The following is a 105165-nucleotide window of genomic DNA, read 5'->3' on the forward strand; positions in this document are numbered from 1 at the left end:
TTTGGTAGATTATCAATTGTGGAGATAGAGTCCTTCAAAGTATGACATGACATATTTATGAGTTTTTAGATTCACTTTACCATCTTACTTTTACATTATGGTTTATTTTATCATTCAGGATTGCATGATTGTAATATATGTAACTTGGGTGTATTAGGACTTGCACAAAAGATTGAAGTTATGAATTCTTTGTATTTTGACGAGTGGCTTATAGCTAGTTCATGGACATAGGTAATTCATTTAAGGTTATAGCACACTACTTCCTAATAAGAGAGATGACTTACCTTTATCATTAGATAGGTTTTCCATGTTGAGTGCACTAGTGTGTATGATTACACATTAGACAAGATTTATGGTGAATTGTGACATTGACTATCATGTGATCATGATTTCATCATGCTACTATGTCATATAGTCTCTAGACCATGACAGAATACTATGCTAGTGTTAAGGTATTTATATTCCCTATGGATTAGGTCACTATTAATTAGTAGGCATTCTTAAGACATGTACCATGATATCTCATAGATTTTATTTTAGATAGTGTGTCATCTTAGGTTATCTTAAACACTTGTTAGCCCAAAATTCGGGACCATAGTAATTCCTTTAGTAGAGCTTGACTCATACTTTTTGTGAGATATATTATGTCAATTTGATCATATAATAGGAGGATTTGAGACTCAAGGATGGTAGACGTAATCTTAAGAGTGTAATAGCTTTCACTATGTTAGATTATGGACCCTAGTTCAAACTCGAATAGATAAAGGTCACAAACTTGAGAAATTTATTAAATTGGATTTAATCAATTTTCATCTTAGTGTAATGTCATAGGTTATGAAAGTGCAATTGACTTTCTTTAGTGGAATATTGAGTCAACTTTAGAATTAGATTCTAAAAGAAAATATTTTCCTATGAGTCTTAGTGGGCCCCACTCAAGCTCATAGTCTTTATAAGCATAAAGTTTTAAAGTTTTATGGAAAATTGATCATTTATGTGCATAAGGACATTTTGATAGAAGTGAAAGATTTCTTAAGAATTATAATTAATTATTTTAAGTTTTTCTAGATTGAATTAATTAATTAGTTAGAGTTCATTAAGGGATGGATCAAGACCTAAGCCCAAGTTGGGTCAAAGTCACTTGAGCTCACAAGAGAGTATATATAAACCCCTTGGGTTTTGAGGATAAACTCTACCTTTCATACTAGTGGTCTTTTAAAAAACCTAACCCTCCTCTCTCTATCTCTCTCTCGCTCTCACTCATTCTCTCACTCAAACACTCCTTTGTACAACGACCGATACTAACTTGTTTTCTAGATTTTAAGGGTTTTTGTTTTTACTAACCGTAATTTTTGTTATAAGGGTATCTTGGTAAATTTGGATTTTTAAATCCCAAGAAATCTTACCAAGTATGTGATAGGATCCTTAAGGCTGAGGGAAATTATTGGAATTTTCTTTTTTATATTTTTTATGCCTAATATGTATATTTTTCCTATTATATATGTTTTGCAAAAAAAAACAAACTTAATAATCTAATGGAAATAAATTTTTGAGAAAATTGGAGTCCAAAAAGATATTACTTATTAAATTTATGAATACTATATATTAAGGAAATAAATTTTGTTAAAATAAAATTTAAATCAAAAGTGCAAAATTTTCTTTTTTAAAATTATTCTCAAGGATTTTAAATATTTTTATTAAAGTTTTCCTTATTGGATAAAGTGTTGTTTGGATTTTTATTTTTTATTTTCAAATTTTAGAAATTTTCTTATTGCACTATTCCTCAATTAAAAAAAAATTGAAACTTTGTTTAAAATGCATAATTTATCTTTAAGAATATTATTAGAATTTATAGTTATAATCATTTTAATGAAATAAATTGGTATGCAAATTAGATTCCAAATCTAACAATATTTATTAAATTGAAAAGGTATAGAAATAAGGAAAGTATGTTTTATGAGGAATTTTTAATCGTGAGAGCTAAAGTTTATTTTTTTTATTATTCTTAATGATTTTCAAATTTCTTAAAACATTTTTTTAGAATCTTCCAAAATTACATATTTCCTTATCGGAGATGCTCTCAAATTTTCATAAATTGAAGTTTCTTATTATATTAGAGTTCCCAATTTGGGAATAAATATTTTGGAAAATTTCAGAGGAAGTAATTTATCATTAAAGGACATTACTAAAATGATTTAAGGAAACTTAGTAATTTGATGAAAATAAATTTCTTTGAAAAAATTTCCAAGATAAGATATTTTTCAAATTGGAATTATGTAAATGACAATTTTATGAAAATAGATTTTAGAATTTGAGAGCATATTTCTTATCAAATTAAATTTTCAATAAAATATTTTGATGAAAATTTTAAAAGTTCACATTGCCTTATTACAAAATGTTTCTAATTTATGAAATAAAAATTTTCAAAATTTTTTAGACATAGAAGATAATTTATTCATCATCGTAATTACAAAAGCCCTAAAGCTCTTAATCAATTCAAATGATCAAGTAAGAGTAGTTCATAGGCAAGCCTATAGCCTCCAATATTAAGCCTATCAAGGGTATGGACTTTCATCATCATCTTAAAGTCCATCTCAATTCTCGGTCATTGCGAATTTCAACAGTGGTTTGGGCAAAGGAATTAAGGAATGAGGATTTTCTTAAACATAAGACTAGATATTTTAATAGTAAGAGCGGTCAATCCTAAAATTGGAACTCTTCACATGATAATATTGATATTAAGGATCTTTGTTAATTTAGATATAAAATAGTTGAATCACCTAAAGTGGTCCTACTTGCATAGTCCGAGAGTTGAACTTAAAAAGTATGCTAATCTTGTCTTAAGAATTTTTCATGTCTATGTTAAAATCTTAGATTTAAGCAATGAAAACAATCTCAAATTTTCAAAAATGATTTTTTAGGGTTAAAGTACTAACCTTTAGGTTTAGATGTTCCTAAACCTTAAATTCCAAGTATTGAAGATGACCTTGAAGTTGTTGGCAATCTCACAAACCCACAAGCTTCTACCTAATGACTCAACCTTGTTTTTAGCACACTTTGAGTGGAGAGGAAAGGAGGGTGGAGGTTATGACTCTCTTTGTCTCTGGATGGTGGAAGACAAAAGGTTATGGAAACCTAACCTCTATGGGGTATTTATAAAGTTTGGAACTAGGCTTAGGTGACTTGAGCACACATGGGCTTAGGTCACTTAATTTAGCCTAAATTGGGTCCTAATTAATTAACCAACCCAATAAGGCCTACTAACTAATTAATTAAAGCCTAATCCAAAGACCTTGTTCATTTACTCCTATGCAACCATGCATAATTACCAAAACGCCTTTATTCACAAAAGTGAACCTAGAGTCAATCCAACCCTCATAACCCATGCCAACAAGGTATATGAGCTCAGAGTGGGTACCATTGGGATCTATAGGAGTATTGACTCCCTTATAATTCAATTCTAAAGTTGATTCAACATCCCACTATAAAGAATCAACTAAACTCTAGTATCCTATCCATTGTGTTTAATCTCCCCATGAACTAGTGTCCATAGTTTAACAAGGTGAAAGCTATCAGCCTTTCAAGACTACCTTTACTATTCTTGAGTTATAGATCCTCACATTGTGTGTTCAATTGACATATCTTAGCTCTCAAAGAGCTTATGTCAAGTTCCACTTAAGGAACTACTATGACCATAGTTTCCGTGAAAACACCTCATTTTGATCACCCAAGGGGACACATTGTCTCAATCCCATTAGATATCATGGCGCCTCCATTGAGAATACCTATTGCTACCGGTTTCCAACAACAGTGGCCCAATCCATAAGGAATATATGATTAGCTTACGATCTCATTTGTAGGTCAAAACCACTGCTAACTTTAACACAAGTTTAATATTCTCTCAAGATTGAGAGATGACACAATGAGGCAACTTAGTGAGGTCAAGACTACTTGATAGCCTTAAGTCATGACTTACCATAGATCCAATCCAATGTGTAACTATACACACTAGTGCACTCACCATGGGAAATCCATTCCAATAGCCAAGACCAATTATCCCTCCAATTAGGAGGTGGTTCACTATAGGCTCTAATGGATTTCCTAGACTTATGAACCAGTTGTGAAAAAGTCATCCATTTGCAAGGAACCTATAACTTGGATCTTCCATGCAACTCCTACTACACCCAAATCACATACAATGCAAAAGATGTAGGCAATAATGCTCATAAAGTACAATACATGGAATAAGGATAGATAAAAGTGAAACTAGAATATTAATAAATAAATAATGAATTCCAAATTTTGTTACATCATGTCATGCTTTTAAGGGCTCTATCCTAATAGTTTAAGGCAAAGAGGTTAATGTGAGATGCTCTCTACCTACTAAATATTTTAAAATGACTTTTCAAAAGAAACAAGGACTACTCGAGCAATTAATCCTGCTCAAGTGGTTTTGAGTTCGCTCAACCGGTTTGAAGTCTGCTTAAGCGGTCATGAGCATATTATCGAGTTTAGAAACGGATTTTGGATGAATTTCACTCAAACTCTAATTTGGAAACTTAAGATATTGAAATTGTTTAGGCTTTTGCTTATAAATACCTCCCTGATAACCCATTAAAGGTTAGAGATTTTGCTTTAGTTGATTTAGAGATCCTAGAGAGAAACCCTAACATGCCATTTCATTCTTGATATCTCATTCAAAGATTTGATCTTTGATTATTAGGTTGAAGATTATCATCCCTTCGAAGTGGTTGAAGGATCTACTAAGGAGCAATAGGAAGTTACTGCATCGTAGACGTGAATTGGGTTGTAGGTTCTATAAAGTAAGTCTTTAGGGTAAAGTGGTCAAGTAAATATGTGTGACTTGATTTCAAATAGTGGATTTAGATTAGTAGGTCTTAAACCTCATGATTTTTATGTCCATTGTTTGTTGGGGTTTTCTATGTAAAAATCTTTTGTCTCATTGAATATCTTTATATTCCTTACTTATATTCTGATTGATTATATTGAATTCCTTTGATTGATTTGTTAGGTTGTTATTGAGATTAGAGTGGTCATTTTGGTAACTATTATCATCCCTAACATCTCCTGGCATATATTTTGAACATTAATAATTATATTATTTTATCTTTAACTAATCACATGACATTTCTAAAAGGTAAAAATCAGTTTTTTTTATATATCTAAAGATTTTAGGTAGAACTCATTTAGTTATTTGGGATACCCCTAATTTCTATTAGGTTAAAAGAATTTGGTATAATATATAAATATTTATTTAAATTTTTTAATCACCCCATTTACCTTATCTGGGTATTCCCTATTAAACTTTTGGTAGTTTTTCAATACCATTTTTTAAAAAATAATTAAAAAGGAAAATTATCTAATAAATTAACTAACTTGAAGTATTTTAATAAACTAATATGCAATACATTAACTAATAAAACTAATTAACTTGAGGAACTACACACTATCAACCAATATATTTTTAAAGAATTAATTAATAAAGAAAACTTGGCAAACTTGCATCAAATAAATTAACAAACATGAAATATTGAATAAACTAACATGTAATAGGTTAACTGAAAAAAAAAAAAAAATTTGAAAGATTACAAACTATAAATGAAGGTATCAAAAACTAACCTCATTACTTATCGATCATGAAATATCTACTATTATCTAAAACCTAAATATCATAAAACAAAAATAATCAAATTTAACAAATGAAAATTTTCAAGGCACATGAACTAAATTACAACAATCAAGAAATATTTAATTATTTTCTAAAATCTAAGAAATTTTTCAAGGCACATGAACTAAATTACAATAATCAAGAAATACTTCATTATTTTCTATAATCTAAATATCATAAAATAGCAAATTCAAAGGCACTTAAACATAAGAAGCTAGAACACAGGCTTATACTAAAACTACAAAACTAAAACATGGGATTTTTTAAAGTATAAAATTAACATAACAAACTACTAAATTCATAAAACTAAACATTGGATTTTGAAAGCATAAAATTATCTTGACAAACTAATGGAAACTAAGCCTAAAAACATTTACTAATCTCTAATAAATAAACTAACAAACAGTATATAAAACAATATTAACAAAGGAACCTAAATATAGAAAACTAAGAATACAAGCTAACCTGAGTTTATAAAACTACAACATGGGGCTGCGAAAGCATAAAACAACACAAATTAAAGGGAACTAACCTACATAGCTCAAGAACATATATGCTAATCAATAGTCCAATAGCAATTATTTATAAGTGCATCAAATAACAATCAAAATAACCTAGACATGATAAACTAAATAATGCAAGATAACCTAAACTAATTAAAACTAAACATGGGATTTTATGATTGATAAAATAAACTAAAGGAGACTCACATAAAGGACTCAAAAATATGCGTACAAATTCTTAAAGCAATATTTATAACATATAAGTACATCAAATAACTCAATCAAAATAAACCTAGGCATGATAAACTAAGTAATACAAGTTAACCTAAAATAATTAATACTAAACATGGGATTTTATAAACATGTAATTAATAAAATAAACTAAAGGACACTTGCCTAAGTAATTCAAAGATATACATATATACTAATAAAAAAAATAATTATTATTTATAAGCACATCAATTAACACAATTGAAGTAACCTAAGCATGATAAATTAAACAATACAAGATGACCTAAAATAATTAATACTAAGCATGGCATTTTGTAATAACTAAAAATTTCTAAGGGAATGAGGCTAAGATCAATAAAGGGGTAGGTGTTAAAACTATCAAACATAAATTAAATATCATGGGATCTCAAGATAATAACTAAAATTCCTAAGGCAAATAGGCCAAAAAAATCGATAAAAAGGAAGATGTTAAAACTATCAAACTTTTACAAGATAAGATTTTTTTAAATGGCATGGGAAATAAACTAATACAACAAACCTAAAACAAATTAAATACCATCATCAACCTTTGCAAGATAAATTTTTTACTAGCATGGAGACCATCCTAATGACATGAAACTAAGTATGACAAAAACAAGTAAATACTAAATCTATTAAACTTTGTAAGATGAAAAATTGGATAAAGTATTCTAATAACTATATACTATGAACAATGAATAAATAAACAAGTAAATAAAATAATATTAAAACTAATCAAACTTTATAAGATAAAGATTTAAATAGCATGGCTAAAAACAAGAAGATTAGATTATAGGATTGTAAATTGTTCAAAGTGAGACTTTTAAATGCATGGAAGACAATCTATGCATGAAATTCAAAATGAAGCAATCATGATTTCTATGTCTAGGTTTGATTCCAAAAATCCAATAATCAAAACAAATAAAGATCTAAGAAGAAAAAAATCCCAACAAGAACAATGTGTCACCCCATCTTAGGATTGGTGTGTCACATGCATATGTGCCTCTAAAATATAAGATGACGTTGAGAAATTATCTAGAATAAATAATGTAGAAGTGATGAGTATTCATGAATGTCTAACCTATTTCTACCATGAAAATGAAGAAACATCTTTCAACATAAGAAAATTGAACAAAAAAAATAAAATTGCAAGGAAAAAGAAATGCGTTTGGCATTTTCTTGAAGGATGGGCATTGGTCAAACCTTTCATCTAGAGTTGCTTTTCTTTTAAATTTAGGCTTGAAGAATGTAAAATGTTCAAATAATAAGGAATTGTTAGTGAATATTAGATAAACTAGTGGAGCTTAATGAAGATTTGGGAACAAGTATTAGAGATTAGCTAAAATACTAAAGTTGAGTGAGGATAAGGAAGATAAAAGTAATTTAAAAGCAAGATCTATAATAGTTTAATTCATTAATAAAATTTTGAATCAAAAACTAAAATAGATTGTGACCATCCTTAGAATATCCAGACAACAAAGTTGATCCATTTGTGGATCATTTTTCATGCTTAATAATAAAAGCAAATGATGAAATGATTTTCAAATGCTTTTTGTTATTTACTAATTCTTTAATACATCGATACTAGATAGCCTCCTTAACATTCATAACAAATATATTTTCAGCTTTATATTTTTTTCATTTAACAACAATGGTCATTGAAAATGCCATCCTCCTTGACATGACCATACAAAGTTTAATTACATTATATCTTCCAAGGCTATTTTTTCTAACTTCTACTTTTTGTAATTGATCTATTGTTATCATTTAGTTCTCGGATAAATGAACATCAATAATATTTTTAATTACTTCTTTCTTATTTGTAGCTTAAGGTAAATCATTTGTCTGAACATACCTAGCTTCCCTAGTGAACTAGACCCTTGGGGCAAGCCAAATTTTAGGAGAAAAAACAAGGTGAGCTTTTGAAAGTCTTGTTTTACATCAAAAGAGATGAACAATGGAAACGTTTTTTTTTTTTTTTTTTTTCAATTTCATGCAACTAACTTTATCTTTCTTAATTAACTGTTTTATTGAAAATTCTAATGGGGTTGTAATTTGCAGAGAAACTTTACATCATCTTTTATAGATGATGAACTTCTTGGGGTTGTAATTTTTCTTCCTTTGAATATCCATGGGACTTGTCTTGCATAGATTGGTTCAATGCATATATATTTTCCTTAATCAAACTAAGCCTAAAACATGTCTAAATTGATCATATAATTTTTGTTACAATTATATGTTATGCTAAATATTAAAAAGTATTTGAAGTTTTAGTTTTGATATATAATAGTGGTAGTGATGATGAAACTAACATGTTAATAAGATGCATCTTCAAATATCAAGTATAAACTAGCTTCTATTTTTTCTTCTTCCTCTTCTTTGTTTACTTCTCAATTCAGGCACACCAAATTCGCTTTGAGACTCACAAAGGGATAACTAAGCATATTTGCATGAATTTTGATGGGACAAGATGGAAACAACTTATCCTTATTGATGATAACAACTACTTGGTTGAAATCTCTTATTCATGTAAAACCAAAATGCTTGCAATGCTTCAAAAAGCAAACACAAAGCTAAGTCCTACTCCAATTGAATCTTCTCAACAAGGTTGAAATCTTCATTGAGGTTTTCATGCTAAACCTTTATATGAGGATAACATGATAAAAACTTTATATGCATATATATATAAAGCCAAAAATATTTGATGGGTGGATATTGATGAAATTATATTTCACTTACATTTATAACCTATAAACCCATTTAGGTTTCTTTATATAAACTTCTTTGTTATGGTATTGATTTAGAAATGTCGATTATACAACCTTATGATGGATATTTTAATGATTTCATAAAAATCAACGCAATTACCAACATGAGAGAAACTCTAATAGTTAAGATGAAGTTACTATTGTACCAATTTAAAGAAACGCCAACTTTAGAACCATATGATTGACAAAGTAAACTACAAGAAATCTTGAATATGAGAGAACTCTACATAACCACAAAGTTCTTCACATAACTATTTGTCATTGACTTTGGCTTTTGATATTTGATTTCATTTTTCCCATCATTAGTTTTATGTTCTTTTGAAATATCAATCACTTTTCATAAGCCATTTTGACAAGGTTTGATATAAAATTGTAGATATGGTTACAAAGTTCAAGTTTCTATTATTGAATTTCATGCATCTAATTTGGTAGGTCATCAATTGTTAGGATAGAGCCCTTGAAAGAATGACATGATGTATTTATGAGTTTTTAGATTCACTTTCCTATCTCACTTTTACATTATGGTTTATTTTAGCATTCAAGATTGCATCATTTGTAATATACATAATTTAGGTGCATTAAGTATTGCATAGAAAATTGAAGTCATGGTTCCTTGTATTTTGATGAGTAATTAGCCCCTAGTTCATAGACTTAAGCAATTCATTTGAGGTTGTAATGCATTACCTTCTAATTAGAGAGATGACTTGTCTTTGTCATTAGATAGGTTTCCCATACTGAGTACATTAGTGTGTATGGTTACACATTGGACAAGACGTATGGTGCATTGTGACGTTGGCTATCGAGTAATCATGATTTCACCAAGCTAATATGCTACATAATCTCTCAACTATGATAGAATATTGAGATAGTGTTAAGACCTTTATATTCCCTATGGATTGGGTCACTATTGATTAGGGTAGGTGTGTCCTCTTAATTATCTTAAGGACTTTTTTGAAATACGCTTAAATATATATATATATATATATATATATATATATATATATATATATATATATATATATATATATGTATGTATGTATGTATTTATTACTATTTGATGTTTTATTTTCTCTTCTCCACATTTTCTGAAAAATGAAGTGATAATTTTTCTTACAGTCTCGTGTTTTTTTTTCTTTTTCTATGCCTTTTTAAGCGACAAATTGAATTCTGATTACAGCTTCTCAGTTCCTTTCATTTGCCCATGTTTTGTCAGCAACCAAATGGGAATTTTCATTGCAATTTCTTGATTTCTTTTCTGGTACCATGTATTTTCAGCAAACAAGTGGAAATTTTGATTAAAATTTTTCCTTTTTTTCCCATGCTGCAAATAAGTGGGAATTTTATCACAGGTTCTAGGTATTTCTTTTAGTCCAAAGTTCTTTCATCTTTGATTGGAGATTTTATTAGACCTTGGAATCAATGTGGTTGGTTCATTTCCTACCTGATCGTCGGACATTCAGGTTTGCTTGGTTTTGAAAATTTGAATGGTGGACATGTTTGTTTCTAGATTGGTTTCTATTGTTAAATTTCTTGTTTCTTGAAACTTTTATATATAAGTTTTAGGGTTTTAAGGCTATCTTTGATTCTAGCAAAATACCAAGGTTATGTTTGGTTCCTGGAAAGTTTGAGGGAAAATTTAAGGAGAAGAAAATCGAGAGGAAAAGTGGAAGGAAAGAAGAACTAAAAATAAATAAAAAATAGGTTCAAAGTCAATAAATTATTTTTATATGTTTCTTTAAATTTATTTTACTTATTTTTCTCTATTATATAAAGATTAAATAATTTTAAAATGTACAAATTTTTAACTAATTTGAATTATATTTTATTTTCTTTCATATTTCCCATAGTGAAATCAATCATGAGAAAACTATTTTCCTTAGCATTTTTTTTTCGTTCCTCCATACTTTCTAGGATCCAAATGTAACCCAAGTAAATTGATAAAAAAAAATGATTTTCTCGTGTTTGATTTTTTTATTAATTTTAATTCTATTTTTTTCACTTTTTTTTCCTCTTTATTTTCTTTCTCTCTCATTTCCTTCAAATTTCCAATAACCAAACATAGGGCAACTAAAATTGCACCAATTTTAGGATATGTTTTTGAAAAAGTTGTTAAAAGTGTGTTACCTATTGCTTGTTTGGATACATTTCATATTTTCTAATTTCAAAAATAAAAAATAAAAACTTAACTCTTATATAAAAATTATGAACTTACCTTATATTCTTCAAAATTTTTAAAATTTGAGGTAGTAAATTTTTTTTAATATCTCAAATGGTTTAAACAGTTTTTTAAGTTATCATCTTTTTAAGGCAAGTCTCGAAGAGTTCTTATACATGAAAATTACTACCTGTGGACCCCGTATTTCGGCTCATGCGTTTCCCACTCGAAGGCGAGCTCGATTTTATTTGAAAAATTGATTTTATTGATTAAGAAAAATGACTTGGAGTCGCCATTCATTTTTGTTTTATTTTTAAAGGGTAAACAAAATAAGAAAGAAAAACCCTAAGTGTGACTCCTTATTTTGGAAAAGGTGGTCTGTGAAAAACCGGATCGGGTTCGGGGGTCAGGTTACTTGTCGGGAACGTACGGTAAAGACCGTAGCACCCCTCTAAGCCCCTAAAATAGGTCTCTACTAATAAAATGAAGCAGACATGGCAATCGATTAGGAAAAACAGTGAATACCCGGAACTATCATGCACATATGAGAATCAGAATATGAATAACTAATGATCAGAATGAGTGAATACGTACCTGGGCAGCAAACAACAATGCGCTATCATGGAATGGGGTTAGTGAATAAACACAGAATGATTATATACATATCATGGAATATAGCAAAACGATCATGCGTGGTAAATAAATCATGGAGGTTAGCATGGGTATGTGTTGATGAATGGCAACCATGGGGGGTGGCCATGCATGCACGATTCCCATGCATGTAGGTGGGTGACTTTGGGATTCCCATGGAGATGAGCATAGCATGGGTATGGTGGGCAGCCGGGTATGAAAATGGATGGTTTGCATGGGTATGAAGGGTGATGGCTATGGGTGCATGCATGGGATGAGTGATATGGAACGAGCTAGTGAGAGAAAGGGTGATGGGAAGGAAAATGGGTAGGAAACAATGGGTTTGATGGCTATGGGTGCATGCATGGGATGAGTGATATGGAACGAGCTAGTGAGAGAAAGGTGGTGAGAAGGAAATGGTCAGTGGGAAATGGGTATGCATGAAATGGTTGTGAGAGGTGGTGCATGAGGCATGAGGGATATAAAACGAGAAGCGGTGGAACATATAATATGAGTAATAGGAATATAGACATGAAGGTGATGGGAAAATGGTGAGATGTTTTCATGGGAATATGGTGAATAGGAATTATGAAATGGGTATGAATGATGGGTTCTTGAGAAGATGGAAGATGAAATGTTCCATATGGCCATGCATGCATGCATCACGTGCAAGCAGGGAATGCCCACAACAAACTGAGCATAAAAAAACACAAATGCCATCAGCACATAATACCCTTGGGATCTTCATTTGGACTCTGTTATTCCCAGCATAGCAATCGAGAGGAGAGACATCATGTCCCGTTAAAAAAAAAGGTCTCCTTCACGTCTTCCTTGGTTGGGTCAATAGAAAAATCACCATTGGGTGTCTCATCTTCCAAAAACAATCTCAAATGGTGCCAAAAGATCATTCATTGCAGGGACATTTGCACCTCCAGTAACAGAGGAAACGGCAAGAATAGAGTACCAAAAATGGGAATAATAAAATAAATAAATAAAAAAACGTGCAAAGCCCGTTTCATGCTTCATTCAACAAGCTTGCTAACGGATTGAACGACCATAGGTTCATACAAATATATGGGAATGAATGCTGAGATATTTCATAGTGAAGCTAAAAACATAGTCGGCTTACTCTTCAACAAAACCAAGAGGGAAAGATGATAAAATAATGATCATAAATCCATGGTTATTCTAGAGATCAAGGAAAGCTAACAATATGGCCTGATATACATACCTGAAACAAACAATAATATCTGGAGACAAAGTAGAGAAAATAACAAACAGGGACAATGGTGAATATGGGGTTCGTACCTGGAAAGTCCCTTCTCAAAAAAACCTTCCCAGCCCGCTTCTTTCTCAGTTTGTGTCTTCCTCAGCCAACCCTCTCGCCTAAGATCCTTCTTCTTTTCTTCCTCTGTTTTCCTTTTCCTCCGCAAGCTACTAGTGGCCTGGACTCCTTAAACCACAAGAACCGAGCTTCGACTCTCTCAATGAATTTTTCTCCCTGCCTGCAACAGCTGGCCTCTCCCGAAAGTTCAAACCTCTGGCTTCCCCAAAAAGTCCTCCAACCCCCTAGGAAAGAGACCTCCTCTGCAGCTGAAAAATGTCTCCCTTCTTTACGGCCAGGAAGCCACCTCAAATCACCTCCCCTTTGCTCACTCTTCCCGATGGCAGAAAAAGCTCACTCGCTGCTATTCCTGAATCATCTCTCTCTAGCCGCCAGCCCAGAAAGCTCTGCCTCCCCTGCAGCTTCAGAGCCCCCAGCTGTTTCTCTTCTCACGGTCTTTTCATCCATTTTTCTTTTCTCTTTGTCAAGCTTCTATTGGTTCCTCAAAAGTCCATCTGAATCTTCAACAGCCAATCCGGGAGTGACACGTGGCTGCCTAAGCGCGCGACACCTGGCCAAAAACTAATTGCAAAAAATGCTTTAAATATATCCCAATTTGGGGATCTACACTACCATTTTCTATTTTTGAAAAAAATAAACAAGGTGTGTATACAAACAAGTACTAATTATGTTTTTGTGTCATTTTTCATTTTCTCTATTCCTGAAAACAAATTATTGTCACTTCAAGCACTAAACGGTCCTTAATTTCTTGCAGAATATTGATAAATTTATAATTGCTTGATCTTTTTTGGTTTGCCAAATTAGTAGTGTGAGCATTTCTTGCTTGATCTATCTCAATGTACAACAAATTTAATATTTTATTAACACATGATTCTTTTAAATTTCTCTTAGTGTTCTTTATCTTTCACAGAGAGCCCAAAATAAGCTGATTAAGTCACTTTTCTCACTTTCCCGGGATATCCCCACTGTGTTTGATTCTAGGGAAGTATTAAAGAATGAAAAAACCATTAAAGAAAATGATTTTCTCGTATTTGGTTTTATTGTAATGGAAAATGCGAAAGAAAATAAAATATAAAATAGTTAAAAACTCGTATGTAAATTCTTTTTTCTTTATATAAAAAAGTTAAAATAAGTGAAATGAGTTTGGAATAATAGAAAAAAATAATTTATTGATTTTAAATTTTATTTTCTCACTTTTTCTTTCATTTTTCTTCTATATTTTTTTTCCCTCACATTTTCTCCTAAATCTTTTGGGAACCAACCATAACCTCTCAATTTATTGTCTCCAGCTATGCCCCAAACTTTGCTGTTATAAGATTTAGCTGCATCTTGCTTCTCTAAATCGTTCTTTTGATTCAGAGGAAGTGATGACTGATGGTTTAGTGAACCATCTTCAATATTGTTGGATGATGTTACCTGGTTTCTGGGGCAGTTCTGTAAAGGTCTTGGATGAGTTGTCTAATTTACATTGATATTCATTTGGACGGGGAATTGAATATGTTGTTTGCAATTGGATTTGATTTGAAAAGTGGTAACAGTCATTGAAATGTCAAGCCAAAGATATTATGGTATTAAATAATGTTGTTTGGCTGATTTAGTTACCTGAACTTGGTATATGTAAAAAATTGATCCTTTTAATTTCCTTGTGCCTTAGTTTGCCTATCAAAAGAACCAAAAATAAAAAATCTATAAAATTGCCTAAAAGGAAAGGAAATCCTGGGGGGGTTGGTCTGTCAAACCAACGGTTCCCATAATAGGTAGCGCAAGATAGAGTACCTCTAGTTGGGGCATCGTTCACCCTACCTGGCTCCTCGGATTTGGAAAAATTTACACTTTCAATATTAAAAATGTTTTGCATCGTTCACCCTGTTTATTTATTTGGATAAGCTATGTTGCATGGTTGTAAGTATGATTGTCAGATACCGGTATGTGTCTAAGTGTCCGATCCTTCACCAATTTTAGGATATGAGGACTCGACTAAAAGATCCAGAAAGGGGCACTATTATAGGATATGACATAATAAAAGAAAAATCAATTAAGAATAAATATGAAGTGAAGATATTATTTTTAAAAGCTGTGATATTTTCCTTCTAATTTCTTTTTTTTCCTCTTATCCTTCATTTTTTTTTTCAATAATTCACTTTTCAATTAACTCTTCTTTTTCTCTAATATGATTATTAACAATAAAGTTGAAAGAATAAAATGATATCAATGAAAAAAAATCAGTCACTTCTAAAGTAAAATAGGAGTATCCAACAAGGATACTACACCCACACTCATGTCATTTCATGTCAATACGGCTATTTTTGGTGAAATTGAAGGATCCACCTTTCATAGTGGATACGATGCTCTTATGTAGTTATTAGATAATTTATTCCTTTTTTTTCGGAAGTCTCTAAATTTTAGTAGGAGATGGGTTTGATAACTGGGCTTATGGAAAGTTTTCTATCTTCTTCTTTTGCTTTTCTTCTTGATTTATTTATTTATTTATTTTTATGGTAAGCTGTCCATATATCCTGCTCTACAAATAACCAGCACCACTTGGTGCACTTTATTCTGAAGCCCTACCTTCAATCAGAAACCTTTTCCCTATTTTTACTCCATTACCAAACTCTTTAATCTTCTTCCTTGCTTGTCCAGAAATTCAACAAGCTTGTGCATTTATTTTCAATCCTTAAACCACTTAAAAGGACATAACCACTCATATCGTTATCTACTCGTGCACTTTGTTTTCATCTACATCTCACATGTACAACTGTAGTTCAACCAGAATGTTGTTTGATTATAAGCAGCCTTGCTCAACAGTTGAGGGATGTGCTACATCAAAGCCTTTAATATAATAAATCATACACTATGGGGCTTTATGTCTGATTGAGATTTGGGGTGTTGGAAATTCAAATTATCATCAGATGCCTTAAATCAGTTATCTGTTCTAGAATTCTGAATCTCGGAAAATGTCATCAGATGCCTTAAATCAAATCATTTTGTGGACCCCGCATTTTCAGCTCATGCGTTTCCCATTCGATGGCGAGCTCGATTTTTATTTAAAAAATGATTTTTATTGATTAAGAAAATGACTTGGAGTCGCCACTTATTTTTATTTTATTTTTAAAGGGTAAACAAAATAAAAAAGAAAAACCCTAAGTGTGACTCTTTATTTTGGAAAAGATGGTCTATGAAAAACTAGATCGAGTTCGGGGGTCAGGTTACTTATTGGGAAGGTACGATAAAGACTGTAACACCCCTTTAAGTCCCTAAAGTCGGGTCTCTACTAATGAAATGAAGCAACTATGACATCTAATAAGGAAATCAATGAAAACTCGAATCAATCATGCACGCGTGAGAATCAATACATGTATATAGGGTGACCAGAGTGAAAGTGGGTATGTACCTGGGCAACGAGCCACCAAGTGCTACCAAAAGAGAGAGTTAGTGCACAATTTAGGGATAATAGCATGCACGTTAGAGAATAGGATAAATCAATCATACATGGCAATTAAATCGATCAATTAATCAATCAATTATAGAATCACTTATGTCGGGCCCCCACCAAAGCTCGTTTATTTTTGCATGAATTAATTCCATAAATTCCATTATTTAGAATTACGGAATTTAAATTCACTTTTATTTCAAAACATAAAAAAAGACGAAGAAAATGTGAAGAAGACTTGCCGAAGAGAAAATGGCAATCTATTTTATTAAAAAGCGGATTTTTGGAACTTAAGAAAAATGCTAAGGATGGGAAAATTTGAAGTTGGGATTATTTAAAAACTAAAACCCGGGAACTTATTTGAAGAAAAAAAGGATTTGGAAAGTGATTTTAATAAGTTAAAGATGGTAAAAAGGAAGATAGCACTCGGGTCAAAGGTGGCCATGCATAGGTGGCCATACATTGACGCACAAGTGGAAAGGTTATGAAGGAAAATCAAGTAAGAATGTAATCTAGTGTCCATGGTTTTATCAATGGAAATGACGAAGAAGTCCCTGGTTTCCATGGATATGATGTTGAGCCTTCATCTAGATGCACAACTCTGGCAACTCTCAATGGCATATCTATGGCATTGCGGAGTAGAGTAGAGCTTGCATGGACACTAGTGATATCGGATTCGGCAGGCCCAGTAGAGAGACTCAACTCCAGGTCAATACCTGTCTGCAGTTCCAGTGCTTTCAGACTTGAGTCAGCATATTTCTTTGGGCTGGGTGTTTGTTCGTTGCCAAGCCGCAGAGTGAAGTCCAATTCAGGGTTTGTAGAGGACTCTTCTTCATTTTCTTTGGCTGAGGGCATTGTAGTGCAAGCAGTGGCTGAACTCCCTTTGTTGTCTGAGGGACTTGATGAACGCCCTAGCCCAAGAGCCAGTGAAGAACCAACTTGCTGACCCCTGGTGCCATCAATCAAACTCCACTTCCGTTTGACCCTCTTTGATGCAGTCAAGCCAGGAATCGAAGAGCTGGGGGGAATCAAGTCGCTGGATAGTATCCACGCAATAGTTGGCTCTGGCTCCTCCAATTCTCTCTCAAAAAGTGTCACGCCCTTCCACATCTGGACTTCTTCAAGTATTTGTCAAGAAAGTGCGGCAGGCGCTTGACAGTAGGAGGAATGGTGACAATGACGGTGCAGATAGCCGCCACCACCCATGTAGGAATGCACTCCAACGTCGTCTCTTCTTTTCGGAAACCAGTAGCGCGCTGCCATCTATCAGCGCAGGGATTATTCTGCTGCCCTCACTAAGATGCTTTCTTCTTCTTTCAACTCTGATGACCTATCCCTTCTCGCATTGAAAGCAACCATTATGAGCGATCCAACTAGGGTCCTTGGCATATGGTCCGAGTATGACTTGGTTCTTTGTCAATGGGTTGGGATCTCATGCAGCTTTACGAGCCAGGTGGGATTTCCTTCACTCTCTGGTTCTTCCTCTTCAAGGCTGGTTTCTCCTGCTCGCAGGTCCTCTCTTGTCTGAAAACATTAGAACTGAATTTGGAGCTAAGTGCCTGTTCAAGAGTAGATGCATAAGGATTATAGTGTGCTGAAATTTGTGATCCACCAAAGTTTGACAAACGAGATGACTGATTCCTGTCCAGGAGATCTGATGGGTATCTTGACATAGAAGAACTGGAGGAACATCCTCAACAGGGAAATGTTGCACTTTATTCGCTGGTGATCCCCTCAAATCTTCAACATTGGCAACATAGAGATGGTTACCAACAAGCACTGCTGTGGGAGCAGTAGAACCATCATCTCGGTAAGTATCTCTTTCAGTATCCAGACAAAAATCATGTCAGCTTGTTGATATGTTTCACTTATAGCCAATTTAGTATTTGTCATGAACTCTGGATGCTTTAACAAATTCTCAAAGAGATGCTTCTTCAAAAACCTGCTGCTACAGTCGTCTTCTTCTCCTGTCATCATTGCCCATCTTTCAACAACTCTCTTCCTAAAAAGCGGATACATCACCTAGCAACCTGATCGATATTGGGAAACCACTAGCAATCACTGACTTGAATACATTCAGTTCAAAGTGGCAGTTTGATCCATTTACAGTAATAGCCACGTGAGTTCCCATAACCTTGAGAGTGGCATTGAACCTCAATCGATAGAGGAATATTGGCAGCATACCCACCTTCCAGTAGTAGTCAGCGTGATACTCCAGAATACCCATAATCCTGTGGAGGTTCTTCAATGGATCTGAAGGAATATGGAGCAAAGCTATCATTTCACCCTTCAAGAGAAGCACAGGAAGCCAGGACCAGAAGCTAAGCAGTTATTGGAGCTTGGTGTGGGCTGCCCATGCTAGTTCTAGAGACCATTGCAAACCCTTCCCCAACATAATTGGCCTCATCCGTTCTATTTGGAGACCAGGCAGCCCAAATGAGAGGACCTGGAGCTAGAATATCTGGTTTGAGAAGATCCGCATCTTGGAAGTTGAAACCTCTTATATTGGGTCCCCGAGCAGAAAATAATGCCACCGGAGGTGCTAATTTGTGGAGTATAGGCATCAATCCATCCCCAGTGCTACCTGCAGCTTTAAAGCTCTTCACTCGTCCAGTCCAATCTCTTGAAGTGGATGTATTATAGTAGTCTATTAATCCATTGATTTGCTGACATGTTGCCCATCCCCATAAACATCTGTACATAAATTGATTCTGCTTTTGGATACTTTCCTCTCTCCTCAGGTGAATTCAATTTTTCTACAACACCCGTCTTCTCTGCTAACACTCTTGGCTAAACATCCAACCCATGCTCTCAAAGTGCTAGCGTCTCATATCTGATGACTAGCAGATAACATTGCCCCTTGCTAAGACCCAAATATGTACCCTGAACCACCAACAGTCAAAAGATAACACTAATGCCCTGATTTTTGGCCGTCACCAATCTTTTTGAGCAAAATAACCCAGCAATCTCACGAACAAATGAAACAACTGCTACCCAAGCTCAGAAACTGTGCCCATAAAGAAATCAAGGCAATGCTGGCCAAAAACTCTTCTCCTTGGAGGGGTATGAATGGCCATCGAGAACAGAGCATGAACAGCAAGGGAGCAAGCACAAAAATAGAGTATCAACTGAACCAAAGAAAACACTGACCCGACCTCCATTTCATGCTGGAGTCAATGGGCTTATACATGGGTGGGAAAAAAAACAGGGGGAACTAAGATCTCAAACATGTGACTCAAACATTCAAATGAGAGCTATAAAGGAATCAGATTATTCTAAAACAAATTTTCTATGAAGAACAAAGCATGGATACATTATCACATAGTCACAGCAACCCCAAAAGATATCAATGGCAAGCAAAATGTGGTTAAGCTAACGTACCTGAGGATGCTCGTTTTCTTCCCTCTGTTTTCTTTTAATTTCTCTTTGGTTTTCCTCTGTGCTCTGCCGTCTTCCTTCTCCAGCTCCAGCTAGCCAAAAACACGCCCAAAATCTCTGTCAAACAGCCCTGAAAAACTCCCTCCTGTGCAGCCTCAAACCTCTATGTTCTCCCTCTCTGGTTCTCTCCCTCATACGCTCCTCCACAACAGAAACGTACTCCTCTCTCCAGCAACCTCAGAAAATCAGTCTCCTCTCCTCTAGCTCTGCCAGAATCCCTGCAAAATATCTCCAGCCAGCCTCTCAAAAAGCACCCCCCCCCTCTGTCACAGAAACGCCGCCTCCACTCAGTCTCCTCTCCTCTAGCTCTGCCAGAATCCCTGCAAAATATCTCCAGCCAGCCTCTCAAAAAGCACCCCACTCTGTCACAGAAACGCCGCCTCCACTCTCTCTTTAGAATCCCCTTTAGTAACCAGCCAATCTCTGCACCCAAAAGGCCACCTCCTTCCTGTCAACGAATCTCCTCTAACAGAAAAATATACGCTCCACACTAACGGCCAGAATATCTCCATGCCACGTGTCAAACTCTCACTCGTTCCTCAATTCCACTATCTGATTCTATGACCACCAACCACGAGGCGACACGTGGCCCTATGGGAATGCGACACTTGTCAAAACAGGCTGCCTGAGAGATGAAGCCCCAAATGGGGGTCTACACATCTGTTCTAGAATTCTGAATCTCAGAAAGTGCACCATTCCCATTACTTTCCTTGTAAGTCATAAATTTCCACATGAGATGCAGTTGCTGCACAATCTTCTAGCTCTTCTCTCACCAAATATTTCCTTTGCAATGGCAGAATTGATGGGATTCTTCAGTGTGGTGCATATTTCTGATAGTGTTGCTTCACCTGCTAATTTGTTGAAGGCATTCAGGCTGGGGAAAATGATAAAGAAAAACGCGAAAAAATAAAATCCATTGCCCAGACTAATTATGGGTTTTAAATTCCTAAGAATTATGTGTTTCAAACTATTGACCATATGTTTTCGGTGTTGAGAGATAGATTCAGCTCTTATGCGCTTCTGTCTCAATTTATTGTTTTGTTCCTCTGTAAGAAAATGGTTTTTGTCTTGATTTAATGTTATCCCTTAGATCATGAGAGAGTGAGAAGTGATATTGAGGGTAACCTTGCTCCAAAATCATCAGTTCAACCTCCAAAGGGTTCTTTGAGCACAACACAAGGGGAAGGGAAGCGGGTGGCAACTGCTGCTAATCCTAATGCAGAAGATGCTGCTGAACTTCTGAGGTGCATCATCATTGCTTTTTTGTCAATGGGTAGCCCAAGTTAATGAACACAACCCCATCTATCTAGCTATTTATCAACCTATCAATCTCAATTCTGGTTTTGGTTGTAGGATGTGTATGCGATGTGGAATACCCAAGACATACTCCAGTGAGCGAGGAATGGTCTGCCCACAATGTGGGGATCGCCCACTTGCAGATGCAAATAAAGAGACTGACAAGAAGAAGGGATCAACCATCAAAGAAAAGGAGAAGAACAAGAGGATGAAAGGGCAGTCATCTCATGCTTCTTGGAAAAGTGAGACAGAGATGCAGCTCCGGCAGTAATATGATTAGTAGCAGAACCTAAAAGAGTAAGTTGGATCATGTAACATGTTTTAGGAATTTAGAAATAGGATTGGCAGAATCACCCATGTAGCTGAGTTGAATTAGCAGAACCCAAGTGCCCTAGGCACATATGTAATGTCTTTTAACGTTGTTGCCTTCTTTGTGTGGACTTTACTAAAATCTAAACTGGTGCTTTTTGTTGTTTTTGTTTCTTTTTTTAATCATAGATCAACAATGATGTACAATCAAATTTTAGACATTGCTGGAGTTGAAGTTACCTAGCTTGGTGATTGAAGGCTTTGAAATTTGGTTAAACACCTAGAGGTGAAACAGTGCTTGGTCAACTAGAAAAGTTTGGGTTCTCAATCTGTTTTGTGTTCTCCTTTTCTCCTTTTCTAGGAGTACGATCATCGTTAGTTAGGCATGTCTGTTTAAACTGTTTCCTCTTACGAAATATATTAGTCTATCAAAATAGGAATCAATGAGCTTCTAGGGTTGATTATTGAAGACCTTTTTTTTACTGTTAATTAGCCATATTATTGGGTAATGATACTCAGAAACTAATGAGACTATTTTCTTTTGGTTCTCAACCCTAAGAATATTATTTTATGAGAGTTTTACCCTAAAGGCGTGTTTGATACAAGGAAATAAGGAATAGTAATGGATATCTTATTATTTTTCTCATTCATTCTCATGTTTAAATAACTTAAAAAGTATAAGACAACACTCTATCTAAGGCTAATGTTATTACTGGTCTCAAGTATGTCTCGTTGTCAAAACTTGTCATAGGAAGATGATTGATCAATACCTAGAAAAGCTAGATTGTTTATTTAGAAAGTTAAATGAACTTAAGGCTATGTTTGATTCTTGAAAATTTTGAAGGAAAAGAAAATAGAGAGGAAAAATAGAAGAAAGAAACAATAAAGAATTTTTTTTAAAAAAAAACAAAAATTAAAGTTAATAAATTATTTTTATATGATATTTCAAATTTATTTCACTTATTTTAACTCCTCCATATAAAAATTAAATAATTTGAAAATACATAATTTTTTAACTTATTTTAATTATATATATATATATAGATATATACATATTTTCATATTTTACATGGTACAACCAAAAAGGAGAAAATAATTTTCTTTAACATTTTTTTTTCTTCTTTTCTTAGTATTTTATGAGAACCAAACTAACCTATTGAAATCAAAGGGAACCATTGTTAAGATTGTTTAGTTGAAGTTCAACCTCAAATGGTAGCCAACGCCAAGATTGGAGATCAAATCCCCTCAATAGATTGACCATAGGTCAATATGCTCCTCAACCATCTATAGATCCACCTATTGATCTAATTTTCCAAGATTCTATGAAAACTTCAATTTTTTTAGCTTAAAAACAATAGGGAAAGCCTAAACAAACTCCTTATGACTTTGAAAACGTTTTATACATCAATTACAAAGGTGATTTTCATTTAAAAAAGTTTTTATCCAATTTTGAAATTTAAGGTAAGTTTGAGTTCAATTAGATGAGTTTTGAATGTTTAAATAAATGATATGCAATCCTAACTTAGAATACCCATAATCTTGCATAAATGAACCTAAAAATAATCATGATAAATCTTGTTTTTTATTTCCTCTTCAACTTCATATAGTTTTTTTCTTGATTACTCCAAGGGAATCTTCTTGTCAATTACAATTAAAGAAGAACTTTAGAATCAAGCCTTGTTTTGTTATCCTCATAATATGATATTAACCAAACCTTAGTCCAATGCAAAAAAACAAGGCAAATCACACGTATCTAGCTCATAAACATAGTAGAGTGAACTCCAACTTGTAGAAATACAAGACTTCTATGACCAAGAACATGAAGAAATAGTTAGTAAATTGTTGGAAACCTTAGACCTCTCCATTACCATACCTTGATCATATAGGTGTATGCAAACTACCTTAGGCCTCTAGATCCTATGCAATGGAAGCAAAAAAAAAAAAAAAAAAAAAACATATTTTTATGAATCTAGGATCAAAAGGAAAAGTATTAAAAAACCTTACCTTTGATTTAGATATTCCTAAATCAATTTTGCTCGATGAAAATGAAGAACAAAGAATTTGAAAGTCTCGCACACCTAAGATCTTTTGCTCGATGACTCGAACCACGATCTTGACACTCTAAAGTGTGGGCTTTGGATAGAGGAATCCTAAGCTTTCTCTTTTTAGAGGTGGAAGACGATTCTCTCTCCAAAAGTGAAGGAAACCCTAACCTCTAAAGGGGTGTTTATAGGGTTCCCCTACTAAGCTTAAGTGACTTGAGCCTACCAAAGATTGGTCACTTAATTTAATCTAAAATGGGTTTTAATTGATTAATTAACCATATAAAGTCATCTAATTAATCAATTAGCTTAATTCAAATAACTTGTTTACCATCCCTTGTGTAGCCTTACACAATTACCAAAATTCCCTTATGCACAAGAGTAAACCAAAAGTCAATTTAACCCTCATAAACTATGTCACCATGGTATATGAGCTTAGAATAGGAACTAGGGGGGGGTCGTCCATAGGAGTATTGGCTCCCTCAAAATCCAATTTTGAAGTTGATTCAACATTCCACTAAAGAGAATCAATTATACTTCAATACCTTATATAAATAACAATGAGACGTACCTTGAGTTTGTGACCTACTATCCACTACATGCAGACTCCCCATGAATTGGTGTCCATAATTTAATAAGATAGTGCTATCACCTATCAAGATTACCTCTCTAATAGTTGAGTTATAGATTTCATTTATTATATGATCAATTGACATACTCTAACTCCAAGGAAGATATGTCAAATTTCTATTAAAAAAAATGCTATGACTATAGTATTTTAGGGAATATGTCACCCAAGGGAACACACTATCTCAATCCATGAGATATCATGATGCCTTTTTTTAGAAAACTTTTCCATCGATTGTGACCCAATACATAGGGATATAAGACTCCCTCAGGATCTCACTCATAGGTCAAAGTCTTATGTTGACTTTGGTACAAACTCAATATCCTCTCAAAGTTAAGGGTCCATACAATATAGTAGCTTGGTGAATCATGATAATTAATAACCTTACGTCATGATTCACCATAGGTCCTATCCAATGCGCATTACATACACTAGTGCACTCACCATGTAAAAACCATCCTAACGGTCAAGACAAATCATCCCTCTAATTAGGAGGTAGTATATTACAGTTTCAGATGGATTACCCAAATCCATAAACTGACAATGAACAACTCATCACTCTACAAGAAACCTATGATTTGAATCTTCTGTGCAACTCCTAATACACCCAAACTATGTACAATATGAGTGATGTGGGGCATGAATGCTCAAATAACCAATTAATGCAAATGGGTTAATAAAAGGAAACCAAGAAACAAAAATAAATAAGTTTATAAATGCATCTATATCTATTACATCATGTTATCCTTTCTAGGGCTTAATTCCAACATAAATATTGTATATATAAAAAATATCTAAGGGTCTATTTGGCATTTTTTTAAGAACTTATTATATATATATATATATATATATATATATATATATATATATATATATATATATATATTAAGTTAAAGAACAAAAAATAGTCTTTTGGTATTTTCTAAAAATAAAGGTGTTTTTTAAAAACATTTTTAAAGAGAAAAAAATAAAATAAAAAATTGTTTGGATAATTTTTTGAGTTTTTTTAAAAATAATATTTTCTATTTTGATTTTATAAGATATTAATTCAATTTTTATAAGATTAATTAAATTTAATTCAAGTCTTATTAAAAAAAATTGTAATTTCAAATCGATAAACAAATAAATAGTTTTTATTAAAATGTGAATATTAATATTACAATAAAATAAAAAATTTATATATATTTTAAAAATATATTATTGTAGTATATATTATGAAATATGAATATTAACATTTTCATAAAGGTATAATTGATTTTTTTTTTTTTTGGTTAATAATTTTTTATTTGAAATGTATTGAAAAAAAAAATCATAATTTCTTAATATCATATAAGCCAAGTTTTATTTAAAAACAAGAAAATTTTCAATTTTTTTAATACCTAAATAAACCAAGTTTATATATACTTTGCAAACTCTAAAAATTAGTAGATCCATTAAAGAATTCAAAGCATTAAGTCTTACTTGATTTGGTCTCATATGATTTAGAATCTATTTGCTTAGTAAGAAAATTTGAAAAAATATAGTTGTGTGTAGAAGAGAAACATTAAAGACACAACTTTTATGAACTAGTTTTTATGAATCCCAAATTACTTTGTTCTCAAGCCTTGAATCTCATTTGGTGTATGCAACTATTCCTAGGGCCACTAGATCCTTATGCACAATGGAAACAATAACATTCAAAACTTAATAGGAACTAGTATTACGGGTTAGAAGTGCTTATCGAAAATTCGAATGTTCCTAGAATTGATCTTTGCAATCAAGAACATTGTCGAGTGCACGGTAGTAGTTGAAAGTCTTCTAAACCCACTAATTTTCCACCCAATCATTTGTCCTTGAGCCTTAGCATTGGATGGTGGAGATCTTTAAAGGTTGGAGGCTAGGATTCTCTATATAAACATATAGGAAAAAATGGAAGAGGCATTAGTCTAAAGCCCTAATCCCTATGGGGGAATTTATAGACTTCCCTCTACACTTAAGAGACTTGAGCCTACCTTGGGCTTGAGTTATTTAATCAAGTCTAAAAGAATCCTAATTAATTAACAATCCAATAGGAGACTAATTAATCAATTAGCATAGTTAAGAGATATTGTTCATTAGTTTTTGTGCAACCTTTCGCAATCATCAAAACACCTTTATGTACATAAGTGAACTAAAAACCGATTCAACCCTCTTAAACCATATCATCAAGATATATGAGTTCGAGCAAGGACCATTAAGACCCACAAGGATAGTATCGATTCCCTTATAATTCAATTTTGAAATTGACTCAACATTCCACTATAGAAAGTTAATTGCACTCTATTAACTTGTGTATATTACAATGAGACACTAAGTGCTTGGGTCTATGACCTACTTTCCATTGTATATAGTCTACCCATAAACTAGTGTTTCTAATTTAATAAAATGAAAGCTATTAGTCTCTAATGCAGATTGAACTGGTTCTCAAGGGCTAGCAAGAAGAATGGAGTTCATATTGACACATATTCCACCTGCTACATCTTTAAATTTTTTTCGAAGTTTGAATTACTATAGTAAAAAAGGGGGACAAATGCAATATTTTATTATCTGTTTGAAAGTCAAAACTACTAAAAATTTATATAAACTCTAAAAATAATTAATTGCCAATTTTGGAATTCCACATATGATAATTAATAAAATGCAAGATTAGTGGTTTCTACAATTAAAACCTTTTAACTCTTAGTAAAATGAGGGTAACACTCTACAATTAGTGCAAATCATGAAGCAACTTTCAAAGATTTATAGTGTGTGAACAATTATTGAGAGGAGAAAATATCACATATCTCTTAATCCTAATATTATTTTGGGAAAGTTATAATATGACAACAAAATGTCCTAATATTCATTTAGTACCTACAATTAAAAAAACCTTAAAAAGCTTGCCCTAAAGTTAAAACATGCATCCCACAAATGCTAAACTTGCCACAACATAATTAATGTAGTCATTAATAGAGACTTGATAGCAAGTTTGAATAGTCAAAGGAAGTGGAAGTGGAAGTGGAAGTGATTTCCAGCACCCGAAAGGCTGTGCTAAGCAGGGACCAAAGCACTGAGCAAAAGAGAATTATAATTAATATTGGTTCCTAACAGCTTTTCTTTCAGCTCTTTTTTCTTTTCTTTTCTTTTTTTTTTTTTCAGATTTGCATATCAACCTCTTCTCTATCCAAACATGGTAAAATAAAAAATTGAATGAAGCAAAATGAGCAAATATCCACAATAAAGCCCTAGATCTTGATCCAGTAGCCTATGGATCATCTACATCTACAACCAGATAAATATCAAAGATGAACTCTATACTTCATGCCCGTTTGGTTGCTGAGAAATCGTTGGAAAACAAAAGAAAAAGTTGGAATCTCACAATAACCAGTTCAAAACTGATAGGATTCAAACTTCCATTTATTGTTCACCATTTCTCGGCAATCAAACAGAAAAAAACACAGATTGAAAACAAACACCAAACAGAAAAGGCAAATATCCACCGAATAAACCTGTTCCACCCAATAGATGAAAAAAATAAAATCAAACAGTATTAGACAAAAGCATAGGTCGATGTTTTTGCAGATCCAAAAATGATCAAAACAAAGTCCCGAGAATCAAACCTGTTCAACGATCAAAATCAAAGAAAAGAGAAACACAAATAAGAAAACGATTACCTATAGTGATCAACTCAAAGCGCCTGCTTTTCCTAGAGTTGGGTAGAAGCAGGGAATGGAGTCCAATGGGTGGAAAAAAGGTTTTTATACATTTATATAAGGTGGAGGAAAGCTAAATCGAGGGCAAATGCAAATGAAATGCATCCCAAATGCAGGTCCTAAGTCCCCGTTTGGATACAGATAAAATAAAAGCGGTGCATCGAAGTAGATGCTTTGGATTGGTAGGGTTTGCGTCGATGCCCAAACGGACCCCTAACTGGCATTTTCGGACAATAGAATCTGTTCGTCTAGAGGGAATCTATAAAGCCTTGGACAAGTAGCCAAAATTCTATCTCGCCGCTATCATCGGATGGCCCAAGCCTGGCCCAATAATATCTCTTTTTTCTTCTTTTTTAATTTACATTTTATCAATTTTAAAAATTTTGAAAACATGAATTAGTTTTGGTTTGTTTAATTTGTGATCTTTCATATTTCAATGATTTTGTTTTGTAAATTGGATCCTACTCAATTCATATTTATGTTTATTTAATAAAATTTTTTAAATCCATTTAAATTTTATTTGATTTTCTGGCATTTAAACTTAAAAATAAATTCACCAAAAAAATGATGAATATGGGATTTCTACTTCAAATTTTGGTTAAAATTGGGATTGAAATTCTCATCAAACTTTATTTCTCATAACTTTTAAGGTATGTTTGGTTGATTGAATATGATGCGCTAAAATATGCATACTTCAAAATTATCAAACCTTACCCGATAGGATATATATATATATATAGTTAGATATCACATTTCTGTGAAAATAATATGTGAAGGTATTATAAACAATGATCTATGTGATGTTTATATTTGATTTGCAAAAAAAATAAAAAAAAAATAGAATGGAGAATATATTCCAATTTAATATTTAATATTTGTTTAAAATAAAAATTATATTACATCACAATTGTTGCTATTAAAAAAAAGCTTGAAATTTCTCACTTATTCGATATTATTTGTAAATCATTGTGCAATTTATAATAATAATAATAATGTTCATGATTAAAATATTTAAAATTTATAAAGAAAAAAAATTATATTATGTTGTTAAATATATTAAAACAAATTGTACATATCAAGTGCTATATTAAATCATGCATATATTAGTATTAATTTATGGTATATTTTATAAATATTTTTTAATTCTTCTTTTAGCTAAAAATTTAATTTTTTTTTAATCATAACTTTTTGTTTTGTAAAATGTGTAATACAGAAAATTGAAAAAAAAATAAAAAAAATGAAGCGAATGGATGAAAAAAGTAAATTTATGATTTCTAATATATAAGATATTATAAATGATGGGATAGTTCATCTTATTTCATTGTCAACAAAACATATAATAATAGCATATATTATTATCTCATATCATATACTACTATATGTTATATTCGATCAATCAAACATAACCTTAATAATCTTAGAATTACTTGAAATTAAAGTAAATTTACATATTTATTCCTTTACCATTTATCCTTTGACTACAATATCTTTCAAATTTTAAGAAATCTTATATCCAAGAAAACTAAAAAATTCCCAAGTTCTGTGCATTAGAACATACTATATAAGATACTCATTCTTTAGTTAAAATAATGCATAGTGATGAGAGGAAAAAAGAAAAAAGAGAAATTAGAGTGCAAAAGAAGAATGAGTTTTACGAAACAAGACTCAAAGTCTTCTCTGACAAAACATGACTTGATATAAGATTGTTAATTATCACGTCTTGAGCTCAATGATTGAATTCCATGCCTTTCACTTTTATGTAGCCTAGCTACCTTTCAAGATGACTTTTTAGTACTTAACTAGCAATAGCCTACATCTCATAAATATCTTTGAGGACTAGCTTCTAACGTAACCTAAACTTTAGAGTATTGAGGATGAGGTCAATGTAAAACATTACCACTATCTCTTAAACATATTTGGAAGAGAGATGGGACTAATCCAGATAGTGGTATTAAGCTTAAATTTGTTGTGTTCAAATATAGTCAATCAAGAACATATTTTCCAGATGGATTACTTACTCAAATCAATAAGTTTATAGACTTAGTTTACCATTCATCCAACTTACTTTGATTGTACATCTCATGATCATGGTCAATCTTTTAAATGTGCCAATCTTTTAAAAATTAAGACCTAATTGTTGCCTATCAAGGTCTATCTATACTTTCCTTTAATGATAGTTGAGAAAATAAATGCTATACTTAAATGAGAAAAACACCCAAGAGAGGGGTGTATTGAGTTTGTCAAAAACTTTTTCCGCACAACAAATTCAAGCACAATATAATAAAAAATAAAGAGATAGAGTTAGAGAATTCAAATTAGGATTTTATAGTGGTTCGACACTTTTTTACCTATATCCACTCTCCTCAATCTCCTAACCGAGTGCGGGTTCCACTAGCTTGAAGCTTCAACCAAGCTTCCAATCCTTTACACTTGGATTCCGGCTCCAATGGGCTCTTACACAATCTCTTCAAGATTCAAACTTTTTGAAGGCTTTAATACTCAATTTTTACAAGAATGAATCCCTCAACCTATCTCAATGATAGCTCGAATACAAATCAAAGCTAGGATGACTCACAAGGGTGCACTAAAAGAGATGCAAGTGAGGATTTAATGCACTAAGAAAGAAATGAGAGCTTTTAAGGTAAGAACAAGTTGGTAGACAATTGATTGCAAGTGTTCTCTATATCATAAATGAAGTGGAGCTCTCAATTTATAGGTTTTTAAGCTCAAGAGCCAAGAAAAGCAAAAAACAGCCTCAACTGGTCAAGCTAGCGGTCGACCAGGAAGGAGGAAACTTCAATCGGGAAGAGAAGGCTACTGGAAAAGAGAAAGTGTTTTTGACACTTCTCGACCTGACCTCGACCAATCAAGGGCAATCGGTTGACTGGTTCCGCAACAGGTTGAGTCGGTTGGCCAGAGCCTCAACCAATTAAGCCTTTTGGCCCTAAAAACCTATATTTTTCACTTCTTTTCTTTTCTAACACTTAGGCAAGGTCTTTAGGTAAATTAATATGCCAATTTTGAAATGTTTTGCCTAAGGTACATTTGATAAAACTTGAGTTTTAATGAAATCTTAATTTTAAAGAATAAACCGAGTTTTCAAAGATGCATGGAAAGATATGAAAAACCTAAGTGCACCCATGCAATCATCTTACATTTGTTTCATATGATCAAAAGTCTTCCAAAAGTCTCGATCTTGTATCCATTTGGTCCTTTGATGAATTTTCAAATTTATACCTGGGATTCTTTACCATTTAAATCAATTAGTCACTTAACCATGGTTTGTTATCATCAAAACCTGATTAAGAGAATCATTAGGCTAACAATCTCCCCATTTTTTATGATGATAAACCTTGGTTATCTAGGAGAAGAAAAAATCTCCCCCTCAAACCAATCATGGATCAATCAATCAAAATTTATCAACTTAAAACCAAGATAATCAAGACATGTGAATTTTCAATAGGAAACAGTGTAAGTCATGAAAACATATAACATATCAGATATATGGTAAAGTCAAATGTACACGAATCATAAACATATAACCTAATCCAAATAAATGATATGACAATGATATGCATGTAGGTCTCCTAGATCCTAAATATCTCTCCCCATTTGGCAACATAAAAAAAAAACGAATGGGGTCTCTGTGAAATCACGGCTGAGGAGGTGGAGGTGGAAACATGGAGCGGAGGTAAGCCATCATCTCCTCATGCTGACTCTCTTGGCGACTCTCAATGCGCTTAATCCTTTGCTGGAGATGATCAAATGCAGCCTGCTGCTGATTCATGTGATCCTCCATACGCTCAAATCTCTACTGTAGATACTCAAACTGAGAAGTGAAGCCAATTTGATAGTGATCCATGCGATCCTCCATGGAGTAGAATCGAGTATCACTGACTACTTCAAGCCCTTCCATGTGAGTGTCAAGTGAGCTAATCTGAGCAAATAAATCCATCCAAGGCGCATGATTAGGAGCGTGAGGTGCCTGATGAGGTGATGTCTCTATGTGAGGAGGCTAGGTGAATAATGGCTGAGAAGATGGTCCCACTATGTATGTCGGCTCAAACATCATTGGCTCTGAAAATGTGGCCTCAAACTGAAGACCCTTTGACTGGAGTGGAGGGGTGTCAAGCTCGGGTTCTCTCTACTTAAAGCCTCTCTAAGGGTCTAACCCACCCTCCATATCTTGAATCTTTGCCTCCTCCTTTACTCCGAGATGCACCTGTCCCTGTCCTCGGGCTTGTGCTGGTGGTCGCTCTGCTTTCCTAATCCAGGAGCCATCGGGGACCTTCTCAAACTTCATCCATCCCAAGGACTGCTCATCATAAGTGTCGTAAATGCTGGAGGCCTCAAAATCTTTCTCTACTCAAATCGACCCTAACATCCTTGAATACTTTAGTGAGGAAGCGGCCATAGGGGAGCACATGGGTTGAGCTCTCGTAACATGAAATCATGTGCATCATCATTAAATACCCCAAGTGAATCCGTCTCCTCGTCAGAATCGAGTCCATGAGGCCTCAAGGTAAGAGACCTCGTCTTGGTATCTACCTCGTCGTAGCAAGATGAAGCAGATCACGTGGTGTAGTACTCTACTAGACACGGTCAGGCTGTGAGCTAATGGTTTGCCCATCCCCTGGGTGTCTGTCAGTCCGTACATCCTTTGAATGGTCTCTCTAAGCTCGAAACCAGGCAAAGTAGGCCAAGTATTGGACTCGTACACCTTGAGTCCGACTGGAGCAATGTAAAAAATACGGTAGATACTCTCCGGGTCCAGCTGAATCTCAACTCTTCTAATGGTGGAAATAAGTGGTCCACCTAGTCCATATGTGCCCCTCAAATAGAATGCACGCACCAGAGTCGGGAAAATCAGCTCCAAAATCGTCACTACTGGCAGCCAACCCATCCGACTGAAGAGACCCTCAAACCCGAAATGCTGTAGTTGGGAGAAATTGATATTTCTCCCTAGAACCACTTTCCTCTGAGCGAACTTCTACTTGTACATTTGATAATCCTCCATGGTGCTGAAGATTGCCATGTCAAACCTCGCCTTTTGGCAAGTAATAAAATGAAAATTCAAGATTGTACTTCCAACCATGACAATTAGATTCACACAAAATAGGGATTAGTTGGCTAGTCCTTACAAGATCTTATGTCCATACACTGATAGAACTCACAAACTTATTCTTGTAGACTAGAGAACCTTTTTTCCCACTTTTGAAATTAATACTGTATATTTATATTTTCTTTTCTCTTCTTCCCATCAAAGAAGACTTAGGGTAGTTTTCAACCGAGTAATATGTCTCACGTTTGAAGACATGGGTGGTTACTCCAGAAGAGATGTGACCCCACATTTCATTTATTTTAGGGAAAATAATATTTAAATGGGCCACAATTTAAAAAAAAAAAAACTTTTTATTTTATTTTATTTTATTAAAAATACAAAACGGTTTCTAACAAGATTGATGTTTGACAATGAAAGTGGAAAGTAATTGAAGGAAGAAGGTAAATAGTTTATCAGAGTCATTTCAATCTCTTTTCTTCCTTGGGAAGTTTGCTATATTTACATATCACCCATTGGATTTTAGAGATGCCATCACTAGATGTTCATTAAAAATGTGAAAACATACTGGAAATTCTTATGGGTAGTTCTCACTCCATGGAATAATATGTGAACTGATAAACATCAACATGTTATAGGGGATTTTAGTTAGGTGGTGTTTGTTTCTTTAATTTAATGTTAAATCTAATTTGTTTTCAAACTTTAGATTATCTATTTTTTTTTACTTATTATTTATTTTAATTTTTTTTTACTAAATAGAAATAGACAAAGTATTTAGTTTTTTATTGAATCATAAAAACTACTTTTTGAAACAATTAAAACATAATCTTAATATAACTCTCACCCTATTAATACTTAATAGAAATAAAATAATAAAAAATAACTTAATACTATTAAATTTTATTTAGAATTAAGTTAAATTCAATTTTATTTAGAATTAAAAAAAAATATAAAATAAAAAAACCACTACCTTACAAAAAGTGTTCTCTTTACATAAATAAGGGGAAAAGAGAGTTAAAAGAGCGTTTTCTTCATCAAATAGGCATTTGACCAATTTTTAAAAACCACTTTTTAAAAATTTAAAGAATTACTTCAAGTAAATTTGGAATTCACACTCCTTTATGCAAAAAACACCATTCAATTATATAATTCATAATTTGACTAGTTTTAAAACCGACTTTACTCTTTGCATGAAGTTGAGGCTTATTTGAATTACTTAGTATTTGATGAGACCCTGGGATGCGAGACCATGGGATGGCAGTACTGACGAGAAAGAGCTTGAATATGTCATGAGCATGGTGGGGATCAAGGAAGTTCTTAAAAGAAATGTAGTTATGATGGGGGTTTCATGTGGCTGCATTGAATGGGTGTTTTGATTGTGTACAGTTCCCATTCGATGTCCATGCAAACATGTCAGTTGAGGCTTTTCATTATGGGGCATCAAACTGAATAGGAGTAGGAAACTCTCTTTTACAATATGTTGTTCGTGGGATGAAACTTGAAGCCAGGTGGCATGACTTCATCCATTTTGTCAGCACCATTCCAACTCACCCATTGCATTCACCACCGTTCTTATCATCCCAAACCCTCCAACCCACTCCATCCTTCACCCTTCTCTTACCCTTTTTCTCCATTTATCATCACGCTCCATTAATCACTCGTCACGACCTATCACACTCATATCCGTACCCATTAAGCCCATTCCCCCCACTTTTGCATGACCATGCATGGCCACACAAGCCTTTGCAAATGTCTCCACCATTCATCTCCATCCCACATGTTCCATTATGCCCATCACCATGCCCGTAACCATACCCACCCCTAAGCTCACCACCTCATCTTTCCTAACCTTCCATGCATATCACCATATCTTTAATACTCTCTAACCCACTTCACCCTTCATCTCTCATCCATCTTATCCTCCATCAAACCCATTGCTTCACACCTACCGTACCTATCATGCCCACTTTCCCTCACACCATATCTACCACCTTTCCCATTCATTCCCCATTCACCTATCTCCATACCCGTCCTTCATGCCCCCTATGCATTTCCATTTTTCCCATACCCATTAAACCTATTTTTCTCACTTTCTCTCACTACCCGTGGCTACACTTAACACCAATCCCATGCACGCAATCGCCTTCATATTGACCACCTTTCTCATCTCACCACCCTTCCACCTTTCATGCCCACCACCTAGCTTACTTTTGGTTCCTTTCCCTCCCATTCTCCACGTGCATGAAGTCCCAAGTGCATGGCCATCTCCATTTTTTTTCAGCCCTCATACCCATCTTTGCATTCCCGTCACCACTCTTCTCTCTCTAGAAACATAAGATGGGTCTCTTTGTCGTTCACAAACCACATCCCAAGTATAAGATTCACTCATTGAATATTGCATAAAAAATGGGTTTATGATGTGAATATGATAGATATATGCATTGGAAAATGGCATGTTGGTGTGGGTATGATATTTTTTTCAACATGAAAATGGGTTTGCTACGTACTGGGGCTAGCACAATCAAGATGGGAATAAGCTTTAATACATGGAGAAATGAATTTTGGGATGGGGTCCACAAGCTTGATTTGAATTTGATATTGTAAAATAAAGCACACGTTGGAGTGTTTGGCTATGCATGGCCACCTTTCGTCAGGCCACGTATCATCCTCCTAAATCGCCTCTTATAAAAATTTCATTCTCAAAATGATTTTTTAGGATTCCAATTTTCGAAATTCAATTTTCCGAAATTCCATTCCCAAAATAATTTTTTAAGATTCCAACTTTCAAAATTTAATTTTCCGAAATCCCATTCTCATGATTAATTTTCAAGATTTCAATTTCTTTAGTTTTTCGAAATTCCATTCTCAAAATAATTTTTCAAGATTCCAATTTTCAAAATTTAATTTTCCGAAATTCCATACCCAAAATAATTCTTTAAGATTCCAATTTTCGAAATTCCATTCCGAAAATAATTATTTAAGATTCCAACTTTCGCAATTTAAGTTTCTGAAATCATATTCTCATAATAAATTTTCAAGATTTCAATTTCTTTAATTTCCTGAAATTCCATTTTCAAAATAATTTTTCAAGATTCCAATTTTTGAAATTTAATTTTATGAAATTTCATTCTCAAAATAATTCTTTAAGATTCCAACTTTCGAAATTTGATTTTCCGAAATCCCATTCTCATAATAAATTTTCAAGATTTCAATTTCTTTAATTTCTCGAAATTTCATTCTCAAAATAATTTCCCAAGATTCCAATCTTGAAAATTTAATTTTCCCAAAATACCGTTCTCAAATAATTCTTCAAAATTCTGATTTCCGAATTTAATTTCCAATTTCTGAATTTAATTTCAATTTCTGAAATTCCATTTTTTCGCATTTATTTATTTAATCATTATTATTTTTGTTATTATTATCAATTTATTTATTTTTTAAAAATTCCATCTTTAAATAATTCTTCAAAATTCTGATTTCCAAATTTAATTTCCAATTTCCGAAATTCCAATTTTCTAATTTCTAAATTTAATTTCCAATTTCTAAAATTCCAATTTTCACATTTACTTATTTAATCATCATTATTTTCATTATTATTATTATTATTATTTTATTCATTTATTTTTAAAATTTTCATCTTTAAATAATTCTTCAAAATTTTGATTTCCAAATTTAATTTCTAATTTCCAAAATTTCAATTTTCACATTTATTTATTTAATCATCATTATTTTCATTATTATTATTATTATTATTATTATTATTTATTTATTTTTAATTTTATTTTTTAAAATTTCATCTTTAAATAATTCTTCAAAATTCCAATTCCCAAATTTAATTCCCAATTTCTAAAATTCCAATTTTCATATTTACTCATTTAATCATTATTATTTTCACTACTATTATTATTCTATTTATCTATTTATTTATTTTAAATTCTATCTTTACATAATTCTCTAAAGTTCCAATTTCTAAATTTAATTTTTTTTATAACATGTTCCATTTTCAAAACTCTAATTCTCAAACAATTTTTTTTTTTTTTTAACTTCCAATTTCTTTCAAATTTAATTTCCAAAACTCCAATTCTTAAATTTAATTTTCACAACTCCAATTCTCAAACAATTTTTTTAACTCCCAATTTCTCCCAAATTTAATTTCCAAAACTCCAATTCTTAAATTTAACTTTCAAAACCCCAATTCTCATATAATTCTAAAAATTCCATTTTCTGTCAAATTTAATCTCCAAAATTCCAATTCTTAAATTTAATTTCCAAGACTCCAATTTCCAAATAAATTTCAAAAATCCAGTTTTCTCTAGAAATAGTTTTAATTCCACTTCGGTTTTCAAATAATCTTCCATTTCTTTCGATTTTTCATAAGTAAGAATGAATTTTTTTTTTCATAATTCCAAAATAATGAAATTTGTGAGACCAATTCATGTAAGATAAATTGGGCTTTAGTGGGGGCCCTACATATGAGATTTCTCTTCTAATTGTTGATTGCTATGCCTAATGAATATTGTTTGGTTTTTGTTCTGATCTTTGATATGCATGAGATATATTTTATATTTGTTATTGCGCGCTAACTATGTTTCATGATAGCGCTTTATTACCTGCTACCAAGGTACGCTCTCGCTCTCACTTTGTTTATTTATTCATTGTCATGACTTGCTTTTAATTTGTGATAACTTTGGTATCCATTGATTTTCTTACCAATTGTCATGTTCGCTTCACCTTATTAGTAGAAACCCGTTTTTAGGGACTTAGAGGGGTGCTATGGTATTTACTATACCTTCTTGATAAGTAACCTGACTCCCGAACTTCGACTCGATTTGTCATAGACCTACTTTTCCAAATAAGGAGTACATTTAGGGGTTTTCTTTATTATTTTGTTTTCGCTTTAAAAAAATAAAACAAAAATAAGTGGCAACTCCAAGTCTTTTTCTAAAAATCAAATTTTTGCCAAATAAATGAAAAAAAAAAAGCGAGTTTCGTCATCAAGTGGGAATACATTGAGCTGAAATACAGGGTCCACACCAATACAAAATGAAGCTTCACACCAACTCTAGCCAATGATCTTGGCTCACATTGTCGATTTTCATTTTGAAAACATTTGGCCAATTGATGTCCTTCTTTAGAACAAACCCACTTTGGAGATATAATACCTCCATTCTTATCACGTTTCAAATCATCTTTCTAAACACTAAATCCAATTGCTTTAGCATATGTTGTAAAATGTTTTTGTTTCATGATCTGTACAATTCAATTCCTATTTGCACGCTTCTTCATTTGAAATACCATTAAACTTTTTCATAAATAAATCGTGAATCATGGTTAGAACTACCATTGATATATGGATCCTCATGAATTTCATTTTTAAGATTGATTACAATTTCACAATTTTAATAATTTTAAGCTTTTTTTTTTGTTACTTGAAATGACAATAAAATAGTTTAATAATAGGAACTAAGTTAGAATTGATGGAAATTAAAAATAAAAATAATAAAAAATTGGAAGAGGGTATGAAGAATTCTCACATTTTTTGTTCATTTCTCACATTATTCTTCGTATCTTTCTCATTTTACATTCTTTTACTATTGTTATAATTTTTCATATGAAGTTATAATAAAATAAATTAATAATCGGTATTTTGTGTTATCTGGCCTTCCCAATATGGGATCGAAAGTTGGTCCAATGATTTCCTTAAATATTGAAAAAATAATATGATTTAATAAATAAATTTTCTTATTTTAACAATCAAATCTTCAACTTTGGAATGTATTGATCACCACAAAATTCTTCAAATTTCTCATTCATCACTCCATTCTCAAATCTTCCTCTTTGATATCCTCCACTCAACTTTGGTATGTTTTTCATTTGTCAAACTATGGTTGATAGGTGAGTTAAATACTATTTTAATTTTTTTGTCACGTTTAGCCAAAAAAAAAAAAAAATCTTAATTGGTATATAAATACCATTTTTGGTATATTTTGGTGGGTCACAATAAATTTGAAAGCTTAATAAAAAAAAATTCATTTGTAAGGAATACAATAAAGTGAGAAACATAGGATTGCATCGATAATACTATTTTCATTTATATTTTATAGAAATATTGGACAAAATATTTTCACATACATTTTGTTAAATTTTTTTTGTTTTTTTTTTGTTTTTAAATTGAAATACCAATAAAATAATTTACATTTTACATTTTCTATAATTTTAAGATTAATTTTGTAAACTTCAAACACAACTATATATATATATATATATATGTAAATTGACATAAATTATGGAAAAAAACAATTAAAATGGAAATAAATTCCCGGAATCATCACCAATGGGAATTCCATGTAGTTTGGAGTGTCATACAAGTAAACATCGGCATAAACCTCTTTCTTTTGCTTTAATTTCCTTCCTTTTTCTTTTTCTTTCTTTCTACTTTGGATGCTTGTCTTTTCCTTACACCACAAGAAATTCTCTTCATTTGAACAAGAAAACCCTTATGCCGATGGAGATTAGGTTTTTACAGCCAAAATGTCAGCAGATTAGGTTTTGGACAATTAACCAAAATATAATATTAAAAAAATTATTTTGATTAGATTAATAATAAATATAATTTTATTAATTTAAATAAATTATCACAAAAAGTTGTCAAACAATTTTTTTATTGAAAAATCGTAATCTTCATCTCAGACTTGCCCATTGTCATCCCTAATACAATCCCTAATCCCATAAAAAAATCATCCTCCAAATTCCCAGCATCATCACCAATGGGAATTCCATGTAGTTTGAAGTGTCAAACAAATAAGCATCCGCATAAACATCTTTCTTTTGCTTTAATTTCCTTCCTTTTCTTTTTCTTTCTTTCTATTTCGGATTCTTGTCCGTTTCCTTAGACCACAAGAAATTCTCTTCATTTGAACAAGAAAAGCCTTACGTAGCATGTGTGTACTTGTCCAGTCTATTAATTGTGAGAGTTGGGAGATTAGGTTTTTACAGCCAAAATGTCAGCAGATATTCTTCAGTTTTTGAAGAACAAATTCATGGATGAATTGGAAGAAGCAGAGGAGGAACACCTTCCACCTCATGACATCCCCCTCCATTCTTATTTTCTACAAATTCGAGAGCTTCTGGAAACTAAAAGCCTCACGCCGTCGACAGGAATGAAGGATTGTCTTTACGACCTCAGCATTGCATTGACCGACTGCATCCTCTTCCTGGAGAAGCGCAAAATGAAAATCAACAAGGATTCCTCACAAGGGCAAGGGCAAGGGCAAGGGCAAGAGCAAGGGCAAGGGCAAGGGCAAGGGCAAGGGCAAAGGCAAGGCCACTACTCTCTGCCTGAGCTATGGTTTCTGTGCAAAACAAAAAGGAAGCTGATTCACATCAAGAAAAAGCTGTTTGTTGCTACAAGCCACCCAGTAGTACCAGAGCAGACTTCCCTTTCTGCCGTCACGGATGTAGCCACAACTTCTTCTTCTTCTGGCTCTTTATCATTTGATGGACCAACGACAGACCGTTATTCTTCCCGTCGGTTTAGAGACCAAGTCATAAATATAGAAAAATTGGTTCTGGGTACAAGTGGATTGGATGAAGAAGGATTTAGTAAGGAAATTGGAATTGTGGGGATTGGGGGTTGCGGTAAGACCCTTGTGGCCCGAAGAGTTTTCGACAACAGCGATGACGTCGATTCTTACGATTACGAATCCAGAATTTGGATCAACTTACAAGCGATACAGAAAGGAGAAGTAGATTTTAAGAAGATTCTCAAGGCTATGCTGAAGCAGTGTGATGATGGGCAAAGAGATTTTGTGGATGGTAGTGTGGAGGTGGAGGAGGAGGAGCTATTGGAGGCCCTCTGCAAAGCATTGTGGAGTAAGAGTTATTTATTAGTGTTTGATGGAATTTGGGATATCAACCTGGACTGGTACTTCAGGTTAAAGGAGAGACTCCAGTGGTGTAACAAATCAAATCACAGTAGACTCATCATCATCATTACGACCAGACTCCATGGTGTGGCTAAGAGGATGGTTGGGCCCAATAATTTATATCGTATGCAGCCCTTTTCCAATCAGGTTATTTGGGACCTCATTACTTACGGGGTTCCTTGGGACCATCCCATTGTGGTGAAAATGTAGGATGAAATGATATACCATTCTCATGGTCTCCCGTTAGCTGCAACAACGTTCCTCACAATTATGGAGAACCGAGTCTTTGGAGGGGAGTAAGTTTCTATGCTTTCAGCTTGATTTTTACGTACCACCTTTCTAATTTAATATTTTTTATGATGGTCACATGATTTTTAAGTAGGTTGCTATTTTCATATTTTCACATTTTTCATATACTAATCACATTGTTGGTATATATATATTTAAGATTGTTTGAGATTTAAATAAGAACTCGTTTCGAAGATTTGATTTGATTTGGAAGAATTGTTAGAGAATTGAATTTTTGAAGATTTGATTTGGAAGGAAATAGAGTTTCGAAGATTTATTTGGAGGCGACATTTTAAAAATTAAATTTGGAATTGTGGGATTTTTAGAAAATTAAATTTAAAAAATTCGGATCTTGGAAAATTAAATTTAAAATTAGAACATTAGAAAAATTATTTCGGGAATTGAATTTTGAAGAATTAAAACTTAAAAATAATAATAATAATAATAATAATAATAATAAGCAAATGAATAGATAAATAAATAATGATGAAAATAATAATGATTAAATAAGTAAATATAAAAATTAGAATTTTGGAAATTAAATTTGAAATAAATTAAAATTTTAGAAATTAATTGAGAATTGGAGTTTGGAAATTATATTTAAAAGTTAAAGTTTGGAGTTTTTACTAATAAAATTGGAGATTGTAATTTGGGAAAATTAAACTTTGATACTTATAAAAAAAAAATAAAAAGAAGAATTAAAATGGGAATAAAAAAATGAAGAATTTAAAATGGGAATGAGAGCTACCCGTATATGAAAGAAGGTAGGGAAAAAAAATTGAGTGGTTGAAACGGTGAGAGAAAGGAAAAAAAATAAATGAATAAAGAATGGGTTTGGTGGTTAAAGTCCTATTCAAGGCCCAATTTCCCATATTTGAACCCATGTAGCATTACTATGTGCCACCTGTGAACCTTGTTCTTCTATATATAAAATCTAGAGTATTGATTAATACTCTAGATTTTATATATAAATAAGCAATCAATTACCAAATAACGTATTAAAGGAATGAGTTAAATTATGTGTAAATGATGCAATTATCTCTTTCTTCCTTTAAAAATAATAATAATACAAAATATATAAAAAGGAAAAATTATAAAAAGAAATATCATATTTTAGATTATTTTATTTTTCAAAAGTGATTTCATTAGAGTCTATTCATTTATAATTTTAATTAATTTCATTTTATTTTTGTAACTGTTTTTATTTAGTTAGTTTTTTTAGTTTGTTCTTTTGATTTTTGAGAATTTATTGAAGCCCGGTGGGTTTTTTTTTTTTTTTTTTTTTTTTAAAAAAAAACTTTTGTTCAGATTTTATGGTGACTATAAAATTTAAATAGGAAAAAAATTATAAGATTGAGGGCAAGTATTTTTGAATTTTTTTCATGTAGAAAATGGAGTAAGAGGAGATGAATAAGCAAAGGAGATTGACACTTTCCTTAACCAGTATTTTTTTTAAAAAAATTTTATTTTATTAATCAATGATTTATATTGAATGTTAAAATCCAATTATTTATATTAAAATATAGAATTTTGCTTCATTGGCATTCACAATGACGACATATATTTTTAGTTAATTATGAACATTATTATTCTTGAAGATGACTTAGAAGTGTATGGGTTTACAAAAGAAGTAATTAGAAATGTCAAAATAACTATTTTAATACACTTTTTCAGTATTTATCTATAATTTTTTTAAAAAAAATTATCCTCTCAATAAAAAATATTTGATTATTAACATACGATATTTTTTTTTAAAACTATCTTTTAAAAATTTTTTATTTCATTTTTCCTAAAATTTCTAAGAATTGTGTTTACATACATAACAAAAAGAATTTTTGCCTCTTTTGTTGAATTTTGTTTTGAATTACTTCAATTTATAAATAATATTTTAAAAGTATTGAATTTGAAAATTTACTCATTTATAGTTGAGCGGTTGAATTGTGATTGAATAGATGATATTATAAATATATAATTTATATTTCATTGAATTAAAAATATTTTTTTTAGAAATTTAAAATACATGTAAAAAATTAAAATCAATAATATTCATTTTCTCATAGTTTATATAAATGTATTAATATTTTAATTTTATATTAAAATAAATAAAATATACTTAATATTGAAATGTTAAAAATGGAAGATATATATGGCGTATTATTTAATAAATTTTTGAAAAGGCGAGTATATTTTATTTTGTTGTTTGATAATCCTTAACATAAGTGAGGGATTCTTATGTTTCTTTAAATCATTTAACTGCTTGACAGGGAAATCAAATTTCTGATACAGATTCTAGGCCTTTATTTTACTTGCCTAAATTAAGGGATGCTGAAGAGATATTGATAGACAGGTAATAAGTTTCAATGTTACTAACAGAATGCATAATATATATAAGCCTTACCAATTGCCTCACCATAGTCCTATGCCTTTGAGCTTCAAGCTTCAATGTGATCAACAATTAACAAATAGCATTACTCCCTTGGCTGAGCACTTGGTACATATTCAAATTTATATTATGGGATAGAACCAATCTATTCCCCTAATTATGATTCAATTCTTCTTAATCCACCACTCATGGTCTTAGAAAAGAAAAGAAAAAAAAAAAGACTAAAAAAAAGCCTTCCATTGGTTACTATTATGTAAAAAGATATGCCTTCTTAATTCCTTCCATTGTGGTTGGTGACATGCTCCATATGCGGGCCTAAAGGGATTACTATTTAAACCTTGACGACCCAATTTCTTGATCTTCGATAACATCTATCTATCTCCGCATTAATGTGGTTAGATATTTGCTACATTAACCAAAGTTTAGTTGGTTCTAAGCTCGGAAAATTATAGTTCTTTGCACTCGAGCTGCAATTAATCTATTAGTCTATTGAATTCTTAGCTAGAAATGGAAGTTTAGTTTGTAACTTAATTTCAAGTCCTAATTAATTGCAACTTAGGAACAAATAAACCTTTTAAAGTCAATAAAATAATGAATATTTCTACTTGAACAAAACCTTAGGCAATTCGCTTCATTTATATATATAATTGTTTGTTTCTGACTAAATAATTCCATATTAAGCATCCTTATAATTGGAGCACCATTTTGGTGCAACTTTTGGGCTGCCCAAAAGCTCTTTTTGATTCTTGAAGTGCTCTATAGTGTTCTTTATTGCACTCAAACTCCAAAACACTTTCAAGTACAAGATTTTGGAATTGAAAAGTTCTTTTTAGTGGGAGCTGGTGTAGGATACTTTTGTGGTTTTTAATGAGCTAAGTTTATTTTATTTATTAAATACTACTCTCTTATTTAGATAGATCACTTCACTATAAGTTACTAAAATTTATAGTTGTATACATTATAAATGCTTTTGCCTTAATATGAAATTGTGGATTTGTCTAGAAATTTCTCAACCAAAGAGCATTAAAATCATGTAAAGAGTGTGCTAATTTTCTTTTTTTCTTTTTTTTTTCATTTGATGCAATGTACAAAGCATATTGGCTTTCTTTTAATTAACTCAAACACTAATCTAGTACTAACTAGAACCATCTTAAAAGGAAATCTGAACTCTTTATCATCTTGATCAAATTCTATCAAGTTTATCTTTTATCTACTTTGATACACACTTTAATAAACATATGTGAATCAAATCCTTACTATATATCATAACTTCCATTGTGCGCCACACTCCTAAAATATCATTGTTACCCTTGTGCATCACAGTCTTGTCATGTGCCATGATCCCGTCATGTGCTATGGATTTAAATCATTCAAACACTTCATCATTTCTACCTTTTAAGATGGAATAAGTGTGCAAGAGAAGCTATGCTTATCTTGGATAACGAAAACACATTTCTTGTATCACATTTTGATGAGAGAACAACTGACTCTACCTTCAACTAAAATTCCTTTGTAATCTTCTTTTCTATTTTGTTCTCTTTGCTTCTTCTACAATTCTCAATTTGAGCTTTGACACCAATTTGTCATACTAGTGAAAGCTTTAGTGCTGATATATTAGTGTTAGAATATAAAGATAAAATAAACAACACACAAAGGAATAAAAGGTTTTAGCATAGTTTAAAAATAATTCCTATATCTACTAATAAGAGAAATCATTCTACTATATTATAGAGAATATTACAGATCTTGAACCTTTGTTCCTTATATACCAATGTTAAGTCCTAAAAAATCTCATATTTCTTTATTCCTTATATCTACATCTTGAACTTTGAGTCTTCATTTCATTAGGTGTCTTCTACTCTTTCTCATATCTCTATCTAGCATGTAGACAAACCCATTTCATCTTATTTCTTTTTTCCCCCTTATGACCTAGAATATTTATAGAGACGTTCCAAATAACTTTCCTTATCCTATAAAAAAAAACTATAATATTGTAATAACATAGCAACATAGGAGATCTTCTATATAATATTCTTCATAGAAGTGAGTATATATTAATTAGAAATTTGAGTTACTTTCCAACACTGACTAATGTATACATTTCATAATAGAAGATTGCCATTATTACACATTCTTAAATAATTGATATTTGATTAGTCTGAGTACTTTGTTTTATGGTAATTAAGAATTCACATTCTTGTTCTAATTATTGTTGGAAGTGTCCAAGGGCCAAATTTAAATGATTTTAGTTTGAATCTATTCCAGTTGGAATTTTGTAATGAGGACATCAATTCCAGATTGTCTCGAGATACCAAAGACTCTTCGCGTTCAACATGTTTCTGAAGACGACTTATTGCTCATGGTAACATTTTGTCATATAGCATTTTTTTAATTTACAAGAGAACAAATATTTTGCTCGCAAATTGAGAACTTTGCTTTTGCACAAATAATTAATGCATTAGTTTTTTACAATGCATATGTTTTGGGATCATGATTGTTTTTGTAGTTGTATCAATATTTTATAGTAAATTTATTAATTTATAGCATAAACTTTGTCATTTCCATATTCAAGTTTCTATAATCAAAGTAACAAAGCCAAGTAAAACTATGTTTGGACCATCGATCAATGGAGTTAAAGTAACATTAAAAAGTTTAATATATATTATAATATTTGTCTCCACAATTAATATAAAAATCAATTAGCACAATGCACTTACTAAATATTCATACTTTTACGAATATGTCAAAAATTTAATCGTGAGTACCAAGGTTCTTCAATTCCACTTACTTCTTCATTATGCATTTTTTTAAGAAAGGATATCTTTTGTCAATGTTTTTGTTTTGATCATGGAACATCATATTTTTTGCCAATATAGATGCTAATTTATGGTCCATTTGGATCTCAATTGGTTTTTCTTATAGCATGTTAAGTTTTTTCTTATTAAAATTTTGTCAAATTACCTAACAAACACATTGATTGATGTCAAATATTGTTGGGACAGTAAAGTAGAAATCAAATTTTGTGTGATATTTGCATCAATTGTATTGTCCAATCAGTCAAATTTGTGCTACCTTGCATATGCTCTAACTTTCTTACATTTTCTTCTCTATTTTTTAATGTCTTGCAACTATTTTGAGTGAATAAGTGCATGTAAAGGAGCTTAGTCAAAGTATTGAAATGGAGTGAGAAGAGTACAAGGACATGAAATAGGAAGGGGAAGGAAGGAGGGAGGAGAGAGGGGGGAAGGGGAAAGGAAGGAGGGAGGGGGGAAGGGGAAAGGGAGGAGGAGAGAATGCACAATGCCATTTTCCATTTTGGGATGATGACCCATGGTTCCCAAATTTGCAACCTCCCCTTTGCTTATTGCCACTTTGGGTGCAATGCTTTCCTACAGGTGGCACCATCTCTATTAAAATAATTGTTTATGCTTGGACACATTTTTTTTTTTTTGGAATTTTTCTCCTATCCTTTAGATCTTTGGGATTAAAATTCCTCAACATGTCTCCACGTTAAGGCAACCTTGGAATGGTATAAATATCCCATTTTGCAATTGGAGTGGGGTTTGTCTTAAGGCCTCTTTGATATATTTTTAGGATTTAGATTTCTTTATGTTTTAGTTTAGATTAGTGTAGATCCCTTTTGATGTAATCTTTATTTGGATGTTTTCCTCTATCTCGCACTTCCGTGCTTGGATAATTTTTGGTAAAAATCAAGTATTTCATATTTTTATTTTCTTTGTGTAAAGCACATGGTCACAGGATATTTAGTAAGAATACTATATTGAAAATATCTATCAAAATACTATTCCATGATCTTGACCCGTTACTACTTTAAGTTATACAAAGCTTTTTTACAATTCAAAACTTTATTTTTGTTTCCTTTTACTTTATAACCCATGATTTGTTTTGTATATAATTTTTCTTTATGATATTCATTTAAAAATTGATTTTGATCACACTTTTAGTAAAATTTCCATGTATTTTAAGCTATGAAAGAAATTATGATCTTATGGTTTCTATAGATTGTAACTAAAGAAAATTATGACATCATGATCAAGGATTAAAATATTAGAAATTATGAAAATATCAATAGTTAAGTTTTATAGAAATATTAGGAAATATAAACAAATTGAACAAAAATTTGGAAAAAAATCTTTTTAAGAAAAAAAATTATGAAAATTACATAAATATGAAAAAAATTGTAAAATAGATAATAATAATACACATTGAAGTGGGTTTAATACATACATACATCATATATATATATATATATGTGTGTGTGTGTGTGTGTGTGTGTGTTTCTCTTGATTTTAATTTAGAATTTCACATGGTATCAAAGCTTTCTCTGGTTTCTTTGTATGCTTAATGAAAACTTTGAGTGCTACCTATCCTTATTTGAAGTTTTTTTGTGGTGTTTTGATTTCTTGAGTTTCATTGTTGATTTATTTATTATTCGTTTTGTCTCCATTCATCACTAATATTATGTTTGAAATATTGAACCATACTCCTGCTACCAGAGTTCTATTAAGGCGACATTCAAAGCGTTGCTAAGCGAAACCACAAGGGAATTGTAGAACTTCCAAGCTACTTAGCACCTTATTGAGAAGAATTATCTTCAATATTCTTAGTTAGTGTGAACCTCCCTAAAGGGTAAAAGAAAATTAAACCATTTAATTGGCATAGGACTAAAACCTGGAAATCTAAAATTTTAGAGTTGGGATGAAAAGGATTCTATGATCATGTCTTGGTTATGGAATTCAATGTCTCCTAAAATTAGTGGAACATGTATGTTTTTGACAACAACTAGGGAGGTTTACAAAGCCATTCGACAAACCTATTCAAAGATATGAGATTCTACTCAAATTTTCAAATCAAGGTAAAGATTTCAACTATAAAATAAGGAACTAGATTTGTAATTAAACTTGCCAATATTATGAAGAATTTGTGATAGGAAATTGACTACTACCATAACATTCAAATTAAATGCCGTGAAGATGCAATAGTGCCAAAAAAAATTATAGAAAAAGAATGAATTTTTGAATTTCTTGCTAGGCCCAATTTATAGTTTAACCAAGTATGGGTCTAAGTTCTAGGAAAAGAGGAGCCTCTAGCCATGAATGAAATCAGCTCCATCATTTGTGCTAAAGAAAATCAGAGAGGTGTGATGCTTGAATCGTATTTTATTCATGGTTTTTCCATGGTTGCTATAATGCCAAACAAATTCAACTTAAATCTTGTTAGAGAAACTTGGCATCTTGATAAGTTGAAAATTCTCAATCGTGAAGGACTTTAGTGTACTTACTACTAGAAGCCCTAAAACACCAAAGAGAAGTGTAGGAAACTTAATGGAAAACCTTAAAATTTGGATTAAAATAGGGAAAATAAAGCATGGAAAGAACACAATCAAGAAATTATGGCAAATTTTGAAGGAGGCCCTCAAGAAAAACATAGTTTCAATAGTGAAGAATTGGGAGAACTAAACAAAAAAGAGATAGAAAGGCTAAGATATTTTTTGGTACTCTGAATAAATAATTATGTGTTCTTTGGCACAAACAAGTAAGTATTCTATTTCTCATACTTTAAGGCAATCTTTTATTTTTCATACTTTAAGGGCCTCATATTTATCCTTCATTGGCTCTTGGGTCATTGACTCAGGAGACATAGACTACATGATCTAATCTTTTCCTAATGCCATAATGCTTGAATTAAACCAGTTAAAAAAAAAAAATGAATTGGATCCTTCTACTAACATTAGTCTAGAAACTATTGTTATAAAACCACTGTAAGTTTACTCAACAAGAAGAACAATTACCATTGAACCCATGTATACTCAAGAGTCTGAACTAAGGCTAGGTAATAACTCTATCTCTCTTAGTACTTCAAATGTTGACAATGATCTTGATTTAACCATTACCATTAAGAACATCTGTTGTCATTATTTATGTCTTTTGATAACTCCTTCCACTCCCACAAAAATTCTCACTCATTTGTACACCATCATCACTCCACAAAACCTTTTCGAGGCACTAAATAATGAGAATTAGAGACAAGACATGAGGGTTAAGATGGAGACCTTAGAGAAAAATAGAACATGGGAAATAGCAGAGGTGTCTAAGAGGAAGAAACCATTTGGGTGTAAATGGGTATATAGAATAAAGTATAACTAGAAAGATATAAGACTAGGTTAGTAATAAAAGGCTAACACAAACCTATGAGGTTGATTACTGAGCAACCTTTGCTCTCATAGCTATTATAAATATCATAAGGATGTTATTATCATTAGTAGCTAATTTTGGTTGGAGCTTACAACAATTTGATGTAAAAAAAAAATGTATTTTTGCATGAGGACTTAGAAGAAGACATCTATATGGAAATTTCTCTAGGAACCAATGCTTGAAAATTAAAGAAAGCCTTATATGACTTAGAACAATCTCTAAGAACATGGTTTAGGAGATTTTCTAAAGTGATGTTTGCCATGAAATACAAACGAAGTCAAGGTGATCATACTTTGTTCATTAAGCATTTGACTTTAAAGAGAGTGATAACTTTGTCGGTGTATATGGATGATATTATTATGATTGGTAATGATCCAGAGAAAATGAGGCTCTTTGATAGTATGTAACTAGAGAATTTGAGATTAAAGAACTTGTTAGATTAAAGTATTTCCTAAGAGTCAATGTGGCTCATTCCAAGGAGGGTATCTTTATTTCACAACCAAAATATGTTATTGATCTTCTTAAAGAAACCAAGAAACTTGGATGCAAGCTAGTGGACAACCACAAACCATAAATTAGTAGAGGCCTTGGAGGATAGGATTGTAGATTGTGTCATGTATTAATGACAAGTGGGCAAATTAATTTACTCAACACATATTAGACTAGACATTGCATATGTTGTGAGCATTGTTAGTCAATTTATGCACAATCCCAAATACACTCATCTTTAAGCTATTTATTGAATCATGTACTACCTTAAATGAATATTTGATAAAGGTTGTTATTCAAACAAGTTATGAAGTTGTGCCTAAAAGCCTACATGGATTCAGATTATGTTTTATTAATTTTAAATAGAAGATGAACCTTAGGGGACTATACTTTTCTTAGGGGATATCTTGATACTTGGCAAAGTAAAAAACAACTAGAGGTCACAAGATCTAGTGTTGAGGTGGAGTTTCAAGTAATGGCTCATGGAATTTGTGAACTATTATGGCTTAAGATTATTTTAGATGATCTTAAAATCAAGTAGAGACACCCTATGAGACTTTACTGTGATAACAAGTCTGCATTCAACATTACTCATAATCTGGTATAGTATGATCAAATAAAGCATGTGGAAGTAGATTGACATTTCATAAAGAATAAGCTTGATAGTGGTCTTATTTGCATTCCAGGTATTGAGACACCTGACTAACTTGTATATGTTGTAACTAAAGATTGGCTAATACCACATTTTAAGGAATTATAGGCAAGTTGGGAATAAAGAATCTCCATTCACCAACTTGAGGGGAAGTTTTGCAAGTTTGGGTCTTATAATTTAGGATTTTTCTCTTTTTAGGACCCTTTTTATACAATTGTAAATTAGTTAGGACTTTTTCTCCTTTTAGGACTTCTCTTGTACAATTATAAATTAGTTAGGACTTTTCTCCTTTTAAAACACTTCATGTATAACTATAAATTAGTTAGTAGGAGATTTGAAATTGATTTGAATTACTATGTATAGAAGGAATTTTCCTAGAATAGAGAAGGATAAATGTGTGTGTATATGTATATATATGAGAATAATATATGGAACTTGCCAATATATTTTATACTAAAATAGTAAACTATATAAAACATGATGGTATAAGTGTAATAATGTTTTATTAAAAAAAATGTTTGTAGTTATATCATAAATTTATATTTATTTTATAGTGAATTATTTTAAATATCATGTATTTTATATTTTTAATAATGGATAATGAGTTCAATGAAATTTGAAAATTGTATAGGTATAATTATATACATAATTACAAAAAATGTAATAAGGGTAGTCTATCTTTTTAGCTAGATGCTTGCCATTCTTGCCCTTTGAATTCTTACCAAACATGGCACTAAGGAATTCATGCCAAACATGGAGCACAAATGGTGAGAACACGACACACAATGAACTAATTTCATGTGCGGTAGTGAGTTATTTGAAGAATTTCCAAAATATCAAGAAATAGGAAAAAAATAAATCATGAAAAATTATGAAACAGTAAAAAAAAAAAAAAAAAAAAGTCCATTGGATGATATTTCTCCACTAATTTGTTAAAGCCGTCTGATGCATGATTTGTAATTTTTTAATCAATTATCATATGAATATTTTGTCATTATTTGTAACCTTTAGCTACTAATATTGCTTTGTAATGGTTTTAACTCCCATATATCATTTGTTGATATCATCTTTCCATCTCTTTGTTTTTCATTCCTTCTTCAAACCTTATTGATCGGTTATAATAAGAAAATAGATAAAAAAAATAACAATAGATTTTTTATTTATTTCTTTTTACCTCAAAACATTTTTATAGGCTCTTGTAATATTAAGCACTTTTATTTGTACTTTTCAATAAAGACGATGGAGATGAGTCTTCATAAGTAGATGGTGGTGATAGAAGAGGAGTAATGATCTCTTACAACTCTTTATTCGCTTGTCTTCTTCTTAAAAAAAAGGAAGAAATTCATGGTCATCTTCTTTGACATACGAATCCCACATTTCATCAAACTTGCAATCTCTACTAGTCTTGTAATATTTAGAGTATGAGTCATAACAAATAAAAATAAAGTTCACTCTTGATATCTAACTTTTACTAGTTTCTTTCAGCACATGGGCACATTCAATACTTTAAAAAGAATTCTCAAGCGAGATACACAAGATTCTTTCACTAAGACAATCCTATGTTATGTAGACTACATGTAATCAACCTCTTTGGTTTCAAATTCATTAGATATTTTCTTATATTTTATCATACTTCAAGTCATGTCAATAATAGATTTATTTTTTCTTACTCTTTATCATGCTTCAACTCATGTCAGGAATAGATCTATCTATTTCATTTTATTGTGAAGAAATCATACTCATACTTTAAAGGTTATAAGGTTAGTAAAGATACCAAGTTTAATGAAACATAAAATTAGGCTTTCGAAGAAGATAGCTATGAATTTTTTCTATTATTTGAATGAAAAGATTAGATGAATAAAGCATTGCCTACTCTATCTCTATCACGACCACAATTTTCTTAGGAAGACCTATGCTTTTAGTAGATTTTACAACAAGGTTTTTACATGAATAAATGAAACCAACTTACTTGTTGAAACTCTTAGTCCTTGAACCAAAAATAAAAAGAACTAATAGCTTGTATAGTAGTTAGCTTGTCTCCATAGGGACTTCTACTTGAGAGTAGCAAAGATAAAGAGCAAGAGGTATGAATGTAGTTTAGGAGCTCAAATAGAATTGCTTCTCTTGAAGTCATGGGATAAAACATGAAATTTAAAAACAAAAAACTAATAGAAAACAGACTTTAAGAGTGGAGATCCATTGAAATCACCATTTCTATCTATAATTCTCCTACAAGGAACTAGATTAGTGTTTGTGACTCTAAGTCTAAGCCAAGGGTTTATACCAAGAAGTACATACTTAAGAGGAATGGGAACAATCTTAAAAAGGCTTAACTCACTCTAGTTGCTCTTGTTTAGGTCCTTGCAACTAGATGCTTTTGTTGGGTTTCATTTCAACTTAGTAGGTTTGTGCTCTACTCAAGGAAATCAATACTATGATCCCTTAGGCATTCTCCTAAGGTTTGTTAACTTGCAACCCTCACAACCATGACAACATACACTTGTTTAGCATGGTTACTCCTTTTGGTCATTATAACCACTACAAAAGGCTAGCTTTACTCGAGTCTTACACAAATCAAACCGCTAGAGATTTGAACTGGGATATGGAAAAATCTTGGCTTTACTTACCCACTGAAGTGTAAAACTAGCTAAGTATGATGAAAATTAAATGAAAAGCAAGAACTGTATAGGCATCCTTTGCTCTTAGTTATACTGAGTTCCTTAGGTTGGATTGTGGGCAAACTTCATTCTTTTAGATTTAACTCATTGCTTTAATGTTCCAACATTTTTTTCAACATAAAGGAATACAAACATTCTCATATCCTTGTTACTTAGCCTATGAATCCCATACTAGTCTGTCTAAGGAATTGAGTGATAAAGCACCCCTGAGGACCTACATCTAAGCTTCAAGTGGTGGAAATGGATTTCTCAAGTTTTTTGCTTCGCTAAATCCTCATACGGGATGCAAGTGGCATTAGATCTTTTTATTAATCTTCGTTTCCTTTCTGCAATATATCAGTCTTTTCCTCAATTTGCCACAACTTCTCTTCCTTGGGAACTCTAGTATTTTAACACTAACGGATGTAGTGCGTAGTGTGTGAGAATGATTTAAGGAAAAATTCTCAATGGGAATACTTTTTTTTTTTTTTTTGTTTCTCCAAGTACCTTGAGATTCTTTACTATCTATCTAAATGCCTCCTTTTGTTTCTCCAAGGACCTTGAGATTCTTTATTGTCTATCTAAAGGCATCTAATTAGTCATTTGAGCAAATAAGTCCATAAGTGGAATTAAAGCAAGAAGGTTAAAGCTTAACTTGCTTTACTTAATCTAATTATTTCCCATAAAATTAAACTAAAAGAAAATAAAAGATATGTAGGTAAAGAAGTTATTCCTACTAAGGACCTTTGAAAAACTCAATTGATTTGACACTCCAAGCTCCCTAAGGTATCTTCCTCTACTCATTTCTTCTTTTCATTGTTACACATTTGAATTCTTCATTGAGTGAGAATCATCAACAAAATTCAATATCTCCCATTTTTAGTTTTAGATTCTCATTATATGTTAATATTGGACCATGATTTATGCAATAAGAGTTGGAAATGAGGTTAAGATATATATATATATATAATAATGTTGTAAGTCTTTTCTGCTTAGATGTTCCTCTAATTGAACACTATGTTGGGTTGTTATGATATTACGACTAGCATGGTGACTGGTTCAACCACCTTGGCTTTCATAGATTGGCTTGGTCATTCATCTGCAGCTCGCTTTCTTCTCTACCTTGTGCTTGACACTTAGTTCTCACCCTTTTCAAAGTTGCATGCTATGCTCTTGTGTATTCTTTGGGGTGCATACAATGGTAGTAAAAATTCTTCCACCATCTTGTCTAGTGAATATCCTTGAAGTGCGCCATCATTGTTCTTCAAGGTGCGCCAATTGGTGAAGATGACTAGAAGCATGCATAGGATGTTGGAGAAGATGGTGTGCAAAGGTGGTAGTTGGAGGAGTTCCAAGTGTGAAGAAGGATGCAAGGTTGGTTTTAATGAAGGTGAGCTACTTAGTTGGAGGAAAGTGGTGCATAATTTAAGTGAGTTGGGGTGCATAAGTTAAGTGAGTTGGAGGTAGTGCATAATTTAAATGAGCTTGGAGATGTGAAACTTGAGTCATCTAAGTGATGAACAATTTACCTAACATATTTGAGAGGTGTGTGGCCTCAGTTTGATGCGCCTCTTAAATGCGTCAACTGCTTTAGATAGCTCTTCTCCAATTCTTAAGTTTTCTTACTCTTTAAGCTTCATTCAAGTCCTCCCAAAAAATTCTAACACACTTTAAAATACCTTGAAGACCTACATAATTCTCACAAAAACATCAAATATAAAAGACTATGGTATTAAAAACAAAAGTAAGTAGTGGATCCATTATAAGTCCCTCAAACATACTAAAATAAGACTTTTAGAGCCATTAGAGTGTTGAGTTTGAGTTCTAATCACATATCTCTATCATTTGCTTTGAAAATTTCAAATGAAATGAGACAATGCTATAAAACTTACAAGAACATTTCGAGGTAACAAAAAATCCAAACAATTAATCTAATTCTTTTTATCTATTCTTTTATTGTTATCAACAAATAGGATTTGAAGAATCCACAAAAATAAAGAAAAATAGAGAAATATTATCTATTGTGACATTAAATTTAATATTTTTCATACCTTGCCCTCTCATTTCATTTTCCATTGCTCCATATTCTATCCTTCTATAGAATTACAATATCGACTTGTTTCATTGTTGAATGAATTGTAATTATTTGTTCCACATTTTCGATGTCTACCATCAAGATTACTTTGACTTATTTCATTACTATAAAGTAAGATTGATTTGAAGGAGTTGCTCCAATTTTCTTTCTTCTTTCATTTTAATATTATTCATGGACTTGTAAAGATCCCATGAGTTGATCAATGGTCATGGGATCATGATTTTGTAAAGATGTCTACTCTTTGCTATTTCCTATGGTATTTTTACTATAAAATATATTTGTGTGTCATAGGTACATACTCTTATTTTCATAGCAATCATATAAGTACAAATAGTTTATCGAGCGTTATTTTGAGCAAACACCCATAAAGGTGAAACATATATTTCAATGGGTGAAGACACTTTCTCCTACTTTTTGCTATCTACCATTGTGCTTCAAAATATATCTACATATCATACATGTGTACTCCTATTTTTATAGTAGTCACATTAGTATAAATAGTTGATTGGGCATCATTTTCAGTTGACTTATGAGGGTTTAAACTTGCTCCACCTCGTTTAATTAAATAAGTTTAGATATTACAAATTATGTATATGGGAGAGAGATTGTGATCTATATCATATTAGTTAAGTAAAAAATGTATAGTTCACATTTTCTTTATTAGCTACATGGTAGCATTTTCTTTTATTGGTAAAATTTTTTTTTTTTCCTTTGTCTATTTTTTCCTCGTGGGACTCCAACCTATAATCATTTGGCTTTGCTAAGTGAGCAACTCTCCTAAAACATCCATAAGATTTAATTTCTTCTAAGACAATCTTAAATTTAGGAGAATTAATTAATTAATGAATAATTCATTATTTAAATTAATGCTTGAAGTGGATAAGACTTTTTAACTTATTAATTTATACTTCTTATGATGATATCTTACCAGGAAGGTGACAAAGATCTTTGTGGGAGATTTTGGAACTATCTTATAATAGGTAATGGGTTTAGCTTGCTTGTACTTTTTTTTTTCATAAATATTATGCAATTCATTATAATATGAATGTTCTTAGGAAACATAAGTTGAAAGAAACAAACCTATACTCAAGAAACCTAAACCCTAAATATGAAGAGTTTCCAATTTTTATATCTCTTTAAAATCAAGGCTTTTGTAATTCAAAATGTAATTTGAAACTTTAAAAGATAACAAACCATTTGAATGTCCCTCTTATCTATTTGAACTTCCACTAAGTACATTATCCAATTTCACAAGTTTCAAGCTATTTTCAATTGCCTTTTCAACACTTTTGCATATAATTACCATTTAAAAAAACTTTACCATATCAAAAATACATCATTTCCTCAAATTTGATGACTTTTTACCTTCCTAAACTCATTTCTATGGTACCTCAAAGTTTTTTTAGTTGTTAAGACCTATAAAGATAAGTTCATTGTAATTAATAAGAAATGGAAGAAAATTGTCAATTTAGATCTTGTAGGATCTCCTTCCCCAAGATATGCTTTGCAATACCCAAATCCTTCATGTCAATTGTCTTTGATAATTCCCTTTTTAGTTTCCAAATCATATCTGCATCTTGTCCTACAATCATCATATCATCAACTTATAATAAGAGAATGATGAATTTATCATCAAGGAATCTTCGAACATATACACATGGATCTGCAACTGTTCTCTTATACTCTTGACTCATCATGAAAGAATTTATTGTACCATTGTTATGGTGCTTGTTTTAATCCACATAGACTTTTCTTTAACCTATAAACCATGTTCTCCTACCTTTTAACCTTGAAGCTTTCTGGTTGCTCCATAAAGATCTCTTCATCAAGATCACCATGCAAAAATGTAGTATTTACGTCGAGTTGCCCCAATTGGAGATTCATACTTGCTGCTAATCCCAGTATAACTCAAATTGAATACATTTTCACAACAGATGAAAATATTTCATCAATATTAATACCTTGCTTTTGACCGAATCCTTTTACCACTAATCGAGCCTTGTACTTTAACAACTTCTCGTTGTCTTTCTTTGGTTTGAACAGCTATTTGTTCTTGAGTGCTTTCCTCCCCTTTGGTAATTCTGTAAACTTGTATGTATGGTTCTTCCACAAGGAATTCATATTTTCTTGCATGAATTTTATCCAATAGTCTTTGTCTTTGTGAGATTGCACTTCCTAGAAGCTTTCAGGTTCCCCCTCATCAGTAATTAAAATATACTTAGAATTGGGATGCCTTGTAGATGATTGAAGTTCTCCGGTAGTTTATCTTAATTGAGGTTCTTTTTATGGTGGAAGGGTTTGCTCCCCTGGTTAGCACCTCTTGTATTATTGCCGTCTACATTTTTCTCATCCCCAATGGTTGGTTTTTCCATTTTTGTTCCTTGTTCTGATCCTTACATCTCTGTTTCATTTGTAGTACCCTCTAATGAAGTCTTCCCTGGTGTTAAATTTGCAACACCTTCATATGTGAGTTTTGCACTACCCACGTTTTTCTCCATATCTTCAATGGTCTCGTGTTTGTGAAACACGATGTCCTTACTTTTGACTATCTTTTACTTTTCTAAATCCCATAGCTTGTAGTTGAATTTCTCATCCCTATATCCAATGAAAATACAAGGAATTGTTTTATCATCAAGCTTTGATCTTTGCTCCCTAGGTACATGTAAAAATGCTTTGCATCCAAACACCTTTAAGTGAGAGTATGAAACATCATTTCCAGTCCAAACTCTCTCAGGAATATCAAAGTCCAAAGGAGCTGATGGTTATCTATTAATTAGGTAAATAGCGGTGTTGACAGCTTCACCCAAAAATAACTTAGGAAGTTTAGCTATTTTCAAAATACACTAGACTTTTTTCCATAATAGTTCGATTCATCCGTTCAACAACGCTACTATCATGTGGCATACCAGGAACCGTCTCCTCATGCCTGATTCCATGCTTTGAGCAATATTCTTTAAATTCTTTAAAGATGTACTATCCACCATCATCTATTCAAAGAAGCTTTAGTGGATTTCTCGTCTCTCTTTACCATGGCATGAAATTGTTGAAAATACTGGAATACCTGATTTTTTTGTACACTTCAGGTATACCCATGTTTTTCGTAAAGCGTAATCAATAAAACTAACAAAGTATTTGTTACCGCCCAACGAGTCTATTTCCATGGGTTCACAAACATTAGAATACATTAATTCCAATTTCTCCAATTTTTGATTGGAATTCTTCTGGAATGAAACTCTGTGATGTTTTCCAAATATACAATAGTCATAGGGGTTTGATTGCCTTTGGCCATAGGAATGAGGGGCTGTTTGCCCAAAAGTTGTAACCCTTTCTCACTCATATGCATGCACTAGCTGTTTGTGCCATAAATATGGAGAAGCATCATCTTCAATTGCATTTAGTTGTCTTCCACACACTTTCACGTGTGTTTTGTACAATAAGCAACATAATTTGCCTCGCACCACCACCAAAGATCCTTTGGTGAGTTTCCAATTTTTGTTACCAATAAAGTGGCTATATCCATCATTGTCTAGCATACATATAGAAATTAGGTTCAAACGTAGACATAGAAAGTGTCACACAACTTTTAATGTTAATGTGTACCTCGTACTTGTTTGTGTGCAGATGTCGCCAATCTCCATGATCTGAGAAACACTCATGTTTCTCATTTTCACAACATCAAAGTCTCTCACTTTGTATATGGAAAAATATTCTATTTTTAAGATAGTGGTATGAAGTCGCTAAGCCACTATCCACTTGTCATCTTGATCTGCTACATGAAAACAATCTTCTTGGTTGTAGAGTAAGGTCACCTTGTTGTCACTGGTAGAGGTGGTAGTAGTGGTATTCCTATTGTCTACCTGCTTCTGGTTCTTGTCTATTCCCTGTTTTAGAAATTTATAGTTCCTTTTCATGTAGCCTATTTTACCACAATGATAATATTTTATCTTCTCTTTAGACTTTGATCTACCTCTTGATTTGTTTGCCCATAACATCCTTTGCTTCTACTTCTACCCTTGTTCTCCGTGACAAGGGCATGTGTGTCATTGCCCATCAAATCCTTCTTTTGAATTTCCTCATTGAATATGCTATTTCTAACCATACCTAATGTGACTTTTCCTTCTAGGGCTAAATTTCCCATAATACCACCAAAGTATTCTAGCTGTCGGGTAATGAATTGAGTAGCAAGCATGCCTGGGTCTCATCATTAAGAGAAAGGCATGCAATAGGTAATTGAGTGATCAAACCTTCAAAATAATTCAAATGTTCAACAAATGATCATCCCTTCTTTAGCTTTAAATTTATCAGCTTTTGCATTAATTAAATTTTTGTTTGTGCGTTTTTTGTCTCATACATGCTCTCCAAATTCTTCTAAAGAGTTTGGGGATCCGTTTCTTTGGCAACATGGTTGTAAAGACTAATATCCACCCATTAGCAAATAACACCCAATGTTTTCTTCTTTAATTTCTTTCTATCTGCGTCTGGCATTTCACTTGGCTTAGCATTATCTCCCTCAATATGATCATATAAATCCTTGCAATTGAGGAAATCCTCCATCATGGATTTCCAAAATGAGTAATTTGTAGCTGTAAATTTAATCATGGTACCCAAATAATTTTCAGCCATGATTCTACCCAAACTTGAACTTCCTAATCACGCTCTAATACCAATTGTTGGGAATGCGTGTGACCTATTAAACATTACAACAAGTAATATTTGAGTGGCTTTGCCAATTCACCATAATTGTCAATTAGTAATTAGGTGGCAATGCTAATCCATAGGAAATTAAATGCATAAGTTGGATGGCTATGTCAACCTTTAGAAATTTAAGTAAGCAGTTGGGTGGCTATGTCAACCTTCAGAAATTTAAATTAGTAAATGGGTGGCAGTGCCAATCGACAGAAAATAAAAGTGACAAAGAAAAAGGAACACCTAATTTACGTGCTAAAACCCTCATAATGAGGGAAACCTCCATTGGGCAAAGATGAGAAAAGAATTCACTATGTGATAAAATTGGTACAAAATATTACTCAAGTATTATCCTTACTTGAGTTTAACACACCCCAGGATATGCTCGTAATCCTCAAAATTTTATCACTTAGTGCTCTCTTTGTCTCACTTTTCTACACAACTCTCAATGGTTGGAATTTTTAGTCTCACCAAATGATCACTAGAAGCTTGTTATTTATATGCAATAATTGAAGGCCAAAGATTGCTTCCATTAGTTGAAATATAGGTAGGCTCTTATTGGAAGAAAAAATGCAAGATTTTATTAGTGTAAAAATGGGGATTTGGCAATGGCAGCATGGAGCAAATAAAAACCAAAATAAAAATTGGTTTCTTAAGATGGCAAATTAAATGGCTACCTACCGTCTTCATAATAAGGATGGACCCTACCAATTATCTTCACTTTTAGTTGATTCTATAGACTCATTATCATTAGACTCAAAATCACTCTAAGTCATTTGCAATGTTTTCTTTTTCTTTTTAGGTATAGGGAAATCTAAATGAAAGTGCCCTTTACCTCTATAGTTAAAACACTCAACTTGAGATAATTTTATTGAGTACTTTTTTTTTTCTTAGAGAAAGATTTTTTTTTCTTTCTTTGAGCCATCTCATGTGTTTGTCTCATTTTGTATTCTCATGTACAATGATAGTGAATGCGAAACCAAAATCATCTTTAAATAATATTGAAATCCATTTATTATTACATCAGGTCATGTTTTTAAGGGATTTATCCTAATAGGAGGCAATTAAATATGTCATCATGATTAAAGTCCTATATGAAGAAATATGTTATCAATCCTCTAAAAAGGAGATAAGAATGTTATACAATCATAAAGCTATTGATGCCTCCATTAATATAAAGATAGTGATGACTTCCATATTGATACCAAACATATTATAAGCTTCTAAGGAAAGTTTATTAGCATTTTGCATAGTAGGCTCACACATTGCTTATACTCAAGAGGGTTAGCCAATTTATATATGCACATGGAAGGAGATATATGGATGATATATACTTGATTGTGAATGAAAAATTTAACCAATTATAAAGACTAACGAGAAATTAGACATGCACATGTGTGTGTATACATATATACAAAATGTGGAGTTGTCAATAACAAGGATAATTTTGGATATGATACTTTTGTTGAGAGAGACTAAGTTGCTTAAAAGAGAAATTTAATTAGGTTTCCCTTAATCCCAAGTATATTATATATATATATATATATATATATATATATATATATATATATATATATATATATATATAAAACACTCATGAAGTATGTAAGACATTTGTTTGAGAATATTTTGTGGCGAAAGAGCTTCTCAACTAAAAAGTATGATGTTTTTGTGGTATTGAGTTTGTCTTACACATAATATAATCTAGAATGGTTGAAATAAGCATATATATATACTAATAATTTGTGACCTCATCTAGAATAAGTTAAAACTTGATTTGATTTGGTTTTCATTTTTTCACGTTAGAATCAACTTATTGGTGTCTTAGTAAAAAAGGCAAGAAATTTTAATTTTTTTATGGTACTCTTAAAAAGTAAGATATGGATGTTTCAAATTCATTCTATATAGGTGGTCAAATTTATGTGATTATTCTACTTGGATTTTCACATTCCATCACATTTTTATCATCTATAGTATATAACTTGGTCTTCAATTTTAAACAAGTGCAAAATATGATTTTAGTAATGAACAAATCACATTAAGTCTTCTACATGTCTTGAATGCTTACATTTAAGTAATCATTTATCACGCTTACCTTTATTTTCTTTCTCCACACATTTCTAACATTTTCCACGCCAAATAAATTTAGGAATGTTTACAAATTTAGGCACAACAAGGATACAGATAATATTTAGCTCCTTGTGCATTAGATTACATGCAATAAGAATAGGATGATTGTTTGTACCCTATGATTTAACTATATGACATTATATCTTTCTTATATTTGTATTAGGGTTGGATGCTCAAGAATGTTTTGGTGATTCTCACTTTAAATCATGGCCAAGGTAACTTTTTGATGTACAATTCCTATCATTATGATATTATTATACTACTATTTTTAATTAATTTTCTATGTTCTATAATACTTTTCCAATTTGGTGTTATAATCAAGGGGTATATGTTTACTATTTTGGAATACTTTGGGATATATTATTAACTTGCTAATTAATTTGGATGGAATGATAGTAAAATTTAAGAATGCTTTTATTTTCTATAAGGACTATACTACTATTTGAAATTTTAAAATAAGTGAAAAATGAACTAAAAATATGCGAATAAGTGACTGTATGTGTTGCCAACAATTATTTTATCATTAATATAGACTTACACTATAATATATTACTAAGAGAAAATATAATAATGTAATAGCCTTGAATTTTGTGAGTTCAACTGAAGCTTGAGATGAATGGGTACAATTGATTTATGGAAGTTTGTTTAAAAACGTGATTTATTAAGATTGGTTAAGGTTGTTCAAGCATTTCTAATTGGTTATGGTGTAGATCATATATTTTTCCCATAATCATATTTAAAAGTGTAGACTTTCTTTACTATATTAATATTATTATTTTTATTGTTTGAAAAAATGTGAGAAGAATAACTTCATTGATGCAGGAACATTACTTTGCCTATAATTGTTAAAATCAAGGATCAACAACATCAATGGAAGAAGTTAAAGTTACCTCGAAGGTAAAATAATGACATTATTTTCTATCAGTTTTGTCTTGAGGTTGACATACATTGTAACTTCCATTTTTGTGTCACATCATCTTTATTTTTTTTTAATTGTTTGGTGTCACATGCATACGTGCCTCTAAGATATAAGACAAGGTTGAAAAATTATCTTAGAATAAATGATGTAGATATGTGAGTATTCATGAACTTGCCCTATTTCCACCATGAAAATGAAGAAACATCTTACAACATAGAAAAAAAATGATATGGCAAGGAAAAAGAAATGAGTTTACCATTTTCTTTAAGGATGGGTATTAGTCAAACTTTTCATCTAGAGTTGGTTTTCTTTTAAATTTAGGCTTAAAGAATGTAAAATGCTTGAAATAAGTAAATTTTAATGAATATTAGATAAATTAGTGGAGCTTAATGAAGATTTGACAACAATTATTAAAAATCAGCTAAAAGACTAAAGTTGAGTGAGGATAAGGAAGACCGAAGTTATTTATAGAAAAGCAAGACCTAAAATTGTTTAATTCATCAATAAAATTTTAACTCAAAAACTAAAATGGATTATGACCATCCTTAAGAAAATCCACACAACAAAGTTGATCTCATTGTGGATCATTTTTCATGGTCAATAATAAAAGCAAATGATGAAATGATTTTCAAATGCTTTTTGTTGTATACTAATTCTTCAATACATCAATACTAGATAGCCTCCTTAACATGAATAAGAAATATATTTTCAGGTTTATATATTTTACAACAACATTCATTGAAAATGTCATTCTCCTTTACATGACCATACAAAATTTAATTATATTATATCTTGCAAGGCTATTTGTTGTTTTTTTTTTTTTTTTTTTTTTTTTTTTTTTTTTTTTTTTACTTTTACTTTTTGCAATTGATCTATTGTTAGCATTTAGTTCTCGTTTGAATGAACATTAATAATATTTCTAATTGTTTTTTTTTTTTTCATTTGTAGCATAAGATCAATTGTTTGTCTTAACATGCCTAGTTTCCCTGGTGGACTAGACCCTTGGGGCAAACCAAATTTTAGGAGAAAAAAAGAGGTAAGCTTTTGAATGTTTTGTTTTACATCAAAAGAGATGAAAAATAGAAACTTATATATATATATATATATATAGTTTCATTCAAGCTAACTTTATCTTTCTTTGTTTAACAGTTTTATTAAAAAATTCTAATGGGATTGTAATTTGTAGAGAAACTTTACATCATCTTTTGTGGATGATGGACTTCTTGAGATTATAGGATTTAGAGATTCATGGCATGCGGAAAAGTTTCTTCCTTTGAATTGCCATGGGACTCGTCTTGCACAGGTTAGTTCTATGCATGTATATTTTCCTTAATCAAACCAAGCTTAAAACATGTTTAAACATTGATCATATAATTTTTGTTACAACTATATGTTATGCTAAATGTTGATAAGTATTTGAAGTTTTAGTTTTGATTTACAATAGTGGTAGTGATGATGAAACCAACATGTTAATAATATCCATCTTCAAATGTCCAAGTATAGACTAACTTCTACTTTTTGTTGTTCTTCTTCTTGTTTACTTCTCAATTCAGGTACACCAAATTCGCTTTGAGCTTTGCAAAGGGATAGCTAAGCATATTTACATGAGTTTTGATGGGACGAAATGGAAACAACATACCCCTATTGATGATGACAACTACATGATCGAAATCTCTTATTCATCTAAAACTAGAATGCTTGCAACTTCAACTTCAACTTCAAAATGCAAACACAAAGCTAGAAGTCCTACATCTATTGAATATTCTTAATAGGGTTGAAATCTTTATTGAGGATTTCCTACTAAACCTTTATATGTGGATAACATGATAAAATCTTTATATGTATATATATACAAGCAAAAAGATTTGATGGAGGATATTGATGAAATCATATTTCACAAATTTATAAACTATAAACCCATTTAGGTTTCCTTATATAAACTTCTTTGTTATGGTATTGATTTAGATATTCGATTGTACAACCTTATGATGGATATTTTAGTGATTACATAAAAATCGAAGCAATTACCAAAATGAGAGAAACTCTGATAGTCAAGGTGAAACTACTATTGTACAAATTTATAGAAAGGCCAACTTCATAACCATATGATTGACAAATTAAACTATAAGAAATCTTGAATATGGGAGAACTCTACATAACCAAGATGTTATTCACATAACCATTTGTCATTGACTTCGATTTCTTATATTCAATTTCATTTGTCACATAACCAAAGCAATTACTAAGTTTGAAATTCCATTTCACATCATTGATTTTATATTCTTTTGTAATATCAATCACTTTTCATAAGCCATTTTAACAAGGTTTTATATAAAATTGTAGATTTGGTTACTAAGTTCAAGTTTTTATTATTGAATTTCATGCATTTAATTTGGTAGATTATCAATTGTGGAGATAGAGTCCTTCAAAGTATGACATAACATATTTATTAGTTTTTAGATTCACTTTACCATCTTACTTTACATTATGGTTTATTTTATCATTCAGGACTACATGATTGTAATATATATAACTTGGGTGTATTAGGAGTTGCACAAAAGATTGAAGTTATGAATTCTTTGTATTTTGACGAGTGGCTTATAGCTAGTTCATGGGCATAGGTAATTCATTTAAGGTTATAACACACTACTTCCTAATAAGAGAGATGACTTACCTTTATCATTAGATAGGTTTTCCATGTTGAGTGCACTAGTGTGAATGATTACACATTAGATAAGATCTATGGTGAATTGTGACATTGACTATCATGTGATCATGATTTCATCATGCTACTATATCATATGGTCTCTAGACAATGACAAAATACTGTGCTAGTGTTAAGGTATTTATATTCCCTATGGATTAGGTCACTATTAATTAGTAGGTAGCAATAGGTATTCTTAAGACATGTACCATGATATCTTATAGATTTTATTTTAGATAGTGTGTCCTCTTAGGTTATCTTAAAGACTTGTTAGCCTAAAATTCGGGACCATAATAATTCCTTTAGTAGAGCTTGACTCATACTCTTTGTGAGATATATTATGTCAATTTGATCATATAATAGGAGGATTTGAGACTCAAGGATGGTAGACGTAATCTTAAGAGTGTAATAGCTTTCACTATGTTAGATTATGGACCCTAGTTCAAACTCGAATAGATAAAGATCACAAACTTGAGAAATTTATTAAATTGGATTTAATCAATTTTCATCTTAGTGTAATGTCATAGGTTATGAAAGTGCAATTGACTTTCTTTAGTGGAATATTGAGTCAACTTTAGAATTAGATTCTAAAAGAAAATATTTTCCTATGAGTATTAGTGGGCCCCACTCAAGCTCATAGTCTTTATTAGCATAAAGTTTTAAAGTTTTATGGAGAATTGATCATTTATGTGCATAAAGACATTTTGATAGAAGTGAAAGATTTCTTAAGAATTATAATTGATTATTTTAAGTTTTTCTAGATTGAATTAATTAATTAATTAGAGTTCATTAAGGGATGGATTAAGACCTAAGCCCAAGTTGGGTCAAAGTCACTTGAGCTCACAAGAGAGTATATATAAACCCCTTGGGTTTTAAGGTTAGACTCTAACTTTCATACTAGTGGTCTTTCAAAAAACCCAACCCTCCTCTCTCTATCTCTCTCTCACTCTCACTCATTCTCTCACTCAAACACTCCTTTGAACAACGACCAATACTAACTTGTTTTCTAGATTTTAAGGGTTTTTGTTTTTACTAACCGTAATTTTTGTTATAAGGGTATCTTGGTAAATTTGGATTTTTAAATCCCAAGAAATCTTACCAAGTATGTGATAGGATCCCTAAGGCTGATTGAAATTATTTGAATTTTCTTTTTTATATTTTTTATGCCTAATAAGTATATTTTTCCTATCATATATGTTTTGCAAAAAAAAACAAACTTAGTAATCTGATGGAAATAAATTTTTGAGAAAATTGGAGTCCAAAAAGACATTACTTATTAAATTTATGAATACTATATATTAAGGAAATAAATTTTGTTAAAATAAAATTTAAATCAAAAACGCAAAATTTTCTTTTTTAAAATTATTCTCAAGGATTTTAAATATTTTTATTAAAGTTTTCCTTATTGGATAGAACGTTGTCTGAATTTTTATTTTTTATTTTCAAATTTTATAAATTTTCTTATTGCACTAATCCTCAATTAAAAAAAAATTGAAACTTTGTTTAAAATGCATAAGTTATCTTTAAGAATATTATTAAAATTTATAGTTATAATCATTTTAATGAAATAAAATTGTATGAATATTAGATTCCAAATCTAACAATATTTATTAAATTGAAAAGGTATAGAAAAAAGGAAAGTATGTTTTATGAGGAATTTTTAATCGTGAGAGCTAAAGTTTATTTTTTTTATTATTCTTAATGATTTTCAAATTTCTTAAAATATTATTTTAGAATCTTCCAAAATTACATATTTCCTTATCGGAGATGCTCTTAAATTTTCATAAATTGAAGTTTCTTATTCTATTAAAGTTCCCAATTTGGAGAATAAATATTTTGGAAAATTTCAGAGGAAGTAATTTATCATTAAAGGACATTACTAAAATGATTTAAGGAAACTTAGTAATTTGATGAAAATAAATTTCTTTGAAAAAATTTCCAAGATAAGATATTTATCAAATTGGAATTATGTAAATGACAACCTTATGAAAATAGATTTTAGAATTTGAGAGCATATTTCTTATCAAATTAAATTTTCAATAAAATACTTTGATGAAAATTTTAAAAGTTCACATTGCCCTATTACAAAATGTTTCTAATTTATGAAATAAAAATTTTCAAAATTTTTTAGACATAGAAGATAATTTATTCATCATTGTAATTACAAAAGCCCTAAAGCTCTTAATCAATTCAAATGATCAAGTAAGAGTAGTTCATAGGCAAGCCTATAGCCTCCAATATTAAGCCCATCAAGGGTATGGACTTTCATCATCATCTTAAAGTCCATCTCAATTCTTGGTCATTGCCAATTTCAACAGTGGTTTGGGCAAAGGAATTAAGGAATGAGGATTTTCTTAAACATAAGACTAGATATTTTAATAGTAAGAGTGGTCAATCCTAAAATTGGAACTCTTCACATGATAATATTGATATTAAGGATCTTTGTTAATTTAGATATAAAATAGTTGAATCACCTAAAGTTGTCCTACTTGCGTAGTCTGAGAGTTGAACTTAAAAAGTATGCTAATATTGTCTTAGGAATTTTTCATGTTTATGTTAAAATCTTAGATTTAAGCAATGAAAACAATATCAATTTTTCAAAAATGATTTTTTAGGGTTAAAGTACTAACCTTTAGGTTTAGATGTTCCTAAACCTTAAATTCCAAGTATTGAAGATGACCTTGAAGTTGTTGGCAATCTCACAAACCCACGAGCTTCTACCTAATGACTCAACCTTGTTTTTAGCACACTTTGAGTGGAGAGGAAAGGAGGGTGGAGGTTATGACTCTCTTTCTCTCTGGATGGTGGAAGACAAAAGGTTATGGAAACCTAACCTCTATGGGGTATTTATAAAGTTTCGAACTAGGCTTAGGTGGCTTGAGCACACATGGGCTTAGGTCACTTAATTTAGCCTAAATTGGGTCCTAATTAATACCAACCCAATAAGGCCTACTAACTAATTAATTAGCCTAATCCAAAGACCTTGTTCATTTACCCCTATGCAACCATGCATAATTACCAAAACGCCTTTATTCACAAAAGTGAACCTAGAGTCAATCCAACCCTCATAACCCATGCCAATAAGGTATATGAGCTTAGAGCGGGGACCATTGGGACCTATAGGAGTATTGGCTCCCTTATAATTCAATTCTAAAGTTGATTCAACATCCCACTATAAAGAATCAACTAAACTCCAGTATCCTATGTAATTAACAACAAAACTATGTACTCAGGTTCTTGACCTACTATCCATTGTGTTTAGTCTCCCCATGAACTAGTGTCCATAGTTTAACAAGGTGAAAACTATCAACCTTTCAAGACTACCTTTACTATTCTTGAGTTATAGATCCTCATATTGTGTGTTCAATTAACATATCTTAGCTCTTAAAGATCTTATGTCAAGTTCCACTTAAGGAACTACTATAACCATAGTTTCCGTGAAAGCACCTCCTTTTGATCACCCAAGGGGACACATTGTCTCAATCCCATGAGATATCATGGTGCCTCCATTGAGAATACCTATTGCTACTGGTTTCCAACAACAGTGGCCCAATCTATAAGGAATATATGATTAGCTTACGATCTCATTTGTAGGTCAAAACCACTGCTAACTTTAACATAAGTTTAATATTCTCTCAAGATTGAGAGATGACACAATGAGGCAACTTAGTGAGGTCAAGACTACTTGATAGCCTTAAGTCATGACTAACCATAAATCCAATCCAATGTGTAACCATACACACTAGTACAGTCACCATGGGAAATCCATTCCAATAGCCAAGACCAATCATCCCTCCAATTAGGAGGTGGTGCACTATAGCCTCTAATGGATTTCCTAGACTTATGAACCAGTTGTGAAAAAGTCATATATTTGCAAGGAACTTATAACTTGGATCTTCCATGCAACTCCTACTGCACCCAAATCACGTACAATGCAAAAGATGTAGGTAAGAATGCTCATAAAGTGTAATACATGGAATAAGGATAGATAAAAGTGAAACTAGAATATTAATAAATAAATAATGAATTCCAAATTTTGTTACATCATGTCATGCTTTTAAGGGCTCTATCCTAATAGTTTAAGGCAAAGAGGTTAATCTGAGATGCTCTCTACCAACTAAATATTTTAAAATGACTTTTCAAAAGAAACAAGGACTACTCAAGCAATTAATCTTGCTCAAGTGGTTTTGAGTTCGCTCAACCGGTTTGAAGTCTGCTTAAGCAGTCATGAGCATCTTATCGAGTTTAGAAACAAATTTTGGATGAATTTCACTCAAACTCTAATTTGGAAACTTAAGATATTGAAATTGTTTAGGCTTTTGCTTATAAATACCTCCCTGATAACCCATTAAAGGTTAGAGATTTTGATTTAGTTGAGAGGGTTCCATTAAGAAGATCTTTTTAGAGATCCTAGAGAGAAACCCTAACATGCCATTTCATTCTTGATATCTCATTCATAGATTTGATCTTTGATTATTAGGTTGAAGATTATCATCCCTTCGAAGTGGCTGAAGGATCTACTATGGAGCAATAGGAAGTTACTGCATCGCAGACGTGAATCGAGTTGTAGGTTCTGTAGAGTAAGTCTTTAGGGTAAAGTGGTCAAGTAAATATGTGTAACTTGATTTCAAATAGTGAATTTAGATTAGTAGGTCTTAAACCTCATGATTTTTTATGTCCATTGTTGGGGTTTTCCACGTAAAAATCTTTTGCCTCATTGAATATCTTTATATTCCTACTTATATTCTGATTGATTATATTGAATTCCTTTGATTGATTTGTTAGGTTGTTATTGGGATTAGAGTGGTCATTTTGGTAACTATTATCATCCCTAACATCTCCTGGCATATATTTTGAACATTAATAATTATATTATTTTATCTTTTGACATTTCTAAAAGGTAAAAATCAGTTTTTTATATATTTAAAGATTTTAGGTATAACTCATTTAGTTATTTGGGATACCCCTATCTATTAGGTTAAAAGAATTTGGTATAATATATAAATATTTATTTAAATTTTTTAATCACCCCATTTACCTTATCTGGGTATTCCCTATTAAATTTTCAGTAGTTTTTCAATACCATTTTTTAAAAAATAATTAAAAAGGAAAATTATCTAATAAGTTAACTAACTTGAAGTATTTAATAAACTAATATGCAATACATTAACTAATAAAACTAATTAACTTGAGGAACTACACACTATCAACCAATATATTTTTAAAGAATTAATTAATGAAGAAAACTTGGCAAACTTGCATCAAATAAATTAACAAACATGAAATATTGAATAAACTAACATGTAATAGGTTAACTGAAAAAAAAAATTAAATAATTTGAAAGATTACAAACTATAAGTCAAGGTATCAAAAACTAACCTCATTACTTATCGATCATGAAATATCTACTATTTTCTAAAACCTAAATATCATAAAACAAAAATAATCAAATTTAACAAATGAAAATTTTCAAGGCACATGAACTAAATTACAACAATCAAGAAATACTTAATTATTTTCTAAAATCTAAGAAATTTTTCATGGCACATGAACTAAATTACAATAATCAAGAAATACTTCATTATTTTCTATAATCTAAATATCATAAAATAGCAAATTCAAAGGCACTTAAACATAAGAAGCTAGAACATAGGCTTATACTAAAACTACAGAACTAAAACATAGGATTTTTGAAAGTATAAAATTAACATAACAAACTACTAAATTCATAAAACTAAACATTGGATTTTGAAAGCATAAAATTATCTCGACAAACTAATGGAAACTAAGCCTAAAAAAATTTACTAATCTCTAATTAATAAACTAACAAACAGTATATAAAACAATATTAACAAAGGAACCTAAATATAGAAAACTAAGAATACAAGCTAACGTGAGTTTATAAAACTACAACATGGGGTTGCAAAAGCATAAAACAACACAAATTAAAGGGAACTAGCCTACATAGCTCAAGAACATATATGCTAATCAATAATCCAATAGCAATTATTTATAAGTGCATCAAATAACAATCAAAATAACCTAGACATGATAAACTAAATAATGCAAGATAACCTAAACTAATTAAAACTAAACATGGGATTTTATGATTAATAAAATAAACTAAAGGAGACTCACATAAAGGACTAAAAAATATACATACAAATTCTTAAAGCAATATTTATAACATATAAGTACATCAAATAACTCAATCAAAATAAACCTAGGCATGATAAACTAAGTAATACAAGTTAACCTAAAATAATTAATACTAAACATGGGATTTTATAAACATGTAATTAATAAAATAAACTAAAGGACACTTGCCTAAGTAATTCAAAGATATACATATATACTAATCAATAAAACAATAATTATTATTTATAAGCACATCAATTAACACAATCGAAGTAACCTAAGCATGATAAATTAAACAATACAAGTTGACCTAAAATAATTAATACTAAGCATGGCATTTTGTAATAGCTAAAAATTTCTAAGAGAATGAGGTTAAGATCAATAAAGGGGTAGATGTTAAAACTATCAAACATAAATTAAATATCATGGGATCTCAAGATAATAACTAAAATTCCTATGGCAAATAGGCCAAAAAATATCGATAAAAAGGAAGATGTTAAAACTATCAAACCTTTACAAGATAAGATTTTTTTTTTTTAATGGCATGGGAAATAAACTAATACAACAAACCTAAAACAAATTAAATACCATCATCAACCTTTGCAAGATAAAATTTTTAATAGCATGGAGACCATTCTAATGACATGAAACTAAGCATGACAAAAACAAGTAAATACTAAATCTATTAAACTTTGTAAGATGAAAAATTGGATAAAGTATTCTAATAACTATAAACTATGAACAATGAATAAATAAACAAGTAAATAAAATAATATTAAAACTAATCAAACTTTATAAGATAAAGATTTAAATAGCATGGCTAAAAACAAGAAGATTAGATTATAGGATTGTAAATTGTTCAAAGTGAGACTTTTAAATGCATGGAAGACAATCTATGCATGAAATTCAAAATGAAGCAATCATGATTTCTATGTCTAGCCTTGATTCCAAAAATCCAATAAACAAAACAAATAAAGATCTAAGAAGAAAAAATCCCAACAAGAACAATGTGTCACCCCATCTTAGGATTGGTGTCACATGCACATGTGCCTCTAAAATATAAGATGACTTTGAGAAATTATCTAGAATAAATAATGTAGAAGTGATGAGTATTCATGAATCTCTAACCTATTTCTACCATGAAAATGAAGAAACATCTTACAACATAAGAAAATTGAACAAAAATAAAAAAAATTACAAGGAAAAAGAAATGCGTTTGGCATTTTCTTGAAGGATGGGCATTGGTCAAACCTTTGATCTAGAGTTGCTTTTCTTTTAAATTTAGGCTTGAAGAATGTAAAATGTTCAAAGAATAGGTAATTGTTAGTGAATATTAGATAAACTAGTGGAGCTTAATGAAGATTTGGGAACAAGTATTAGAGATTAGCTAAAATACTAAAGTTGAGTGAGGATAAGGAAGGTAAAAGTGATTTAAAAGCAAGATCTATAATTGTTTAATTCATTAATAAAATTTTGAATCAAAAACTAAAATAGATTGTGACCATCCTGAGAATATCTAGACAACAAATTTGATCCATTTGTGGATCATTTTTCATGCTTAATAATAAAAGCAAATGATGAAATGATTTTCAAATGCTTTTTGTTATTTACTAATTCTTTAATACATCAATACTAGACAACCTCCTTAACATTAATAACAAATGTATTTTCAGCTTTATATTTTTTTCATTTAACAACAATGGTCATTGAAAATGTCATCCTCCTTGACATGACCATACAAAATTTAATTACATTATATCTTGCAAGGCTATTTTTTCTAACTTCTACTTTTTGTAATTGATCTATTGTTAGCATTTAGTTCTCGGATAAATGAACATCAATAATATTTTTAATTACTTCTTTCTTATTTGTAGCTTAAGGTCAATCGTTTATCTGAACATACCTAGCTTCCCTAGTGAACTAACCCTTGGGGCAAGCCAAATTTTAGGAGAAAAAACAAGGTGAGCTTTTGAAAGTCTTGTTTTACATCAAAAGAGATGAACAATGGAAACATTTTTTTTTTTTTTTTTTTTTTTCAGTTTCATGCAACTAACTTTATCTTTCTTTGTTTAACTGTTTTATTGAAAATTCTAATGGGGTTGTAATTTGCAGAGAAACTTTACATCATCTTTTATAGATGATGAAACTTCTTGGGGTAGTAATTTTTCTTCCTTTGAATGTCCATGGGACTCGTCTTGCATAGATCAGTTCTATGCATATATATTTTCCTTAATCAAACTAAGCCTAAAACATGTCTAAAATTGATCATATAATTTTTGTTACAATTATATGTTATGCTAAATATTAAAAAGTATTTGAAGTTTTAGTTTTGATATATAATAGTGGTAGTGATGATGAAACTAACATGTTAATAAGATGCATCTTCAAATATCAAGTATAAACTAGCTTCTATTTTTTCTTCTTCCTCTTTTTTGTTTACTTCTCAATTTAGGCACACCAAATTCGCTTTGAGACTCACAAAGGGATAACTAAGCATATTTACATGAATTTTGATGGGACAAGATGGAAACAACCTATCCTTATTGATGATAACAACTACTTGATTGAAATCTCTTATTCATGTAAAACAAAAATGCTTACAATGCTTCAAAAAGCAAACACAAAGCTAAGTCCTACTCTAATTGAATCTTCTCAACAAGGTTGAAATCTTTATTGAGGTTTTCATGCTAAACCTTTATATGAGGATAACATGATAAAAATTTTATATGCAAATATATATAAAGCCAAAAATATTTGATGGGTGGATATTGATGAAATTATATTTCACTTACATTTATAACCTATAAACCCATTTAGGTTTCTTTATATAAACTTCTTTGTTATGGTATTGATTTAGAAATGTCGATTATACAACCTTATGATGGATATTTTAATGATTTCATAAAAATCAATGCAATTACCAACATGAGAGAAACTCTAATAGTTAAGATGAAGTTACTATTGTACCAATTTAAAGAAACGCCAACTTCAGAGCCATATGATTGACAAAGTAAACTACAAGAAATCTTGAATATGAGAGAACTCTACATAACCACAAAGTTCTTCACATAACTATTTATCATTGACTTTGACTTTTGATATTTGATTTCATTTTTCACATAACTAAAGCACTTACTAACTGTGAACACCCATTTCCCATCATTAGTTTTATGTTCTTTTGTAATATCAATCACTTTTCATAAGCCATTTTGACAAGGTTTTATATAAAATTGTAGATATGGTTACAAAGTTCAAGTTTCTATTATTGAATTTCATGCATCTAATTTGGTAGGTCATCAATTGTTAGGATAGAGCCCTTGAAAGAATGACATGATATATTTATGAGTTTTTAGATTCACTTTACTATCTCACTTTTACATTATGGTTTATTTTAGCATTCAGGATTGCATCATTTGTAATATACATAATTTAGGTGCATTAAGAATTGCATAGAAAATTGAAGTCATGGTTCCTTGTATTTTGATGAGTTATTAGCCCCTAGTTCATAGACTTAAGCAATTCATTTGAGGTTGTAATGCACTACCTTCTAATTAGAGAGATGACTTGTCTTTGTCATTAGATAGGTTTCCCATACTGAGTGCACTAGTGTGTATGGTTACACATTGGACAAGACGTATGGTGCATTGTGACGTTGGCTATCGAGTAATCATGATTTCACCAAGCTAATATGCTACATAATCTCTCAACTATGATAGAATATTGAGATAGTGTTAAGACCTTTATATTCCCTATGGATTGGGTCACTATTGATTAGGGTAGGTGTGTCCTCTTAATTATATTAAGGACTTTTTTGAAATACGCTTAGAATATATATATATATATATATATTACTATTTGATGTTTTATTTTCTCTTCTCCACATTTTTTGAGCAATGAAGTGATAATTTTTCTGACAATCTCGTGCTTTCTTTTCTTTTTCTATGCCTTTTTAAGCAACAAATTGAATTTTGATTACAGCTTCTCGGTTCCTTTCATTTGCCCATGTTTTCTCAGCAACCAAATGGGAATTTTCATTGCAATTTCTTGATTTATTTTTTGGTACCATGTATTTTCAGCAAACAAGTGGAAATTTTGATTAAAATTTTTCCTTTTTTCCCATGCTGCAAATAAGTGGGACTTTTATCATAGGTTCTAGGTATTTCTTTTAGTCCAAAGTTCTTTCATCTTTGATTGGAGATTTTATTAGACCTTGGAATCAATGTGGTTGGTTCATTTCCTACCTGATTGTGGGACATTCAGGTTTGCTTGGTTTTGAAAATTTGAATGGTGGACATGTTTGTTTCTGGATTGGTTTCTATTGTTAAATTTCTTGTTTCTTGAAACTTTTATATATAAGTTTTAGGGTTTTAAGGCTATCTTTGATTCTAGCAAAATACCAAGGTTATGTTTGGTTCCTGGAAAGTTTAAGGAAAAATTTAAGGAGAAGAAAACCGAGAGGAAAAGTGGAAGGAAAGAAGAACTAAAAGAAAATAAAAAATAGGTTCAAAGTCAATAAATTATTTTTATATGTTTCTTTAAATTTATTTTACTTATTTTTCTCTATTATATAAAGATTAAATAATTTTAAAATGTACAAATTTTTAACTAATTTTAATTATATTTTATTTTCTTTCATATTTCCCATAGTGAAATCAATCATGAGAAAACTATTTTCCTTAGCATTTTTTTTTCTTTCCTCCATACTTTCTAGGATCCAAATGTAACCCAAGTAAATTGATAAAAAAAAAAATGATTTTCTCGTGTTTGATTTTTTTATTAATTTTAATTCTTTTTTTTTTTTGTTTTCTTTCACTTTTTATTTTCTTTTTTTTTTTCCTCTTTATTTTCTTTCCCTCTCATTTCCTTCAAATTTTCCAATAACCAAACATAGGGTAACTAAAATTGCACCAATTTCAGGATATGTTTTTGAAAAAGTTGTAAAAAGTGTGTTACCTATTGCTTGTTTGGATACACTTCATATTTTCTAATTTCAAAAATAAAAAATCATAACTTAACTCTTATATAAAAATTATGAACTTACCTTATATTCTTCAAAATTATCTTTAAAATTTTTTAAATTTGAGGTAGTAAAATTTTTTTAATATCTCAAATGGTTTAAACAGTTTTTTAAGTTATCATCTTTTTAAGGCAAGTCTCGAAGAGTTCTCATACATGAAAATTACTACCATTTTATATTTTTGAAAAAAATAAACAAGGTGTATACAAAATAGCACTAATTATGTTTTTGTGTCATTTTTCATTTTCTCTATTTCTGAAAACAAATTGTTGTCACTTCAGCCACTAAATGGTCCTTAATTTCTTGCAGAATATCGATAAATTTATAGTTGCTTGATCTTTTTTGGTTTGCCAAATTAGTAGTGTGAGCATTTCGTGCTTGATCTATCTCAATGTACAACAAATTTAATATTTTATTAACACATGATTCTTTTGAATTTCTCTTAGTGTTCTTTATCTTTCACAAAGAGCCCAAAATAAGCTGATTAAGTCACTTTTCTCACTTTCCCAGGATATTCCCACTATGTTTGATTCTAGGGAAGTACTAAAGAATGAAAAAAAAGTTAAAGAAAATGATTTTCTCAAATTTGGCTTTATTGTAATGGAAAATGCGAAAGAACATCAAATATAAAATAGTCGGAAACTCGTATGTAAATTCTTTTTTCTTTATATAAAAAAGTTAAAATAGGTGAAATGAGTTTGGAATAATATAAAAAAATAATTTATTGATTTAAAATTTTATTTTCTCACTTTTTCTTTCATTTTTCTTCTATATTTTTTTCCCTCACATTTTCTCTTAAATCTTTTGGGAACCAACCATAACCTCTCAATTTATTGTCTCCAGCTATGCCCTAGACTTTGCTGTTATAAGATTTAGCTGCATCTTGCTTCTCTAAATCGTTCTTTTGATTCAGAGGAAGTGATGACTGATGGTTTAGTGAACCATCTTCAATATTGTTGGATGATGTTACCTGGTTTCTGGGGCAGTTCTGTAAAGGTCTTGGATGAGTTGTCTAATTTACATTGATATTCATTTGGACGGGGAATTGAATGTGTTGTTTGGATGGGTGGCATGAGCCAATGGAGTTAATAGAAATCCAATTCCAAGCTTGAACTTTGGATGCCTACATGATATCAGGATTTGAAAAGTGGTAACAATCATTGAAATGTCAAGCCAAAGATATTCTGGTATTAAATTGTTCAGGATTTAGTTACCTGAACTTGGTATATGTAAAAAATTGATCCTTTTAATTTCCTTGTGCCTTTGTTTACCTATCAAAAGAACCAAAAATAAAAAATCTATAAAATTGCCTAAAAGGAAAGGAAATCCTGGGGCATCATTCACCCTACCTGGCTCCTCAGATTTGGAGAAATTTACACTTTCAATATTAAAAATGTTTTGCATGTTCTATGCCAAATTAATTGCTTGATTAGGATTTTTTTCAATCTTTTCACCTTCTTGGTCTTGTTTGGTCCTATTTATTTATTTGGATAAGCTATGTTGCATGGTTGTGAGTATGATTGTTAGATACCGGTATGTGTCTAAGTGTCCGATCCTTCACCAATTTTAGGATATGAGGACTCGACTAAAAGATCCAGAAAGGGGCACAATTATAGGATATGACATAATAAAAGAAAAATCAATTAAGAATAAATATGAAGTGAAGATATTATTTTAAAAGCTGCGATATTTTCCTTCTAATTTCTTTTTTTTTCCTCTTATCCTTCAATTTTTTTTTTTCAATAATTCACTTTTCAATTAACTCTTCTTTTTCTCTAATATGATTATTACTAATAAAGTTGAAAGAATAAAATGATATCAATGAAAAAAAATCAGTCACTTCTAAAGTAAAATAGGAGTATCCAACAAGGATACTACACCCACACTCATGTCATTTCGTGTCAATACGACTATTTTTGGTGAAATTGAAGGATCCACCTTTCATAGTGGATACGATGCTCTTATGTAGTTATTAGATAATTTATTCCTTTTTTTTTTCGAAAGTCTCTAAATTTTAGTAGGAGATGGGTTTGACAACTGGGCTTATGGAAAGTTTTCTATCTTCTTCTTTGTAAGTTGTCCATCCTTGATGCAAATGGAGAGCACGTTTCCCAGGCAGAGATTACTCCTTAAATCTTGGAGGATGGGGACTTATTCAGCTGCTAGAATTCTTATCCAATCTTATCTATTTACTTCAAAATTCTATTGCTAAGTTATTAGTTCTTTCCTAATTTATTTCCGAGACTCTATTACTAGCAATCCTTTCCTAGTTTATTTCCTGATTTATAGCACATGTAATCCTTTAAATATGGTAGTCATAGAAAAGAAAGGCAATTGTTGAATTTTGGAAGGAATTTTTATTGAATTTTAGAATGAAGAGATTTCATTAACAGAGAGACTCTGTTTGTATTTTATTCCCTCTTGAACGTCAACGTGAGGTTGGCTCTTGAGGCTTGCACCATTTTTGTATCAGAGCAGGGTTCTTTTCCTCGAAAAACTTAGTGTTTCATGCCTATAACTCGCAGTGGTAATTCTTATAATATGGCAAATAACCAAAACCCAAACACTAATCTACCCCATCTACAAGCACAGATCACCGAACTCACATCTGTTCTAGAACAGATCAATCAAAGGCTGGATACAATGGAGGAACGCCGAACTCGAGATGAGTTTGGACCTCACAATAGGAGGGTGCATAGGCCTCCACCAGACAATGAAGAAAATGAAGAAGATGAAGAATACAGGGTGAGGAATAGGGGATTTGGTGATCATGAAGCTCGCTTTGGGCGGAATGGTTGTGAATTTCCCAGGGGACGAGGAGGACGCGGCTTCGACCGTCATCCTCTTGATGAACTAGCCAAGGGAATGAAGGTAGATGTCCCATATTTTTTTGGAAAGCTAGACCCCAATACTTTTGAAGATTGGTTGATGGCCATTGAGGATTATGTTGATTGGTTCTCTGTTTTCGAGGATAGAAAAGTTCGTTATGTCTGTATGAAATTAAAAAGACATGCACGAGCTTGGTGGGGTAGTGTGGAAGAACAACTACGTCGTACTCAACGTGTGCCAGTGTCTAATTGGGGAGAAATGAAGGAGCAGCTGAAAGAGAAATATTTGCCTATTGACTACGAACAAATCATGTTTGAAGAGATGCTGCAACTGAGGCAAGGGTCATTGACTGTCGACCAGTGTACAGACTGTTTTCATGAATTGACCGTTCGCAGCAAGGAGCAGCTTTCATGGGTTGGCGACATTTTATCGGCGTTTTATACGAAACTTCAGTACCATCATGGCCCCCATCACCGAGTATTTGAAGTCAAAAAAATTTGTGTAGACTGCCGCTGCCAATAACGCATTCACTGAGATTAAAACAAAGATGGGAAAAGCTCCTGGATTTTTCCAAAATATTTGAAGTTGCATGTGATGCATCGCATGTAGGTGTGGGAGGAGTACTTAGCCAAGAAGGATATCCTATCGCCTTCTATAGTGAGAAACTTAATGAGGCTTGTCTGCGGTATTCGGCGTATGATATGGAATTCTATACTCTGGTCCAAACTCTTAAACATTAGTGTCCTTACTTAATTCATAGAGAATTTGTTCTCTATACGGACCACGATTCATTAAAACATTTAAATGCTCAAAGTAAGCTGAACGCACGACATGCTCAATGGATGGATTTTTTGCAGCAATTCGACTTGGTCATCAAGCATAAGTCTGGAATTGAAAATAAAGTAGCGATGCTTTAAGCAGAAGGCCACATTTGCTGGTGGTGTCATCGGTTAATACTATGGAATTCGATAGTCTTAAGCAGCACTATTCTACAGATGCCGACTTTGGCATTATTTGGCATCAACTCCTGGAAAACACAGCCGTAACTAAAAATGAATTCTCAGTCAAAGATGGCTTTTTATTCCACAACAATCGACTATGTGTTCCATATGGTTCTTTCAGAGAATTTTTTATTTCAGAGCTTCATGGAGGAGGCTTAGCGGGGCATTTTGGTGTTGATAAAACATTTTCCATGGTCTCCGACAGATTCTTTTGGCCTCGACTATGTCGCGACATGCATAAAGTTGTGGCTTGTTGTCGAATTTGTCAAATAAACAAAGGCATCAAACAACAAGCGGGTCTTTATACCCCTCTTCCAATTCCAGATAAGCCTTGGCAACACATTAGTATGGATTTTGTGCTTGGATTACCCAAGACACTTCGGCAGCATGATTCCATAATGGTGGTAGTGGATCGTTTTTCAAAGATGACTCATTTCATTCCTTGTCACAAGACTTATGATGTTTCCAAAACAGCGGCACTATTTTTACAAGAAGTGATTCGACTACATGGTGTTCCAGCCCCCATAGTGTCCGACCGGGATGTTAAATTCATGAGTTATTTTTGGAAGACTTTGTGGGCAAGAATGGGTACGAAGCTACTGTTTTCTAGTGCATTTCATCCTCAAACCGACGGCCAAACCGAAGTGACCAACCGAAGTTTGGGAAACTTATTGCGATGTTTAGTAGCAAACCATGTAGCAAGTTGGGACTTTGTGTTACCACAGGCAGAGTTTGCTTTCAATAACTCTGTTAATCGTTATTGAATGTCAACGATTTCATTAACAAAGAGACTCTGTTTGTATTTTATTCCCTCTTGAACGTCAACGTGAGGTTGGCTCTTGAGGTTTGCACCAATCCTGCTCTACAAATAACAAGCACCACTTGGTGCACTTTATTCTGAAGCCCTACCTTCAATCAGAAGCCTTTTCCCTATTTTGACTCCATTACCAAACTCTTTAATCTTCTTCCTTGCTTGTCCAGAAATTCAACAAGCTTGTGCATTTATTTTCAATCCTTAAACCACTTAAAAGGACATAACCACTCATACCGTTATGTACTCATGCACTTTGTTTTCATCTACATCTCACATGTACAACTGTAGTTCAAGCAGAATGTTGTTTGATTAGAAGCAACCTTGCTCAACAGTTGAGGGATGTGCTACATCAAAGCCTTTAATATAATAAATCATACACTAATTATGGCTTTTAAATTCCTAAGAATTATGTGTTTCAAACTATTGACCATATGTTTTCGGTGTTGTGAGATAGATTCAGCTCTTATGCGCTTCTGTCTCAATTTTTTGTTTTGTTCCTCTGCAAGAAAATGGTTTTTGTCTTGATTTAATGTTATCCCTTAGATCATGAGAAGTAACTTTAAAGTTGGATCTTATATTACTTTAGGTGCTGTTGTGAAATCCAAAGCCCAGCTAGTCGGAATCCATGAGAGAGTGAGAAGTGATATTGAGGGTAACCTTGCTCCAAAATCATCAGTTCAACCTCCAAAGGGTTCTTTGAGCACAACACAAGGGGAAGGGAAGCGGGTGGCAACTGCTGCTAATCCTAATGCAGAAGATGCTGCTGAACTTCTGAGGTACATCATCATTGCTTTTTTGTCAATGGGTAGCCCAAGTTAATGAACACAACCCCATCTATCTAGCTATTTATCAACCTATCAATCTCAATTCTGGTTTTGGTTGTAGGATGTGTATGCGATGTGGAATACCCAAGACATACTCCAGTGCGCGAGGAATGGTCTGCCCACAATGTGGGGATCGCCCACTTGCAGATGCAAATGAAGAGACTGACAAGAAGAAGGGATCAACCATCAAAGAAAAGGAGAAGAACAAGAGGATGAAAGGGCAGTCATCTCATGCTTCTTGGAAAAGTGAGACAGAGATGCAGCTCCGGCAGCAGTATGATTAGTAGCAGAACCTAAAAGAGTAAGCTGGATCATGTAACATGTTTTAGGAATTTAGAAATAGAATTGGCAGAATCACCCATGTAGCTGAGTTGAATTAGCAGAACCCAAGTGCCCTAGGTGTCAAAATATTGTGTGAATGACCGAATACCTTGGCCTTGAGTTTTGTATATTATATATAGACTTTACAAGGATGCTTTACATGGAAAGCAAATAAAAGCAAATAAATTCCAGCATGATTCTAGCCCTATACATGTAAACTATAATCTGTCAAATAATATATGCTAACTGTACAAAATAATAAATGAAAGAAATAAGGAAACAATTGTGGGCTAAAATAAGGAAAGAAGGGTGGGCTAAATTAAGGAAGGAAGTGTGGACAGCAAGTGTGGGCTAAAATAAGGAAGGAAGTGTGACAGCAAAGCTGTCCTTTGACACTAGGCACATATGTAATGTCTTTAATTTAACGTTTGTTGCCTTCTTTGTGTGGATTTTACTAAAATCTAAACTGGTGCTTTTTGTTTTGTTTTTTTTTTTTTTTTTTTGAATCAAATTTTAGACATTGCTGGAGTTGAAGTTACCTAGCTTGGTGATTGAAGGCTTTGAAATTTGGTTAAACACCTAGAGGTGAAACAGTGGTTGGTCAACTAGAAAAGTTTGGGTACTCAATCTGTTTTGTGTTCTCCTTTTCTAGGAGTACGATCATCGTTAGTTAGGCATGTCTGTTTAAAACTGTTTCCTCTTACGAATTATATTAGTCTATCAAAATAGGAATCAATGGGCTTCTAGGGTTGATTATTGAAGACTTTTTTTTTACTGTTAATTAGCCATATTATTGGGTAATGATACTCAGAAACTAATGAGACTATTTTCTTCTGGTTCTCAACCCTAAGAATATTATTTTATAAGAGTTTTACCCTAAAGGCGTGTTTGATAGAGGAAATAAGGAATAGTAATGGATATCTTATTCTTTTTCTCATTCATTCTCATGTTTAAATAACTTAAAAAGTATAAGACAACACTCTATCCAAGGCTAATGTTATTACTGGTCTCAAGTATGTCTCGTGTCAAAACTTGTCATAGGAAGATGATTGATCAATACCTAGAAAAGCTAGATTGTTTATTTAGAAAGTTAAATGAACTTAAGGCTATGTTTGATTCTTGAAAATTTTGAAGGAAAATGTAAGGAAAAGAAAATAGAGAGGAAAAATAGAAGAAAGAAACAATAAAGAATTTTTTTTAAAAAAAACAAAAATTAAAGTCAATAAATTATTTTTATATGATATTTCAAATTTATTTCACTTATTTTAACTCCTCCATATAAAAATTAAATAATTTGAAAATACATAAGTTTTTAACTTATTTTAATTATATATATATTTTTTCATATTTTATATGGTACAACCAAACAGGAGAAAATAATTTTCTTTAACATTTTTTTTTCTTCTTTTCTTAGTATTTTATGAGAACCAAACTAACCTAATGAAATCAAAGGGAACCATTGTTAAGATTGTTTAGTTGAAGTTCAACCTCAAATGGTAGCCAATGGCAAGATTGGAGATCAAATCCCCTCAATAGATTGACCATAGGTCGATATGCTCCTCAACCATCTATAGATCCACCTATTGATCTAATTTTCCAAGATTCTATGAAAACTTCAATTCTTTTAGCTTAAAAACAATATGGAAAGCCTAAACAAACTCCTTATGATTTTGAAAACGTTTTATACATCAATTACAAAAGTGATTTTCATTTAAAAAAGTTTTTATCCAATTTTGAAATTTAAGGTAAGTTTGAGTTCAATTAGATGGGTTTTGAATGTTTAAATAAATGATATGCAATCCTAACTTGGAATACCCATAATCTTACATAAATTAACCTAAAAATAATCTTGATAAATCTTGTTTTTTATTTCCTCTTCAACTTCATATAGTTTTTTTCTTGATTACTCCAGGGGAATCTTCTTGTCAATTACAATTAAAGAAGAACTTTAGAATCAAGCCTTGTTTTGCTATCCTCATAATATGAAATTAACCAAACCTTAGTCCAATGCAAAAAAACAAGGCAAATCACACGTATCTAGCTTATAAACATAGTAAAGTGAACTCCAACTTGTAGAAATACAAGACTTCTATGACCAAGAACATGAAGAAATAGTTAGTAAATTGTTGGAAACCTTAAACCTCTCCATTACCATACCTTGATCATATAGGTGTATGCAAACTACCTTAGGCCTCTAGATCTTATGCAATGGAAGCAAAAAAAAAAAAAAAAACATATTTTTGTGAATCTAGGATCAAAAGGAAAAGTATTAAAAAACTTTACCTTTGATTTGGATGTTCCTAAATCAATTCTACTCGATGAAAATGAAGAACAAAGAATATGAAAGTCTTGTACACCTAAGATCTTCTGCTCGATGACTCGAACCATGATCTTGACACTCTAAAGTGTGGGCTTTAGATAGAGGAATCCTAAGCTTTCTCTTTTTAGAGGTGGAAGACGATTCTCTCTCCAAAAGTGAAGGAAACCCTAACCTCTAAAGGGGTATTTATAGGGTTCCCCTACTAAGCTTAAGTGACTTGAGCCTACCAAAGATTGGTCACTTAATTTAATCTAAAATGGGTTTTAATTGATTAATTAACCATATAAGGTCATCTAATTAATCAATTAGCTTAATTCAAATAACTTGTTCACCATCCCTTGTGTAGCCTTAACCCTCATAAACTATGTCACCATGGTATATGAGCTTAGAATAGGAACCAGGTGAGTCCATAGGAGTATTGGCTCCCTCAAAATTCAATTTTTAAGTTGATTCAACATTCCACTAAAGAGAATCAATTATACTTCAATACCTTATATAAATAACAATGAGACGTACATTGAGTTTGTGACCTACTATCCACTACATGCAGACTCCCCATGAATTGGCGTCCATAATTTAATAAGATAGTGCTATCACCTATCAAGATTACCTCTCTAATATTTGAGTTATAGATTTCATTTATTATATGATCAATTGACATACTCTAACTCCAAGGAACATTTGTCAAATTTCTATTAAAAAAAATGCTATGACTATAGTATTTTAGAGAATATGTCACCCAAGGGAACACACTATCTCAATTCATGAGATATCATGATGCCTTTTTTTAGAATACTTTTCCATCAATTGTGACCCAATACATAGGGATATAAGACTACCTTAGGATCTCACTCATAGGTCAAAGTCTTATGTTGACTTTGGTACAAACTCAATATCCTCTCAAAGTTAAGGGTCCATACAGTATAGTAGCTTGGTGAATCATGATAATTAATAACCTTACATCATGGTTCACCATAGGTCCTATCCAATGCGCATTACATACACTAGTGCACTCACCATGTAAAAACCATCCTAACGGCCAAGACAAATCATCCCTCTAATTAGGAGGTAGTATACTACAGTTTCAGATAGATTGCCTAAATCCATAAACCGACAATGAACAACTCATCACTCTACAAGGAACCTATGATTTGAATCTTCTGTGCAACTCCTAATACACCCAAACTATGTACAATGTGAGTGATATGGGGCATGAATGCTCAAATAACCAATTAATGCAAATGGGTTAATAAAAGGAAACCAAGAAACATAAATAAATAAGTTTATAAATGCATCTATATCTATTACATCATGTTATCTTTTTTAGGGCTTAATTCCAACATAAATATTGTATATAAAAAAAATATCTAAGGGTCTATTTGGCCTTTTTTAAAGAACTTATTTAAAAAATATATATATTTTTAAGTTAAAGAACAAAAAACAGTCTTTTGGTATTTTCTAAAAATAAAGGTGTTTTTTAAATACATTTTTAAAGAGCAAAAAATAAAATAAAAAATTTTTTGGATAATTTTTTTTAGTTTTTTTAAAAAAATAATATTTTCTATTTTTATTTTATAAGATATTAATTCAATTTTTATAAGATTAATTAAATTTAATTCAAGTCTTATTAAAAAAAAATTGTAATTTCAAATCGATAAACAAATAAATAGTTTTGATTAAAATGTGAATATTAATATTATAATAAAATAAAAAATTTATATATGTTTTTAAAAAATATATTATTGTAGTATATATTATGAAATATGAATATTAACATCTATAAAGGTATAATTGATTTTTTTTTTGGTTAATAATTTTTTATTTGAAATGTATTGAAAAAAAAAATCATAATTTTTTAATATCATATAAGCCAAGTTTTATTTAAAAACAAGAAAATTTTCAATTTTTTTAATACCTAAATAAGCCAATTTTTTTTTATTATATATATAATTAATTAGGTCAACTTTACGAACTCTAAAAATTAGTAGATCCATTAAAGAATTCAAAGCATTAAGTCTTACTTGATTTGGTCTCATATGATTTAGAATCTATTTGCTTAGTAAGAATATTTGAAAAAATATAGTTGTGTGTAGAAGAGAAACATTAAAGACACAACTTTTTATGAACTAGTTTTTATGAATCCCAAATTACTTTGTTCTCAAGCCTTGAATCTCATTTGGTGTATGCAACTATTCCTAGGGCCACTAGATCCCTATGCACAACGGAAACAATAACATTCAAAACTTAATAGGAACTAGTATTATGGGTTAGAAGTGCTTATCAAAAATTCGAATGTTCCTAGAATTGATTCTTGCAATCAAGAACGTTGTCGAGTGCATGGCAGTAGTTGAAAGTCTTCTAAACCCACTAATTTTCCCCCAATCATTTGTCCTTGAGCCTTAGCATTGGATGGTGGAGATCTTTAAAGGTTGGAGGCTAGGATTCTCTATATAAACATATAGGAAAAAATGGAAGAGGCATTAGTCTAAAGCCCTAACCCCTATGGGGGAATTTATAGACTTCCCTCTACACTTAAGAGACTTGAGCTTACCTTGGACTTGGGTTATTTAATTTAGTCTAAAATAATCCTAATTAATTAACAATCCAATAGGAGACTAATTAATCAATTAGCCTAGTTAAGAGATATTGTTCATTAATTTTTGTGCAACCTTTCGCAATCATCAAAACACCTTTATGTACATAAGTGAACTAAAAACCGATTCAACCCTCTTAAACCATATCATCAAGATATATGAGTTCGAGCAAGGACCATTAAGACCCACAAGGATAGTATCGATTTCCTTATAATTCAATTTTGAAATTGACTCAACATTCCACTATAGAAAGTTAATTGCACTCTATTAACTTGTGTATATTACAATGAGACACTAAGTGTTTGGGTCTATGACCTACTTTCCATTGTATACAATCTACCCATAACCTAGTGTTTCTAATTTAATAAGATGAAAGCTATTAGCCTCTTAAAATTACCTATACCATTCTTAAGTTACAAATTATCTTATTATGTGATCAACTAACATATCCTAACTTAAAAAAACATATGTCAAATTCCACTTAAGAATTTACTATTGTCATAGTTTGTTGACATCTTAAATCTATGCAACATAAACAATATCAAACTCTTTTTAATCTCAATAATAGCTTATAGAGATGTTTTGTACCTTAGCTCAAAATAAAACTTAATATGGAAACCAAGACAAGTATTTTTTATAAAAAAAAATTTATCTAGGAAGTTGTTTAGTTCACCTTTCATAGCTGATGTTAAAGTCTTCTCCGTGGGTGTTCATTTGAGACTTCTTTGACACTATTTCATCTCTCTCTAGCAGTCTTTTGACTCTGACAATCATGCATCCATGGTCTTTCAATCCCTTTGTCTTAATCTAAGTCCATTGTTTGGTTGTTTCTCCAACTTTCATTTGTGGATATTCTCATAGTAGAATGTTTAAGGGATTTCTTATTGCTTTGGGGAATTTGTTGTTTTTGGTTCCTAGTAATGCTAGATCTAGCTTTTTATTTGTTTATTGTGAGTGCATGAAACATATTTTTCATGTTTCCAAAGTCCAAGATGGCAAATCCTTGTGGCTTGGAATTCATTTCTATAATAGTAGAACACCTTCTCAAGGTTTTGGATTAAGCCCTTGTAATGAGAGTTAAAGGAAAATTTTCCTTATTATATCTATTTTCATAGCTCCTAGAGCCTTTGTTAAGTTTCCATAGGTTGTATTCCATATTTATGCTTCTTAGCTTATGCTAGTAATCTATGTAGGTTTTTAGTCATGACCATCTTTGATACACTTTAGTTAGTTGCTTGGATAACATTTTTCCCATTTGCTAAACACGTACTTTCTTCTTTTTATCATATTGCCATGGGTATGTTGGTGATAATTGCCTCAGATATTTCAATTGATTGGCTAGTTTTGGGCTTCAAATGAGCTGATTTGATCTGTCATTGTGTATCTTTGTTTGGGGATATAAAGTGTTTGTTTGAGCACTCTTTGATTCACATCTCTACATACATAGTAGGCTATATGTCTCAACATTCTCATTTTTCTTTACTGCTTACTTGTGCATATTATGGATATGATATTGTCAATAAATGAACTTCCCTTTTGCTTTTTCCTAGGATAAGAAAGGGGAGAAGGATATTTACTGTTGTTAAATTATTGCATTGTGATACTTGTTTTATGCTATACTCTAGTCTATGCGCAAGTGCTACTAATTGTGTACTTGTTGATCATTATTTGCAAGGTTAATGGTACCTAGTTTATGAGGTTGATTAGGTGAGTACTCCTTGTATGAGAGTGGATAAGGTATGCTTGTGCTTATTTGTGTTGTAAAGGGTTTTGTACCAAAATAGTCAAAGGGGAAGATTGTGAGCGTTTTAGCTAGGTTGACAATTATGGATAACAATCCCTAAGCGTACTTTCAAACTCAGCAATCCCTAGGTATCCATGGAGCTTAAAGCAAGTGTCCCATGTGTGTTTGGAATTTCCACAATGGGAGCACTTTAAGCCTTCTGTCCGTTGCTTTGAATTTGGACTAGCGGGATTAGATTTATTGAGTATTAGAACTTCATCTTTGCCAAATTGGTTGGGGGTCGTTTTTAGCCCATTGGAAGCTAACCCAATTCCCATCCTTCCATCAAAACCATTCCCCATCACTGTTTGTCACACCATTTCCCGTCGGACGCACGCGTAGGCTTGCTCAATTGTCGAAATGGCTGCATTTGTAGCATGGTGCTCCTGACTTGGTCGAGTTGATCATCAAGGCTATCGAGGAACACATAGACCCTTTCCTTCTAGAGAATTGCGGTGTACCGTTACACATCCTTAGGGCACTCCATGGGGTTTGTCGAAAATCTATTGTTAGGAATTTGAGGCTAATCCAAACTATGGTAATCACCCTAGAGGGGGGAAAGGGGGGGGAGGGGGGGGGGGGGGGGGGGGGGGGAGGTAAATAGGGTGATGGTTTCTTTTTCACAAATTTAAACTATGCAAAAATAAGAGACAATTATATGAAAATATATAATAAACAAAATAAACACAATTGCATATAATTTAAAAGAGTTAGGGAAGGTTTAGCTTATGAAACAACGAAGTTTGGAGCCTTTTTATAGAAGAAAAAAGTCATACTAGCCATTGGGGGTTCGACCGGTCGAGCTAGGGGTTGACCGGTTGACTAGCCGTTAGGAAAAGTGACCGTTGGGCCTTAACCAGACCTCAACCGGTTGAGGTTCAACCTTGACCGGGAAGAGAAGGCCACTAGGAGAGAGAGAAAGTTTTTGGCCTCCCTCAACCGGTCCTCGACCGGACGAGCACAACCGGTCGACCGGTTGAACCGGTTGAGTCATATTTTTGGCTCAACACTCAACCTTTTTCAACTTAAAACCTTTTAACACAAGTTTGAAAATCATTTAACACAAGGTTTTAGTTGAAATCATGAAATCATCCAATTCTTAAGATATTTAAAACAATATTACTCTTGGATGATTATGGTGCATAAATAAAGAATGAAATGCATGAAAGTCCTAGTGCACCAACAACCTTACAAAGAGATCTTAAGAAGCTTTGGTCTTGAAAAACTCTTCTCTTTAAGGTGGTCTTCTTCTTCATGATTTCTCATTGGCTTGATTTGTCTTTGGATTGCCACTTTAGAAGTCATCTTGCCTAATCACACTTGAAATATGATCATTAGTTCTAAACCTTGTTTTGTTATCATCAAAATTAAGATTAACCAAACCTTGGTTTCACATCTATTTCCCTCCATAAGCCTTGCAGCTCGTTATAAAATTTCTTCAGAGATCCACCATTTTGCAATAGCCTACTCACCCGTCCCCGGAGCTCATACACTTGAGCAGTGTCACTCTCGTTGAAGAAAGTGACAACAATGACGTCCCAAACCTCTTTCACAATGGAATACTAGATGAACGTGCTAACAAGGGATGAATCCATGGTATTGATGAGCCAGCCTTTAACGACGACGTTTTTGGTTCTCTATCATTGGAATAATGGATCAGTCGAATCAGGTTGGGGTAAATCACTATTAATATACCCTAATTTGTCTCTCCTGGAGATAAACATCTCCACAACTTGGGACCATAGTGCATAATTCGATCCATCGAGTTTTATGCCGATCGGGGCAATATCCGCCGCTGTAGTTGGGGTCGGGGCCTTGTTCAGTACCTTGGCCATTTTCATGTTGAGTTCTGATAAAATAGAGGTTGTCGTTGGTGGAGACCCTCTTATCTGAGAGTTTGATTCAGATATTTTTCTGGGTCGTTATTAGGTTGTTGGGGTTGGGTAGAATCAAGGAGTTGATACCAAAGAGCATAAACAAACTTGCTCTGATACCATGTTGACGAGAAAGGAAATAATTTGTACATATGGAATCTGTATACATAATTGTTGTATTAAAATGGTACAAAGGAGCTCAATATATAGCCCATTTACGATCTAAATTTGTCTAGAAAAATGTCTAAGGAAAGTAGACTAATCTAATCCCTTTAGTTATGCCTGTAACGGATTATACAACTCATGTCCACATAAAATTCATAGGAAGCCCAATTTGGTTGAAATGAAAGTGATGGAAGAAGAAGTCAATCTAGTTAGAAACTTGCTCAAGCACATCTCATGAATTCAGAAGAGAATTCTTAATTAGAAAAGGGAAACAAGACAAAGGAAGACTCAACAAGATATAAACAAGCCTAAAAACTTCCTTGCACTGTTGGAGAAACCTGGGGCCTCATGTTCTTTGGCCTAAGCAAGTGAATTTTCTTAGGCTCTTATCATCTCATGGGGCCCTTCTATGGGTTCTAGGTCGTTGACTCAGGAGCCACAGAGGATCTAACAAATTCCCCAGATTTTTTCAACATTCCAGTCCCTATCCAGTAAATCATAAATTACAATTGCAATGGAATTCTTGCTACTGCTGCAAGCTAGGGAACAGTCTCTTTAACCCATTCCCTATCTCTAATATCTATTGCATGTTCCTAAACTTCTTGTCCATTCATCAAATTACTAATGATCTAAATTTTTGTCATCTTTTTCCAACTCCTTGTCTCTTACAGGATTTCCCTATAGGGAGGACAATTGGTCATGCTAGGAGAAAAGGAGGGCTCTACTTACTTGAAACCAAAAATAGCAATGATATTTTCACCCTTCTTTCCTATTTGTTTAGGAAAATTCCATCCCAAGAAGAGATTTGGTTATGGCAGTTAAGATTAGGCCATCCTTTTCAATACATTATGAGGTGTTCGAGTATGCTAAGCATCATCATGTACCTTTTCCATTAAGCAATAAAAAGGTTTCTGTTCTTTTTACGTTGATTTATAATGATGTGTAGAGATATCCTCAAATTCTTAATATTTCAGGCTCAAGGTAGTTTTTCTCTTCTATTGATGATACCACAAGGGTCAAGTGAGTTTATCTCATGAAAAATAAGTTTTATGCCACTACCATTTTTGTACTCTTCGATAAAATGATTTGCATACAATTTCATGCTAGGAGAAGGGGATACCTTCAAAAAGAATAGATCCTACCCCCAATCTTCATACATTGATACACCCCAATAAATAAAGTGGCCGAGAGGAAAAACAGTCACTTAATAGAACAAGCAAGAGGCTTATTATTCCAAATACACATTCCTAAATCCCAGTGGGGAAAGACAGTGTAGTCTACAGCTCATCTCATCAATTGACTGCCTTTATCAGATCTTGACTATAAGAATCCTATTAGTCTTCTATCACAGTTTTTTCCTCACTTTGTTGGGTTTGGTAACCCGTCCCTTAAGTAGAAACTCAAACAAGAAAACTGCCAGTTAACCAAGGCTGTGATACCATGTTAAGAAAACAATTTGACGCAAAAGCTTAAGGTATTACATCATGGGTTGAAAATATGACTAACAGTAATAGGAGCAGTGCAGGTCGGGCATTCTGGAAAAACTGGGATCCCTAGTTCTTTCCAAGCAAATCTACTGACATTGCCTCAATTCAAGATAGGACTAAGAAAGATTATGCCTATTTAGCGCATCCTAATCTTACCAGAACCTGAACTTAGGATGAGGCAAAATTTTCAAACCAACCAGTGAATTTGTTGTGTCCGTATAATAAACAGGGTTTAGGTCAGAAAAAGCTGTTTGTTGCTACAAGCCACCCAGTAGTACTAGAGCAGACTTCCCTTTCTACCGCTTCTGGCTTTTTACCATTTCTGGACCAACGAATTATCTTTATCACTATGAAGACCAAGTCAAAAATATAGTAAATTTGGTTTTGGGAACAAGTGAATTGGATGAAGAAGGATTTAGTAAGGAAATTGGAATTGTGGGGATTGGGGATTACGGTGAGACCCTTGTGGCCCAATCAGTTTTCGACCAAAGTCCTGTGGGGATTGTGGGAATTTGGATCAACTTACAAGCGATACAGAAAGGAGAAATAGATTTTAAGAAGATTCTCAAGGCTATGCTGAAGCAGTGTGATGGTGGGCAAAGAGATAGTGTGGAGGTGGAGGAGCTATTGGAGGCCCTCTGCAAAGCATTGTGGAGTAAGAGTTATATATTAGTGTTTGATGGAATTTGGGATATCAACCTGGACTGGTACTTCAGGTTAAAGGAGAGACTCCAGTGGTGTAACAAATCAAATCAGAGTAGACTCATCATCATTACAACCAGACTCGATGGTGTGGCTAAGAGGATGGTTGGGCCCAATAATTTATATCGTATACAGCCCTTTTCCGATGAGGATATTTGGCTCAACATTGAGACTTTTATTTCCGCTTGATCATCCCATTGTGTTGAAAACGAAGGATGAAATAATATACCACTGTCATGGTCTCCCGTTAGCTGCAACAACGCTCCACACTATCATGGTGAACCGAATCAATGGAGGGGAGTAAGTTTCTATGCTTTCATCTTGATTCTTACATGTGCATGCCTCTGCTTTGATAGTATATAATTAATCATGTACATGCTACATATTTCACGTATTGTTCATTCATAATATCATTGTTTATTATTTTTACATCATAAGCTTTAGAAAGAAATAACTTGCTCCCTGCAAAATTAGATGAGTTTTTTAAACAATATATAAAATTGGAAAAAAAAAGAAAAAAAAAATTCATAGAGGGACAAATAATAGGAATTTGGTTGGAATGCATTGCATAAATTTAAAAATTTTACAACCCTTTCTTAATTCATTTATCTATTGTTATTTTGAACATATTTTATCATTGCAATTTGATAACTTGACAAAATAATATAAAGATATAAAAATGAATTAAATATATATTGTCTAACACTTATTAAAATTTAATATATTCTATATTATTATTTAGAGACTACAAATATTTACATAATATTTTATTTATTTTGTATTTTATATTTCATCTTTTTTATTTTATATACCACCTTTCTAATTTAATATTTTGGTTATATTTTCTTTTTATCATGGTCACATGATTTTTAACTAGGTTTTTATCTTCATATTTTAATATTTTTGTAACATTTTTCATTCCCTAATAATATTTTTCATATCTTAATCATATTCTTCGTGTTTACATTATAATTTTCATACATTATTACTACGGTCACATTCTTCTTAATCTAGTCAAATTAGATATATATCTGTGTCACGTTTTTATACTATAGAAGTATAAAAAAGATATATCATATTTTAGATTATTTTATTTTTCAAAAGTGATTTTATTAGAGTTTATTAATTTATAATTTTAATTAATTTCATTTTATTTTTGTAACTGGTTTTATTTAGTTAGTATTGTTTTGAGTTTGTTCCTTCATTTTTGAGAAATTATTGTAGCGTGTGTGGGTGTTTTTTTTATTTGTTTTTTTTTTCTTTTACTTTTGTTCAGATTTTATGGAAACTATAAAATGAGCAAGCTAAAAAATTTTTATTTTAAAAGATTATCCTTATTTTATTTTAAACTTTTTTTTTCTAAGTGTTTTTTGAATGGAAAAATCATATTCACAAGGCTGAAAGCACTCTTGTCTAATTTTTTAATATCTTTTTTGAATTACATGTTTTTTTCTCTTTCATATTGCTTTTACTCTTTTCTCAAAGGTTTTTATACTTTTGTAACCTTTTTTTTTTTAGTATTTATGTATAATTTTTTTTAAAAAAAATTATCCTCTCAATAAAAAAATATATATTTGATTATTCACACTAGTATTTTTTTTTTTAAATTATCTTTTAAACTTTTTTTATTTGATTTTTCCTAAAGTTTCTAAGAATTGTGTTCACATACATAACAAAAAGAATTTTGCCTCTTTTTTTGAATTTTGTTTTGAATTACTTAAATTTATATACAATGTTTTGAAAGTATTGAATTGAAAAAGTTATCGATTTAATAGTTGAACCAATAGTTGAAAATTGAATAGATAATATTATAAATATATAATTTATATTTTATTAAATTAAAAATATTTTTTAGAAATTTAAAATATATGTAAAAAATTAAAATCAATAATATTTATTTTTCATATTTTTATATAAATGTATTAATATTTTTATTTTATTAAATAAAATATACATGATATTTAAATGTGAAAATATATATTAAAAATGGAAGATATATATATACAGAAAACCTCTTTCAACTATAACACCTTCACTGGCCTATAGGAGGATTAATGGGATGGAAAAGGGGTTTAATCTTAATATATATTTATATTTTTTGTTAATGATTTTAAAGGGTTTATTTGAATCACCCTCTTAAGTTTAGTATAAATACATAAGATCGTTGTTGATTTCATATTTCAAAATTCTTTTTATAAAATTTTCCCTTTAGAAAATAAATTTATTGTTTAGAAATTTTTTAAACATATACATAAAATCTTTCAATCTAAAATTCCTCTAAAAGAGAAATTTTATAAAAGAAATTTTATAGGGGTATTAAGTTTTAAACCATTAATGACTAAGAGCTTGTTTTGTAGTGATTTTAGGAAACGCTTTTAATATTTTTAATATTTGAAATTTTTTATCATTCAAGTATTAAAAATGCTAGAAACGCTTTGTAAAATAACTTCCAAATGCACTCTATAAATATATTTACACCAACCCTTAGGATATGTGAAGAAAAGTAACCCTAAGTTTAAAATTATTGTGTACTAACTTGTGATCACTATACATACGACATTCTCCACATACTAATTAAAAAAACAACCTGTGGACCCCGTATTTCGGTTCATGCATTTTCCACTCGATGGCGAGCTCGATTTTAATTTGAAAAATGGTTTTTATTGATTAAGAAAATGACTTGGAGTCGCCACTTATTTTTTTTTTATTTTTTAAAAGGATAAACAAAATAAGAAAGAAAACCCTAAGTGTGACTCCTTATTTTGGAAAATATGGTCTGTGAAAAACCGGATTGGGTTCGAGGGTTAGGTTACTTATCGGGAAGATACGGTACAGACCGTAGCACCCCTTTAAGTCTCTAAAGTCGGGTCTCTACTAATAAAATAAAGCAATCATGGCAATTGATGAGGGAATCAATGAATACTTAGAGTGATCATGCACACGTGAGAATCTAAACATGCATACAGAAAATGACCAGAGCAGATGTGGATGTGTACCTAGGCAGTGATCCATAAAGCGCTATCAAGAAGTGAAGTTAGTGCACAATTAAGGAATAATTTCGAGCATGTCATAGAGTAGAATAAAATCAATCATGCATGGCAATTAAATCAAACAAACAATCAATCAATCATAAGGAAAACACATATGTTGGGCCCCCACCAAAGCCCATTTATTTTGCATGAATTAATATCACAGATTCCATTATTCTGGAATTATGAAAAATTCATTCATGCCTATGTAAAGTCAAGAGGAACAAAAGATTATTTGAAACCCGAATGGAATTAAAAACAGTTAGAGAGAAAACTGGATTTTTGAAATTTATTTTAAAATTGGAGGCTTGGGAATTAAATTTAAAAATGAGAATTTTGGAAGTTATTTAAATGTTGAATTTTTAAAAATAAACAAATAAATAGGTGAGTAAAATGATAATGATAAAATAAATTGATATGAAAATTGAAATTTCGGAAATTGGAATTTAGATTTAAAAAATGGAAATTTATACTATTATTTGAAGATAAAAGTTTTAGGAATCAAAATTTTGGAAAATTAAAATAAATAAATAAAGATAGAGAATTAAAATGGAATGTTGGTGCACACCCGTGAAAGAAAAAAAACAAAGGCAATTTAAGTGGAGGAAAACAGTGAAAAAAAAAATTAAATTGGGTTAGGTGGCTGCATAAGAGAATGGAAAGAATGGCAATGAGTTGACCAAGTTGGGGCCCTCATTCCAAGCTTCACTTCTCCACGTGTTCAACTTCCTCTTGTTCTCCTCCCTTCCTCTCAGCTACCACAAAAACGAAGTGGCCTTCCTCTTAGCTTCTTCTTTCCCCTCAAAACCGCTCATCCATGGACATAACCCACACGAACCAGCAATAATAATAAGGGAATTAACAGCTCATTTTTGGTAAAGGCCACTCAGCATTTTCCGTTCCTAGCCTCACAACCCAACAATGAACTCACCAATTTAAAATAACATGTATGGCAGAAAAAAAATGCAGGGTAACATGAAGCATATGAACCCATATATGTTATAGCCTCAAGTGAAATCACAGAAAATGAGAAAATGGCATAGCAATCACATTCAAATGGTGAATGAAAGCTAAAACAACAAGGCGAATGCATGAATGTGAAAATATAATGAAAAACATGAACAGAAGAAGAAAAAAAACCACAAAGCACGCACCTAGAAAGCTCTTCTCCAGCAAAAATCTGTGAGAAAACCCCTGAGTTCTTCCCTTCTCCCTTTCTCCTTTCTCTCACTCCCCCAAAAATATCATTTTTCTTCAATATCTCTGAAAACGGCAGCCAAAGGTGCCTCTCCCTCTCAGAAAAATCGCCCTAAAAAAAAATTACCCCCTCTCAAAAGATATCCACTGCCTCTTAAAATCTACTCTCCCCGGAAAAGCCGCACCTGCCATGCTGTTCCTCCTCTCAGCAAGTCGCCGTCCCAACCACCATCATAGTGATCATCAGCCACACAACCACGTGCCTCGTCCATGATGCTTCCTAGAAGCCAGCCCCCACTTCTCCAAAGAAATCAAAATGAAGATGGCTTTGCTGCTTCCGGGGTACTCAGCAAGGGGTCTACACAACCTTAAACACATGTTTAAAATGTTGGAATTGTGATGAGAAATCTATTCAATTTTCCATTCATTAATAGGTTTGAATTCCTTTTCAAATGAGGAATAGGAATAGGAATAGAAAAATCCATTTATTCTAAAACCCATGCTGATTAAGATTTCAATTCCTGTTTTTCACATCTCTATTCACTTCATGTCTATTCCAATTCCTATTTTCATATACTAAACGTGTATTAAGTGTGGCAGTTTGAAGCACTTAGCTGAGTTAGTACGAGAAAGGAAACTAGTAGTTTATGTAATGATCAACCCCAAAGACGATGCCAATCAGGGGAACGATTTGCTCCTATCTCTTCGTAGCATCTGGTCAACAGAATTGGTTAGATTTTAAAGCACCCTCAAGATTCAGTCAGAGGATTTGTTTTAGTGCTGCTTTGAATAACTTTACTTTTCAGGCTTGTGACATTTCAGAGGTTGTTCCTCAATTGCACATAGATGATGACGTTCCAGACAGACTGAGGATAGTGGTAAGTTGAGTAGTTGTGATCTTTAAGATTTAATCTTGTCTCAAATTTCAATTATAAGGCTTCCTTTGTCTTAAGAATTAAAAGAGAGCGTCATTCAACTACCTAAAAGCTTTCTCCCAACTTTCTGTTTAGATGTTGAGCTCAAACTCTAGTAATTATTTGAATAATTATTAAAATGACATAAGTGATATAAGTAAATATGATACGAGTGAAATTAAAAATGGAGAATTCTCTCTAATTGAATAATTATTTATTCTAATAAAATATTAAACAAATTCATTAATTATTATATCATTTTTTTTCTTTTATTCTATGCAATAATCTATTAGATTGTTTAAAAAGAAAAGAAAAAAAATCATAAACCTTCTAGATGTACTAAAGATACTGGTAAGTGGAGTACTTGTAAATGTTATTTTATTATAACATATATATAAGATATATGCAGTTGGATTTCTCTCAATTAACTCATCATAATGACTATATATGTATGCTTCACCAGGTTTTTGGTGGCGATGCTACAACAAATCGGGTTTTACAAGCATTCTGTGATATGGAACTCCATCCGACACCGCCAATTGGTGTGATGCCTTTGGGAACACAAGTTAACATTTCAATTTCTCTTGGATGGGTAATACAATAATTATCATCTTTTCATATAAGTTGCTACCTTCATCCTATTTCTATTACTACATAAAGAGATAAAAGATATGTTTCTTTTAACTACTTGACAGGGAAATCAACTTTCTCATACAGAGTCTAGGCCTGTAGTTTACTTGACTAAATTATTGGATGCTGAAGAGATATTGATAGACAGGTAATAAAGTTTGAATGTTACTAACAGAATGCATAATATATATAAGCCTTACCAATTCCCTCACTGTAGTCCTGTACCTTTGAGCTTCAATGTGGTCAACAATTAACAAAAAGCATTACTTCCTTGGTTGAGCATTAAGTACATATTCAAATTTATATTATGATTCAATTCTTCTTAATCCACCACTCATGGTCTCAAAAGGATTAAATATATATATATGCTTCCATTGGTTGCTATTATGTCTTTGATCTGCCTTCTTAGCGCCTTCCATTTTGGTTGGTGATCATGCTTCATATGTTGGCCAAAAGGGATAATTATTTGAACCTTGATGACCCAATTGCTTCATCTTTAGTAACATTTGTCTATCTCCTCATCATTGTGGCTAGACATCCGTTACATTAACCAAATTTTAGTTGGTTCTAAGCTTGGCAAATTATAGCTAGTTCTTCGCCTTCAAGCCAAGTCTATTGAATTCTTAGCTAGAAATGGAAATTTAGCTAATAACTTAATTTCAAGTCATAATTGCAAGTTAGGATCAAATGAACCTTTTAAAATCAATAAAATAATTAATATTTCACCTTGAACAAAACTTTAGCCAATCCGCTTCATTTATATGTAACCATTTGTATCTGACTCTAAATAATTCCATATTGAGCATCCTTCAAATTTGAGCACCATTCTGGTGCAACTTTTCGGCTAGCCAAAAGTTCTTTTTGATTCTTGAAGTGCTCTATAGTGTTCTCTATTGCACTCAAACTCCAGAACACTTTCAAGTACAAGATTTTGGAATTGAAAAGTTCTTTCTAGTGGGAGCTCGTGTAGGATACTTTTGTGGTTTTTAATGAGCTAGGTTTATTTTATTTATTAAATACTACTCTCTTATTTAGATAGATCACTTCACTAGAAGTTACTAAAATTTATAGTCGTATACATTATAAATGCTTTTGCCTTAATATGAAATTATGGATTTGTCTAGAAATTTCTCAACCAAAGAGCATTAAAATCATGTAAAGAGTGTGCTAATTTTCTTTTTCTTTTTTTTCATTTGATGCAATGTACAAAGCATATTGGCTTTCTTTTAATTAACTCAAACACTAATCTAGTACTAGCTAGAACCATCTTAAAAGGAAATCTGAACTCTTTATCATCTTGATCAAATTCTATCAAGTTTATCTTTTATCTATCTTTGATACACACTTTAATAAACATATGTGAATCAAATCCTTACTCTATATCATAACTTCCATTGTGCGGCACACTCCTAAAATATCATTGTTACCTTTGTGCATCACAGTCTTGTCATGTGCTATGGATTTAAATCATTCAAACACTTCATCATTTCTACCTTTTAAGATAGAATAAGTGTACAGGAGAAGCTATGCTTATCTTGGATAACGAAAACACATTTCTTGTATCACATTTTGATGAGAGAACAACTGACTCTACCTTCAACTAAAATTCCTTTGTAATCTGCTTTTGTGTTTTGTTCTCTTTGCTTCTTCTAGAATTCTCAATTTGAGCTTTGACACCAATTTGTCATACTAGCGAAAGCTTTAGTGCTGATATATTAGTGTTAGAATATAAATATAAAATAAACAACACACAAAGGAATAAAAGGTTTTAGCATAGTTTAAAAACAATGCCTATATCTACTAATAAGAGAAATCATTCTACTATATTATAGAGAATATTACAGATCTTGAACCTTTGTTCCTTATATACCAATGTTAAGTCCTAAAAAATCTCATATTTCTTTATTCCTTATATCCACATCTTGAACCTTGAGCCTTCATTTCATTAGGTGTCTTCTATTCTTTCTCATATCTCTATCTAGCATGTAGACAAACCCATTTCATCTTATTTCTTTTTCCCCCTTATGACCTAGAATATTTATAGAGATGTTCCTAGTAACTTTCCTTATCCTATAAAAAAAACTATAATATTGTAATAACATAGCAACATAGAAGATCTTCTATATAATATTCTTCATAGAAGTGAGTATATATTAATTAGAAATTTGAGTTACTTTCCAACATTGACAATGTATACATTTCAGAATAGAAGATTACCATTATTACACATTCTTAAATAATTGATATTTGATTAGTCTGAGTACTTTGTTTTATGGTAATTAAGAATTCACATTCTTATTCTAATTCTTATTGGAAGTTTCCAAGAGCCAAATTTAAATGATTTTAGTTTGAATCTATTCCAGTTGGAATTTTGTAATGAGGACATCAATTCCAAATTGTCTTGAGATATCAAATACTCTTCACGTTCAACATGTTTCCAAAGACGACTTATTGCTCATGGTAACGTTTTGTCATATAGCATTTTTTTAATTTACAAAAGAACAAATATTTTGCTTGAAAATTGAGAACTTTGCTTTTGCACAAATAATTAATGCATTAGTTTTCTACAATGCATATGCTTTGGGATCACGATCGTTTTTGTAGTTGTGTCAATATTTTATAGTAAATTTATTAATTTATAGCATAAACTTTGTCATATCCATATTCAAGTTTCTATAATCAAAGTAAAAAAGCCAAGTAAAAATATGTTTGGACTATCAATCAATGGAGTTAAAGTAACATTAAAAAGTTTAACATATATTATAATAGTTGTCTCCACACCTAATATAAAAATCAATTAGCACAATGGACTTACTAAATATTCATACTTTTACGAATATGTCAAAAATTTAATCGTGAGTACCAAGGTACTTCAATTCCACTTACTTCTTCATTATGCATTTTTTTAGAAAGGATATCTTTTGTCAATGTTTTTGTTTTGATCATGGAACGTCATATTTTTTGCCAATGTAGATGCTAATTTATGGTCCATGTGGATCTCAATTGGTTTTTCTTATAGCATGTTAAGCTTTTTTATTAAAATTTTGTCAAATTACCTAACAAACACATTGATTGATGTCAAATATTGTTGGGACAGAAAAGTAGAAATCAAATTTTGTGTGATATTTGCATCAATTGTATTGTCCAATCAGTCAATTTTGTGCTACTTTGCATATGCTCTAACTTTCTTACATTTTTTTCTCTATTTTTTAATGTCTTGCAACTATTTTGAGTGAATAAGTGCATGTAAAGGAGCTTAGTCAAAGTATTGAAATGGAGTGAGAAGAGTACAAGAACATGAAATAGGAAGAGGAAGGGAGGGAGGGAAGGGGAAAATGAGGAGGAGAGAATACACAATGCCATTTTCCATTTTGGGATGATGACCCATGGTGCCCAAATTTGCAACCTCCCCTTTGCTTATTGCCGCTTTGGGTGCAATGCTTTCCTAAGGGTGGCACCATCTCTATTAAAATAATTGTTTATGCTTGGACACATTTGTTTATTTTTTTGGCATTTTTCTCCTATCCTTTAGATCTTTGGGATTAAAATGCCTCAACATGTCTCCACGTTAAGGCAACCTTGGAATGGTGTAAATATCCCATTTTGCAGTTGGAGAGGGGTTTGTCTTAAGGCCTCTTTGATGTATTTTTAGGGTTTAGATTTCTTCATGTTTTAGTTTAGATTAGTGTAGATCCCTTTTGATGTAATCTTGATTTGGATGTTTTCCTCTATCTCACACTTCCATGCTTAGATAATTTTTGGTAAAAATCAAGTATTTCATATTTTTATTTTCTTTGTGTAGAGCACATGGTCACAGGATATTTAGAAAGAATACTATATTGAAAATATCTATCAAAATACTATTCCATGATCTTGACTCCTTACTACTTTAAGTTATACAAATCTTTTTTACAATTCAAAACTTTATTTTGTTTCCTTTTACTTTATAACCCATGATTTGTTTCATATATAATTTTTCTTTATGGTATTCATTTAAAAAAATTGATTTTGATCACACTTTTAGTAAAATTTCCATGTATTTTAAGCTATGAAAGAAATTATAATCTTATGGTTTCTATAGATGGTAACTAAAGAAAATTATGACATCATGATCAAGGATTAAAATGTCAGAAATTATGAAAATATCGATAGTTAAATTTTATAGAAATATTAGGAAATATAAAAAAAAATTGAACAAAAATTTGGAAAAAAATATTTTTTAGACAGAAAATTATGAAAATTACATAAATATGAAAAAAAAAAACAAAAAACTAAAAAAAAAATTGTAAAATAGATAATAATAATACACATTGAAGTTGGTTTAATAGATACATATACACATATACACATATACACATATACACATATACACATATACACATATATACATATATACATATATATATATGTATATATGTGTATATGTGTATATGTATATATATATATATTTGTGTTTCTCTTAATTTTAATTTAGAATTTCACATGGTATCAAAGCTTTCTCTGGTTTCTTTGTATATATATATATATATATGTATATATGTATATATGTGTATATGTGTATATGTATATATATATTTGTGTTTCTCTTGATTTTAATTTAGAATTTCACATGGTATCAAAGCTTTCTCTGGTTTCTTTGTATGGTTGGTAAAAACTTTGAGTGCTACCTATCCTTATTTGAAGTTTTTTGTGGTGTTTTGATTCCTTGAGTTTCACTGTTGATTTATTTTTTAATTTGTTTTGTCTCCATTCATCACTACTATTATGTTTGAAATATTGAACCATACTCTTGCTACTAAAGTTCTATTAAGGCGACATTCAAAGTGTTGCTAAGCTAAACCAGAAGGGGATTGTAGAACTTTCAAGCTACTTAGCACTTTATTGAGAAGAATTATCTTCAATATTCTTAGTTAGTGTGAACCTCCCTAAAGGGTAAAGGAAAATTGAACCACTTAATTAGCATAGGACTAAAACCTGGAAATCTAAAATTTTAGAGTTGGGATGAAGAGGATTCTACGATTATGTCTTTGTTATGGAATTCAATGTCCCCTAAAATTAGTGGAACATGTGTGTTTTTTACAACAACTAGGGAGGTTTACAAAGCCATTCGACAAACCTATTCAAATGTATGAGAT

General features: G+C 31.6%; 3 protein-coding genes, 1 long non-coding RNA gene and 1 pseudogene across 4 annotated transcripts; all 5 read left to right on the forward strand.

Annotated features, from left to right (window-relative positions):
- Positions 1-21281: 21281 nt before the first annotated feature.
- On the forward strand, positions 21282-21780 carry LOC109123543 (uncharacterized; annotated as a pseudogene).
- An 18469-nt stretch (positions 21781-40249) lies between these two features.
- Positions 40250-41383, forward strand: LOC109123453 (uncharacterized). The gene has a single exon (XM_019223324.2). The coding sequence runs from the start codon at positions 40250-40252 to the stop codon at positions 41381-41383; it is 1134 nt and encodes a 377-aa protein (XP_019078869.1).
- Positions 41384-55152: 13769 nt separating this feature from the next.
- Positions 55153-65756, forward strand: LOC100265636 (diacylglycerol kinase 6). The gene is made up of 7 exons (XM_059741120.1): positions 55153-55247; positions 56884-56932; positions 62932-62983; positions 63591-63665; positions 64636-64723; positions 64874-64990; positions 65241-65756. Exons 1-7 carry the CDS (start codon positions 55242-55244, stop codon positions 65454-65456), a joined length of 603 nt encoding a protein of 200 aa, XP_059597103.1. The 5' UTR covers positions 55153-55241; the 3' UTR covers positions 65457-65756.
- A 16819-nt stretch (positions 65757-82575) lies between these two features.
- LOC100243318 (uncharacterized) lies at positions 82576-83346 on the forward strand. The gene is made up of 2 exons (XM_019223260.2): positions 82576-82966; positions 83076-83346. Exons 1-2 carry the CDS (start codon positions 82737-82739, stop codon positions 83296-83298), a joined length of 453 nt encoding a protein of 150 aa, XP_019078805.1. The 5' UTR covers positions 82576-82736; the 3' UTR covers positions 83299-83346.
- Positions 83347-99826: 16480 nt separating this feature from the next.
- On the forward strand, positions 99827-102490 carry LOC132254752 (uncharacterized). The gene is made up of 3 exons (XR_009467084.1): positions 99827-99992; positions 100096-100178; positions 102394-102490. It is a non-coding gene; the product is annotated as an uncharacterized LOC132254752 (long non-coding RNA).
- Positions 102491-105165: the final 2675 nt, after the last annotated feature.

Source organism: Vitis vinifera, chromosome 12, assembly GCF_030704535.1.
Source record: "Vitis vinifera cultivar Pinot Noir 40024 chromosome 12, ASM3070453v1".
NCBI classification, from domain to species: domain Eukaryota; kingdom Viridiplantae; phylum Streptophyta; class Magnoliopsida; order Vitales; family Vitaceae; genus Vitis; species Vitis vinifera.

What these genes read in the sequence shown, in the direction of transcription:
- LOC109123453 (XM_019223324.2), top strand. Translation starts at nt 40,250, where the DNA reads ATGTCAGCAGATATTCTTCAGTTTTTGAAGAACAAATTCATGGATGAA.
- LOC100265636 (XM_059741120.1), top strand. An exon ending in AAGTTAAAGTTACCTCGAAG is followed by an intron (nt 63,666 to 64,635) that starts GTAAAATAATGA and finishes TTTCATTTGTAG; the next exon opens with CATAAGATCAATTGTTTGTC. An exon ending in ATGGGACTCGTCTTGCACAG is followed by an intron (nt 64,991 to 65,240) that starts GTTAGTTCTATG and finishes TTCTCAATTCAG; the next exon opens with GTACACCAAATTCGCTTTGA.
- LOC100243318 (XM_019223260.2), top strand. Translation starts at nt 82,737, where the DNA reads ATGAGAAGTAACTTTAAAGTTGGATCTTATATTACTTTAGGTGCTGTT. An exon ending in GATGCTGCTGAACTTCTGAG is followed by an intron (nt 82,967 to 83,075) that starts GTACATCATCAT and finishes TTTTGGTTGTAG; the next exon opens with GATGTGTATGCGATGTGGAA.